This window comes from Aquarana catesbeiana, linkage group LG03, assembly GCF_042186555.1.
Source record: "Aquarana catesbeiana isolate 2022-GZ linkage group LG03, ASM4218655v1, whole genome shotgun sequence".
Lineage (NCBI taxonomy): Eukaryota > Metazoa > Chordata > Amphibia > Anura > Ranidae > Aquarana > Aquarana catesbeiana.
The window spans coordinates 74719122-74863300 of NC_133326.1; the positions used below are offsets into that span (position 1 = coordinate 74719122).

At 42.3% G+C, this 144179-nt stretch overlaps 1 protein-coding gene across 11 annotated transcripts; it reads left to right on the plus strand.

The window, feature by feature from the left end:
* Positions 1-7415: 7415 nt before the first annotated feature.
* On the plus strand, positions 7416-113369 carry CYP19A1 (cytochrome P450 family 19 subfamily A member 1). Of its 11 annotated transcripts, none has more exons than XM_073618693.1 (14): positions 7416-7544; positions 10082-10111; positions 10755-10807; positions 12679-12857; positions 20145-20220; positions 22049-22241; positions 30201-30351; positions 58669-58823; positions 85629-85805; positions 92616-92730; positions 92838-92952; positions 93312-93474; positions 100408-100649; positions 111062-113369. In XM_073618693.1, the coding sequence occupies exons 6-14, from the start codon at positions 22097-22099 to the stop codon at positions 111305-111307; spliced, it is 1509 nt and encodes a 502-aa protein (XP_073474794.1). In that variant the 5' UTR covers positions 7416-7544; positions 10082-10111; positions 10755-10807; positions 12679-12857; positions 20145-20220; positions 22049-22096; the 3' UTR covers positions 111308-113369. The 11 variants fall into 11 exon arrangements, with proteins under 11 accessions (XP_073474794.1, XP_073474797.1, XP_073474795.1 ...); XM_073618696.1 differs by having other exon boundaries at positions 22075-22241; XM_073618694.1 differs by lacking the exon at positions 12679-12857.
* The last annotated feature ends 30810 nt before the right edge of the window (positions 113370-144179 follow it).

Below are 144179 nucleotides of genomic sequence, written 5' to 3' on the forward strand. Positions count from 1 at the left end.
GGAAAAACAAATTTTCCTATTGCGTTGAGCGCGGGGCATACCAGGCCCTTAGGTCTGGTATGGATTATAAAGGGAAACGTTTTAGGGGGCGTGGTCAGCGGGTGATGTTGACCACGCCCCCTAAAATGTCACAGTCCCAGCATGCCCAGGGACTGTGACATCATAAGGGGGCGGGGTCTCCGCCTATATAAGTCACAACGGAGCCCTCAGAGAGCAGTCCAGCCGGAGAGAGCATCGTGTCAACATCTGGAGAAGAGAAGAGGAAAGAAGGCAAGAAGCCCAGAAGTCCGGACCTCTGCTGGCAAAAGAGCGGCCTGAAGACAGCGGAGGAGCCAGCCAAAGAACTGGAACACCGGGAGAAGAGGCCGGAGAGAGTGGAGAAGAACCAACCGGACGCCGGGAGAAGAGGAACCGGAGGGACCCCCGAAGCCGGAGGAAGACCCCCCCCCCAGAACTGTTTAATAAATTATTTTAAAAACCTGTGTAGTGTGTTTTATTATTGACACTTTTTCCCTAGATGAATGGGTAGGGGTACCATGTACCCCATACTCATTCACATAGGGTGGGGGGGCCGGGATCTGGGGGCCCTCTTATTATAGGGGGCTCCCGGATTCCGATAAGCCCCCCGCCCGCAAACCCCGACAACCAACGGCCAGGGTTGTCGGGAAGAGGCCCTTGTTCTCATCAACATGGGGACAAGGTGCTTTGGGGTGGGGGGGCCCCGCAGGGCCCCCCCTCCCCAAAGCACCCACCCCCCATGTTGAGGGCATGCGGCCTGGTACGGTTCAGGAGGTGGGGGCGCTCGCTCATCCTCACCCCCTTTCCTGACCGGCCGGGCTGCGTGCTCGGATCAGGGTCTGGTATGGATTTTAGGGGGGACCCCACGCCGTTTTTTTCAGCGTAGGAGCTTCCCTTTATAATCCATACTAGACCTAAGGGCCTGGTATGCCCCGCGACAGGGCTCGCAAGGTGTCAATCTCGCCGATAAAAGATTGACTCGCCGGCAAGATTGACTTCCTTTTCTAGTCCCGTCGCACCTGAGTCACGTTCAAAATGAACGGACTTGTCCATGTATGGGCAAGTCCGTTCATTCTGAAAGTCCGCCGTAACTCCGGCGAAAGTCCGTCGGAAAGACGGGCGTGTGTGGGCAAGTCCGTCCGTTTTAAAGTCTGGCGCACCTGGCGGACAAAGTCAGTCGGAAAGTGTGCCGGACCAAGTATGCCAGAAAGTCCGATCATGTGTACGTGGCATAAGTCTAGCAGCAGGAGGGAGTGGCAGTAGTCAAGGCGGAATATAACCAAGGAGTGAATACATTTTTTTTTGGTGTCATTAGCCAGGAAGGGGTGAATTCTGCAAATGTTGTGGAGGTTAAGGAGGCACCTTATGCAATCACAAAAAGTTCCATCCTATATGGGACAGCCATAGGTTGAATTTTTGCATCTTTGAAACATAATCATAACTAATTTTGTCATACACATAAAGCATTTTTCTAATAATACCCCACCACACCTTTATCATCTACTCATCCTCCCTGCTTTGTAAAATTGCCTTGCCAATTTTGAAGCTGGCACTGTGTATAATTAGATAATTTAAAGTGTATTCAGAAGTTGGGAAGTCAGAGAGGAGTTGCATGTCTCACGTCATTTTTTTATATCAGTTTCCCTGGCAGCAGTTTGTATCAGAGCAAGCAGGGATGTTTTTGTCACTTATATGGTGCTATCCAAAAACTTTGCATTGAGTGCCATATTATACCGAAGGGTAATCCTAGGTGCAAGCTGGAATGTCTCTCTATGGTCAGGAGGGACTGACTATACTTTAGGCAACGCTGTATCCTGGCCTAGGCCGACAAGACCCAGGCCTAGGCCTAGGGCAGCACTTTGAAGGGGGGAAGCATGGAAAGAGTCCCCGCCAGCTTACACTACACTGTTAGTGTAGCGCCAGTCTTATGAGTCGGACCTGGCTGAGAGGCAAATTAGTCTAGCGCCCCCATAAAGCGGCCGCACTGCTTCCGGTATGCGGGCAGCCGACATTCCGCAACTGGGGGGGGGTGGGCGCCGCTTCTAATTTTGACTGTCCTATCATCCTTGACCACAAACCTTCCTCACTGTGCTAAATGTTTTCTGCTGCACCATTGGCATGGTTATATCTTCTTAGTCCTCTCCATAAAATTATCAGAAATTTGTGCTTAAAGTAGAACTATAGGCAACACTTTTTTTTCATTTTTGGATAGAGTAAGGGAGGGTTTTAGCCCCTGTTAGTTTATTTACCATCCCTGTCCCATTGCAGAGATTTCCCTTCACTTCCCTTCACTTGAGACCATACTCCACCATGAGGAGTCTCCCTGTTTTATACCCATTTTAACTCTGAGGATTCATCCATTCATCCCATCTGAGATGGTGAGCTGGATCATGTTGTCACCATAAGGGGAAAACAGTGAGGTTGACGGGGGAACATTTCTGGATTTCCATCTGAGGATTAGAGATCCCAATAAGCGCTGAATGATCTTCTTGAGTAAGGAAGATCGCTGGTGGTCTGATAAGCCTCCATCTGATTTATGGTGAAGGTGTCACAACGTTGAATGTCTGAGCACTGCGCCATCAGGAACGATCTATCCAGTGTGGGACACTGGCATGCATGAACTGTTTGCACAGGAGCACTTTAGTGATCAGTTTATGAACTTTGCACTTTATGAATATAATATATTTTGCACTTTTGCATAAGGACATTTTTGGATTGAATACTATTTTGATTGGATTTTCTGTTCATTACTTTGAAGGCTCCAGGAAGATCTGCTTGCCAGGTTTATTTTTGTAATGAGATTCCCACATTACAGAAGAACTTTTAAGTTAGTATCGCCGGGTACATACTTTGCTGATAGGTGTGTTTACAATGATTAATGCTCCACTTCATATGGAGAGTAAAAAAAAAAACATTTAGGGGGTCCAATACAAATAAGAAAATATTTGCAAATGGCAACAGTAGGAAAAGTGAAGCAGACCAAGGACCCAAATTATAATGGAGATCATATAACAGTTATTACAGCACATTGCAACAGAATTTTAACCACTTCACACCCTTATGCCGCGTACAGATGATGGGAATTTCCGACAACCAAACCGTGGATTTATTTCCGACGGGTGTTGGCTGAAACTTGTCTTGCATACACACGGTCGCACAAATGTTGTCGAAATTCCGAACGTCAAGAACGCGGAGACGTACGTACGTCGGGACTATAAAAAAGAAGTTCAATAGCCAGTGTGGCTCTTCTGCTTGATTCTGAGCATGCGTGGAATTTTGTGCGTCGGAATTGTGTTAAAACACAATCAGAATTTACGACAACGGATTTTGTTGTCGGAAAATTTGAGAACCAGCTCTCAAATTTGGTGGTCGGAAATTCTGACAAAAAATGTCCGATGGAGCCTACACACAGTCGGAATTTCTGACAACAAGCTCACATCGAACATTTGTTGTCGGAAATTCCGATTGTGTGTACGTGGCATTAGCATGTACCTGTATGTTCTAAGGTTGAAGTGGTTATACTGGGATTGTGGTTGCAGCTGCAGCCATAATCACAGTATCAATATTTGCAGCTGGCGATGGGCGGCTCTACAACTAACCGATCATGGAAGAAGGCCCCCTATAGCCGTTCCTGAACTCCTGGTGCAGTCAGGTAGCCTGGTACCACTGTATGCTGTCCAAGCAATTGAACAGAGAGGAAAGGAAGGTACATCTGTACCAGCCCCTCCTCCGATGAATGAAACTTCCTATTTCACTTTGTTGTTTACAAGCCATTACTGGCTTGTAAAGCATCTGATCAAACCAATCTCAGTTTGAACAGATGCTTTTGAGGGCAGAGGAGAGATCCGGGGTCTATTAGAATCAGTAAAGAGTATCTGTTATTGCCCATTCTGTCATACGAGATGCTGTACATTTCTTGTAATAGCAATAATGTTGCTAAAAAAAAAATTGGAGGTGGTGCAAAAAATATAAATGTGAATAAGATAATAAAATAAAGTTGAAAGCCTCCCCTAATGCTTATGTGCAAATACAAACAAATACATCAGTCCCGCACAAATATGTAAACGGTGATGGCACCACACGTGTGATTTTTGCAACCAATGAGAGCAGTAATTCTAGCACCAGACCTCCTGTTTAACTCTAAATTGATAACCTGTAAAGGCTTTTAAAGTGTTGCCTGTGAATAATTTTAATGTACTGTAGTTTTTAGCCATTCCATGGGTGTGCGCAATTGTAAAGCGATAGTAAAGCCTGCTTTGTGAATCTTACCTACAGGTAATCCTCTAATAAGGCTTATCTGTAGATAAAATGAATATCTCCTAAACATGCACCGTTTCAGAGATATTCAGCCTGGATTCAGCTGGTTACGTCACCGGCATATACGATCTGGAGGTCTGGTACACCTTGCCGGAAACTGAGGATTCCCACACGCATGCACGGGAGTCGCGGCTCTGGCCAAGCCAAATGCCGGGGGAAGATGTCAGCCCTCTCAGCAGTGACAGCGCCCTACTGGAGGGTTTTGTTTTAAGTTAAGAATTACCTAATGTTCTAGCATGCGATGCATATTAGCATATTTTGCAATTGCCGTACAGGGTTTTTTTTTTAACCAGCTACAGTTTATAACCACTTTAAATCATGACATGTTTGGTATCTATTTACTCAGCAGAACATCATGTTTTATATTTTAGCAAGAAATTAGTATATTGTGTTTGTGGGCATTAAAATTCATTTTAAAAATGGCTGCGCAAATATTGTGCAACATACAAAAAATTGCAACAAACCCCATTTAATTCTCTGGGGGCCTCTACTTTCAAACAATATATAATGTCTGGGGGTTCTAAGTAATTTTCTAGCAAAAAAAAATGTCATATATGATGTTTTGCACATGGTAATTTTATTTAGCGCTGCACTTTTAGGACATACATATTTAAATTAACCTGGTATTTAGGTTTTAGTGCACAGCTGTTGTATTTACTTTTGATAATACACTAGCGTGGATTTTTTTCTATATAGTACACGATACTTATATACATGAAATGCTATTTTAATCAAATGTGCTGCTACACTACCTATATATGAATTGAAACATATCCATGTCATGTATACATATGAATTTGTCCACGTGCATCTATTGGTATGTGTTATGTTAATAAATATGTCATGTTATATATTTTTTTCTATTTAATAGTCACTGCCCTCATTCAAAGTCCCAAATGACCCCCCCCCACCCCCACCCCTTTAAATTTCAGAATTTAGGGATGGAGGCATATCAACACATGTGCCTCATTTAAAGTCCCATTTAAAGTCCCATTTACCCCCTCCTTTATAACATCGGAATGCTAGTCAGTATTAGTGTGCAAAGGTGTATTTGTTTTGGAAAAATAAATCACCTCTAATGATGGGTGTCTTACATCTGCGGATGTTGCTGCAGTATGTAAAACTATTAGTTCAGTTTTTACATATTACAATGGGGTGAATCGAGACTGTGCTGAATTTTAACAACTTCAATACAGGGCACTTTCACCCTGTTCCTGCCCAGACCAATTTTCAGCTTTCACGCTGTCACATTTTGAATGACAATTGCGCGGTCATTTGAAATTTAAAAAGAGAGCAAGAAGCGGGACTTTACATGAAGCACATGGAAGCAGATAGATAAATTGGATAAAAGACAGCTTTTAATTGGTTCAAATTGTCATATACTTACATATTTAATCTTAATGCATTATGCCATATATCAATATTTTTATATTTCATTAGAACAAAATATTGCACAGTAGTATACATTCCAACAAGGAAATAACATATATTTACAGATACATGGAGTAATTAATGCATATTTACACACATTGCAGTTGATACCTATATAGATTAGTGACCCACTGAAGTGTCACTTAATGGAGATGAAAATAGATCAAAAAGGAACGTCCATACAAGGTTGATAAATATATACACATATCGGTAGTTGTAAGCTATACGCGTTTTGGTGCCTTTTAGCCACTCATCAGGAGCAAAACCATAGTGATCATCTATAAATAGGAAAAACAATCATATTTAAATGATCTAGGGATTATGGGAACACGTGGGCAAATGTAGGATATGAGAAACCCCCCATATATACATTTAGCTCAACAAACTTACGTATACATCTGCGCAATGGTGGTACAGCCATGAGAATCACAGACCAGCCAAAAAAGTCACATCCGCTTGATCGTTCTTACGGGCGGCGGGAGGGGACGTGCCCCCCCTCCCGCCATCCTCCGGTGCTACTACCGACTCACCTCAGCGATCGGTGAGTCGGATAGCGGATCCGCCGGTGCCGGATGTTCACCATAGAGATTTCCGGCGGACCAGATGGTCGCCGGAGTCTCTATGATCGTTCGGAGGCCGGGCGCGATGTTATGACGTCACGCCCGGCCTCTGCATTCAAAAAAACGGCGCCGCTTCAGCTGTGAAGCGGCGATCGTTTTATTTTTTTTTTTGATTTTAGGCTTCCCAGCCTAGAGGTGAGATGTGGGGTCTTATTGACCCCATATCTCACTGTAAAGAGGACTGATCGTGTCATATTCCTATTACAAGGGATGTTTACATTCCTTGTAATAGGAATAAAAGTGATCAAAAAAAAAAAAAAATTTTAAAGTGTAAAAATAAAATTTTTTAAGTAAAATTAACAATAAAAAAAAAAATTTTTAAAGCGCCCCTGTCCCCATGAGCTCGCACGCAGAAGCGAACGCATACGTAAGTCCCGCCCACATATGAAAACGGTGTTCAAACCACACATGTGAGGTATCGCCGCGAACGTTAGAGCGAGAGCAATAATTTTGGCCCTAGACCTCCTCTGTAACTCAAAACATGTAACCAGTAAAAAATGTTAAAGCGTCGCCTATGGGGATTTTTAAGTACCAAAGTTTGGCGCCATTCCACGAGCGTGTACAATTTTGAAGCGTGACATGTTAGGTATCTATTTACTCGGCGTAACTTCATCTTTCACACAATGCAAAAAAATTTGGCTAACTTTGCTGTTTTGTTTTTTTTTAAAGCATGAAACTGTTTTTTTTTCAAAAAAAACGCGTTTGAAAAATTGCTGCGCAAATACCGTGCAAGATAAAAAGTTGCAATGACTGCCATTGTATTCTCTAGGGTCTCTGCTAAAAAAACAATTAAAATGTTTGGGGGTTCTATCTAATTTTATAGCAAAGAAATGATGATTTTTGACATGTAGGAGCGAAGTGTCAGAAATGGCCTGGATGTGAAGTGGTTAAAGTCCTTGTAAAATCATGTAATCCATGCTATAAAAGGATTATGTAATGTCCATTGTTGGTGTTTATTAGAAAATACCTTATTTACAGTGCCTCTGGGCGCTCATGTGACTGCTGACGTCAGCGCCCCCCCCCCCCCCCCCCCTCCTCTGTAGTGTTGGAAATAGGGCTCACATCAGCGAGGATCTCGGCATCTCCCTCAGCAGGGCTCGGAGCAGGGAATAAGATCTCCGGCGGGTGATGTGAGTGCCCAGCGGTGCTGAAAATAAGGTATTTTCTCCAATTTTACATAAAGATACACACTGGACTTTAACCCTTTCATGACTAAGCCTATTTTTGAAATTTGGTGTTTACAAGTTAAAATCTGTATTTTTTGCTAGAAAATTACTTAGAGTTCCCAAACATTATATATATTTTTTTAGCAGAGAATCTAGAGAATAAAATGGCGATTGTTGCAATATTTTTTTTATCACACGGTATTTGTGCAGCGGTGTTTTAAATGCAAATTTTTGGAAAAGTGACACTTTCATGAATTTTAAAAAATCCAAACAGTAAAGTTACCCCAATTTTTTTGTATAATGTGAAAGATGATGTTACGCTGAGTAAATAGATACCAAACATGTCACCCTTTATAATTGCACGCACTCGTGGAATGGCGACAAACTACGGTACCTATGAATTTCCATAGGCGACGCTTTAAAAATTTTTTACTGTTACCAGATTTGAGCTACAGAGGAGGTCTAGGGCTAGAATTATTGCTCTCGCTCTGACGATCGCGGCGATACCTCACATGTGTGGTTTGAACACCGTTTACATATGCGGGCGCGACTTCCGTATGCGTTTTCTTCGCTGTGCGAGCTCGCGGGGACAGGGGCACTGTAAAAAAAAATATTTTTTTTTTATTTATTTTATTTATTTTTTTACTTTATAAATTGTGTTTAAAATTTTTTTTTTTTTTTTTACTTTTTTTGCTGTCACAAGGAATGTAAACATCCCTTGTGACAGTAATAGGTGGTGACAGGTACTCTTTATGGAGGGATGGGGGGTCTAAAAGACCTCCCATCCCTCCTTTACACTTCAAAGTATTCAGATCGCCGAAAACGGCGATTCTGAATACTGTGTACTTTTTTAAATTCAGCGCCATTGGCAGCCGAGTAAACGGGAATGTCATGACGTCACTTCCGCGTTTACAACGAGAAGGCTGGAACGAAGCCGCTCACAGCTTCGTTTCAGCCCGCCCCCAGCCGCCGAAGGCAGCCGAATGGACACCGGGCCTCCCGATCGCACGGGAGGCCCGGTAACAGCGGCGGGAGGTGGCGGGAGGGGGGGATGTCCCCTCCCGCTCCTCCGGTATAACAACCGAGCGGCTTTTAGCCGCATCGGTTGTTATACACGGGTAGCCGATCGCCCGCTGTAAACAATGGTGCAGGCATCATCCCGGTATAACCCCGGAAAGCCGAGTACGCATATCTGCGTACAGTCGGCGGGAAGGGGATTTATATAATCCATTTACAGAGCGGACTAAATGATTTTACAAGGACTTTAACTAGGGTTTATTTTGGGGATTACAGAGATGCTGACTCCTGAGCTGAGAGGGGGAGAGAAGACAGGGGAAAAATAAGACATCCCCTGAAAATAAGCCCTAATGCATTTTTTGTAGCCAAAATTAATATAAGACCCGGTCTTATTTTTGGGGAAACACGGTAGATACAAAATACCCTTAAAGGCAAGAGAAAGATCATGTGCACTCGATCAGCTGAATAAAGAGAGAGTGGGCAATTAGAACTCTTTCACATCGAGTTCATGTGGAGGGGTACTTTTTTGTGGCACAAGGACAGTTGATGTGTTCTTAGATAAGCTGACTGTGGATGGCTGCCAGCTCTTGACAGGCTAGAAGTTACTCTGTGGAAGGCAAAGACACAAGGAGAGCAGTGCCATCTAAGTGCAGCATTATTAAGACATTTTATTCCATAAAAGACAATTGGTAACTCACAAGATGTATGAGATGTTAGCGCATGTGGGATTAATAATATGGTTTATCCGCTTGTGGAGAAGACGATCTTCTCACTGGTGAAGAAGCAGCTGATGGGTCCAGGGACGTCGGTGGTTTCCAACGCTTCCAGACACTCAGGACCGCTCACAGACACCGGCGTACATCACTTTGGAGAGAGAGCGGGGAGGAGCGCACGTTCGGAGCATGCGTGCTTCTTCATCAGATCCTGATGAAGGAGCACGCTTGCAAAAAATAAAAATGTGTGTTTTTTTTAAAAGGTTCACACACCATAGCAGTAGATGCAAGATGTCATGATTCCTCCACCTCGGGGGTTTGGGTTTAGATGACAATGGTTACAACACCTATAAATATAGTAAGACATTTTTCGTCTTAGTCAACAAACATCTATTTAGCATGGAGAAAATTAAAAAAATCTACATAAATCAATTCACCTGAAAGTTGTACCCAAGGAAGCTTAATAACACAGTGTAGACTGCTGGAACTGGTAAAGGGCTATATCTGGATGGTCCAGTAAAAAGACCTATATGGAAGAGAAATGGTCAGGGTGAAGTCCCTAACTTTTTGAAGGCTAGTAGTTAACCCACACATATATCTCAAAATACCTTAAGACTTTACCTGTGCGTCTACATACCTGGTGACGTCACAGGTAAGATCACGTGTTGTTTTTGTAACCAAATATTATACTGTTTTTCTAATGTCTTTTTAAACAAATGATTTTTGTAATAAATTCAGTAGTGTAAAATGTATTTGTAAAAACCACCAAAAAAATGTATACACTTGGACTTATTTGCAGGCCAGATGATTCGTTCCTTGCTAAAATGAGGTAGGTGTCTTTTTTTGCTACGTTTTTTCTGCAGACATTTTATTCAGCTCACCGGCTACTAAACGCACCCAGAAAGCTGATGTCCTTGCCTAGAGCTTCTTACCTGCTTGTTGCAGGTGGCAAATAAAAAAAAAAAATTCAATAACGTTCAATATTTCACGTTGACCTAATTACAAATACATTTTGCAAAAATGAACTATTTTAGTTTTAGTGCTGACCATAACGAATATAAAAAAATAAATATAAATATATAATAATTACATGTGGGGCATGACTTTGGTCTTCTTATTTTGTCCTTACTATTCAATTGTAGTATTATTTTATTATATATATATAGTTAATTTTACTCCAATCCAATGCAGCCATGCTTTTTTTTTTACAGAACAAACAAAGGAAACCAAGGGAAAACAAATCTATTTTATATACATGTATGCGTTTTGCAGATATATAGGTCTTGAATGAAATTTAGAAAGGGATTCAGGAACACGGTCAGGTTACAAACTTCTGCTGGTTGTAGTAATGGCACTTATGAAATAAGTCATCTGTATCCAAGCAACTGATCTCATAGCAACTTGAAGCACCTTTTTCACAATCAGTACTGGTCAGAAATGTTTTTTCCCCATTCTCGGTTCTTGTATTAAAGGGTTAGAACTTCAAAGGTTCCTCAGAGGATTCAGATGTGCACAGAAGACACAGGTATGAGTTGGATTCTTGCTGTTCGTAACTGGAATATGAAACAGTAGTGTATTTTTAATGAAATTACATGTAAAAAGTATTAGGTTAGCTAAGTGGTGTATTTACATATAGGTATTAAACTCATGCTAATTAAGAGCATTTTCCAAGATATGGACTTAATGACATTTTAGTTTCTACTTGGTTATGTTTTCTTTGGGTTGCTACTTCACATTGTTGCTTGAAGTTAGAAAAATTGTAAGTTACTGGAAAATTCTGTTTTGAAATCCATAAAACTAAGTGGTAGCTTATCACAAAAGGAATTGTGTTCTTATAAGATACTGTCAAAGCTCCATCAAGAACAGACAGTGTATGACAACCGACAAACTTATTGATAGCATAATAAAATAGACACTAGGTATTTGGTTTGTAAAGCTTTCACCAAATTCATTAAACTCTACTGCGATAGGCAAGAACACCAATTACATTATTTAATCATATGTAGTTTTGTATTGTAAAACCTTGCAGCTGAAAAAAAAATAAAAGTGAACATGCCCCTGATATCAGAATAAAAATGGGATGGGTAGATGGATAATGATTCATATTGTCTGCTATAATTGCATTATTCCCATAGCTACAAAATGTAGTGAAAGTCATTGCAGATTGTGTATGACCTTCCTACTTTATTAGAATTTGTATTATCTTGTTCGTTTTAAAGCTAAATACAACCAGGGTGAGGCATATCTTTCATTTCACAAATTATATAATTTACCTTTGTCTTACAAATTCCTGCTTTTATTAGGATAAACCAAGCACTTGAGCTTGACGCATTCACTCGCACTTATTATTTTATAAGGATAGTGATGACAGTTTCATAGAAATATTTTTTCCAGAATTCAACATGAGAAAAATTTCTAAGCATCAGAATATGTTACAAAAAGTGCTTTCATGCAATTTATTTTACTTTTATGCATTTCCTTTAAAGCATTTTTTTTCTTTGCACAATATACTAATTAGTGGGTTTGTGGGAAAAAAAATGCACTAGATTTCTTTTGACAGTGCCACAGTGATGGAGGGAGTAAATAGGGAGTACACCAAAGCCTTGCAGAAAGCTGACATTGTTTTTCACTTGATCATGTATTTTGTAAATACATAAGTCCAGGTGCAGGAGAGGCTTCAGGTTCCCAAACACTCGCTATAGAATACTAAATTAAAAAAAAAAAATAAAAAAAAATATAGCTTCTAAAACCTAATATAAAATGGTAAAGCAATCATTATGGAAAGTAAAAACTTGACATTTCTACTTTTTTCCAGGATAAATGTTTACAGTTTGGGTAACCATGCACTGTTATATCAATGTTGTGGATGACTTTGAATTGGCCTTCCCCCAATTGCTTCCCCCTTCTCAAAATCATGCATTTGTCGGACTTTCCGCCAACAAATGTTGGCTAGCAGGTTCTCAAATTTTCCGCCAACAAATGTTTGTTGTCGGACTTTCCGATTGTGTGTACACAAGTCCGTCGGACAAGAGTCCACGCATGCTCGGAATCAAGTACGAGCCAGAAGCGCTCGGTCTTGTAAAACTAGCGTTCGTAATGGAGATATCACGTACGTCTTGTATGTCACTACGTGTCGTAATTGTTGGCCAACATTTGTGTGACCTTGTGTATGCAAGACAAGTTGGAGCCAACAACCTTTGAACAAAAATCCACAGTTTTGTTGTCGAAAAGTCCGATCATGTGTAAGGCTTCTTCCCCATGCTAGATATAAAAAAAAGTAGGCTATGTAAATTATTTGAGATACTAATAAAAAACCCAGCTTACACGTAGCAATCTACTTGATAATATTTTCATATTCTGGAAAAAAAAAACACTTTTTTATCTGGTTTATCAAAGGCTTCATCTTTAAATTAAAACTTCAGCTGGATTTTCTGCACATCTTCTGGCATTGAACACCCATTCAGCAGTTTTGGGCACAGATTGTGGACTGTGTTAAGTCGGTCACGACGATTACCATCAGACCTTCTATAGCGGTCTGTTTGTTGGGCTTGGTAGACCAGTTGGCATCTAAAAAGGTGATCTGTACGCTCCTTACCCTGTATACTCCTGTATTATGCATGTAAAATAATCATTTTGTCATGGAAGAAACCGGAGGCCCCTACCATTATGGCCTGGAAGGCATTAATAAATAATACCTTATCACTGTATAAACCTGCTTATCTTAATAGAGGGTTACCAGCTAAATTTTAAAAGGTGTGAGGAGGTTGGATGAGCGATAATTCTAACGCTTCGGACTAACTCTCTGTTGGTTAAAGCTTCAAATAGTGGGCAGGATGCCAAATATATGCAGGTCTTGATGAGCACCTGGCTCAATAACTGTGGGGTGATGTGATTTGACTCTGTAAATGTGTATTTGGTTTTCCTTTCTTTCTTTTTACAAGAAACTGGTCACGTTATGGACTGGGGCTGCATTGTTCTCTGGTGCTAGTGTATTATAGTGCTGACTGTTGTTTTTGTGTTTTTTTTTATGTTTTATAACTTTATTATGAAAAATTCAATTAAAGGATTTTCAAAAAAAAAAAAATTAAAACTCCAGCTAAAACAGTTTGTTACTTTTAAATGGCGAAGGATTAAATAGAACTTCTTGCATGTTTTTTTTTTCTATTCCCATCTATGTTACCACCAAGGAGTTTAACCCTAAAGTTCTGTCCTGGTGGAAGTGAGAAAATCTCATCAACAGGGACACATACATAATACAAAACATTCGTTGAAATTCTAATCCATCATGATAATGGAGACATTTGCTCTGACCACAAAAGTAATCAATTTGGGAAGGGGGGGTAGTTACACTAATCATTAATGCAACAGGGGAATTTTGATTTTATACCCTTAAAGTGATATTAAAGGCATTTTTTTAATACCAAACATGTCATACTTGCTCTGTGTAATAGTTTTGCACAGTGTAGCCCTAATTCTCCTCTTCGCGGCCCTCACTATTGTTGAGTGCCCCCAGAGCAAGCAGCTTGCAATGTAGGCAACCATGCAGGTGCACTCCTGAGCCACTGCTCTGTGTGCCCATTCAGACATGGAGCTGCAGCTCCACCCCGCCCGCCCTTTCCTCATTGGCTCACTGGTTGTAATTGACCAATGGCTCCCCCTGCTGTCTCAGCCAATGAGGAGGGAGAATCCCCGAAGAGCTGATACCTTTTTACAACCACTTTAAGGCTCATGCACACTGCAGCTCAAAAAAAGCTGTTTTTACAGGCATTTGAGCTTTTATTTCTCTGCCTAAAAGCTTGAAGAAGCTTGTGTTTTTTGTGTTCTTTTGCACATTTTTATTGAGCTTCTTGGAGCCTCTTTGAGCTTTTTTGCGCGTAAGCGGTTTTTTTTTTATCACAAACCCTCCACTCAGCTCACTGTATCTTTTTTTTTTTTTTTGTGCATTTGTTTTCGGGCACTTGGGTGTCTTTTCTGCTCGAAAGCTCCTCTCAAAAACTCCTGAAAAAGACATAGTGTGCATGGACACATTGGCTAACGTTGAGGGGAGTTTCCAGTCATAATAAAATGAGAGCTCAAAAAAGCTCAAAAGTCTGTTGGAGCAGCTTCTTTGAGCTTCTTTGGGGTGCACTGTGCATGAGCCCTAAAGATCCATGCACACTAACTTAACCACTTGCTGAGCAGCCATCGTCATTATACTGCGGCAGGTCGGCACCTTCCTGCAAATCGCTGTAGCTGTACGTTGGCCCTTTAAAAAGCTCTAGCAGGCATGTGTGCGCGGGGGACGTGATGCGCGTGGCCGGCGGGCCGCGATGTCTTCCGACCACGCGCGATCGCAGGCACGAGAGCCAGAACGGGGATGTGTGTGCGTAAACACACACAAATCCCCATTGTGTCAGGAGAGGAGAGACAGATCGTCTGTTCCTACTAAGTAGGAACAGTGATCTGGCTCCTCCTCTAGTAAGTCACATCCCCATACAGTTAGAAACACCTAGCAGGGAACACATTTAACCCCTTGATCGCCTCCTAGTGTTAACCCCTTCCCTACCAGTAACATTTACACATTGCTGTATTAATGTCATTGGTCTCAAAAAGGTGTCAAAAGTGTCCGATCTGTTTGTCGCAATGTCGCAGTCCCACTAAAAAAACGCAGATCGCCACCATTACTAGTAAAAAATAAATGAATAAATAAAAATGCCATAAATCTATCCCCTATTTTGTAGACACTATAACTTTTGTGCAAACCAATCAATATACGTCATGATTATAAAATGTTGCCTTGAGGTGCTTGTGTGTCTGTGAGACTCTAGATTAAGGCATATTCTGTGAGTACAAGGGTGATGGTATATTAGCTACTGCAGGAGGCTTTGCCCTTTTTTAGACACACTGTTACGGCAAACTAAACATTCAGCAACTTTTCTTTTTTCAGTGTAGCTAAGTGTCTTTCACAATTTGAACTATCCTGCCCAGTGACCACCTCTCTCCAATTTTTTTGTAGGGGTTTTATTATGATAATACTATGGGGGTTATTTATTAAAGGCAAATCCACTTTCACTACAAGTGCAAAGTGTACTTGAAATTGCACTGAAAGTGCACTTGGAAGTGCAGTCGCTGTAGATCCGAGAGGGACATGCAAGGAAAATAAAAAAACAGCATTTTAGCTTGCACGTGATTGGATGATAAAATCAGCAGAGCTTCCCCTCAGATTTACAGCGACTGCACTCCCAAGTGCACTTTACACTCGTAGTTTGCACTTGTAGTGCAAAGTGGATTTGCCTTTGGTAAATAACTCCCTATATTTACTATTTAGTGGCAGCTGGTGGTACATTTTTGGAGGGGGGGTAATCCGTCCGCCGCAACCCCCCGCACCCCCTCAGTTGATTGGTCCCCGCACTTATCCCATCTAAGTCGTGGGCTTCCTCCGGGCGGCAGCTTCACCCTGCGCCTCTTCCTTCCTCGGCGGCGCACAGCTTCCCCTGCATCTCCTCCCTCCTCCTCCTCGGCAGCCAATAGGATCGCTTCTCCTCTTGGCTAATCGGGTCTCAGGACACGCTTTCTGAGCTGAGACTGGCCAGGAGGAGAATCAGGAGGATAATAGCGGATATTAATTCGCTATTGTCACACAATCTAGTGGGCCCGAGGCGCAGTGCTCTGCCTCCGGCTCCAATCATGTGATTCTAATGAAAAAAATAAAACCCATTGGACACCAATGCGTCAAGCGCCCTGCATGTAAATTAGGGGCCGGATGCATGGATTGGGGGGTGGCACCCCTGCGCACCATATGGACGGGTCACCGCTGGTACTATTGCCCACTTGATACAGTATCTCACAAAAGTGAGTACACCCCTCTTATTTTTGTAAATATTTTATTATATCTTTTCATGTGACAACACTGAAGAAATGGCACTTTGCTACAATGTAAAGTAGTGAGTGTACAGCTTGTATAACAGTGTAAATTTGCTGTCCCTCAAAATAACTCAACGCACAGCCATTAATGTCTAAACCCCTGGCAACAAAAGTGAGTACACCCCTAAGTGAAAATGTCCAAATTGGTCCCAATTAACCATTTTCTCTCCCCAGTGTCATGCGACTTGTTATGCCGCGTACACACGGTCGGACTTTTCGTCTACAAAAGTCCGACAGCCTGTCCGACAGACTTCCGGCGGACTTTCGGCGGACTTGCAGCAGACTTTCTAACGAACGGACTTGCCTACACACGACCACACAAAAGTCCGACGGATTCGTACGTGATGACGTACACCGGACTAAAATAAGGAAGTTCATAGCCAGTAGCCAATAGCTGCCCTAGCATGGGTTTTTGTCCGTCGGACTAGCACACAGACGAGCGGATTTCGGGGTCCGTCGTAGTTACGACGTAAAGATTTGAAGCATGTTTCAAATCTAAAGTCCGTCGGATTTGAGGCTGAAAAAGTCTGCTGAAAGTCCGGAGAAGCCCACACACAATCGGATTACCAGCCAGCTTTAGTCCGTCGGCGTCCGTTGGACTTTTGTAGACGAAAAGTCCGACCGTGTGTACGCGGCATTAGTGTTACAAGGTCTCAGGTGTGAATGGGGAGCAAAGTGAAAAGAACAGAAAAACACTGCGCTGAGCTAATACATGGAGCAGCTACATACAGTGTGACAAACAAAAATATCCCCACCCCATTTTTTGGTATTTCACTACACCTGGTTTTCACAATTGAGGTGTTTGTGAAGAGTACATATCACATTTATGCTACATTTTATATAGATTCTGTGTGTTAAATTTTGTGTTATCGCTCTCACTCTCTCATACTGGTAACTGGAAGTACAATATGGCACCTCATGGCAAAGACTCTGAAACTGAGCTGCAGCACGGTAGCCAAGACAATACAGCAGTTTAACAGGACAGGTTCCACTCAGAACAGACCTCGCCATGTTTGACCAAAGGAGTTGAGTGCATGTGCTCAGCGTCATATCCAGAGGTTGTCTTTGGGAAATAGACGTATGAGTGCTGCCAGCATTGCTGCAGAGGGGTGAAGGGTCAGCCTGTTAGCCGCATACTGCATCAAATTGGTCTGCATGGCTGTCGTCCCAGAAGGAAGCCTCTTCCAAAGATGATGCACAAGAAAGCCCGAGACAATTTGCTAAAGACAAGCAGGCTAAGGACATGGATTACTGGAACCATGTCTTGTGGTCTGATGAGACCAAGATAAACTTATTTGGTTCAGATGGTGTCAAGCATGTGTGGCGGCAACCATGTGAGGAGTACAAAGACAAGTGTGTCTTGTCTACAGTCAAGCATGGTGGTGGGAGTGTCATGGTCTGGGGCTGCATGAGTGCTGCCGGCACTGGGGAGCTACAGTTCATTGAGGGAACCATGAATGCCAACATGTACTGTGACATACTGAAACAGAGCATGATCCCCTCCCTTCGGAGACTGGGCCGCAGGGAAGTATTACAACATGATAACGATCCCAAATACACCTCCAAGATGACCACTGCCTTGCTAATGAAGCTGAGGGTAAAGGTGATGGACTGGCCAAGCATGTCTCCAGACCTAAACCCTATTGAGCATCTGTGGGGAATCCTCAAACGGAAGGTGGAGGAGCGCAAGGTCTCTAACATCCACCAGCTCCCTGATGTCATCATGGAGGAGTGGAAGAGGACTCCAGTGGCAACCTGTGAAACTCTGGTGAACTCCATGCCCAAGAGGGTTAAGACATTGCTGGAAAATAATGGGGGCCTCACAAAATATTGACAATTTGGGCCCAATTTGCACATTTTCACTTAGGGGTTTACTCACTTTTGTTGCCAGCGGTTTAGACATTAACCACTTCAGCCCCGGAAGATTTGGCTGCTCAATGACCAGGCCATTTTTTGCGATACGGCACTGCATCGCTTTAACTGACAATTGCACGGTCATGTGACGCTGTACCCAAACAAAACTGAAGTCCTTTTTTTCCCACAAATAGAGCTTTCTTTTGGTGGTATTTGATCCCCTCTGTGTTTTTTATTTTTTGCGCTATAAACAAAGGAAGAGCGACAATTTTGAAAAAAAAAAACAAAATATTTTTTACTTTTTGCTATAATAAATATCCCAATTTAAAAAAAAATATTCCTCAGTTTAGGTCGATATTTATTCTTCTACATATTTTTGGTAACAAAAATCACAATAAGTATATATTAAGTGGTTTGAGCAAAAGTTATAGCATCTACAAAATAGGGGATAGATTTATGGCATTTTTATTATATTTTTTTTTTTACTAGTAATGGCGGTGATCTGTTATTTTTAACAGGACTGCGATGTTGTGGCGGATAAATTGGACACTTTTGACAAGTTTTGGAGACCACTGACAATTATACAGCGATCCGTGCTATAAAAATGCACTGATTACTATATAAATGTCACTGGCACAGAAGGGGCTAACACTAGGGGGCGATCAAGGGGTTAACTGTGTTCCCTAGGTGTGTTCTAACTATAGTGGGATGGGACTGACTAGGGGAGGAGAGAGATTGGTGTTCATACTTAGTATGAACACACGATCTCTCTCCTCTCCCCTGAGAGAACCGGGATTTGTGTGTTTACACACACAGATCCCGGTTCTCGCTCTGTCACGAGCGATCGCGGGTGTGGTCATCGCGCCCGCATGGAACCCGCATTGGCTCCGGGCACACGCTCCAGGCACGCGCACGCCTCCTACAGTGCCTTAAAGGGCCGATCTAGAGTTACGGCGGTTCGCCCAGGGAAACCAACCTTCCGCAGTACAACTGCGGCGGCTGGTCCGGAAGTGGTTAATGGCTGTGTGTTGAGTTATTTTGAGGGGACAGCAAATTGAAACTGTTATACAAGCTGTGCACTTACTACTTTACATTGTAGCATCAATGATCAAAGGGTTAACTGTGTGCCTAGCCTGTGCTTACTCACTGTGTAGAAGGTGATTTGATTAGGGTAAGGTAAAGATCCATGTTCCTGCTTTGCAGAAACAAAGGATCAATTCCTTCCCTTCTGTAGAATGACAATCTGCCTTGTTTACATAGATTGTCATTCTGCCTGTGTCCTGTGTTTACATCCAGTGAGGAGGAGGAGCTCCGAGTGACACGCACCTCTGTGTGTTTTTTCTTCCGCGGCCACGCTGTACTGAGGTACTGTACTGGCAACTCTAAGTAGATTAGTAGATAGACATGTGCAGGGGGGGGCGCTATGGGAGGGGAGAGGGGTGCTTATACTGATGGGGACTCTGCACTAGGGGGATTCTATACTGATGGGGACTCTGCACTAGGGGGATTCTATACTGATGGGGACTCTGAACTAGGGGGATTCTATACTGATGGGGACTCTGCACTAGGGGGATTCTATACTGATGGGCTCTGCACTAGGGGGGATTCTATACTGATGGGGACTCTGCACTAGGGGGGATTCTATACTGATGGGCTCTGCACTAGGGGGGATTCTATACTGATGGGGACTCTGCACTAGGGGGATTCTATACTGATGGGGACTCGCTAAAGGGGGGGTGTCTAAACTGTGTGGGTCTGCACTAAGGGGGGATTCTATACTGATGGGGGTCTGCACTGAGTTTGGAGGTCTATACTGATGGGGGGGTGTCTGTACTGATAGGGGGGGTCTGCACTGAGGGTGAAGGTCTGTTGTTAGTGAGGGTGATCTATACTGAGGGAGGGGGATCTATGCTGCAGGATCTGTACTTAGCGGAGAGGGGTCTGTACTGAGGGGGGACTATATTTGGTGGAGGGCGGGGGGGAGGGGGGTGACACCAATTTTTTCAGCACCGGGTGACACCAACCCTAGTGACGCCACTGATTGAGGTACACCATAATGTTTTGATGGTACCATTTATATTGTTCTATATCTTCATTTTCTACAGCTACACATAAAGTTGAACTAAACTGGACTGAACTGAACTGAACTGAACTTTTTTGTATATTTTGGAATAAGTAAGGGTAAGCTATAACCCAAGTTAATTTTTTTTCATCTGATATGCACAATTCATTATAGTTTGTTAATTTCACATGTAGTGTTTAACCTCCTTAGTGGTAATCCCGAGTGTGGCTCGGGGTGAATTTTCAGTACCAAGAGCGGTAACCCTGAGCCACACTCAGGATTGCATCGCAGGACCCTGGTGCGGTATACTTACCTTGTCCCCAGGATCCTACGATGTCTGCCCGTTGTGTCCGCAGGCTGTGTCTCCGCTCGATTCATCACAGAGCCGAGCTCCATTCCCTGCGAGCGTTGCGATGCACGGGGATGGAGCACGGCGCCAAATTCAAAAAGTTAAAAACACACAATACACACAGTACACTGTAATCTTACAGATTACAGTACTGTATCAAATAATTTCATATCCCTTTTGTCCCTAGTTATTTGTCCAGTGCCCTGCATGCAGTTTTATATTATAAATACTGTTCTTTCTGCCTGGAAACTGGAGGTTGTCCATAGCAACCAAAAAGTGTCCCTTTACATCAAAAGTGGTTTTAGACCAACTAGAAAACAGCAATAATAAATTAGAATCACTTGTAGAATTGAGTGATAGTGATTTGTGGGGGATCCGTCATCAAACACTGAAAGTAATGACAGTGACAATTCTGCAACTGAGCAAATTTCAGTGTTTTTGATTTGATTACATTATTGAATCATTTGTATTATTATTATTATTATTATATTATTTGCTATAATTATTTGTAGTTATTTATTATATTATAATTTATGATTTTGTGTTACAAACTTTATCATACCCGGGAAGTCTACTAGACTCTTGTTTGGACAGATGTAAGTGTGTTATTCCTAATGCCCTGTACACACGATCGGATTTTCCAACAACAAATGTTGAATGTGAGCTTGTTGGCTGAAAGTCCGACTGTGTGTATGCTCCATCGAACATTTGTTGTCGGACTTTCCACCAACAAATGTTGGCTAGCAGGTTCTCAAATTTTCTGCCAACAAATTTTTGTTGTTTGACTTTCCGATCGTGTGTACACAAGTCCGTCGCACAAAAGTCCACTCATGCTCGGAATCAAGTACGAGCCAGAAGCGATCGATCTTGTAAAACTAGCGTTCGTAATGGCGATATCACATGACTATTGAACTTCCTTTTTATCGGCTCGCCGTACGTCTTGTACATCACTACGTTCGTAATTGTTGGCCAACATTTGTGTGAATGTGTGTATGCAAGACAAGTTGGAGCCAACAACCTTCAAACCAAATTCCCCGGTTTTGTTGTCTTGTGTACGGGGCATAAGAATTACAGGCCTACAATATAAAACGCCAAATTTCCATGCAAAACATTGTAGCGCTTTGAGCATCAAAAATCTGACATAATCATACCGCCAGGGAGGTTAAAAAATCCATGCAGTGTTATACAGCTCAGAAAAGGCAGAAAATAAAAGCAAATGAATTTAAATGAATATAAAAAGCCGCCAGTCAATAAATGTAGTTGGACAAAAAGCATTTAAATGAATCAATAATCGAACTCTATCAACATTATAGAGTGTGTATATTACATAAAAATTATAGCAATAAAATGCTAAATATCGTAATAAGTAAATGTCAAGCTACATAAGCTGTCCTGTCAAGGGCATTCCTCCTAAACAGCTGGCATTTGCTCTATCAAAGCAAACTGAGCAGCACAAAGTTGATGAATTACTGTTATCTTTCTGTTTTGACTAATTGTTTACCCTATCTAACTGATTCCCAAAACATGAAATGGGTAAATGCCAAGAAAGTGGCCCTTGATGTCGCATATGCATGTCTAATGTCACCTGGGTTTTAAAGGTCTTCCTTTCTACACGGATACCTAGAAGAGGAGAGCGCCCAGCAGAGATGATTCTGGAAGCTCTGAACACCATGCAGTACAACATCACTGAGGTTATGCCCAGCCTGGCCCCAGCTACGGCTGCTTCTGTGGTGGCCTTCGTATTTCTGCTTATCCTCATCTGGAGTTATGAAGAGACTTCTTCAATACCCGGTAAGTCAATAATAATTACAAGTCTTTTTTTGTTGTGCTTAGTAAATTGAAATACAATTCAATATCTAATATTCAAAACCATTTGACCATCTGAGAATTAGTTATGTAAAACGGTTGAAATACAAATACTGTTTAATGTCAAACTGAATAGAGTTTGTTGCTAATTCTCTCTCTTAACTTTGTGTTTGATGGAGAAAGGTATATAGGACTGAGAGCTTGCTATTAACTATTAATTATGTAATGAGACACTTAATAAAAGGCACTATGTTTAATTATTATTATTATTATTATACAGGATTTATATAGCACCAACAGTTTACGCAGCGCTTTACAATATAAAAGGGAGACAATACAGTTATAACACAATCAAATACGAGAGGATTAAGAGGGCCCTGCTCAGAAGAGCTTACAATCTAATAAGGTGGGGCAGGTGGTTAAATAAAAATGAACTCACTCTTTTCACATAATATTTATTTATTATGAAGTGTAATGGGTTGATTTAGCCCCTGGATTTTTACTCAGATACTCTAAACAAGTGAGCTCCTGCTATATGATACAGTAAAACCTTGGTTTGAGAGTAACTTGGTTTGAGAGCGTTTTTCAAGACAAGCTAAATTTGACTTGATATACAAGAGATGTCTTGATATACAAGTAGCGTCATGTCACAACTGAGTATAAAAGAGAAGAGAGGCGCCTCTAAGTGTAGCAATATGGTTACATTTAATGAAGGTACAACATTCAGCAGCATATTGCTACACTTAGAGGCACCTCTCTTCTCTTTTATAATTTGTTGCTCCTGCTGGATATGGTTGTAATCCCCTTGTGGAGGCTTCCATTTGTGGATGGACATTTTATGGTTACACAAACTATCACATTGCTATAATCTTTTTATATGGACTATAAACTGAAGGACTTATGACTAAATGGTTGTTGAACAAATCATCTGAGTTTACATTATTTTTGCTTTGGAAATTCCCTTTGATATACAAGTGCTTTGGATTACAAGCATGTTTCAGGAAGGAATTATACTCACAATCCAAGGTTTTACTGTACATTATTTTGCACCCATGATAAAGGTGGTCCTACTCTATTGAACAATGCTGATTTACTAAAAGAGTTGGGAATAATTGCTCAATACTTCAGTTATCACTTAAGTACTTACTTTGATTTTCCAATCATGTGAAAAGCAAATTTCTCTTTCCTTTTTTTTTTTACATTTATTTAACCCTGACATGATTGGGTATTCAAATTTAACACAGCTATATTTTTCGAGTAAAGATTTTTAATACCTTTAATAAATCAACCTGATTGATCAGATAAAGAAACAGGAATAATATTTCTAAATGTTCTCTTTGACTTTTTATCACAAGTGGTGATAAAATTGTCAGTTATTGTCACACAACTGGTCAGTTTGAGTTTTCAGTATCGGACTAAATTTGCAATTGTGATTTTTTTAATTATTTGAAAGTTTTAGAGGCGTTTTTTACTTGTGCGTGTATCAACACTTGCAGTAATAAAGCCCAAATTTAGTAGGCTGGCAGAGCATCTCAATGCACAAAAACAATGCACCTGCATCGGTATGTGTATTGTGGTACAGTTTAGAATGGATGCATTGAAGACTAGCGTTGGTATACATTGGGGTTCAATTCTTAATGCTTTACTGAGAATTGCGGAAGCATCCAGGAAAAGTGTGTCACCAGTCTTATTGTATTTGTGAATACCTACAATAAAATGAGGCCAGACAAATGCTTTTTGTTTTTTTATGTGATCCAAATTAGGAAATTAAACCACAACCATAATAATGATCTAAGTTACAATGCTTTAAACTGATTATCAGTCAATCTTTTTTTTTTTTTCTCTACAATTGAAAGAACTACAGTATATAAAAAATGACTTATCCCATATGCTATGACTGCATTGAAAACAACTAAGCAATTTATCTCTCGTCCAATCACTTTATTTCTGATTAAAATAAACACTGCAATATTTAAATGTCTAGATTCAAATGTGTAGGCACCAATAGCCGAAGATGGAAATTTGAACAAGATTAATTTTTTGAGCTGGGTGTTGATTTATTAAATAAGTAAAATTTTTACTTCAGTGCCGCAGACCTGCATTCTCTTAAAATACCCAATCATATGCAGGAGAATTTAAAAAAATTCTCTTGCATGTGATTGGATGACTGAGATTAACATGTCTTTACTGGGGTAAGTAAACATTCTACTCCTCAACCTTTCAGTAGGTTGTTGAAACACACATAGGTTTTATTTCAAAGGGGTTATAACGTATGACGCTCATTACCTTTTGCACCATGCTTCAGAAAAAAATCTATGCAATGAAGATTTTTTGAGAAACTCCAAAATATCAATAATAACTATGATTGTGAAGCTTGCCACATGCATTACAACCTAAATTATATCATCTCGTTTAGATTTAAAAATAGTTATGTAGTTTGATGGCCTACCTACACAAGGTGTTTAATATATATCTGATCAGGTAAGTTGTCTGTATATCCAAAGTAGAATGTACAGTCTTGCATAGTAGTTTAGTAGTTAGCGCTCCTGCTTTGCAGAACTGGGGTTTTTGGTTTGAATCCCAACCAATACACCTCCAGCATGGAGTTTGCATGTTTTTTCTGTGCGAGTTTCTTCCAGTTTCCGCCCACACTCCAAAGACGTGCTAATTGGCTCCTGTCTAACTTGGTCTTATCGTGCGCACTTTGAGAGCAGTAAACGTAGAGTATGTAAAGTTGGTGCTATATAAGGCCTTATTCACAACTATGCAGGTTGCAGTTTGCATATTGCAGGTGCATTTTGCGTTTTTCAATACACATTTTTGATCCATTTAAATCTATGGAGCCAAAAAACAGAAAAAAGTCCCTGGCCCTTTCCATAAAATGCACAGATGTGAATTAAATCCATAGGAAGCCATGTTAAATAGACTGGAGTGTGTTTCTGAAAAACTGAAAATGCACTAAAAAATGCATAGAAGTGAACCAGGTCTAAATACCAGTAGTAAATGAATATTATGTGTAAAAGATTAAAGTATAACTAAACTTTTTTTTTTCCTTTTGAATGGAGTGGAGAGGAATTAGAACACCTGTCAGTTTTTATTGCTGCCTGTGCCCCCATTAGGGGGATTCACCTTCTCTACTTAACCTGTTTATTATGCCTGCAGAGAGTGAAAGTGAAAAATCCCAAATTTTGGGTTGTCCCCAGAACAGATATTGAGGGGAAATCATCCAATTGAGACACTAGTTCTTAGGAAGCTGGTGAAAACCAGGGATTCTCTCACTTTGAGAGATTTCTTTCTACTTCCATTTTTTTGCTATAGGACAGGAAGTGAAGGGAAATCTTCCCAAATGGGACACAGATGGCAAAAAAAACAAAAACTTTAGTTGTTCTTTACGATAGACCAAATGTGAAAAAAAAACAGCAACCATGGGTAAAATGAAAGCAAATTCTTGATATTCCAATCTAAAATAAATTATGTAGATCAGGGGTCTCAAACTGGTGACCCTCCTGCTGTTGCGAAACTACAAGTCCCATCATGCCTCTGCCTGTAGGAGTCATGCTTGTAACTGTCAGCCTTGCAATCCCTCATGGGACTTTTAGTTTCGCAACAGCTGGAGGGCCGCCAGTTTGAGACCCCTGATGTAGATGTATGTGTAGCTGGGTTTAGAAGAAGATTTTTAAATCACTAAAGGACTTTTTAACCACTAGGCGTCCGCGCTATAGCCGAAAGACGGCTACGGTGCTGCGCTCAATTGCTGGTAGGGTGTCCCTGGAAGTCCCCCTGTTTACTTCCTCCCTGCGCGCCGCCGCATCGGGGGAAATCTGTGTTGGCCGTGTCCCTTGGACACAGTCAATCACAGATCATACTAAATGGCCAATTACAGTGGCCATTTAGCACTCGATCGGAGTGTCCAATGAGAGATGATCTCAAAATGTTAACATATGAGATCATCTCTCATTGCCGGCTCTCCCTCCTCACACAGAGACCATGTGTGAGGAGAGAGAGCTTCTGTGCTGCAGCGTGAGTGAAAAAATCATAAATTACAGTGCCCACAGTACCTATCAGTGCCATCTGTCCCCAGTGCCACCTGTCTCCAGTGCCACCTGTCCCCAGTGCCACTGTCTGTCACATGCCATCTGTTATCAGTGTCACGTGTCATCAGTGCCACGTATCAGTGCCATCTGTCATCAGTGCCACATCAGTGTCACGTGTCGTCATTGCCACATATGAGTGCCATCTGTCATCAGTGCCACGTATTAGTGCCATCTGTCATCAGTGCCACGTATTAGTGCCATCTGTCATCAGTGTCACATCAGTGTCATGTGTCATCAGTGCCACATCAGTGTCACGTGTCGTCATTGCCACATATTAGTGCCATCTGTCATCAGTGCCATGTATTAGTGCCATCTGTCATCAGTGTCACATCAGTGTCATGTGTCATCAGTGCCACACATCAGTACCATCTGTCATCAGTGCCACATCAGTGTCACGTTTCATTGTCCTGGTGCTCCAGGGCCTTCAAAAGTGTAATAGGTAGTCAACAAGTTAGATGTGTAATTTATGCTCCTAGAACACGTGATGGTGCTCCCTGCATGTTGGGCCTCTCTATGTGGCTAGGCTGTGAAAAAGTCCCACATGTGTGGTATCCTAATACTCAGGAGGAGTAGCAGAATGTATTTTGGGGTGTCATTTGTGGTATACACATACCATGTGAGAGAAATAACCTATTACAATGACAATTTTGTGGGGAAAAAAAATCTTAATTTTGCAAAGAATTGTGGGAAAAAATGACAACATCAAAAACCTCACTATGCATCTTACTAAATACCTTGGAATGTCTACTTTCAAAAAGGGGTCATTTGGGGGGTATTTGTACTTTCTTGGCTTGTTAGGGCCACAACTACATCAGGTGTGATCAGTTGTTTATGATTTGCACCACAGCTTGTAGACTCTATAACTTTCACAAAGACCAAATAATATCCACTAATTTGGGTTATTTTTACCAAAGATATGCAGCAGTATAAATTGTGGCCAAAATTCATGAAGAAAAATTAATAATTTGCAAAATTTTATCACAGAAACAAAGAAAAATGCAGGGTTTTTTTCATAATTTTTGGTCTTTTTTCATTTATAGTGTAAAAAATAAAACACCCAGAGGTGATCAAATACCTCCAAAAGAAAGCTCTATTTGTATGAAAAAAAGTCAAAAAATGAATTTGGGTACATTATTACATGATTAGTAATTGTCATTCAAAGTGTGAGAGCACTGAAAGCTGAAAATTGGTCTGGGCAGGAGGGGGGGTTTAAGTGCCCAGTAGGCAAGTGGTTAAGCTACCAAAATAAAACAAGAGAGCAAAAGCTTACTAATAAAGATCCAAAGCCCATAACATCAAATCTGCATACATCTTAACTGCCATATGAACACATTTGAATGTACTAATAGGAAAAAAAAAGGGACTTAAACCCCAGCTCCATGTTTTACATAATACTGAATAGTTTTCCTGATATCACAGAAAGCTACAGCTGGCTCATGTCCAACCTTTGTTAACAGTGCTTGTGCTCTGGATAACCACAAACCCAAACAGATAGCTGTGGTTTGAAAATGTTATCCATCCAAACTTCATTGGTAAAGCCAAACTACAGCCAGCTATTTTTTTCTATACTTTTGGAACAAAGCGGGGGAGAGTAAGAGCCTTTTTTCATGTTTTATTACTGTCTGGGGGACGTTCTGTCTGTTCAAAGGGAACAGCAAGTAATCATTTTTAATAGAAGATTTTGATTGTGAGGTTTTTACTGTTATCTATTTCACCATCAAGATAATTCAAGTGATTGGAAATTATAGCAATGGAGGTCCTAACTCTTTCCAATTGTATAGAAAACAAATAAAGTTTTGGCACTTTAACCCCTTCCTGTCACCCCACTGTAAATTCACGCCCCCCTGGCATGTTCCAAGGGCAGGGAGGTTGTTCATTTAACCACTTCAGCCCCGGCAAATTTAACCACTTCCTAAACCAGGCCATTTTTTTGCGTGCGACGCTGTACCCAAATAAAACTGATGTGCTTTTCTCCCACAAGGAGAGCTTTCTTTTGGTGGTATTTGATCACCTCTGAAAAAAAAAGTCTGACAATTTTGAAAAAAAAAACCCAATATTTTTTACTTTCTGCTATAAAACATATCCAATAAAAAATGTAAAAAATTGAATTTCTTCATCAATTTAGGCCAATATGTATTCTGCTACATATTTTTGGTAAAAAAATCCCAGTATACTGATTGGTTTGCGCAAACGTTATAGCGTCTACAAACTATGGTATACATTTATGGACTTTTTATTTATTTTTATTGTTTTTACTTGTAATGGCGGCGATCAGTGATTTTTAGTAGGGCTGCGACATTGCGGCAGACAAATCATACACTAAGTGACAATTTTTGGGGACCAGTGATACCAATACAGTGATCAGTGCTAAAAAAAATGCACAGTCACTGTATAAATGACACTGGCAGGGAAGGGGTTAACATCAATGGTAATCAAAGGGTTAAGGGTGCTCCTAGGGAGTGTTTTCTAACTGTGGTGGGAATGCTGTGACTGGAGGAAAACAGAGATCTGTGTTTCTGCTTAGCAGAAACACAAGATCTCTATTTTCCTCCCTCACAGAATGGCGGTCTGCCTTGTTTACATAGGCAGACCACCGTTCTGCCTCTTCGGAGAATGATTGTGGGTGGCCAGTGGCCCTCCCGGCCGCCGTACCCGCTGTTTGGCTTCCGCTGTGTCCAATCACAGCAGAAGCGAGTAGCCGGCAGCACACGTGTGCACCCCAGACCTCATGCACAAAATCATGTACAGGTACATGATTTCAAGCAGCCGAGCCACCCTGCCACAGTATATATGCGGTAGGCAGTCCGGAAGTGGTTAAAGTGGTTGTAAACCGGCTCATATGCCCAGTGAAGTGAATAGACTCAGGCGATACAAAGATGAAACAAATTCTCCTACATAACTTTTACTTGTTTATCATGTTAAAATCCTTCTCCATCTGTTAGTATCATGGGGTGGGGGGGGAGCTGCAGTTACAATATGTGAGAGCTGATTGGAGCTAAGGCACACATCCCCCTTCCCACAGCACACAGGGGCAAAGGAAGGATACAGAGCTGTGTTCTGAGCTCCCTCCTCGTCCCAAATGTATCTCATATGTCAGGAAAACTTCTCAGAAGTAGCACATGTTATTAACAGAGGAATGAAGCATCAGAGAGAAACGACACTTCGAGCTTTGGAGAGAGATAAGTAAACACTACAGATATACTGTATGTTCTTAGTTCAGATTTCATGACTGAGGTTTACAACCACTTTAAGTCCCTGCAGTACCCCCTTGAAATCACTTTAATCTGATCTCCAGGGGGGTGCTTCAGAATTGCTGTGGGGGAAGGGGGTGGAATATTTGACTAGTAACAATTATGAGTGGTTATCGAGCAAATGAAGGGCATAGTTGACTTTCACTGTCTGTGACTGGATTAGGGCTTGTTTATAGTCACGGTTGGGGTGGGAGAATTAAACAGATGTGGTTGAGCCACACTTTTACGTCTCCCCAACCACTTCCCCTTAATGTTATGCATCACAAAGCAGCAAAAATGATCCCTCCTGTTGCGCTCTCCAGGACCTGTTCACCTGAATAAGGCTGAGCTGTAATCCTCCTACTACTGTGTGTAATGGGCAAAATTGTGGTACAGGTTTTTAGGGGTTAAAACAGGCAGCGAGGAGGTGACATAACAGATATAACAGCTCCTCAATGCAGATCACCCCCAAAGAGTGATCTACCGCAGATCAATTTTAAGAGGGCAATTGTTTGTTTAAAGTGAGGGCATTGAAAGGATAAAAATTATGGGTGAAAACAAATCTACAGTTGATATTGTTGTCATGAGGATTTATGTAAACATTGTCTGTATATTTCCAGGTCCTTCCTATTGTCTGGGGTTGGGACCTCTGATTACCTATGGAAGATTCCTATGGACAGGAATTGGAAGTGCCTCAAATTACTACAATAGCATGTATGGGGAATTTGTAAGAGTCTGGATTAATGGCGAGGAAACACTAATAATCAGCAGGTAAGGGGATTCTCTCAATAATTTTACAAGCAATCACCGTTAAAGATATGCGTTAGTCAGAATTTAAAATGAAGCCTTGAAAATGATGTGCAGGTAACACAGCCACCCTGTTTATTACTTTACCTTTTTGATAGAGGCTTTGTTGTAGTCCACCCATCCACCACCTTCCCTTTTGTCAGTAATCTGAAGGTCTGAGAACCCCTGCTTGTAATGCATGAAATCTATTCCCAGACACACCCACTATAGCCTCCATGTCATCCATCGCATCTGCAAACCTGATGTAAAAAATTCAGTACACAGAATCTGCTCAGACTCATTATTGAGATTAAAACCTGTATGGAATATGATTGGTGAAGGATAATACAGCGTACTTGATAAAGCATGTGCTATGGGATTTTACTACGGAGGCTCCAGCAATCACACTTCTTGTGTTCCAGTGAAGTACCCTCTGGATCCTATGCAGCGAATTATAGAGGTGTAAAGGTAAATTGAGTAACCTTTCTGATTTTAGTACATTTTCGTTTACATAATATTTTATTAAGGATATTCAAAGTGAGAATACAGAGATGGAAGAGCATAGAATACCAGAATTTACATGGGCCTAAAGATATACAAGCATATCATAACTGTAACAGTGGTTTATCTTTTAACCCAAATATAATGACAAAAAGTTGTAACGCAACGCTATAATGTGCTTAAGGAAATACAAAGGAGTAGTAGAAGTTATATGGTGAGTATTAACCAACTTTGTGACTCGTAGGCCCAAAGGGTCCTATTTTTAGAGAAGTTGGATCCGTGTTGGGGGTTGACTGTGTTATGAATTGAGCTGGTTTCTTGAAATAAGAGAGATTGGTTAGGGGAATCTCTGTATAGTAGTGGATGATAATAGTCTTTGGGGGTGGTAAATTATTTAGGGTGGTAGTTATATATGTCTGAGGGGGTTTCCATGGTTGGCAGACCTGCTGACAGCCATGGTTAGGTATATTAGTTGGTTCAGGGTGATAATGAGGTCTGGATAGGAGGGGGGTGGGATGGGAGAGGGAGGAGAAGGGATTGGAGAGAGGGGTAGGGAATGGGGGAGAGGATGAATGCTAGAGCGGCAGGGAATATGAGTGGGGAAGGCCAAAACGGGGGGGGGGGAGCATATGCCTCCTACATAGCCCTTTAGTACAGTGTTTTCTGGATATTATTAATAGCTCACCAACTGCTTTTACTTGTTGTCTGGAATAGCTCTTTATTGCTTCTCACATAACATCATAGATCAGTGATGACGAACCTTGGCACCCCAGATGTTTTGGAACTACATTTCCCATGATGCTCATGCACTCTGCAGTGTAGTTGAGCATCTTGGCAAATGTAGTTTCAAAACATCTGGAGTGCCAAGGTTTGCTATCACTGTCATAGATGAATGGTTGCATTAATAGTTAACTAGATTTTTGTTTCAATGGACCAAACAGGTAATCCCAAAATACGTAGAACAAGTATTGTAATCTGTACCACGAATGTAAGTCATCAAACAGATTTTTAAAGATACACAATATACTGACTGACCAGGTTAAAAGTTTCATTAGGCTCGCTGACTGGCTTTTTAAATTTTAGAATAATTAAGGATTTAAAAAATTATTAAAACTTCTGTTAAGTTATTATTTATCCCATTTAGTCTTGCAGACACAAAAGGAAGTGAGGGGAAATGTGCTTAGACAGTTGTCTCCAGAAAAGGTGTCCTCATTAAAAGAATTAGAGAATTTATTTTTAATTTTGGATGAGTGGAGAGGGATTAGAACACCTGTCAGGTTTTTATTGCTGTCTGTGTCCCCGTTTGGGGGATTCACTCTCTCTATTTGTTCTGTGACCTTTATTGCCAAGAGAAAAATGAAAATAAAAGAAAATCACAAGTTATGAGAAGTCACCAGAACAGGAATAGAGCAAAAGTCTTCCAGTGGAAACTGGGGGTTTCCTTCACTTTTGAAGGATCTCCTCTTACTACCTGCTGTGGCTATGGGACTAAAAGGGGTTATAAACCTTCCCTACACTACCCAAAAAAAAAAAAAAAAAATTTGGCTTTAGTTCCACATTAAATTTCTAATCACTTTCTGTCCTAGTGTTAATGGGCACTAAGACAGAGAGAGGCTGAATATTTACTATGGGGCACGAACTGCAAAAGTCCTTGAAAGTTTATGGTATACACATTAACATAAATAATCAATGCATTTAACCTCCTAGCAATTTGAACTTACACATCAGCACAACAGCTATGGGGAAAGCCTGTCATACAGTAATGAAAATCCCTTAACTCCTTGGTGAAGAGTGTATGCAAATATGCAGCCCCACTGGACTGGGATTTTTTTCCTTGGTGCCACATACCATATTTGTGTATTTGTTTTTGTGCTGGGAGCAAACTGCATTGTGCACTTCCAGCACAGAGACCAGAGTCTCACCGAGAGCCTCGGGCCCTGTACTAACGATTAGGACCCGGAACTCCCAATTCTGGGTCACCTGATCACTGTGATTTCTGATTGGCTATCATAGTGATCAGGCACTGTGAAGCTCACCCCCGCGTTTTCTCTCTGCAGGGAGGAGAGATACATTGTATCTCTCTCTCTCCCTGCAGAGAGAAAAAAAACTGTGTGTAAAAAAAAAAAAAAAAAACCTACATCAAGCTTTGATCTAGGTCAGTGCCAGGCTAAGTGTTTGGGTCAAGGTCAGGGTCAGTATTGTTTTGGGGCAGGATTTTTTTTTTAAATTAGTATCAGTGTCAGTTAGTTTTAGTGTTAGTGTGTTTTATGTATGATCTAAAAAAAGCAAAACGCGCACTATTGTTTCTGGGCTGTACTACAGACACAAACAACTAGCATACACTTATGTGGTATCACTGCGATCATCAGAAGCAGGACAATTTATTTTGGACTGTTTTTTGGTTGAAGGTTATAGTAGTAGCAAGAAATAGACAACTAAATTTAAAAAATATATATTTTTTATACTATTTTGGGCCAGTTTCCTTTGATAATAATAAAAAAAAATCACGAGATAATCCATTACCATTTACCACCAAATGAAAAGCCAGTTTGTCGTTTGTCTGGCCAAAGTTTCAAAATTGTGCTTAGACATTAACATTTGTTTTACCCTTAGGTATGAAGGGGTTAAAGCCCAACAAGCCCAAGCATACCTAAAATATTATGAGATGAGGTGACAACACTTGCTACAGAAGTCATAAAAGGGGGTTCCTGGGCAGAGAAGAACTTCAGATTCAGAGCACACTAGAATTCTGTCAGAATTCTGCCATTCTGGCAAAATTTATTGGCAGTCGGCAAATTGGTGAACTTAATGGAAAGTAATAGATACTTGTGCGCACACCAAAAAAAAGGGCAAATGAAAAGAGCAAAAAAAAGAAAAAATAGGTAACTAATAAAAATGATATAATTATACACAGACTAAACGAGATAAAAATAGTAGCTGCCACACATAACAGTGTTCACACACCAGTTGAAGAAATTATAGGTAATAAAATATGCGGCGCTTTACTAGATGTTGAAGTACTAAAAACTAAATATGTGAAACTCTCACCATACCAGGAAGATCCAAAAATAGGAACTCCAAGTATAAATTATGTCTAAACAATTTATATTCCACTGTATTGTGCAACCAAAGGTCACAGAAAGCCAACATTGCATCAAAAAATGAATCTAAATAAAGCTGAAGTGAAGCCCCTATATGATAATTGGTCAGAGAGAAATGTTTCCAATCAATAAAAGTTCCTCAATAATGGTGGAAACAGGGGAACATAATAGTAAATAATCAATTGTAAATGTGTAGCAACAAATCAAAAAAGTATTAAAGAATCAATTAATTATGTGTAGCGAAAATCAAGAGCACACATCTCAGGTGCCAAATGTCATCTAGAAAATGTGTCAAAATCAACAAAATCCAACCATAGTGCAGCATAAATGCTGATTAGAATATTCAAAAACCACCGCTCCAACAATAATGTAGCAAGAAAATAAATATTGAAAGAAACAATTGCTTAAAATAAATAACCTGCAAATATCAAATAGTGCAGCATCAATAAAGTCTGAAACTGGATAATAACGGTAAGTGCACCAAGTGAAGCCCAGAAATAAGTGCAGCATCAATTAAGACTTCAGTATAACAGCCAACTCTTCAAACAGATGTATATACAAAAAAAGTGTAACACTCCAGATGCAGTTTGTATTACTTCCACTGCTAAATATGGCAGCTCCCTGCTTAATCTGGTTGTTAGAAAGCCAGCGGCGGTGGCCTCCAAGCAACCAGTGAGGCATTTCCACCCAGCCCGTTTAGCTGTCAGATGGAATTCCTGGCTAACCGGTGAATGTAAACAAAGAAGCGGAGATGGTGGCTGACATCATTGATCAAATATCAGTGATGGCCCTATTTGGTCAAATATATAAGCCACCATTCCTGCCCCTTTCTTCTGTCATTCAGTGTCAATCATGAGGATCTGCATCACTGGATAACATGGATGACAATGAATTTAGGGATTTTGGCGGGAATTTTTTTAAATGAACCACTTCAATATTGCAGCAATTCTGACACTTCTCACGTATATCTAAAAATCTAAAAAAAAATATCACTAGAAAATTACTTAGAACCCCCAAATATTATATATATATATATATATTTTTAGCAAAAGCCCTAGAAAATAAAATCATGAGAATGAAAATGTTACACAGTATTTACACAGCAGTTTTTCAAACACAATTTTTTTGAAAAAATACACTTTAATGAGTTTTATTGCACACAAACACAATATAATACTAAATTGTTAGAAAAATAGAAAAGATGATGTTATGTTGAGTAAATAGATACCTAAGATGTCACGTTTTAAAATTGAGTACGCCTGTGGAACGGCGTCAAACTACAGTACCTAAAAATCTCCATAAAAGCCTTTACAGATTACCAGGAGATCTGGAGCTAAAATTATTGCTTTTGCTCTGACGTTCATGATGATACCTCACATGTGTGGTGCAATCACTGTTTACATATGTGTGCGGGCCTTACGTATGTATTTACATTTGTGTGTAAGCACGGGGGGAGGGGAGGCGCTTTATATTTCTTTCTTATTTTTAATAGTTATTTTATTTAAAACTATTATTTGCACTCTTTAATTTTTCTCTTTTTTTAACTTTATTGCTACCACAAGGGATGAACAACATCCATTGTGACAGCATGAGCCATGACAGATCCTCTTAATAGAGAAATCTAGGGTTTACTAGACCCCAAATCTCTCCACTGGCCTCTAGTGCAGTTGATCAGACACAGATTGGTCTGAATGGCTGCGTTCCAGGCCGGAAGTGACAAAATCATTGTCTATTCTTTTTCCTGGTGTCACAGAGAGGGAGGAACAATGTCAGTTCTTCTCTCTCTTTGTAGTGCAACCGAATGTCACTTGTTGCAGCAGTACTGGGCTCCCCGGTTGGACAGGAGAGTCCAAGGAAGGTGACAGCGATGGTGGGTTGGAACCCCATTCCACCACCTGCAGAAGCGATGAAGTGGCTGTTTAGAATGACCAGGCATCATCCCAGTATAACCATTTCCCTCCCAGATTGTTATATGACGGTTAATAAAGGACTCATGGAATGTGTTATGTTTATTTCCAGTTTTGTGGATGATCAGGGATACTCTCCCCATGTTGAGGGCATGTGACCTGATATGGTTTGAGGGGAAGTGGGCACACTTTTCTCCACCTTTCCTGCCCAGCCAAAACTGAAATCTCAACTTAGATTTCAGTATTTCATTTGCTTGCTTGTTTGAGTGGAGTATCCGTTAAAAACTGTAACAAGCCCTCATCAAAGAAAAAGGTGGGGTATGTATTTTTAGAGGGAACCCCACACATTTTTTTATTTGGTAATTCTTGCTGTAGGATGTACCACAGCAAAAGTGACATTTTAGAAGGAAAAAAAAATTATTTGCCAGTTATTTACATTTCTCTGCTGGCTTATTTTTTTTTGTCATAGGGACCACCAAAGATCCCCCAAAATCCCCATGTATTTTTACAAAGAGAGCCAAGCTGCCAGTGAAATGTCATTTAGTGGCAATTTTAAGTAGAACGAAAGACTAAAATAAAGTTTGAAGCTTTGCCTCTACGCTCTCTCCCTCCTCACAGGGTAGATTGATAGCAACGGGAACCATTGGCTCCTGCTACTGTCAATCCAATTCTCTAATGAGGGAGTGGGGCGTGGGGCGGAGCCCGTTCTTTGTGTCTGTAGACAGAGGCAGCAGGGCTCGGGATCAAGCCCGCATATGTCCCCATACGAAGTGGCTTTCTATGGTAGTCACTCACAGAAGAGGAGGAGCAGGAGCACTGGAGGGGGAACCCAGAAGAGGAGGATCGGGAGTTCTCTGTGCAAAACAATTGCACAGAGCAGGTGAGTATAACATGTTTATTATTTTTTTAAAATAAGTTTTGGAATCACTTTAATAAAATTGCTACTCCCTGCCAAGCATTTTTTACAAAAAATGTTTTAGCACATGCCCCCCTAGGGGCAGTGCCCATCCCTTCATGCCATTTTGTGACAATCCCTTGACTATTAGACATGGAAACAGCCAGAACTGATTTTAAAAATTTGGCACAAATCGACTTCAATAGATTCAGCACAGTTTGACGAACCTCCTAGCAACTGAACCCAGACATGATCAGCTCATCCCTACTCCTGGGCAGTAGCTGAGAAAAGGTGCTCATGTCCTACGAGAATGTCCCACATAGGCTCTGGAGAGATCACATGTGTGGAGGACTATGGAGCCTCCAAAGATGAACAACCCTGTTGCTGTATTTTGTTAGGCTGTGGATTTACTGATTCTTCCCTGCTGTGCCAGACCTCCTTCACATTAAGAACAAAAAAGATAGGTGTGATACCGCACAGCAACATGAAAACCCTGTTATGTATGCAGTGTCATAGAAACTCTCATCATCCACTGAGTACAGGAAAGCTGTCAGGGCAATCTGAGGCTCTGCCATGCAAGTTGGCCTGCAGCAAGGATGAAATGGGCAGTAGAGCAATGAGCCTGTCACAAGTAGAGTGTTTGTCAGCGAGATATTGTTTTGTAGTCCTCTTCTGGGGGGTTATGACAAATAACCCTTCCCAAACAGGATATTTGGGGATATTATGAGATACCAGAACCTTTGCTAAGTGGAAGTATGAGCTTAATAATTACCTTGGCAGTGCCTCTGCAAAGGACAGGGCCTCTGTGAACAAAGGAGATACTCTACGTGGAAAATTAACCAGTAATCTAATCAAATTAAGTGCAGAGGAACCTAACCATATGCAGTGCTGGGACAAGGTCATCTAGAACCCAGGGCAAAACTGCGCCCCCCCCCCAATATGTGTGAACATCTCCCCACAAAAACACTAAGCATTAACCTGCATGCTTACCTCCTAAGCATAAATTCCCTCTCCTCCCAGTATTATTATTATTATTATTATTATACAGGATTTATATAGCGCCAACAGTTTACACAGCGCTTTACAACATTAGGGAGGACAGTACAAATACAATTCAATACAGGGGGAATCAGAGGGCCCTGCTCGTTAGAGCTTACAGTCTAGGAGGGAGGGTTAAGTTATACAAAAGGGTAATAGCTGTGGGGGATGAGCTAATGGAGAAAATAGTGCAGTTGTTAGATGGAGGCAGGATAGGCTTCTCTGAAGAGGAAAGTTTTCAGGGATCGCCTAAAAGTGGATACATTTGGAGACAGTCTGACAGAATGGGGTAGGGAATTCCAGAGGATGGGCGAGGCTCGGAAGAAGTCCTGGAGGTGGATATGGGAGGAGGTGATGAGGGAGCTAGAGAGCAGGAGGTCCTGGGAGGAACGGAGAGGGCGATTAGGTTGGTATTTTGAGACTAGGCTAGTGATGTAGGTGGGGGAGTTGTGGATGGCTTTATAACTTATTGTTAGTATTTTGAATTTAATTCGTTGGGCGAATGGCAGCCAATGGAGGGATTGGCAGAGAGGGGTAGCAGACACTGAGCAGTTTGGAAGTTGGATGAGTCTGGCAGCAGCATTCATGATGGACTGAAGGGGGGATAGTTTATTTAAAGGTAAGCCAATGAGGAGGGAGTTGCAGTAGTCGAGGCGAGAGATAACCAGGGAGTGAATCAGGAGCTTTGTGGTTTCATTGGTTAGAAAGGGACGTAGTTTAGAGATGTTGCGGAGGTTGAGATGGCAAGCTTTGGAAAGTGATTGGATATGGGGCCGAAAGGAGAATTCTGAATCCAGGATAACACCTAGTACCCTGACATGTGGGGACGGGTGGATGGTTGTGCCATTGCTCTTGACAGACAAGTCAGGGGAAGAGGCACATGGGGGAGGAAATATTATAAGCTCGGTTTTGGACAAGTTGAGTTTGAGGAAGTGGTGTGACATCCATACAGATATGTCAGTTAATAAGTTAGTGATGCGTGAGGAGACTGATGGAGTGAGTTGAGGGGTGGAGAGATTTGTGTGTCGTCAGCGTAGAAATTATATTGAAAGCCGTGAGAGAGATCAGCTGACCCAGGGAAGAGGTGTAGATTGAAAATAAAAGAGGTCCAAGAACAGAAACTTGGGGGACCCCTACAGAGAAGGGAAGAGGAGTTTAGGAAGTAGAATTGTAAGTCACACTGAAGGTGCGTTGGGATAAGTAGGATGAGAGCCACTGAAGAGCACAGTCACGGAGACCGAGGGAGTAAAGTTTTTTGAGGAGGAGGGGTTGGTCAACCATGTCAAAGGCAGCTGAAAGATCCAGAAGTAGGAGTACAGAATAGTGTCCGTTGGTTTTTGCAGTTAGTAGGAGTGTTGAGGGCGAAATTGATTGAAGGGGATCAAGAAGGTTATTCTTAATGAGGTGGTCACTAAGTTGATTGTAAACCACGTGTTCAAGGAGTTTAGTGGAAAAGGGGAGCAAGGAGATAGGGCATAGCTTGTTAAGATTGGTAGGGTCCAAGGACGGCTTTTTAAGTATGGGGGTGACCAGTGCATGTTTTAGAGCATTGGGGAAGATGCCAGAGGTGAGGGAGAGACTGAAGATGTGGGTTACAGAGTGTAGGATGGAGTCAGAGGGCAATTGTAGCGTATGAGAGGGAATAGGGTCCAGGGGACAGGTGGTTAGGTGGGCGATAGAAAGTTTAGCAACTTCGTTTGTAATAGCAGATTTGAGTGTCAGTTGTACCTGTTGACATGGGGTCTTAGCTGGGGGAGATACCTGTAGAGTGGAGATTTCATCGCGGATTGTATCAATCTTGTTTTTGAAGTGATTAGCGATCTCCTGGGCAGTGCGTGAGTCAGTGGGTGGAGGCGGTTGAGGACAAAGTAGAGAGTTGAAGGTAGAGAAGAGTTTACGGGGACTGGATGAGAAGGTGTTAATAAGAGCTGTAAAATAGGTTTGCTTGGCAGTGTGGAGGAAAGAATAGTATTTTTGGTGGGCAGATTTGTATTGGTTGAGTCTTTGAGAGACTTAGTCTTGTGCCACAGACGCTCAAGAGCGCGACTACGTTTTTTGAGAATTTTAGTGTCATCTGTGTGCCAGGGTTGTAGGGGTCGAGGCCTGATTCTGTGTAGTGAGGGGAGCGAGCTTGTCCAGGGTGGAGGACAGGGATTTATTGTAGATGGACGTGGCTTGGTTGGGGCAGGACAGGGGAGAGATTTTGTCATAGAGGTGGTCAGTAGCAGAATAGAGGAGAGAGGAGTTGAAGTTGCAAAAATTTCTACGGGTGATGGTTAGGCGATTGGAGGGAAAGGTGGTGGAAGACAAGAGGAGAAAGAAACTAATAAGGTGATGGTCGGAGAGAGGAAAAGGATTGTTTGAGTAGTTGCATGGAGTGCATAGGTAGGAGAATACAAGGTCAAGGGTGTTGCCATCAGAGTGAGTAGAAGCCTGTACTCATTGTTTTAGGTCAAATGAAGAGGTTAGACTAAGAAGTTTAGAAGTAGCAGGAGTGTTTGTATTAGCAGGGATGTTGAAATCACCGAGAAAGATTGTGGGAATTTCTGAAGAGAGGAAGTAGGGTAGCCAGGCAGAAAACTCATCAAGGAAAGTTGATAATGGTCCAGGGGGCCGGTAGATCACAGCAATTCTTAGGGAAGTAGGAGAGAATAGACGTATACAGTGGGCTTCAAATGATGAGAGAGAAAAAGAGGGAGGAGAGTGAATAACCTGGAAGGTGCATTGGGGGGATAGGAGGAATCCCACTCCACCTCCCTTGCGTCCATTAGGCCTAGGGGAGTGAGTCCAGTGAAGGCCACCCTGGGATAGGGAAGCAGGAGAAGGGGTGTCATATTCGTGGAGCCAGGTTTCGGTGAGAACAAGTAGATTAAAGGAATTAGTGACAAAGAGGTCATGAACAGCAGTGAGTTTGTTGCAGACAGAGCGGGCGTTCCAGAGGGCGCAGGAGAGAGGGAGGCTGGCGTTGGGAAGAAGAGGAATGGAGACTAAATTACTGCCAGAGGGTTTAGGGTGATGGTGATGGGACCCTAGGCAGGCTAACAATGTTACCCTTTACTCCAAAATATGTTATCACTCACACAGTGCCAGGACAAGGCCACACAGTGCCTGGAGTGAAGATGTCAAACTGTGCCCCCCGCCAGTTTATTATCGTGAGTTAGTGTAGTTTCAAGACAAGAAACATTCACACATTAACTCGCAGCATTGATATCAGTTGACGCAATATTAAAGTGGTTGTAAATGTCAGAGATGATATATGAACAAAGCATATCCCTCTGTAGTGTGTACTTGTCTCAGTCCAGAGCAGAACAGAGTGTCACTTGTGTCCGCTGCCTCATTTCTCTGCTATAAGACTACTATGAGTCACTTCTGACAAGTTTTTCTGACACCAAGAGAAAAACGGTGACGGGGAGGGACCTCCAGCTGATTGACAGCCTCAGCTCGGTTCATGTGTCCTGTGTGAAGGGGGGGGGGGGTGTCTCTTGCCTCCAATCAGCTCTCAGTGATGTAACATCAGCTCTCCGCCCCCTGCTTTTGAGAGCTGAGAGATCCTGTGTACATTCTGCTTTAAATGGATGTAGGTAGGGGAGAAGATGTCTGTAGATAAACAGGTACCATTGATGTAGGAGGATTTGTTTCATCTCTGTGTACCACCTGAAGCCAGTCACTTCACTGGGTATTTGTAATGCCGTCTACACACGAGCGGACTTTCGACAGACTGAACCCCAAAGGACTTTTTGATGGACTTTCGACGGAGTTCCGATGCAACAGACTTGCCTACACACAATCACACCAAAGTCCGACTGATTCGAATGTGATGACGTACGACCAGACTAAAATATGGAAGTTCATAGCCAGTAGCCAAAAGCTGCCCTAGCGTCGTCGTTCGTCCGTCGGACTAGCATACAGACGAACGGATTTTTCCACCGGACTCGAGTCCGTCAGAAAGATTTGAAACATGTTCTATTTCCAAAGTCCATCTGATTTTTCGACAGCAAAGGTCCGATGAAGCCCACACACGATCAAATTGTCCGGCGGATTCGTTCCGTCGGACCTTTGCTGTCGAAAAGTCTGGTTGTGTGTACACAGCATAAGGGTTTACAACCACTTTAACTCCCAAAATTGTTGTTAGTGACTACAGTAATAAACCCCACATAGGTGGTCATTGGCAGTAATAATGAACCCATTCTCACTTGCATTGGTTGTCGTTGGCATTGCTGTAAAGCCCCTCCCCCAACACATACACAAACATTGATGGTTAGTGGCAATTTTAATTAACCCATTTCCCCTGTGTTAATGGTCAGTGACAGTGCTGTTAAGCACACACACAAACGCACACACGCACACACTGGTTGTCAGTAGCAGTGTTAATTAGCACCCCCTTCCAACATTGGTGGACAGTACAGTACCCCCAATTGTTAATCTATCTGCTCATCTGCTCCCACTTCACTCTCTATGCCTGGGGATGTCAAACTGGGACTTTACTTCTACTCTTGGGTGCAGTTTACAACAGCATCTTCATTCTAGTGTTGGGTGTTGAAACGTAGAAAGCATTTCACAGTACTCTACAAGGTGCCTTGTTGGGGACACATGGCTATCACTCAGATAGGGACTTAAAGCAGAACCAAAGTAAATATTGCATGGAGACAGGGTGGATAAAATCAATGATTTTTTTAAAAAATAAATAAATAAAGATTTTTTTTATTTAAATCAAATTTTTTTTTTCATTTAAATCGTATTTTTTTTAAATTTTTATCAAATTTATTTTAATAAAACGCTTTAGGAGTAAAGATCTAAAGATCATTTTCTATTTAAGATTAATAATTTAATTTATTCAGCATGAAATGGAGCTTAATTATGTAGTATAAGACTGTATATTCTGCAATATTTACATTTTTGGTAAACTCATTCAATGAATCCAAGTTCTGCAAGCTAAGATAACATGCACTGCATTGATGCATTCACACAGTGTCACAGTAACCATGAGATAAAACAAAGTTCAGGAATATTTCTTTATCCCATTGTTTTGCAAATCTATGTACACTACAAACTGTACGATTGAATCGGTTCTGATATCGCTGTTTTACTAACCTGACAGCTTATTATTCTAAATAGGAAACCTTCATTTTGTTTTCAAATATTAAAGATTCTAACTACCAGCAAGAATAAGTCCTTACATTTAAAGAGCACCTGCCATTTAAGATCCATCATGGCAGCACCAGTTAGCGGGAATCCACTCACCCGCTGCCGTCACGTCCCTCACCTTGTTGTGTCACCATTAAAGTGAATGGGACTGTCGGTGAGTCAACAGCGGGTCAAAGGAGGAGCCGCTGTGGGACAGAGATGACAGTTGCTCTTTAAAAATTATGATTTAAATCAAGCCTTTTTACTAGTGATTAAAATCGACTTGATTTAAATCTAATCCACCCTGCATGGAGATATCGTTTTTGGGCAGGAGATGCAAAACCTTTTTTATGAGAAAAACTGTTTTCCCCATGCTCCTAGCAATTTTGGATTTTTGTTGTGTACTCATGACATAGCTCATGGGAGATGCAGTGTAAATTGTGTCTCCTGACTGGTAGAAGGGAGTTGGGTGTTTAGGATGATTTTGCTCCTGTGCTTATGGGCAGTTGATACATCATCATTGGCTGCCCAATGGCTGAAGAGGAGCAACACAGGACTCAAAAGAAGTAGCGGGAGCTGTTGGGGGTGGCAGACGGAGCATCAATAGGGGCCTGGGCCTGTCATCTCTGGAGAAGTTATCACAACCTGGCCAATCAAGATGAATGAAGACTCCAAACCTCCAAACCCAGAGGGTGAAGATGAACGTACCAGTGACAAGGAGGGCCATGGTTGTTGCACAGCTGAAAAAAGAGCATTCACAAGGTAAGTGTGCCAGAATGTACAAGTATGTTGTGCATACCAATGCCTTATGGCAAGAGCACACTTACACCAAGTTTCCCGTTATTCCAAATAATAGCAATTGTGTCATGATGATGTGAAGCACCCATGAAGCCACTAACCACACCATATATATGCATATGGTAGAGAGAGGTGAAGAGGGACTATAACGGTGCCAATAAAAGCAAAGCAACAAAGAGTACTAAAAAGACAATTACATATTTATTCTGTTTACATATATAGAAAAAAAACAAGCACATAAACTGTACATAAATGCACAAATATAATTAATTCAATACATGTAGTGTGTAGTAGAGCAGGTCAGGCCTAGGTGTTGTAGGCCAGTAATACAGGTTATCAGTTCCTACATGTTTCGCCAAAACATTGGCTTCCTCAGGGAAATGATATGTGCCTGTGCCAAATTTAGAAGGTTCTAAGTAAAAAAAAGAAAAAATATAGGATAACAATACACTTTTGTTTGCATAAGATACAGTAAAACACACATTTTACTCTTGGAAGCATGACCCGGCAACAGACCAACCCATGTGGGAGGGAAACCCAAACCGGCCACCCATGTACATACCTGACCATTTACAAGGGAGCCGAGGAGGGAGAGGCAACCCAGAAGGGGCCACCAAGGCTGCACAGGCTGCACCGCATATATATATATATATATATATATATATATATATATATATACATACATATACATATATATACACATACATACACCCATGCATTAGGGTGTGCACCCCAAAGCTCAAACACACATGCCTTTCTTTGCAGCCTCAGCTGCCAGTAAATGAATGGGAAGTGCTTTGTGCGGAGCGGCTTCCTGTTCATTCACAAACTGAAGCACAGAAGCATAGTAAACACAATTTACTATTCTTCAGTTATGAATGGACAAAGTGAGCAAGGGTGTTCCCTGTTTTCATTTAGAAAAGGAAGGGGCCGATAGATTACATATTTAGTAGCCTCTTCCCCCGCTCTCTATCCTGAAACATCCCCTGCAGCAGCCAGGGGGAGAGGAGGGAAGCCAACAGCACTGCGGGCCCGTGGGGCCCACTTGGGGGGGGGGGAGGGAGCCCGGGCAGTAGGGGAAATCTGCACTACACATAGAGATTAAGGTGTGCACAGACACACCCCTGCACACCCCTATGCTGCTGATTTAATGAGGTAGAGTAGAGTAAAGGGCAGCTGCATTGTGCAAATGTGACAACAGTAAAGTTAAACCTGATCAGCTATGATCGAATATTTCACAATGCGCTTCTTTACCTTTTTTTTTTTGCATTTTTGGCTTAAAGTAAATCTAAATCTTAACGGGAGGATATGTAAAGTGGAAGGAAATGCATCCCCACTAAAAAGCATCAATTTAACATAATGACTATTGTTAATAGATCCGCATTCTTCAAATGTTTAGAAAAATGTCCCTTTGTACCTTATTTCACTGAAAATGTCCGCCTGTCACATGACCATTCTTGAATTTGCTTTCACCGTTGTTCACGGCTCCTGGGCGTGTCCCCTGACAAGTATCTACATCATTTCCGGAAGTGACGTAGATACCGGGCAGGGCGTCACTTCTGGAATATAGGATTCTATGTAACTAGTAATTTGAGGAAATGGCACAGCACACCTGCTGTTTGGCTGCGTCATTTCCATAGCAACAAGATGCATTTGGCTTCTGTCCCATCCTGACTCTTCTCCAGCGATTGTTGCACCGGCCTCATCTGTGGGCATAGTGAGTTCTTTCATGTGTTTACAAACACACACATATACATATGTGTGCGTGACCGAGCGTGTGTGTCTTATAGACCCCAGATCTCTCCATAAAGAGTACCTGTCACTGCCTATTACTGTCACAAGGGATGTTTACAATCCTTGTGACAGCAATAAAAGTGATAAAACATTTTTTTTTTAAAGGGACAGCGTAAAAATTAAAAAAAAAACAAAATAAAATAAATAAGAAACAAAAACTTTTAAAGTGCCCCATCCCTCCGAAGAAGCGAACGAATACACAAGTCACGCCCGCAAATGTAAACATTTTTTTTTTAATTCATGAAAGTGTATTTCTTCCAAAAAAAAAAATTGCATTTGAAATATTGTTGCACAAATACAGTGTGACATAAAATATTGCAAAGACTGCAATTTTATTCTCTAGTGTCTCTGTCTATCTATATAGATAGAGAGATCTATATAGATCTATATCTATAGATATATAGATCTATATATCTATAGATATAGATCTATATAGATCTATAGATCTATATATATAATGTTTGGGGGTTCTAAGTAATTTTCTAGCAAAAAATACTGATTTTAACTTGTAAGCAACAAGTGTCAGAAAACAAAGTTACAGAGATAAAACAAACTTAGAAGCAGAGCTAACATTAGAGCCAGTGCTGGGAGGGGGATTAGTGAGAGACGACTGTCTCTTTCTCAGCAGATAAAAGCTGGCAGCAGGGAGAGGGGGATAGACCAGCTTTCAGCTGTCGCCCATCATTAATCCTCCTGCCTGTGTGGGCCCCCCTGTGTGCTCGGGCCCCCTACAAGCGTACCGGTGGTCCCCCCCTATCAGCGGCTCTGCTTGTCTACAAACACTTTGCTATAATAAAGGCTACAAATTGTTGCTCAGGGTGTGTTTTCTGATGGTGACAGTGGCAGAATATACTAGAACAATACATGTAGGCATGGCCACTTCTAGTCTCCACTATAATTGTATGTGAAAGAGTTACAATGCAGGAGAGCAATTGTCACCCCATATTTGCAGACATCCCAAGTCTCCAGCAAAGTGCGGGAGTCTCCCGCATTTCTGCAGCGGCTCCCGCACGCCTGCAAGAGCCTCCTGATCTCCCGGAATGATCGGTGCGGCGGGGAACAGCTGTGAACACTGATCTCCTTTGTATAGATTTTTAGCTGACAGCCACTTCTCCTTCTCTCCCTCCCGCGGCTGTCAGCTAAAAAGCTATACAGGTAGATCAGTGTTCACAGCTGTCCCTCCCGCCGCACCGATCATTCACAGTTGTTTCCCTTGTGCTCCTCCCCCCTCCGTGTCCTTCTCCCCCCACCTGTTCTCCCCCCAGCCACCGCGTTCTCCTTTGCTGCTCCTGTCCTCCTCCTCCGCCCCCCCCCCCATGTCCCTCGCAGCCGGATCCCCTCCTCTCCTCTCCCACCGGCTGCGGGGGGAACTGTAGGGAATTGGACACAATGAGCGAGATCGCTCCTGTGATAACTGAGCAGAATAAACTGTGTTTACTCTGCTCAGTTTATGAATGAACAGGAACCTCTGTCTCCTTTTCATTCATCTTCAGTGCTGAGAAAGGGACTGGGGAATCTGTGTCCTCAGTCCTTTTCTCTGTCTCAACGGGGAGATGTCAGGGGTCTGTTTAGACTCCTGACATCTCACCAACGCCCCCAAAAAATATTAAAAAAAAATTATTGTAAAGAAATTCTAAGAAATGAAAAAGTGTAAAAAAATAAAATAAAAAACTACTGACACCACTCTCCCCGGCCCTACCAACACTGTCCACTGCCCCAACCCTCTCCCCCCTAAAAGCATTGTGAAAAAACATTAAAAACAAATTAAATTGAAAAAAAATCATTTATTAAAAATAAAAAAAATGACTGCCACATAACACCCACCCCCACCCCCTTCCCCAGAAGCACGGTGAAAAAATATTGAAAAGTTGATTTAAAAAATATTTTGACACGGGGGGTTGGTGGTAGTTGCGGGCGCCACCTCCTGGAAATTAGTTTGCCACCTCCTTGAAATGAGTTTTTGCAGGTTGGGATGTCTGTATTTGGAAGTGCCTGAACAAGGATCTTCTAGGCAAGGTTGCCAGGGATTGTTTAAATAAAATCTGAAGATTTAAACACACTGGAAAATACTTTAGCAATTATATTAGCATGTTAAATATTATATGAAAGTTTTAACTTATGCTGTAACTGTGTTTGTAAAAATGAAATAAAATGCTAACCACAAAGGCAGGACAAAACGGAATAGATCTGATGATTCAATAAATACAATATAATAGCTCCCCCTGCAGACAAATATATGCTATTGCATTGGATTACATGTGCAAATAAACCATATCTGATTAATGCCTATATTGGTTGCTTGATTTGCATTGGACCATTTCTTTTTTCACCTTTTTTCTTTAATGCCTGCTAAAAAATTCCTTTAGAACTGATCAGATAGAATTGCAAAAAAGCATACAGGAGGATCAAACAAGGGTAACCCTGTGGTCTTCCCTATTAAGTATAAATTATGTTATTCGGGCCTACCAGCAGGTATATTCATAATATAGGTGCAGTATCCATTAGCCAAAATGCCTGAGCCTTTCTTTGTTTAAAATATTAAGAGTTTCCTTCTTGTGAAGCAGAGCATGACAAAGATATATCAAATTAAGAGATTTAATTGAAAAAAAAAAATTATATATATATATATATATATATATATATATATATATGTAGCACTGACCCCCGAAGGAGCTGCTGGTTATTATTTTGGGTCTTTGCCGTCACCCCTCACTCACAGTTCACCATACCAGAAACTTAGAGTCTATACTGGGCCTCGCGCCCACCTATATATGCACAAGTCATTTAGTTCTTTTTCCAATGCTTTTTATTAAACAACTTGAGCAGTAGAGGGATGGAGGGTTTAAGGGAAAGTTCAGATACCGTATTTATCGGCGTATAACATGCACCGGCGTATAACACGCACCCCAATTTAGGAGGGAATTTTAAGGAAAAAAAAACTTTTAGGAGGGAAGTTGAAGGAAAAAAAACTTACATTTAAATGCCCATCATTGCAGCCTTCTCAGTGCAGCCATGTCAGTGCAGCCTTCCCCAGTGCAGCCTTGTTAGTGCAGCCATGTCAGTGCAGCCTTCTCAGTGCAGCCTTGTCAGTACAGCCATGTCAGTGCAGCCATGTCAGTGCAGCCTTCCCCAGTGCAGCCTTGTTAGTGCAGCCATGTCAGTGCAGCCTTCTCAGTGCAGCCTTGTCAGTACAGCCATGTCAGTGCAGCCTTGTCAGTACAGCCATGTCAGTGCAGCCTTCCCCAGTGCAGCCTTTCCCAGTGCAGCCTTTCCCAGTGCAGCCTTCGATCCCCTGTCCTGAACTTTAAAATCGCCGACCGCGATTTGAAAATGGCGCCGCCGGCGCCGAAATACACCGAGCCGGTCCTCGGCTCTTTCCGGCGGCTCTCGTTCACTTTCGGCTCCACTCGTAGTCCCGAGCGGAGCTATCCGAACCTAGCCGAGTAGGTTCGGATAGCTCCGTTCGGGACTACGAGTGGAGCCGAAAGTAAACGAGAGCCGCCGGAAAGAGCCGAGGACCGGCTCGGTGTATTTCGGCGCTGGCGGCGCCATTTTCAAATCGCGGTCGGCGATTTTAAAATTGTGACAGCTCGGGATCGCAGGGGATCGGCGTATAACACGCACCTGCGACTTTCCCCTGATTTTAAGGGGAAAAAAGTGCGTGTTATACGCCGATAAATACGGTACTTTGTGCAGATCACTGAGGAACTTTTAGATCCCGTAGACAAGTACTCCTTCAGTCAACGGATTTGCTCACCCGGATAGGCCTCTCTCACTGACCTAGCAGTTGGAATGATGCACGGACAAAAGTCTCTGCCACAGACTTGATAGGAACAATAATTGTTGAACAATCCTCTGCCACAGGATTTAGTATTAGTTGGACGATCCTCAGCCACAGGATTTAGTAATGGTAATGAACACAGCAACACAGTACCAATAATTCCTTTAAGCCATCCAGCAGTAATGTGAGGTAGATTGGTTAGGATGCACCGTCCAATTGAGCCACCAGGCTCCTCTTGAGATACCAGCCTTTCGCTCGGTCCTCTCCAAGATGAGTCCTCCCCTGGATCTTTCAATTGCTCAGCTTCTTCCCGCAGGACAGACAGCACAGGATCACCTCTGAACCAGTAGGCCCCAGATAGCCTCTGGGCCTACTTGCAGTCACATAGCCTCGGGCCAGCAGGGCCCCGAGACAGAAAAGGAGTTGTCACATACCTTAGGCCAGGAGAGCCAGTAGGTGAGAGCGCGAAAAAATGGCGTCTGCCCCTTAAGTATCCTTTCCCAGAATGCACAGCGGTGAACCACTCCCACTGGGCTGTTTCTGGGGAAAAAGGACACTCAATACACCTTAGCCTGTTGCCCTTCCATCACTGGCTTGTGGTGACAACGACACCTACAGACGACAATGTGGAACTGCATGCAACACAGCCAATGCTGGAATAGAGGCTAATTTAGTCATAATATTAAATCTGAACTATCTACAGAACAGATAACCCGCTAAATTTACATGCGAGCACCTGGTCAACAGGAGCAGGGTGCTACATACTCCCCCCACTACAAAAGACGATGTCCTCAGCGTCTGACAAAAAAAAAAAATGGCTCTCAATCCTGAGAGCCAGTATCTGAACCACAAAACTTGGATGTGAAAAGGAAGGGTAATAAATAAGAAAGTTATAAATTTTAAACATGAACACACAATCAGATCACATTATTATACATTACAACCCCTCACTCTCTGTCTAAACCACCCGCTCTCCAACAGCTTGACAGACGATCCGGTTCTCCTGAAAAAAACGCAAAGACACACAAACAAAATATGAACCAGCATTTCTGTACATCAAGAAGCAAAGCTGCACTTCCTCAGAAATGAAACTTTCCTTCCTACTTTAAGTGCAAACGAGCTAAACTATGACTTAAAAGTCCAATTCTCTCTATGGGCGACTCCCACCAACTAGTGGCAGAAATTTAGTAGGACAAAGAGTCTTTGGGTGTGAAAATGCTGAAGTAAGTGAAAGCTCTTGACCACAAAGTTCTCACCAACCCTGACACTAACTATGCACCCCATAGCCTTTTTTTTTTTTTTTTCTTGGCAAAGTGAGGAAAAAAACAACAGTCCCTCTGGATAATCACCAATAGAACCAGGGATCCGGCAAAGTAAGTGTTTTCCCCTGTTTGTCCACAGTGATAATGAAGTAGACAATATCATACTTTCCAAGCCTGCAGATGATCACCTTGTCAGCATAGATGTGCCACCCATAACCCCAATGCAGTAGGCACCCACTGAACCGTTAATCCATAATAGCAGAATGGCCAGCTCTCCGGAAAGGTTTTGGCACACACAAATAGTCCCAGACAGCTTCACTGTACCACTGCTCTCGGTTGGCATCGGTTTCCTGCATAATTTCTTTGGTAACGTAAGGAATCTCCAGACCATACTCTGTGGCAGCTCTTTTGGTGAGCACTCTTTGCAATCTAGGTAAAGCTCTGCTTTTCCCCAGACCAGGAGGCATACACAAATTTGGAGACTTGCGCACCATAGAGCTGATGGGCATCTGTTCAGACTCAAATGAACTAGTAACCTTGGACAGTGTCTCTTTAGTAGTGCTGTATGGCTCCACACTAGGTGATGTCTTCCCAGAATCCATGGCTATCCAGTCTGAGAAAGTAAAGGCAGAGGCAACATCTTACCCTGAGCCCACAACAATTCCTGTGACATTGTCTCAAATAGATCATCATCACTGGAGATATGTTCCCCCCTGATCTCTCACCCGTTCCTGTAGTGGATTTTTCCGGGTTCATGCTCTCCTCCGGCTCCGGTTCAGGTAGTCTTTGGGGTAGGCCTCGACTGCGGCCGTGGGAAGCTTTCACATATCCCACCTTCCTCTGGACAGGTGCAGCGGGGACAGGTGTAGCAGAGGTAGTAGCAAGGGCAATGTCTGCTGAGGGAACAGTAACAGCGACATCTCCCTCAGGAACACTTTTAGTAGCAGATGGGATGAGGGTTTGTTGACTCCCAGAAGCAAAGGCAGTAGTTTCTGCTGTAGCGGTCCCTGTAGTCCAGTCCACTTGGTAGGCACAGGGTGATATTGTAGGTTGCTCCACAGTGAACAGGTATTCTCCACATCGCAAACATCGGACAAATGGACGGAGATGTATGACCAGTCCCTCGCACTTGTGGCATAGCATACCCAGCCCTTCAATGTCTCCAGTAGTGTACAACACAAACCGCCCCTGCGGCTCCAAGCGGATGCCGGTATCTGTCAGCAGGGTTCCGGTTAGCATGGCACCCGCATCGGTGCTTGTAGGGAACATCCTGGACCCCATGTATCAGCGAAAAAGAGGACATGGCTGCACTCCTATCTTCTCAGTATGATCACGCGGCCTCTTTTCTTTAGCGCCAGACACGCCCATGCGCCTCACGCAGCAGCAGGCGGGAACTCCTCCTCCCTGCTCCTTTTCAGTCACTTAGCTCCCGGGCCTACTTGGCTCCGCCCGTAGCCTACGCACTTAGAAAGTGATCCGCACTTAACCCCTTTTTGTCCAGAAACAAGTAATACAGTGGAGAGCCCTCTTTAATGTAGACTCTCAGTGAAATAACTTCTCAGAGTTTCTTAGGGCACCGGAAAATATCCCGGACGAGAAACCCCCACATGTAGCACTGACCCCCGAAGGAGCTGCTGGTTATTATTTTTGGTCTTTGCCGTCACCCCTCACTCACAGTTCACCATACCAGAAACTTAGAGTCTATACTGGGCCTCCCGCCCACCTATATATGCACAAGTCATTTAGTTCTTTTTCCAATGCTTTTTATTAAACAACTTGAGCAGTAGAGGGATGGAGGGTTTAAAGGAAAGTTCAGATACCTTGTGCAGATCACTAAGGAACTTTTAGATCCCGTAGACAAGTACTCCTTCAGTCAACGGATTTGCTCACCCGGATAAGCCTCTCTCACTGACCTAGCAGCCGGAATGATGCACGGACAAAAGTCTCTGCCACAGAATTGATAGGAACAATAATTGTTGAACAATCCTCTTCCACAGCATTTAGTATTAGTTGGACGATCCTCTGCCACAGGTTTTAGTAATGGTAATGCACACAGCAACACAGTACCAATAACTCCTTTAAGCCATCCGGCAGTACCGTGAGGTAGATTGGTTAGGATGCATCCTCCAATTGAGTCACCAGGCTCCTCTTGAGATACCAGCCTTTCACTCGGTCATCTCCAAGATGAGTCCTCCCCTGGATCTTTCAATTGCTCGGCTTCTTCCCGCAGGACAGACAGCACAGGATCACCTCTGAACCAGTAGGCCCCAGATAGCCTCGGGCCAGCAGGGCCCCTAGTCAGAAAAGGAGTTGTCACATACCTTAGGCCAGGAGTGCCAGTAGGTGAGAGAGGGAAAAAAATGGCGTCTGCCAAATAAGTATCCTTTCCCAGAATGCACAGCGGTGAACCACTCCCACTGGGCTGTTTCTGGGGAAAAAGGACACTCAATACACCTTAGCCTGTTGCCCTTCCATCACTGGCCTGTGGTGACAACGACACCTACAGACAACAATGTGACAATGTGGAACTGCACGCAACACAGCCAATTCTGGAACAGAAGCTAATTTAGCCATAATATTAAATCTGAACTATATACAGAACAGATAACCCGCTAAATTTACATGCGAGCGCCTGGTCAACAGGAGCAGGGCGCTATATATATATATTTATATTAGTAAGTTTTCTTTTTGTTCAGAAAATTTCCTTACATGAGACGATAAGCAGGAACATTGATAATGATAGCTTTGGCCATAAATAACAGAGATCACAAAGCACATTATTGTTACAAATCCAAGCTATCCAATCCCCCCCCCCCCCCCCCCCAATGCAGACCTGTTTATTACAGTTTATTACAAATTATTACAGTGAATTAATTGACCTTGAAGAAAGGAACACTTAATAAAAATAAACCTTTTCTATTTGCATCTCACTCCCTTCCCTCGTTCAGTTTGGACTGTATGTCAGACAATTATTGAAGCCCGCCAGACCGGTTGATGCGATCTTTATTCTATCTAGCGTGCAGCTCCTTGTCTGGACAATATCAAATGATTTACAGTAATATGTTCTGTTTTTGTTGCACTGGAAGGCAACATTATTGGCAACACAAACCTTTCTAATACAACATGGGAAAGGGAAAGGCCAAACAATTTTTTTGAACCTTCATAAACTCACTGAATCAAGGTTATTATAGTGACCTATTTCACTTGTATCAAAAAGCTCACCTATAAAAGAGGTATTTATGTACTTGCATACGTAATGAAAAACTGCCACTTCTTCCAATCCCCAGCTGCTACAAGCTCTCTTCCATCAAGCATTCAGCTATCTGATTAGTTGTATGCTTACTGCCCCCTGCTGGTCATTATGGTTCCTCCCACTGGCTTGTACATTATGAACTAAAGCTCGGTTCACACCCATGAACACCCATGCGATCCGATTCCGCTGCGGACCAAAAAAAGGGTCCTGTGCGAGTTTGGTCCCGAATGTGATGCAATTTTAGCTATACTATCTGTATGGCTGAAATCGCATCGCACAGAGATTGCATGTGATTTGCACTGCAGTGCGGTGCAAATCACATGAGAAGCCAGACATCGCACCAGTGGGAACCGGCCCTAAAAGGTAAGTAAATAAACACCACAGGTGGGCTGCCCCTAGGTTCACATTTATGTGATTTGGCATGTCAAATCGCATGCCAAATTGGCGGCTATTTCTGGCAATAGCACCATCCAAATCGGTGTGACGCCAACTTTGCAGCACCACATAGATTTCCAAAAGCAGTTTCTGTACTACTTTTGGCGAGTTTGGGGTGCAATTTCAATAGACATCTGTGCAGGAATCTGTACAGGTGTCTCTGAAATCGCCCCCGAAGTCGGACTGACATGCGGGTATAAAATACCACTGTCAGTGTGAACCTAAGGTGTTCTCTGAGCTAACACAAACAGATACTTTTGCACTAGGGTACAGCTGCACTGCAATAGTTAAATGCTTGTTATTCTTGGGGTAGAGGAAGAGGCTGTATTACTTACCATAGCCTCTGCTCCAACTGGCTCCAGTGCTCTCCTCTTCTTCTCAAAGCCCCAGCCATTAATCCTGCAATGTGACTGCAGCCATAAGAAGCTTAGAGAGGAGGCTGCAGTGACATAGTCACACAGATAGAGGGAGCTTGCTGGAGTATGGAATAAGGTAAGTATTTCTCCTTATTTCGGCACCCCTAGAGATAAGGAGAATTTAACTCCTAAAGTGTAGGGAAGGTCCACTGCATGGGTATTTTTTGCTCCAGCCCAGAGTTCAGCTTTAAAGAGAAATTCCAGCAAAACAGATGACAGCAATCAAAAAGCTACAGTTGCCATAAACACTGCAACTGTGCTAAAATCAGAACCCCTACTTAGTTTAACATAGTATGAGCTATTGCACTCACTGCTTGTTTAATCGGTAGCAACCCCCCATCGCTCGATCATCAGCCCACCAGCCCCGCACTTACCACATCTAGGTCACAGGCAATGCTTCCTCCTCATCGGCTTCACCCTGCGTCGCCTCCTCTTCGGCTTCACTGCGGCTTCCCCTGTGTCTTCTCCTCCAGCTCGGCAGCCAATATGATCGCTTCTCCTTTTGGCCAATCGGGTCTCAGGACCCGCTTCCTGATAGGAAGACAATAGCCTTTGGCTCTAATCAGGTGCTAAAAAAAGAACAACCCCATTGGAATCCATGCGTCTGGTGCCCTGCATGTAGATGTCCAGACGCATGGATTGGGGGGGCGGCGCCCCTGCGCCCCATATGGACAGGCCACCATTGGTAGGAGTCATTCCAGAGGATAAATAAATAACTCAATAACTTCCACTCTCTCTACTTTCTGTGCCACCAGTCACCATCAGTCTGAGTGGTGGCTGTAGGGAAAAAAACACTTGTTTCTTTTTTGCATCAGACAGAGGGTGTGTAAACGATTGCCGATGACCACACACACATATACGTTGGCAGAACGGCACAGGCAGGCAAATGGGCGTACAGGTACATCCCTTTAAATTTTCTGCTTTTCAAACACACGCACCAGCCGCATTCCGCAAGAGCGTGCCTGCGGGTCCCGGGAACTCGATGTTCGCCGGCGGCCCGCGATTGTGGTGTGGAGAGGTAGAACGGGGAGATGCCTATGTAAACAAGGCATTTCCTCATTCTGCCTAGTGTCATGACAGAGATCTACTGCTCCCTGTCATCGGGAGCAGTGCTCGCTGTCATGTCCTAGGTAGCCCATCCCCCACACAATTAGAATCACTCCCTAGGACACACTTAACCCCTTGATCTCCCCCTAGTGTTTAACCCCTTCCCTGCCAGTGTCATTTATACAGTAATCAGTGCATTTTTAAAGCACTGATCGCTGTATAAATGTCACTGGTGCCAAAATAGTGTCAAAAGTGTCCGATGTGTCCGCCATAATGTCACAGTCATGAAAAAAAATTGCAGATCACCGCCATTACTAATAAAAAAATATAATAATAAAAATGCCATAAAATTATCCCCTATTTTGTAGACGCTATAACTTTTGTGCAAACCAATCAATATACGCTTATTGGGATTTTTTTTTACCAAAAATATGTAGAAGAATACATATCGGCCTAAACTGAGGAAAAAATATGTTTTTTTGTATATTTTTGGGGGATATTTATTATAGCAAAAAGTAAAAAATATTGCTTTTTTTTTCAAAATTGTCGCTCTTTTTTTGTTTATAGTGCAAAAAATAAAAAACACAGAGGGGATCAAATACCACCAAAAGAAAGCTCTGTTTGTGGGGAAAAAAGGACATCAATTTTGTTTGGGTACAACGTCGCACGACCGCCTAATTGTCAGTTAAGTGACGCAGTGCCGAATCGCAAAAAGTGCTCTGGTCAGGAAGTGGTTAAAGCATCACAAGCAGATACTATGACAGACCATCAACAAAGGTGATGTGTAACTCTGTGTAGTTCTATCACAATGTAGCCTCTCTTACCTTGTACTGCAGCCTGCTCTGACCCCCAGGATCGGAAGGTATAGGCATTGTGGGTTTTCACCTGCTGATTGATATAGCGACTACACAGCCTGCCCTGACCTGGACCTTCTCTGTTCTTGTATCTGGCTGTTGACTTTGTACCACACTCTGGTTGAAACCTTAGGTCAGCTGCCATCTGCACAGGGCCCGAGGGCCACAACCTGGTACACCCTTCAGTAAGGTCCATCACCTCTTCTGGGGGTTTGTTGAACATGTACTGGTATGTACTTAGACTCTGTACCTTTATCCCTTTTAGGGCTCACACCCTCTCCAATGTGCAGATAGCACAGAGGGCCCACTTTGCATTATTGCCCATTACAGGTGTGTGCCAAGTAAGGATGAGCTCCGGCGTGTTCGTACAGCCCACGTGTAGCGCCCGCCAGGAAGTCGGCACTGCGCTGCGCTGATCACAGGCAGTGAGACATTTCCCGATCTCTGCAGCCACACATCGGGAAATGTCTCACTGCCTGTGATTAGCGCATCGCCGTGCCAACTTCCTGGCGGGCTCTACACGTGGGCTGTGCGAACACGCCGGAGCTCATCCTTAGTGCCAAGGTCACCAAGTACAAGTAGGTAGGTAACTGTGCTCCCTGTATACATCACAAGGCTTCATTTTCAGTTTTGACTTAAATGTACTTTTAGACCCCTTTCACCCTGGGGCACTAAAAATAGCGACTGAAAAGCGCCTGAAAAGCGGCTCTCACGCCTCCCCAGTGTGCTTTCACACTGGGGCGGTGCGCTTGCAGGACACGGAAAAAAAAAATCCTGCAAGCAGCATCTTTGGGGCTGTACACTGCTCTCAAAACGCCCTGCCCATTAAAATGAATGGGCAGCGCTGCCGAAGTGCCTGCAAAACGTTTCTGCAACGCCGCAACACGGGTGCTTTTAATTCTTTCCTCGGCTGCTAGCGGGGGGTTAAAAGCGCCCCGCTGGCGGCTGAAAAGCGCTGCCATAACAGTGGTAAAGCACTGCTAAAACTAGCGGCACTTTACTGCTGACGCCGGCACCTCTCCAGTGTGAAAGGGGTCTTAATGTGGAACTTTACTCTCTCCATCAACATTAACTCATTTACATCCAGATGGTGCTAGCATTTGTAAACAAGACAGGAAGCTAAAGGTAAAGATAGGGCATATTATATTTACTTGTTTTAATCAGGTGTTTTTTTTCTATTCTTCAGTTACTTCCTGGTTTTCAGGCCTAGACAAATGATGTCATACATCCCAGGAGTCTTCAGGAGCAGATGAGGGGTTTTCTCAGCTAAGTACACCCTCCTGCCTGCATGCCTGAGCTAATGGCAGATGGATTCCAGGAAGTACATGAATCACCTGCCCTTATTCAAGATGCTTATGGCTAGAGCTAGAAATGCTAGGGGGTGTTTTTGAAAATGATGTTTCAACAAAATAATGCATGGAGACATGGACGAATGGGGGAGTTTGCTTTGAATTTAAAAAAAAAATGAAATAGCGTTTTTGGTAATGTAGTTCTTCTTTAAGTAAATCAGGTGTTTAAATAGATGTGTAGCTGCACACATAGGTGTGTGCAGCCTATTGTATTAGGGTGTGCATCCCAAAGGTCAAACACACACGCCTTTCTCTGCAGCCTCAGCTGCACAGGACAGTGAATGAATAAGAAGTGCTCTGTGCTGAGCAGCTTCCTGTTTATTCACAAGCTGAAGCATAGTAAATACAGTTTACTATGCTTCAGTTATGAATGAACACAGTGTGTGAGTGAGTTCACTGTGTTCTTTTAAAAAAGGAAGGTGCTGGTAAATGACATATTTACTAGCCCCTCCCCCCACTCTCCACCATGAAACATCCCCTGCAGCATCTAGGGCAAGGATATGCAATTAGCAGACCTCCAGCTGTTGCAAAACTACAAGTCCCATCATGCCTCTGTCTCTGGATGTCATGCTTGTGTCTGTCAGAGTCTTGCTATGCCTCATGGGAATTTGTAGTTCTGCAACAGCTGGAGGTCCGCTAATTGCATATCCCTGATCTAGGGGGAGAGGAGAAGGCTAGTACATATGGCAGTATTAAATCACTATAACACCACCAATATTTACATAGATTTTATATCCTTGTCCATAGCTCGTCAGCAACATGTCATGTGATGAAGCACAATCATTATGTTTCAAGATTTGGCAGTAAACTGGGATTACAGTGTATCGGGATGAATGAAAATGGGATTATATTTAACAGCAATCCATCATTGTGGAAGGTGATTCGGCCCTTCTTTAACAGAGGTATGTTTCTGTTCTGGTTTTAAACGATTCCTTTTTTTAATTGTATTTCTCCTTATATTAAAGCAGAACTCCAGCTAAAGATAACAAGCTAAAAATGAATAGCCCATTAGATAACATAACGAATCCCACTTTTTTTTCAATATTATGCTTGAATCTAGAGATTTCCCAAGCATTAGTCTCTTTCTGCCAGTAGATGTCCTCAGTCTGATGGATAGCGCCATCAAACCCACTTCCTCTTAGCCCAGGTCATCCTGGACCCACCCTAAGCCTGTGCCTGGACAGTGAAAGGAGAAGCAGCACAGTGATGAGCTCATCTCTCTCTGCTTTCCCCTTCTATCAGCACATGAACTGATTGGCTCCTTGTACTGTTTTCTCTCTTATACTCTGTACAGGGACCACAAGAGGCTGTTATCAGGATAGATTACGGTACATACTGCTTGAATTTAGAAAACACATCAGTGATGTATTAATAATTACAGAGCTGATAGTTTTTTTTTTAAATTCCAAGTTCAGCTTTAAATACTGTGTAGCCATGCTTATTTTTGCTTTTGGCTTTTTTAGCTCTCTTTCATGTGGCTGTTTGTTTAGAACAAATTTATTAATAGGTACCTACTAAAGGTACCTATAGAAATTAGAAAACATCTGAACTAGTCACCACCACGCAAAGACCTTCATAATTGTGGTCATTCTCAGGAAACTAAACACCCCCCGGCTGTCAGATCTCAGGAAAAGTAACAAAGGTTTTGTTTTGCTGGCTGGTAGAAATTGGTTGTCAGGTTGTTTTGTTAAAGGGATATTAAAGACTTGTTTTTTTTCTTTAAAATAACAAACATATTATACTTTCCTGCTCTGTGCAGTGGTTTTGCAGCCCAGATCCTCCTCTTTTAGGGTCCCATGTGGTGCTCCTGGCCCCTCCCTCCTGCCAGGTGCCCCCACAGCAAGCAGCTTGCTGTGGGGGCACCCAAGCAGACGTGGCTTGGCCCCACCCCTCTGTCTCCTGATTGGCTCACTGGCTGTGATTGACAGCAAGGGGAGCAAATGGCTGCTGCCAAAAACCAAATAGGAGTGCGCATTCCCGGAGAGACAAGGCTCTCATGGACATCGCTGGATCGAGAGGGGGCTCAGGTAAGTATTGGGGGGCTGCTACACACAAGTTTTTTTTACCTTCGTGTATAGAATGCATGAAGTTAAAAAAAAACATTGTGCCTTTACAACCGCTTTAAGCACACTATGGGACAGACACTATAAAATTATGCATGCCTACGTGTAATTAGAAGAGAAAAAGATTGACAGTTGCAGTGTGCAGGCATGATAGAGCATTACATAACAGAACACATAACCAGACTATTTGGGGTTAGCTTATTAAAGTGATATTAAAGCTTCCTTTTTGTTTACTTTGTATACTTACCTGCTCTGTGCAGTGGATTTGCATAGAGCAACTTGCCATACACTTCTTTTCGGGTCCCCCGCTGGTGCTCCTGACTCCTCCCCCTTGAGCAGTGCCCCCAAAGAAAGCTGCTTGCCCTGGGGGCACTGCTGTGTGCTTGCTCCAAAGCCACTGCTCCATGTGCCCATAAGACACATAAAGCCGCAACTCCCCTCCCCCGCTATCTCCTCATCGGCTCACTAGCTGTGATTGACAGCAGTGTACGCCAACGGGCTCCTGCTGCTGTCTCAGCCAATGAGGAAGGAGAGTTCCCATACAGCCAAAGCTATCATGAACATCGCTAGATTGCAGGGGGCTCAGGTAATGATTGGGGGCTTGGGGGGCGCTGCACACAACCTTCAGGCTTTAGAACCACGTTAAAGCGGGAGTCCACCTAAAAAAAATATTAAAAGCCAGCAGCTACAAATACTGCAGCTGCTGACTTAATAAATGGACACTTACCTGTCCCAGGGTCCAGCGATGTCGGCAGCCGACGCCGATCACTCGCTCGACTCTTGGCAGCTGCCGCCGCCATCCTGGGTGAGGGAATCGGGAAGTGAAGCATTGCGGCTTCACTTCCCAGTTCCCTACTGCGCATGTGCGAGTTGTGCTGCGTGTCGTAACTGGTCCCCGCTATCTCCTGGGACCTGTGTGTTTTCCAGGAGACAGCGCGGAGGGATGGGAAGAGGCGTAGACTCCCGTGGGAGTCTATGCCAGGAAGTGAGTGCAAATACCTGTCTTAGACAGGTATCTGCACCCCCCCCCCCCCTTGAAAGGTGCCAAATGTGACACTGGAGGGGGGGAGGGTTCCGAAAAGCGGAAGTTCCATTTTTGTGTGGAACTCCACTTTAAGGGCAAATAGGTTGTTTACTTTGCAAAGGAGTTTTTCCTTGCATCGTGAATGAAGTGAAGCTCTGCTGATTTCCATCATCCAATCATGTAAAAGCAAAAATATTGTTGTTCATATATTCCTTGGATGTGATTCGGTATCTTTTGCAAAGGGAGGTTTGACTACATTCACTAAGATAAGGGAACATTCTCTTGCAAAGAGAACAGAATATTTGCCATCAGCCTTAATGAATACATTCCATAGAAATACAGAAGGGAGAATCAGACCAAAACTGGATGAAAGAATCCTAATTGTTTACATTAAAGTAAAGGAACAAAATATAGTACCTATAGTAACCAATCAGTATCCTATTGTGAGCAGAATTCAGTGAATTCTGATTGGTTGCTATATTTTTCATCTTTCACTTTGCACAGTATACAGTAAGTAGAAATTTCTTTACCAATTCAGCCCCGGAAGATTTTACCCCCTTCCTGACCAGAGCACTTTTTGCTATACGGCACTGCGTCGCTTTAACTGACAATTGCGCAATCGTGCAACGTTGCACCCAAACAAAATTGCCTTCCTTTTTTCCCACAAATAGAGCTTTCTTTTGGTGGTATTTGATCATCTCTGCGGTTTTTATTTTTTGCGCTATAAACAAAAAAAGAGCGCCAATTTTGAAAAAAAGCAATTTTTTTACTTTTTGCTATAATAAATATGCCCAAAAAATACATAAAAAACTAATTTATTTCTCAGTTTAGGCCGATATGTATTCTTCTACATATTTTTGGTAAAAAAAATCACAATAAGCGTATATTGATTGGTTTGCACAAAAGTTATAGCGAATACCAAATAAGGGATAGATTTATGGCATTTTTATTAATATTTTTTTTTTATTAGTAATGGCGGCGATCTGCAATTTTTATCGTGACTGCGACATTGCGGCGGACACATTTGGACACTTTTGACACTATTTTGGGACCATTGTCATTTATACAGCGATCAGTGCTATAAAAATACACGGATTGCCATGTAAATGGCACTGGCAGAGAAGGGGTTAAACACTAGGGGGCGATCAAGGGTTTAAGTTTGTCCTAGGGAGTGATTCTAACTGTAGGTTAGATGGGGTCACTACAACATGTCAGAGATCACTGCTCCAGATGACAGGGAGCAGTAGAATCCTGTCATGTTGCTAGGCAGAACAGGGAAATGCCTTGTTTACATAGGCATCTCCGCGTTCTGCCACTCCATGTCACGTTCGCGGGACACCGGCGGACATCGAGTCCGCGGGACCTGCGGGCACACTCATGGAGTAGGCAGCGGGCGCGCACCCACTATGCCGCGTCTTAAAGGGGGACGTACAGGTACGCCCATTTGCCCAGCTGTGCCATTGTGCCGACGTACAACGTTGTGCACTGGTAGGCAAGCAGTTAAAGACTAAGTCCACCTTTGTACCAGGTTACATGTTACACCCATATTTAGAGTGTAACATGGTGGAAGTGAGACCCCCCCTCCTGTGACAGGGTGCGGGGGTTCTTTTCCCCCACATCAGCCATCACTTGAAATCAGCAGCAACATTCATTCACAGAGATCTGTTAATGAATGAACTACAAGTAGCTCTCAATGGAACACAAGCGCAATGATCACTGCACTTGTAGTCCATTGACGCTTCCACTGGTCCTCCAACTGAAAGCCCATACGTTGGTGTGGACATGAAACTGGAGGAAGAGTCTGCAAGAGCCTGGCATTGCACCCACCATCCACTTATCACAGGTGTAATGCTTTGCAGACTCTATGCAAAAAAATAATAAATGCACAATTTCTTTCCCTGCAAATGTACATGCATTTATTTATTTTTTTCTAAAAGGTGGACTTACTTAGCTTTTAAAACATATTTTTACTTTGGTATGGTTTATCTGAAACTGCTGTATGATGACCACTGGCTAGTGGATCAATCTAATCAGAGCCTGAGATGTAGGAGGATTGAATGGGCACTTCTGCCCTCTACCGTATAGTAAATGATTGGATATCTGGGGTCATTATGTATTAAAGCTTTCTCAACCGTTTATGTGGTGTATGTCTTGTCCCTGCTCTGAGAATCACTACTTACTGCAGTTTATATATATATATATATATATATATATATATATATATATATATATATATAAATTAATGATCAAAAGAAATTATTATACTATTGTTAATTTTGTTAATTGCAAAACAATAGAAGTATATATATATATATATATATATATATATATATATATATATATATATATATATATATTACTATGCAAAAGTCTTAGGCAGGTGTGAAAAAATTCTGTAAATTATTTCTATCAATTAACAAAATGGAAAGTAAATGAACAGAAGAGAAAACCAAATCTAATCATTATTTGGTGTGACCACCCTTCAAATAAGCATCAATTCTTTTAGGTACACTTGCACACAGTTTTTAAAGGAACTTGACAGATAGGTTGTTATAACATCTTGGAGAACTATCCACAGATCTTCTGTGGATGTTGGCTGCCTCAAATCCTTTTTTCTGAAAGAGAAGTGTTGATAGTATATTTTAATCAATTAACAATATTGAAAGTAAATGAACAGAAGAGAAATCCAAATCAAATCAGGAATGAACTTGGGAGGTAAGTTGTTCCAAATATCTTAAAAAAACAACCACAGATGTTCTGTGCATGTAGGCTACTTCAAATCCTTCTGTCTCTTCATGTAATCCCAGACAGCCTCCATGATGTTGAGATCAGAGCTCTGTGGGGGCCAAACCACTACTTCCAAAACTGCTTATGGTTCTTTACGCTGAAGATAGTTCTTAATGACATTGGCTGAATATTTGGGGTTGTTGTCATGCTGCAGAATACATTTGGGGCCAACCACACGCCTCCCTGATGGCATGATGGATAAGTATCTGCCTGTGTTTCTCTGCATTGAGGACAGCATTGACCATGACTAAATCTCTAACTCAACTTGCAGAAATGCAGCCCCAAACTTTCAAGGAACCTCTACCATGTTTCACTGTTTCCTGCAGACTCTCATTATTGTACCGCTCTCCAGACCAACAAACTGCCTCCTGCTACAGCCAAATATTTCACATTTTGACTCATCAGTCCAGAGCACCAGATGCCATTTTTCTGCACCCTAGTTGCTATGTTTTTGTGCATAGTTGAGTTGCTTAGCCTTGTTCGAATGTCAAGTTGCACATCATCATTGGTATTAGAACTGCTTTACTGAATAAGCCCATCAGTAAAATTTGCACGAGTCTCCCATCAACACAGACAACATTGACAGGGGAATCAGCAATTGTCTTCTCCTGGCAGGAGGGCAAGGAAGCCGTCCCTGCTGGGAGAAGACAGTGATTTTTTTTTTTCTAGCGTCAATAGCAGCTGCTAGCGATAATCGCAAGAGAATCCAGCAGGCTGGTTGTACCCAAGTTGATCGATCAATCAACTTGGTACATTCGGCCTGCCCATTAATGGTTCAAATCCTGACCGGTTCCTGCTGACAAGCCAATATTCGAACCGTGTATAACCTGCCTAACAGCCTCTCTTTTTATTCTTGCATATGACTAAAGTTGGATGCCTCCAGTGCATCCAAGGGTCTTATTAGTGTAATCAGTCTAAAATGAGTTGCCACAAAAACGAGTATTTACATTTTAAAAGTGATAAAGTTGTGCAATGCTGGGGCAATGTAATTGTCATCGATAGAACTATATCCCAGTCATTTACAATAATTTATATAGGTCATAATTAAGCTCTTTACTGAAACAGAACTAATGACAGGTCTTAGTGAATGCACATTGACTGTAGAGCACATTTTAAAGCAAATTGGAATACTTGAGATGTTTAAAGTCACACAGCTGTTTTTAGATATTCAGATGTCACAGTTGAACAATTCTTTTGTTTAACATGCATGCTAAACAAGAGCTAATTGAAAGGGTCTTAGATTGCCATCTGCTGGCAAGTGTTTGTACGGCAGCTTTCAATATTTTTGTTAAAGTCTATGCCTGGACAAACAAGCATATGCAGTACATTTCTGCAATACATAGACAATCCCTTGTGTTTTATCCATATAAAGACCCTACAACTGCAGAAAACACCTGCAGGAAATGCATTCAGTTCTGTCAGGCCTGCCCAGTTTTCTATTACCTTACTACTCAGACTCAACCACTCTCCCATCTCCACAAAATAAAGGGTAATCATTCTGTAGTCATAAAATAAGTACAGGGAGGGCTAATTACAAAACAATTGTAGTAATTAACAAACCAAATGGGTATTGTATAAGAAAATCTCATTGTTAGGATTTACATGCAATTTAAGGGCTCATTCATACCAGTAGGCATGCGTTAGGATGAGCATAATGCTGGTGTGTGTTGTGCACTGTATTGTAAAATACATCACAGTGCTTGCTGTTTTTTTTTTTTCAAGTTTATTAACTTGATACTTCATTAAACTCTATTTGCAGCAGCACACTGTAATGCAGTATAGTTTGTTGTAATCCGCTGCACAACACTGCAATATGTCCTATGTTTGTCCAGAGCATCCCATTGGTCAGCAATGCTGACCAAAGCAGCCTAATGGAAATGGTGTGAACTAGCCCTAAGCGCACTTTTCTGCAATCCTGTCCCTAATTTTAAGGGGGAAATTTAAAACAAATGTTCGAGTCAATGTACCAATTGTTAACAATACCACAACTAAATGAAAGCCCTATTACAGAAATTATTTATTTAATATACATTATACTATGTAAGAAAAAGAAAAAAAAAAAAGATTACTGATTCTGGACATTTTGTTTTAAGTCATTTTCTAGAAAGTTGAAAAAATTACAGAATATAGTCACATCAATAACATATCATAGAAATAGATTAGAATATAAATTATTCCCATCTACATTCCAGACTCAGGTAGGCTAACTTAAAATAAACCCTTCCTGAGAAGAACACAGCGGATGCCCTAGTAGACCTTTCATTCTGCATGTTAGTTTCCTTGCATTCAGCTGCACATATGCAGCTAATGAAAGACACGTCTTGCTTACTTCCCTTCGACATTGGAAGATGTCCACCAGTGCCATGAGCGCAGAACTGGTGGAAACCAGTGGGACCCAGGGGGAGCCAGGTACATCCATCTACAGTACTGTCCGGAGAAGTCTGGCCAGAAGTGGTCTTCGTGGAAGAATTGCAGCCAAAAAGCCACACCTCTGATGTGGACACAAGGCTAAACAATTCAACTACGCACAAAAACATAGAAACTGGGGTGCTGAAAAATAGCAGCAGGTGCTCTGTTTGCTGAAGGGCAGGAGAGCGGTACAATAATGAATGTCTGCAGGCAACAGTGAAGCATGGTGGAGGTTCCTTGAAGTTTGGAGCTACATTTCTGCAAACGGAGTTGGAGATTTGGTCAGGATCAATGGTATCACCAATGCTGAGAAATACAGGCAGATACTTATCTATCATGCCATACAATCAGGGAGTAGGGTGACCACATTTCCAAGCTGCCATTCAGGGACAACCGCCCAACCCCCACCCACCCCCCGGACCCACTCCCGCCCAAAAAAAGATGATTTTTGATACTTTTTAAAATTAAGTCACTTAGTGACAGCGGCGTACTTTGTACTTCAAATGCTGCCAGTGTGCCCATCAATTGCCGCTACTGTGCCCCATCAAATGCTGCCAGTATGCCAACCAATTGCAGCGACTGTGCCCCATGATCAAATGTTGCCAGTGCACCCATCAATTGCCGCGACTGTGCCCCATGATCAAATGCTGCCAGTGTGCCCATCAATTGCCGCGACTGTGGCACTGTGCCCCATCAGAAGCTGCCAGTGTCAATTGCCGCTATTTGTCACCTGACCTGCTCCGGTTCCATTTGCTCACCTTTTAATCTGGACTGGTCTCAGTCTGGTCTGGTGGTGTGGTAAGCAGACTTCAGCGCCGGTGTCTTGCCGAGAAAGTTCCCCCGGCGAAAAAAGGCCCCCCCTCTACTGCGCTTGCGCAGTAGGAACAACAAGGGAGCCGCAGAAAAGGGCGAAGCTGAACACCTGAGTCAGCTGTACATGGCGCCTGCGCACTACAGTCTACCCTATGTCCACGTTAAAGCCCCACCATCCAAGTGGACATAGAGTTAGAATAATAATATGCCGAGAGCAGCGAGGCGGTGCCCGAATCGTGACGAGCGTAGGGAGCCCATGAGGGGCCTGTTACAAACTCTTTTTTATTAAAATACTCTTCGCACGCAGGAGCCGTGTACAGCTGACTCAGGTGTTCAGCTTCGGCTCTTTTCGGCGGCTCCCTTGTTGTTCCTACTGCGCAAACGCTGCGCCTGAGCAGTAGAGGGGGGTCCTTATCTGCCAAGGGGAACTTTCTCGGCAGAACACCGGTCTTCTCTTCAATTGTTCCCTGGTTCAGGCAGGCAGTCCGGCCGCTCGGGGGGGAGGAGCCTGGAGGAGGTCGGAGATGTCGCGGGCTGCAGCCTGCAATGCACTGTGGGAGGTCAGGACCGGGAACAGCTGAGCCGTGGATCTAAGGCTAGCCAGCACTGGCACTGCAGAATGCCGCCGCCCGCCGACTGTGCCGCGAGGTCACTGGAGGTGGAGGTCGGAGGAGTCTGAAATGACTGATGCTGCCACGACTGGAGGGGGAGGAGAGGTGGTAGGCAGTGCAACACTGGGTAAAAGCCTTGTTCCCTTGGTCGGCCGCCTCCCTCTGCTCTGATACTGAGACACTCTGCAAATGTGACGTCACTGGTTGCTACACGCCAGGCGGGGCGGCCCTAGCAACCAGTTGGGCAATCTTTTATTACAGTGGCAGCTAGTCCTTATTTCATTCCGGGACACTGCATTGTCCCGGAATGAAGGTGCCCGGGACACGGGACACAAATATAAATTACGGGATAATCTGGGCAATCCGGGACACGTGGTCACCCTATCAGGGAGGTGTGTCATTGGCCCCAAATGTATTCTGCAGCAGGACAATGAACCGAAACATATGGCCAATGTCATAAGAATTATCTTCAGCATAAAGAAAAACAAGGAGTCCTGGAAGTGATGGTTTGGACCCCGCAGAGCCCCGATCTCACCATCATCGAGTCTGTCTGGGATTACATGAAGAGACAGAAGGATTTGAGGCAGCCTACATCCACAGAATATCTGTGGTTAGTACCCTAATGCCCTGTACACACGATAGGATTTTCCGATGGAAAATGTGTGATAGGACCCTGTTGTCGGAAATTCCGACCGTGTGTAGGCTCCATCACACATTTTCCATAGGAATTTCTGACACGCAAAGTTTGAGAGCTTGCTATAAAATTTTCTGACAACAAAATCCATTATCGGAAATTCTGATCGTGTGTACACAAATCCGACGCACAAAGTGCCACGCATGCTCAGAATAAATAAAGAGATTAAAGCTATTGGCTACTGCCCCGTTTATAGTCCCAACGTACGTGTTTTACATCACCGCGTTCGGAACGATCGGATTTTCCGACAACTTTGTGTGACCGTGTGTATGCAAGACAAGTTTGAGCCAACATCCGTCGGAAAAAATCCATGGATTTTGTTGTCGTTATGTCCAATCAATGTTCGACCGTGTGTACAGGGCATAAGATATTTGGAACAACTTACCTGCCAAGTTTTTTCCTGATTTGATTGGGATTTCTCTTTTGTTCATTTACTTTTCATGTTGTTAATTGATAAAAAATAAACTATTACCACTTCTATTTCTGAAAACATTCTTAATTTTCAGCATCTTTTCACACCTGCCCAAAACTTTTACACAGTATATATTTGCACATTTTGTACACATTTTATTATATCTTTTCATGTGACAAAACTGAAGAAATGACACTTTGCTACAATGTAAAGTAGTGAGTGTACAGCTTGTATAACAGTGTAAATTTGCTGTCCCCTCAAAATAACTCAACACACAGCCATTAATGTCTAAACCGCTGGCAACAAAAGTGAGTACACCCCTATGTGAAAATGTCCAAATTGGGCCCAAAGTGGAAATATTTTGTGTGGCCACCATTATTTTCTAGCACTGCCTTAACCTTCTTGGGTATGGAGTTCACCAGAGCTTCACAGATTGCCAGTGGAGTCCTCTTCCACTCCTCCATGACATCACGGAGCTGGTGGATGTTAGAGAACTTGTACTCTTCCACCATCCATTTGAGGATGCCCCACAGATGCTCAATAGGGTTTAGCTCTGGAGACATGCTTGGCCAGTCCACCTTTACCCTCAGCTTCTTTAGCCAGGCAGTAGTCATCTTGGAGGTCTGTTTGGGGTCCTTATCATGTGCCAGCAGCACTCATGCAGCCCCAGACCATGACACTCCCACCACCATGCTTAACTGTAGGCAAGACACACTTGTCTTTGTACCCCTCATCTGGTTGACACACCACACACGCTTGTCACCATCTGAACCAAATAAGTTTATCTTGGTCTCATCAGACAACAGGACTCGGCTCCAGTAATCCCTGTCCTTAGTCTGCTTGTCTTCAGCAAACTGTTTGCAGGCTTTCTTGTGCATCATCTTTAGAAGAGGCTTCCTTCTGGAACGACAGCCATGCAGACCAATTTGATGCAGTGTGCGACATATGGTCTGAGCACTGATAGGCTGGCCTCCCACCCCTTCAAATTCTGCAGCAATGCTGGCAGCACTCATATGTCTATTCCCAAAGACAACCTCTGGATATGACGCTGAGCACATGCACTCAATTTCTTTGGTTGACCATGGGGAGGACTGTTGTGAGTGGAACCTGTCCTGTTAAACCGCTGTATGGTCTTGGCCACCGTGCTGCAACTCAGTTTCAGGGTCTTGGCAATCTTCTTATAGCCTAGGCCATCATTATGTAGAGCAGCAATTCTTTTTTTCAGATCCTCAGAGAGCTCTTTGCCATGAGGTGCCATGTTGAACTTCCAGTGACCAGTATGAGAGAGTGAGAGCGATAACACCAAATTTAACACACCTGCTCCCCATTTACACCTGAGACTTTGTAACACTAACGAGTCACATGACACTGAGGAGGGAAAATGGCTAATTGGGCCCAATTTGGACAATTTTATTTAGGGGTGTACTCACTTTTGTTGCCAGCGGTTTAGACATTAATGGTTGTGTGTTGAGTTATTTTGAGGGGACAGAAAATTTACACTGTTATACAATCTGTATACTCACTACTTTACATTGTAGCAAAGTGTAATTTCTTCAGTGTTGTCACATGAAAAGATATAATAAAATATTTACAAAAATGTGAGGGGTGTACTTACTTTTGTGAGATACTGTATATACATATATATACAGGGCTTTTTTTCAGCTGGAACCTTTCAGGCACCTCCAGCACTGAATGTATGTAATGGCAAGGGGTGTTGGGCATGTGCTGGAGGTTCTATTGATGCTGGCTGCTGGAGAATCAATTGTTGCTGGAGGGGATCTACTTTTACGGGGGAGTCTATTGTTGCTAGGGGGGGGTCAATCATTACTGGGAGGGATCTACTGTTGAGGGAGGGGTCTTCCTGGCAGGAAATGAAGACAGATTCCCTCAATAGGGGCACAGAACTGTTTTTAATTTGGCTGATGTTGATGAGGGTCATCATCTTCAGAGGCAATACTCTCTTAGGTTCAGTTATAATCAGCTTGTAGAGCAAAAGGCAGAGAAGAGACAACTCTGCCTCATTTTATAAAGACATAGGTAAAATAATTTAGCTATTTTTTTTAACATCTGAGCATTAATATTCATGTTACACTCTAGTTTATATTCACTTTTTAGCAGCAGACTTGATGAATGTGCTGGGATCAATGCCGTGGCAGACATTAGCATAGGAAATGTGTTTTTTCTTGATAAATTCCCTTTCAGTATGTTTCACAATTGTGGGCAATGATGTACTTCTCAGCTTCGTATTTCACATAATACAGCTTGAGTAAGAACTCTGCCGTTAACGCATTCATATATTTCAAATGATTTTTCTGACTCTCTTTAAAGGCTTTCTTGGACAATAAGGGGATTAGCACAAATCACAGGTAAACACAAAATCATAATGCAATCAGCAGAGTCAATGGTTTGAAATTCCAAAAGCTGTGTAAAATCACTTCTAAGCATTTACGATAAAGAATATATTCACAACAGAACATTTACCCATTTTCTTGATTACTAGCATTCAGTGATTGTTCGATACAAAGAGGTCCTGTCACCTTACCAGAGCTACATGCTAAAATTCCTATCAGAAAAATGATAGATGCTGCAAGTTGCATTACACATAAAAGTTTATGACTTATTCAGTGGAAGGAACATTGAGTTCAACAGTAGCTTATAAAAACCAATCAGAGTTTATATTACAGATTTCTGATTAGGGATGAGTTCCAGGTTCAATCAGTTTTTCATTGAGTGAAATTCAGCATTAACTTCATCTGCATGCAAACCACCTGGGCTAAAATGAAGTAGCTGTCATAAGGAAAGGCTTGGGGAGTTGGGTTTTTTCCCATGACAGCGACTCTTTATTCAGGATTCATGTGTTGTATTGTCACTATTTGGGGAGGCAACCTGAATAGTGAGCAACAATGCAAGCGTCAGTGTGACTATTCCTGTGGTGTTCCTGCAGGAGCAGACACTGAGGGGTTGATTTACTAAAGGCAAATAGACTGTGCACTTTGCAAAGTGCAGTTGCACTCTGCAAGTGCCGTTGCTCCAAAGCTTAGTAAATGAGATAAAGCTTCACATTACAAAAAATAACCAACCACCTTCAAGAAAAAATTAACAAAAACAGCATTTTCGCTTGCACATGACTGGATGATGGAAGACAGCAGAGCTCCCCCACATTTACTAAGCTCTGGAGCAACTGCACTTGCAGAGGGCAACTTCACTTGCAAAAGTGCACAGTCTGTTTTCCTTTAGTAAATCAACCCCTATGTGAGCTAATAGATAGTGCACTTGATGCAAAGCAGCAGGTGAAAGAGGACTTCCTGGTATCTCAGGGCCTGCTTTATCCCAATTACTTCCCTGTGAGGCCACAACAGGCACTGGAGGATCATGAAGATGAGGGTTATAGTTGCTGTGGTGCCATTGAGGAAGAGGAGGAGAACATGGGGCAGGTTTCCTGGGATGGGTTTCATCCCTCACTAACCCTGAGGCGTGTACAGGCATACCCCACTTTTAAGTATACAATGGGGTTTATTTACTAAAGCTGGAAAGTGCAAAATCAGGCTCACGTCTGCATAGAAACCAATGAGCTTCTAACCTCGGCTTGTTCAATTAAGCTTTGGTAATAAAACCTGGAAGCACATTGGTTTTTATGCAGAAGTGAGCCTGATTTTGCACTTTCCAGCGTTAGTAAATAAACCCCATTGGGTACTTAAAAGTGGGGTATGCCTGTATACAGTTGGTGAGAGATATCTAAGGACAATGTTCTCCTCAGCGACCCTGAGGTTTCTCTGCCTCTAGTAATCTGCATCAGATGGACTCCCTCATGCTCCAGTACCTGCGAAAAGACTACAGGATTCATGGCATTAAGAAAAGGGACCAGTGCTGGTTGGCCACCCACCTGAATTTACATTTTAAAGGGAAATTCAACGAACTCCTGCTCTTGCAGAAGGAGCAAAAAACACTAGTAGAATGTGCTGCAGAGGAACCTGTTAACCTCTTTCTAGATATATCATTTCATGGGCAACGTGGCTTGTAGTCTCCTGTTGGTGACTAGAGGAGCAGCAGTGGTGGTGGCAGCCTAAATTAGGCTTTCAAAATATTCTTCTGCACTTGGAAGCAGCTAGAGCAGTTGCTAAATCATATGGTGGGCAATACTATGGGGTCAAGGGCAAATGTTGACAGCCTTCCAATGGACAATCCCCTAGATTTTTGGGTAATAAGGATGGACCACTGGCCAGAGCCTACCCAGTATACAATTGAGCTATTTGGCTGCCCAGCAGCCAGCATGTTTTCTGAACACACATTTATTGTTGTGGGGGTCTTTGTTTCAGAAAAAAAGTCCATCTGTCTCCAGGCACAGTTCACAGGTTGACCTTGTGAAAATGTATCAGTCCTTTATCAGTGATAGCAGCAAAGCCCCTGCTGTAGATCCTACAGATTGAATTTTTGTTATTATTCTGGTCCAAAATATATTGTTTTAGTGTACAGCCTAAGCCTCTCCTTTACTGGGACAGGCCTGAAAAAAATACCACATCCTGCCACTATTGCTATCTCCTGCCCTGCGAGCACACCCTGTCACCAAAAATCCCCTCCTTATACCGCTGCTGGCCTGACACTGTAACATTTCGACTGCCGCCACTGTGGGGCCTTCCACCAATACCATCTCATACTGGTCCCATTGCTGTAGTCCATTGCAACTGCACATTTATATGTGCACGTTTAATTTTATTGCAGCTGTTTCACAGTTATAAAGAAAGGAACATTTATTGACAGAGTCCAAAAGCAGCACACAGTACACTTGTTGGGCACACAGTTAACCTCTTGATTGTCCATAGATGTTGACCTCTTCCAAGCCAGTGTCATTAATTCAGGGTCAGTGTACAGAATTATAACTTATTACTGTATTAGTGTCACTAGCGACATCAGTGTCAGTTAGTGAACCACAAGCCAGTGTCTGTTAGTGCCAGATTGCCCGCCACCCTATCACAGTTACACCATAAGTCACAGATTATGGCCATTACAGTATAGCATCTATAGATGTGTAAATATACAGTATCTCACAAAAGTGAGTATGCTCCTCACATTTTTGTAAATATTTTATTATATCTTTCATGTGACAACACTGAAGAAAAGACACTTTGTTACAATGTAAAGTAGTGAGTGTTCAGCTTGTATAACAGTGTAAGTTTGCTGTCCCCTCAAAATAACTCAACACACAGCATTAATGTCTAAACCACTGGCAACAAAAGTGAGTATACCGCTAAGTGAAAATGTCTGAATTGGGGTTAAATTGTCAATATTTTGTGTAGCCACCATTATTTTCCAGCATTGCCTTAACCCTCTTGGGTATGGAGCTCACCAGAGCTTCACAGGTTGCCACTGGAGGCCTCCTCCACTCCTCCATGACGACATCACGGAGCTAATGGATGTACTTGCACTCCTCCACCTTCTGTTTGAGAATGCCCCACAGATGCTCAATAAGGTTCAGGTCTGGAGACATGCTTGGCCAGTCCATCACCTTTATCCTCAGCTTCTTTAGCAAGGCAGTGGTCATCGTGGAGGTGTGTTTGGGGTCATTATCGTGTTGGAATACTGCCCTGCGGCCCAGTCTCCGAAGGGAGGGGATCATGCTCTGCTTCAGTATGTCACAGTATATGTTGGCGTTCATGGTTCCCTCAATGAACTGTAGCTCCCCAGTGCTGGCAGCACTCATGCAGCCCCAGACCATGAAACTCCCACCACCATGCTTGACTGTAGGCAAGACACACTTGTCTTTGTACTCCTCACCTGGTTGCCGCCACACACGATTGACACCATCTGAACTTAATAAGTTTATCTTGGTCTCTTCAAACCACAGGACATGGTTCCATTAATCCATGTCCTTAGTCTGCTTGTCTTCAACAAACTGTTTTTTGGGCTTTCTTGTGCATCCTCTTTAGAAGAGGCTTCCTTCTGTAGGCAAGACACACTTGTCTTTGTACTCCTCACCTGGTTGCCGCCACACACGATTGACACCATCTGAACTTAATAAGTTTATCTTGGTCTCTTCAAACCACAGGACATGGTTCCATTAATCCATGTCCTTAGTCTGCTTGTCTTCAACAAACTGTTTTTTGGGCTTTCTTGTGCATCCTCTTTAGAAGAGGCTTCCTTCTGTTGACAACAACCATGCAGACCAATTTGATGCAGTGTATAGTCTGAGCACTGACAGGTTGAAGGGGGCGGCACCCCTTCAACCTCTGCAGCAATGCTGGCAGCACTCATATGTCTATTTCCCCAAAGACAACCTCTGGATATGACGCTGAGCACATACACTCAACCTGTTTAGTCGACCGTGGCGAGGCCTGTCCTGAGTGGAACCTGTCCTGTTAAACCGCTGTATGGTCTTGGCCACTGTGCTGCAGCTCAGTTTCAGGGTCTTGGCAATCTTCTTATAGCCTAGGCCCTCTTTATGTAGAGCAACAATTCTTTTAATCAGATCCTCAGAGAGTTCTTTGCCATAAGTTACCATGTTGAACTTCCAGTGACCAGTATGAGAAAGTGAGAGCGATAACAACAAATTTAACATGCCTGCTCCCTATTCACACCTGAGACCTTGTAAGGGCTCTTTCACACATGCAGGTCCGCCTGTCAGTTTTTCAGATGGACCTGAATGGACGCTTCATGTACCTCTATGGAGCGACGGATGTCAGCGGTGACATGTCCGCTGACATCCGATCTGCTCTGATCCACTAAATGCAGACAGATGGAAACCCTATTTTCCATCCGTCTGGTGAAATGGGATTGGATGAAAAAGGACAGGTGGTCCGTCCCTGCACAGTGAGCAGAGATGGACCTGTCATCCGCCGGCTCAGCAGGGATCCATGGATCGATCCCTGCTGAGCAAGCGGAGTCCATCAAAATGTAAATCAATGTGTGAAAGGAGCTTGTCACTAACGAGTCACATGACACCGGGGAGGGAAAATGGCTAATTGGGCTCAATTTGGACATTTTCACTTAGGGGTGTACTCACTTTTGTTGCCAGCAGTTTAGACATTAATAGCTGTGTGTTGAGTTATTTTGAGGGGACAGCAAATTTACACTGTTATACAAGCTGTACACTCACTACTTTACATTGTAGCAAAGTGTCATTTCTTCAGTGTTGTCACATGAAAAGATATAATAAAATATTTACAAAAATGTAAGGGGTGTACTCTCTTTTGTGAGATACTGTATATATATTAAATATACCATAGTTTGTAGACACCATACCTTTCACAAAAAATCAATTAATATACACTTTTTGGGATTTTTTTTTACCAAAAATATGAAGAAATTTGACTTTTTTTTCAAAATTTTCAGTCTATTTTTCGTTTATATAATAAAAAATAAAAAAACACAGTGGTGATCAAATACTAACAAAAGAAAGCTCTATTCATGTGAAAAAAATTATATTAATTGAATTTGCGTACAGTGTTGCATGACCGCACAGTTGTCAGTTAAAGTAGCACAGTGCTAAATTGCAAAAATGCCCTGGTCATTTGCTGCTGTACCTTAGTTGGCATTTGTTTTTTTGGCTTTGATGCAGGCTACATTATGGTGCCTGCAATAGATTTTTTGGGCCTAGTGTGAATTAATAGTGATTCTTTAAAGTGATTGTAAAGTCTTGTTTTTTTTTCCTATAAAAATAATAAACATGTTATACTTACCTGCTCTGTGCAGTGGTTTTGCACAGGGCAACCCAGATCCTCCTCTTCTCGGGTCCCTCTTCAGCTGTCCTGGCCCCTCCCTCCTGCCAAGCCGAGCTGCAGCTCTGTTTGTCCATTCAGACATGGAGCCTAGATTCAGCCTGCCCCTCTCTCTCCTGATTGGCTAACTGACTTTGATTGACAGCAGCAGAAGCCAATGGTGCAGATGCTGTGTCTTAGCCAGGAGGGAGAGTCACGGACGGCCGAGGCACCCGTGGACATCACTGGATAGAGATGAGGCTCAGGTGAGTATTAGAGGGTGCTGGTGTGGCTGCTGCACACAGAAGGCATTTTATCTTAATGCATAGAATGTATTAAGATAAAAAACCTTCTGCATTTACAACCACTTTAAGTAGAAAAAAATATTGGTGCTGATAATTTGTACAATACTTTCCCTGTGGTTATAAGGAGCATACAGTCTTTTTATAATTAAAGATACTCCTTCTAGAATTTGCCTTTGCTTTGATTCTGTGCAACAAATCTGTATATTTAGAGTTGGTATCAGAGAAATACAGTGCCTTTGAAAAAGTATTCATACCCCTTGAAACTTTCCACATTTTGTCATGTTACAACCAAAAACGTAAATGTATTTTATTGGGATTTTATGTGATAGACCAACACAAAGTGGCACATAATTGTGAAATGGAGGGAAAATGCTAAATGGTTTTCAATTTTTTTTACAAATAAATATGCAAAATGGGTGGCATGCATTTGTATTCGGCTCTCTGATACCCCTAACTAAAATCTAGTGGAACCAATTCCTTCAGAGGTCACCTAATTAGTAAATAGAGTCCACCTGTGTGTAATTGAATCTCAGTATAAATACAGCTGTTCTGTGAAGCCCTCTGAGGTTTGTTAGAAGACCTTAGTGAGTAAACAGCATCATGAAGGCCAAGGAACAGATGTCAGGGATAAAGTTGTGGAGAAGTTCAAAGCAGGGTTAGGTTATAAAAAAATAATCCCAAACTTTGAACATCTTATGGAGCACTGTTTAATCCATCATTCGAAAATGGAAAGAGTATGGCACAACTGCAAACCTACCAAGACATGGCCGTCCACCTAAACTGACAGGCCAGACAAGGAGAGCATTGATCAGAGAAGCAGCCTAGAGGTCCATGGTAACTCTGGAGGAGCTGCAGAGATCCGCAGCTCAGATGAGAGAATCTGTCCACAGGACAACTACCAGACAAGTCAGGGATAAAGCTGTGGAGAAGTTTAAAGCAGTGTTAAGTTAAAAAAAAAATATCCCAAGCTTTGAACATCTCACAGAGCCATGTTCAATCCACCATCCGAAAATGGAAAGAGTATGGCACAACTGCAAACCTACTAAGACATGGCCAGCCACCTAAACTGACAGGCCGGGAAATGGAGAGCATTAATCAGAGAAGCAGCCAACAGAGGCTGCTGTTCTGTCCACAGGACAACTATTAGTCGTGCACTCCACAAATCTGGCCTTTATGGAAAAGTGGCAAGAAGAAAGTCATTGTTGAAAGAAAGTCATAAGAAGTCCCATTTCTAGTGTGCGAGAAGCCATGTGGGAGACACAGCAAATATGTGGAAGAAGGTGCTCTGGTCATATAACCAAAATTGAACTTTTTGGCCTTAAAAGAAAAACGCTATGTGTGTGGCAGAAAACTAGCACTGCACATCACCCTGAACACACCATCCCCACCATGAAACATGGTGGTGGCAGCATAAAAAAGCCGTGAAACATGGTGGTGGCAGATGCTTTTCTTCAGCAGGGCCAGGGAAGATGGTCAGAGTTGATGGGAGGATGTATGGAGCCAAATACAGGGCAATCTTAGAAGAAAACCTGTTAGAGTCTGCAAAAGACTTGAGACTGGGGCGGAGGTTCAATTTCCAGCAAGACAACGACCCTAAACATACAGCCAGAGCTACAATGGAATGGTTTAGATAAAAGCATATTTATGTGGTAGAATGGCCCAGTCAAAGTCCAGACCTAAATCCAATTGAGAATCTGTGGCAAGACTTGAAAATTGCTGTTCACAGATGCTCTGCATCTAATCTGACAGAGTTTGAGCTATTTTTCAAAGAAGAATGGGCAAAAATGTCACTCTCTAGATGTGCAAACCTGGTAGAGACATCTCCAAAAATAGACAAAGTATTGACTCTGGGGAGCTGAATACAAATGCACGCCACGCTTTTTACATAGTTATTTGTAAAAAATGTTGAAAACCAGTTATCATTTTCCTTCCACTTCACAATTATCAGCCACTTTGTGTTGGTCTATCACATAAAAAAACAATAAAATACATTTACGTTTTTGGTTGTAACATGACAAAATGTGGAAAGTTTCAAGGGGTATGAATACTTTTTCAAGGCACTTTAACAGTCTAAATATCTTTGGCTCAAATATGACTTCTCTCTGAAATAAAATCCCTTTTAAATAGAACTGGATTCTGAGCATTTTAATTTGTATACCATTTCTGAAAAAATAACAGTGTAATATAATTTTACTGGCTGAAATATGCCTAAACTCTGCTTCTGAAATTGCCACCCATTAAGAAATTTTCTCTGCAGCAAAGCAGTATCATTTTAATGTAGTGTCTGATAAAAATAACAGTCTGATTATTTCTGTCTGAAAAATAACTGCTTCTGAAGTTGCCTTCTTTATAAAAAGTGTACTGCTGTCCAACGAATCTGTTCAATTTTTATAAAGTGTCTCAGTACAAATGTATTTACTATTTTATTTATTATTTAATTGAATATTTGGAATTGATATACACCTACTCTGTCCCTCAAAAATGACCTCATATCCAAAAAGATGAGATTCTGTTTAAAATGGAATGGAAACTTTAGGTATATATGTTCTTTTATGAGTGATATATGGCTTCTTTTCTCAGCTTTATAAGGTCATTCATATTGGTCTTCAGTCCCAGAAAAAAAACATTTCTATTTCTTTATTCCAGATTAAATCTGCTCTCTGCCTCTGATTTTGCATCTTAGCACAAAAGCAGTACATACTGTCTAGTAAATCTGTTTTTCTGACTTATGGCTCTGAAAAAGCACGCCAATTTTTATTTCATAAACAAACCTAGCCTTGTCTCTCTGTCTTCCATTGCAGCCTAATATGTGCAATTTGTCCATGAAACATTTTTGGCTCTTAACAGTGATTAAACTTTAAAAAAATGTCTTTACATTAAACTATGTCTTATCTCTTAAATAGAAATAAAAATTACAATTATATACCAACACCAATTCATGTAATTGTTATCATACAATAGAAGGTGTATCACCAGAAATAAATACATATAATATATTATAATCAATTCATAGAAATATGATCATATAATAAAAAATGTAGCAACATGAATAAATGTGATGTACAGTCAGGTCCATAAATATTGGGACAATTCTAATCTTTTTGGCTCTATACACCACCACAATGGATTTGAAATGAAACAAACAAGATGTGCTTTAACTGCAGACTTTCAGCATTAATTTGAGAGTATTTACATCCAAATCAGGTGAACAGTGTAGGAATTACAACAGTTTGCCTCAAACTTTTTAAGGGACCAAAGGTAATGGGACAATTGGCTGCTCAGCTGTTCCATGGCCAGGTATGTGTTATTTCCTCATTATCCCATTTACAAGGAGCAGATACAAGGTCCAGAGTTCATTTCAAATGTGCTATTTGCATTTGGAATCTGTTGCTGTCAACTCTCAATATGAGATCCAAAGAGCTGTCACTATCAGTGAAGCAAGCCATCATTAGGCTGAAAAAACAAAACAAACCCATCAGAGAGATAGCAAAAACATTAGGTGTGGCCAAATCAACTGTTTGGAACATCCTTAAAAAGAAAGAACGCACCGGTGAGCTCAGCAACACCAAAAGACCCGGAAGACCACGGAAAACAACTGTGGTGGATGACCGAAGAATTCTTTCCCTGGTGAAGAAAACACCCTTCACAACAGTTGGCCAGATCAAGAACACTCTCCAGAAGGTAGGTGTATGTGTGTCAAAGTCAACAATCAAGTGAAGACTTCACCAGAGTGAATACAGAGGGTTCACCACAAGACGTAAACCACTGGTGAGCCTCAAAAACAGGAAGGCCAAATTAGAGTTTGCCAAACAACATCTTAAAAAGCCTTCACAGTTCTGGAACAACATCCTATGGACAGATGAGACCAAGATCAACTTGTACCAGAGTGATGGGAAGAGAAGAGTATGGAGAAGGAAAGGAACTGCTCATGATCCAAAGCATACCACCTCATCAGTGAAGCATGGTGGTGGTAGTGTCATGGCGTGGGCATGTATGGCTGCCAATGGAACTGGTTCTCTTGTATTTATTGATGATGTGACTGCTGACAAAAGCAGCAGGATGAATTCTGAAGTGTTTTGGGCAATATTATCTGCTCATATTCAGCAAAATGCTTCAGAACTCATTGGACAGCTCTTCACAGTGCAGATGGACAATGACCCGAAGCATACTGCGAAAGCAACCAAAGAGTTTTTTAAGGGAAAGAAGTGGAATGTTATGCAATGGCCAAATCAATCACCTGACCTGAATCTGATTGAGCATGCATTTCACTTGCTGAAGACAAAACTGAAGGGAAAATGCCCCAAGAACAAGCAGGAACTGAAGAGAGTTGCAGTAGAGGCCGGGCAGAGCATCACCAGGGATGAAACCCCTGGTGATGTCTATGCGTTCCAGACTTCAGGCTGTAATTGACTGCAAAGGATTTGCAACCAAGTATTAAAAAGTGAAAGTTTGATGGATGATTGTTAATCTGTCCCATTACTTTTGGTACCTTAAAAAGAGGGAGGCACATATACAAACTGTTGTAATTCCTACACCGTTCACCTGATTTGGATGTAAATACCCTCAGATTAAAGCTGAAAGTCTGCAGTTAAAGCACATCTTGTTCTTTTCATTTCAAATCCATTGTGGTGGTGTATAGAGCCAAAAAGATTAAAAACAGTCCAATACAGTGTTCTTCGAGATAAACTCATACAATTTAAGATAACACATAGAAGCTATTATACACCCCATAAATTATATAGAATGTCCCCATTGAACCCCCAGAACTGTTGGAGGTGTGGGAATGTTCCAGGAGATTTTATTCACATATTTTGGTCCTGCTCAGCGATTGTGGTATTTTGGAGAGAGGTTATGGGGGTAATTGCTACAGTGACATCAGTTGCTCTGGAACAACATGCAATCTTCATGCTTCTTCCCAATCACCTCAGTGCTCTCAGTGCCATAACTCTAAATACCTCGCGTGGGATCCCCTCTCATTCTGGAGCGCAGTCATATGACGGAGCCCCAGTCTCACCACCCTTGCGCGCCTGCGGGGGCACGCAGTGCGGCAATCTCGATCCTGATCTGCGGCGACCCCAATCTCAGTAAAGAGCTGATGATGCGGCTCTTTACCCATGTGATTGACTATGTCCAATCACAGCCGATCACATGTAAATACGGAAGTGCCATTTATCGGCTCTCCTCACTTCACACTGACAGAGCAGATCAGCAGCATCTCTTGAGTGCCCTGATTATCAGTGCAGCCCCAGCAATGCCCAGAAGTGACACCAATCAGTGCCTATCAGTGACATCAATCAGTGCCCACCAGTGACACCAATCAGTGCCGCAAATCAGTGCTACCTAACAGTGCCCATCAGTGTGGTATATTAGTGCCTCCTCATCAGTGACACCTAATCAGTGCCGCTTTCATCAGTGCCGCTTCCTCAGTGCAGCCTATCCGTGCCCATCAGTGCCACCTAATCAGCGCACATCAGTGAAGGAGAAAATGTACTTATTTACTGACAGAAACTAAGAAAAACTTTTTTTTTTCAAAATTTTCATGTAGCAAAACTCAAAGCTCTATTTGTGTGAAAAAATAATAAAAATGTAACTTGGATATGGTGTTGCATGACCGCATGTAACAGTGCTAAAAGCTGAAAATTGGTCTGGGCAGGAAGGGGGTAAAAGAGCCCTGTATTGAAGCGGTTAATAGTGTAATATACACGCATGTGTAATAATATTCAGCTACTTCTCTCTCATCAGTTTGGCATTCTGGGATTCCAGTTGTCTCTGTATGGTCTTCCAACCACCAGGGTGCTCCTGACCACTATGAAGTTCCTCTTTAGTAATTGGGTTGTGGTCACTTTAAGAACATTTATAGACCATGTACTATTAGGTACTCGTGTAACATGTTATGTCTCATATCTTCCTCTAACATAATAGCAAAGTACTAATGCAAGTCTATTCAATATTTATGGCTGTTGGCTTTGAAATATTCTAAATGTTAAAAGCAGACTTCTCTACTTCTTAGATTTTGGCCCAAGTCTTTATCAAAACAATTACATCGTTTTCAGCCACTGTGTCATATGCTTGGCTGTTTTCTCTGAAACAATTTTATATAAAAACATTTGCTGTATTTCTGGAATGTTTGTGGCTTGAAGTGTTTTAGGGCACTCTGGGTTGACATTTTGTTATACTTTATACACCCTAAAGTATGCTACTAAAAAGAAGGCCGCAAACTATGCTATGTGGCTATTTTGACAGTGTTTGGCAATTTGCATGAAGTTGAAAACTTTATTGTATACTTTCCAATGCATGTTAGCTATATTGTCTTTCTTCTTTGCACTGCTCATTATGGCCTATCACTGTGACACAATAAAAAAATCAGTTTTCGTTTATCTTTGCAAAAACTACCTTTATAAAGACCTTTTTTTTTTTTTTTTTGGAAATCAGTCATTTTGTGTTGCTGCTGTATGTGACCCAATAAATAACGTAAAATTAAATTAAATTATTACACGTGAACTTTATGTCAGAATGAAGCAACATAGTAATGGCTATATCACCATACTTAACTATTGATGTTGAAACAAAATGAAATGGATGTCTAATATTTTATTTAAATTTTAGGTAAATATATTTTTTTTATTATGACAACAATAAATTCAGTGTGATTTTACAGAATCTGATGGTGTGCAATATTAAGGTATAACAAAAGTCCTTTTCTTATATTTTAATTATATATAGTTTTTGATTTTGGATGTAGATACTGAATTATACATTATGAATAGACATGTATATTCTTTCTCCCAAACATATACATTTTTTTTTTTTTTTTACTACAAGATAAATGCCAAACCACGCACTGTAAAATGTAGTCAGCGTGCTTGCTCTGTAAATGAGATCAATTGCTAAGAGCAGATGTCACCAGTATGCCCATGTCCACAGCACATGGCAGTCCACAAGGCCACAGGAGGCTAGGCAATATCAGGGCGTACATAAAACTGTAGGCTCAGTATACCTTTAATATCTTCCTTAGGCTTTAAATTTATTTATTTTACTGTTTGGCTTGAGTTGCTGCTCAAATTCATGTTTAGCTGGAGTTCTCAATTTTCAAAAGTGAAACGTTTGCATCTATAGAGAACTCCAAACTACAGGCATACCCCACTTTTAAGTACATAATGGGGTTTATTTACTAAAGCTGGAAAGTGCAAAATCAGGCTCACTTCTGCATAGAAACCAATGAGTTTCCAGGTTTTATTACCAAAGCTTAATTGAACAAGCCGAGGTTAGAAGCTCATTGGTTTCTATGCAGAAGTGAGCCTGAATTTGCATTTCCCAGCTTTAGTAAATAAACCCCATTGTGTACTAAAAAGTGGGGTATGCCTCTATAGTTGTTTCACATATCACAGCCTGTGATTTAGATTTGCTGTCCCTTCAATTAAGTTGAATTAAGTAGCAGTACAATTACATGTTTAGGGAAAAATATATAGCTGAGTTTTGCTACATGTTCATTCACATTGTACAGCTTGATACTTACTGATTAGGAAATGCTATACATTCAGAAAAATGTCAGTATTTAAATTAGTGAATTTGATGCATCCAATCAGTCTTGTGTAATAAGATTATTCAGGGTGCATAGAGCATTAACCACTTCCCGACTGTGCTGTAGCCAAAAGACGGCTACAACGCAGTCATCCAGTTCTGGGAGGGCATCCATGGACATCTTCCCAGAACTATGTACCCCCTGGGGTGTGCATCTGGTGTGCTCTGTTATCGCTGTCTCGTTCGGACACAGCTGATCGTGCGGCAAGGGTGCCAATCACAGTGGCCCTTTACCATGTGGTCAGGTGTGTCCAAATACAGCTGATCTTATGTAAACAAACTTGCCAGTTATTGGCATTCTTTTCCTTGCATGCTGTCACAGTGTGAGGAGAGGCGGGCAAGAAACCGGCAATTCCGATAGGGCACATTTATACTGATAATCAGTGCAGTCTCATCAGTGCCACCTATCAGGGCCGCCTTATGAGAACCTATCAGTGCCCATCAGTGCAGTCTATCAGTGCAACCCCATCAGTGCCTTTTCATCAGTATCCATCAGTGCCGCCTGTCAGTGCTGTCTCATCAGTGCGGCTTATCGGTGACCATCAGTGCCGCCTATCAGTGCAGCCTCATCAGTACCGCCTCATCAGTACCACCTCATCAGTGCAGCCTCATCAGTGGACATCAGTGAAGGAGAAAAATTACTTATTTACTTATAAGTAAAAAATTACTTATTTGCAAGATTTTTTGATCCTTTTTGTTTGTTTAGAAAAAAAATAGAAAATCCAGTGGTGATTAAATACCACCAAAAGAAAGCTCTATTTGTCTAAAAAAAAATATTAAAAATTAATATGGGTACAGTGTTGCATGACCGCACAATTGTCTTTCAAAATGTGAGAGCGCTGAAAGCTGAAAATTAGCCTGGGCAGGAAGGGGGTGAATGTGCCCAGCATTGAAGAGGTTAATATACATAGGTATATTGATCTAACAGTCCTTGTGTACATTTCATGGGTGCCTTTCTGGTCATTGCATAGAACTAATAGGTGATGTGTAAACACAGCATGTTACCGATATAAAATGGGTAATTCGGACTCACTGATATAAATATTTCTAGAAAACACACACCGTCATTAGAGTTACAGAAATAGCTTGTTATAAGCTGTTTATACCGTACTGTGTGTCACAAAACTCATTACACGAAGCTGACAAAAAACTGCTAATGAACAAAATCTGCAGGGAAGACAGTTAATTATGGAAAATTGTACCGCTGTATATTGAATTAGTGCCTCATATCCACTAACTGGTTTGGAGTTATAGAGCAATTAGGCTTGCAGTAATTAAATAGAACCGCTTCCTACTTCTCTACTATTCTTCTTTCAGCTCTGTCTGGACCTGGACTTATCCAGACTACAGAACACTGTTTGAAGTCCACCGAACGATTCCTGGCAAAACTATCTGACGTCACTGATCAACTGGGAAATGTAAATGTGCTCAAGCTTATGAGACTCATCATATTTGACACCTCTAACAACCTCTTCCTAAGAATTCCTACTGACGGTATGTAAGCCAGAACATCTGTATTGAACCCCACTGCAATAATTATGTGCCTGGTTCACAGCTCAGCTTTCGCCCTTTGCTGTCCTCGACATGCTTTATTGTCTTTCCTAGAGAAAGATGGAGCATCTCCAGAGGATCTCCAGAGTCTCTGGTGCCGGCCATTATTCTCTATGGCAGGTGCCAGTCATGGCACAGAATAGTAGAAGCGGAAAGCTAAGGTATGGGATTGAAGCAATTCCATGGCAATCAGCCCACTATAAGTCTAATTAATAAAAATAAACCTACTCTATAAATATGTACGATCCAGGTTAATAAGGTGCCTACATTTTTTTTTCTAATAGGCCGTAACTTTTTATGAAAGCAGTTATAAGGTACGCCAGGGATGTGTCCTGCACTGGAGATATTTCTCCACTATTTGGGTTGTGGTCCTTTTAAGGAAGAGTACAAGAAACATTTCTGAGTACTCAGGGGTTTTCACCAGGGGTTCCAGATGAAAAAAAAAGAGTTTACAGTTCTCTCAGGATAGGCAAGTCCTCATTTGGGACCCAAAATTTGAAAACTCAGAGAGACTGGGAGACAGCCTCCAAACCCTGATTACAGGTTCTCTGGTCCTGAAAGAGTTAACCCATCTGCATTAGAGTCCAAAAATGGAACAGGAAACGGCCAGCAGATGTCTGTTGGGTAGAGTGGAGTAATTCACAGCTATGTGCTAAGTGTGGACTGTCTGCCAACTGAGACTGTTTGCTGAACTGCTGTGCCCCTTGTGGCACCCTGAAACAGGCAGAAATCCTAAACCCTGGTATGGGACTGGCATACTGGTGATGAACCATCGTATTGTTTTTTGTGAGACCAGGGTTATGGAATGTTTGTTATTTTTGCTGAAGAAAGCTGTCTTGTTTGCTTGTTTTGAGAAGTTCAATAAAAACTTTAAAAGCGGCTGGAAGGGTGATCTCGAGCTCTCCATATTATAGAGTGTATATACACTACAAGCAGCGCCAACTCACTAAATCTGTTATAGACAAATTGATACAAGAAGAAATGTGGTACATATAAACTATCTTTCAATAAATTGCTCAAAAGTGGAAGCTCCGCTTGTTTGCTTCCTCCCCCCCTCCGGTGCCACATTTGGCACTTTTGCAGCGGGGAGGGGGCAACAGGTACCTTTTTTTGACAGGTACCCTTCCCCACTTACAGGGAACCTGGCTGCGGCGAGGTCCCCCTGGATTTTTCACCCCCCTTCTTCCGTCACCGGGCCAGGTAGAAAGCGCAGCACGCTTCGCGCATGTGCAGTAGGGAACTGGCTGTGAAGCCGAAAGGGCCAGTGGTGGGCAAATTCAACTTATTCTGGTGAATCTGTGGCCAAATCCAGGTATAAATATGGTTTATGACTATGGCAAAATGTTTGCTGCAATCCAAAGAGAGTTAATTGCTAGGTAAACTGTTCATCTGCCATTACTTGACTACTCAATGGCCAAAGATGTACTAGGTACATCCTGCAGGACTTAAAGCAATATTAAACCCAAAAAACAAAACTTGATTATTAATTGATACTAAAGTCTTTTTTTTTTTTTTTATTTGTCTAAAAGTAACAAATATGTTAAACTCACCTGCTCTGTGCAGTGGTTTTGCACAGAGCAGCCCCGATCCTCCTCTTCTCGGGTCCCTTGCTAGAGCTCCTGGCCTCTCCCTCCTGCCGAGTGCCCCCACAGCAAGCAGCTTGCTATGGGGGCACCTGAGCCAAGCCGCTGCTCTGTGTGTCCATTCAGACATGGAGCCGTGGCTCGGCCCCACCCCCTCTATCTCCTCATTGGCTCACTGACTTTGATTGACAGCAGCGGGAGCCAATGGTGCCAACTGTCTGTCTCAGCCAATCAAGAGAGAGAATGCATTAAGATAAAAAAAAACTATTGCTTTAGAACCACTTTAAATGTGAAGGCTGCATTTGTTTCCTTTTTTTTTTTAAGGATTTTTTTTCACCTGGTGATCTGACCGGTAATGGCTTCTCTATCTATGGAGAAACAATAGAGTCACCCTTGGACAACAGCATTGCAGCACTGGAGAGGGTCGTGTTAGATGGACTAGTAGATTTAGAAGGATCTCACATAAGTGACTAACAAAGTAAAGCTTAACTCCACCTAACACTTTTTAAGCAGTTATAGCAACCTTTCCCTTTTGGGATAACATAAAGGTTTTACCTAAATGGCAAAAAGTTGACAATTGTAAGCACCCCTGTCAGTGTTAAATGGCTTGGCTCAACCCTCTGAAACCCACTTTGGTTGCATAGCTTAGTCTTAAAGGATGTTGAAAAATAACAGCAGAATCAACAGATAAAAAAAAGTCACAGGACAATGGCTGCTTGGTTAATGCTGGTGACAGGCTGAATCATATCTGTAATTTTTTATTTTGCCCTTAAAGCGGGCCTTCAGTCATTGTTTCAACTTTCCATCTATTAAATCTTCTGTCCTTGTTGTTTTAACTTTGGATAGTGAAACATTTTTTTTCTGCCAGTTAATACCTTATACAGCACACTTCCTGTTTCTTTTCTGGTCATTAGCCTAGGCTTATGACATCATGCACAGCTCTCTCTCACTCTTGTGAGAGTTTGCCAGAAAGGGAGGGGGGATGAGTCATAAGAGGGCCAATGAGAGCTGCAGGGCTGCAGAGCTGGAGGTGTGCCCCTGAGTGTTTGTGTAAATCCAGGAAGTGAACAGGCAGCAGCTTCAGCTGCCCACAGTTAAAATGGCTGCAGCCAGACTCAGTGGAGGGAGATTTCTGCAGCATAATTGGCAAGTACAGGATCACAGTATATATAAACTAATATGCAAAGTGGTTGGAGGGAAACTTCAGAATGGCAACGATCTTTTTATTACAAATTATGTGAGCAGACTGCAGTTCTTCTTTAATATCACTTCAATTTCAACCTCCACATAGTGCCTAATATGCTCTACATTCCTCCTTCTCTCCCCAGCTAGCTTTCTCCCATGTGCGCCCTATGCTGGGACCCTTTATCAGTTTAATAGTTAAGGTACTGGCCTGAGTCCAAGAGCCTCATTCATAGAAACAATATAAGTATTTTGTTACATAGTAATTAGTTACAGCTGTTACATGCAGATAGCTAGATGCTCAGCATCATTATCTGCAGTGAACCTGAAAATGTATTGTTTTTCTTTTTTTCTGAATAGAAATCATTTCCTATTTTATCTAGTCATATCATGCTAGCCCTTAAATAATGTGAAACTGAAATGGCTTTGGTCATTTCATTAATTGACCGCTTAGTCCCACACAGTGCAGGTATTATGTACCTGGTGAAGACTGAAATGATGTGGAGGCCTTTCTTGCACCTCTCGCTTTACACTCCTGAAGGTGGAGACAGAGAGTGTAAAGGCAAGGAGTGGCACGAGTGCCATAGTAGCTAGCTGGTGATGTCCACCCTGTAGGTGGGTAGAGCTGGTAGTCACAGTCCTTGGAGCAGGATGCAGGAGCAGCTTGGCACCAGAGCATGGGATGAAAGCAGAACCAGGAGAAGAGCAGCAGTCAGCGGCAACCAGGAAGCGAGGCAGGCAAAGCAAGTCCAGGAGATAGGCCAAGGTCGTTAACAGCCGGGCAAAAAAATACAAAGTCAGCAGGCAGATCGGTTCCAGTAAACAAGCCAAGGTTGGAGTAGTAGGTAACAGAGCTAGAGCAAGAGCACAGGTGAAGTCCAAAGGAAAGCCGGGTCATACACGAATAATCAGGGACAGCAGATCAGGTCTTGAGAACACAGGAACAAACTGAATATCATTCAGCAACTGCTCACAGTGATAGAGCAGTTTGAATAAGCCACTGGGCAACAAGTGCTAATTGGCATGCGCACATGTGCGTGTACAAGTTCACCAGTCGCCCAATCGTGATAAACTGGCCCTGCACAAGTGACATTGGTCTTTCGCTCATTAATATTAGCACATGTGCAATGTGCATGAGCATGAATCCGCACTTCACTTTAGGTACTAGAAATCTGGTTTGCCTTACAGCAGGAAATGGTAGTGGCTATGTGGAGGCAAAAGAGGCTCACACTCTATATGCAACCCCCCCCCCCTTCTCAGCAGAGCACCCAAGGTGGGAGCCTCTCCTACCTCTGCCTTGGCCTCACATCAAAGGTATGGCAATGGACCCTATATCCATCTCGATGGTGCCAGGACCTTGGAATGCTGGAGAAGATGGTGCAGGGACCAGTCTATCAGCACAAAGGAGTGAAAGATCAGGTAAGTACCGTAAATCTATTTTTCCATGCCCCCTATACCTAAACAAGTAGTTAACTGCAGTGCCAGTGCAGCCCACTGCAACAGACTACTTTCAAGTTTCCTGGAGTCCAACTTTAAATGTTTTTAGCCCTGAACAAGATAAATAAAGAAACAAAGAAAATGTACTTAACTACTTTATATTGTTCCCCTTGTAAATACTGCAGAATATATATATTTAAGAATGAACAAAATGTTTCTGAAAGCTACGGTAAGGGCAAGTAGCTCAGATTGAAAACATTTTGAATGCATAGGGTTTCTAAAGTGTATCAAAAGTAATAAATTACAAAACAATAACTAAAAGTATCACAAAAAGAATCACTTTTTCATTTCATACTGAAGTACACCAAATAGAGTTATGCCCCGTACACACGGTCGGACTTTGTTCGGATATTCCGACAACAAAATCCTATAATTTTTTCCGACGGATGTTGGCTCAAACTTGTCTTGCATACACACGGTCACACAAAGTTGTTGGAAAATCCGATCGTTCTAAACGTTTGATGAAGATAGTTTGAATTATTTTGGAATTTTAACCCTTTTAGATTAAACAATTACATATTTTATTCATATGTAACTGTTTAGATATGTTAACTCATAAAATTGAGGTTGTATTGCTTCAGATTAGAATAAACAAAAACACAATTCTAGGAACTAGTTAGGTAATAATATATTTGTTTTAAGAAAAAGAAAGAAAAAGCTTCCATTACTTCTGGATTATTGAACATATTTGTCCTAAAAAGTAATAAATCTATTGTTATTACCTGATAATATATAACTGAACAAGAATTTCCTTATTTCACTTATATATTCTAAGGCTATATGAATCAGAAGTAATAAGAAATATAACTGGAATGTAACATGATCCCACACAGTGTGTGACTATCAGAATGCAGTTACATTCAGTTATAAATATAGGTTTTTTTATAGAGAACCATCTCTTAGTATAATAAATGAAGAGATATCAGGAATTAGGATGTCAGTCCATTGAATCTTCTTGGTCCATGGATGATGTGGCATAACGGCCTCTTTTGTGAGAATGATGATTCCCATTTTGTTCTGAAATTTTCTGGGTGCTGCCTGAAGGTGAAGATGACGCCATTCTTCTGCGTGTGGGAGTGTTGCTGCTTGTGGGTTCTGTCAGATTTAATTTTAAAAGGGTTTGTTGTAGTTCATCTGCTGATCTGCTTCTGTAAATTGTACCTTGGTAGTTAAATCTGACTGAAAAGGGGAAGCCCCATTGATACATAATATTGTGGCGTTGCAGTTCCATTAGTTGGGGTTTCATGGATCGTCTTTTAGTAATAGTAAGTTGGGATAGGTCAGCAAAAATTTGATAATTGTGTCCTTGAAAATTAAGTTCCTTTTTTTCTCTTGCAGCAATTAGTATTTGTTCTTTCGTTCTGTAATAATGAAATTTTGTGATTATATCACGTGGGGGTCCATCTTTCTTTTTGGCTGTGAGGGCTCTGTGTACTCTGTCCAGTTCTAAACGTTCAATAGGGATATCTGGCTTTAGTTCTTGTAATAGAGCAGTAATAGTAGATTGCAGGTCTGTCACAGTTTCAGGTATTCCCCTTATGCGCAAGTTTGAACGTCTGGCTCTATTTTCGTAATCTTCGAGCTTAGTTTGAAGTATTAAATTCTCTTTTTTTAATTGTTCCAATTCTGTTATATTTTCTTGGGTTGTGATTTTAATTTCATCCATTTTTATTTCTAAGGCTGCGGTGCGGTTTCCAAGCTCTCTTATTTCTTTGGTTAGGCTTTTTGTTATTTGGTCTGAGGTTTGTTTTAAAGCCTTATGAAGCATCTTTTCAAATTGTAATAATATTACTGGGGATACTGAGGAGGCTTGTGGAGAAGTTTGTGAGAGGATTTGTTCTGTATCTGACTCAAATGGAGAGTCTTGCTGTGACATTTTCTGTCTGTGAGAGCGCCCTGATGCTGTATCTTGTGAGGTGACTGGAGCTGCTTCAGCTGCAGTGAGTGCCTGTGAGCTCTTTGTGAGGTGATTTTTATTTCTGCCACGGTTTCCTCCCAGTACCATATTTCCTGCCCAAACTTTCACAGTTTGTTCCCTGGGGCAAAAAGGTTCAAATGGATACTTTTTGAGCCTGCAGGCTCCGCTTTGTCCTTCTCTTCTCTCCTCAGCGGTGTGGAGCTCTAACAATGCATGTCTGCTCCGCTAGGCTCCGCCTCCTGCCCCCCGAAATTTGCTGGTTTCAGAAAAAAATTCTATCCTGCTCCTTCGCATTTTTATGTCACTACAGCTGAAAGCCAACATTGACGTAACCCCAGTAACAATTAAAAAATGAAACAAACAAAAAAATAAAATGTGCAAACAAGTCTACTAATGTATCAGATGTTTAAAACATAAAGTCCTTTTTTTAAGAGAGGACGTAGTCTTTAATTTTTATTTCTCTGAGCTTGTATTGCACAATATACAGTACATAAGAAAACTTATTGCATGTATGTATGTTTGGACATGGCTTACACATGTGTCAATTTTACCACAGATGTTGTGTTCTTTCAGAAAATGAAATTGTCCTGAAGATCCAGAAATACTTTGAGGCATGGGAAACCCTTATCTTGAAACCTGACATTTTCTTTAAATTTTCCTGGCTCTACAAGAAGTATGAGAAATCAGCGTGAGTTATCAGTGTCTAAACAAAGGTCTTCCCACAGTGAATGTAACTGTACCAATTTAAAAATAATTACACTAGTTCTGAAAATAATCTTTTTTTGTGTACTCTAGAAATGACTTGAAAAAGATTGTTGAAATTCTCATCGAACAAAAGCGGCGGGAGCTTTCAGCTTCAGACAAACTGGAGGAGCATCTTGATTTTGCTTCTGAGTTAATCTTTGCACAGGTGTGTAGAGTTTAAATGTACGAAAAACATGATTTAATGGGCTTGAGTTACTAAAAGCAAATAGGCTCTTCTCTTTGCAAGTGAAATTTCACTTTGCACAGGGATTTTCCCCTAGTTTAGCAATGTAGTGAAGCTCTTCAGACTGCCAATAATGTGCAAGCTTTGGATATTCTTTGCAAAGTGAATTATCCAACATTCAATATGCACAGCTAAAGAGGCAATGTCTCAGGCATCATGGATCAGAGTACAAGCAAAAACATACCCAAAAATACATTTCAAATATTATAATGTAATTTGTTCATTTAATAAAAGGTGTCAGTGATAACATCTTATTAAACTTTGAAGATTTTCTGTTGCAGAATCATGGAGTCCTAACCGCTGAGAATGTGAACCAGAGCATTGTAGAAATTTTGATCGCTGCTCCGGACACAATGTCCGTGTCTCTCTACTTCATGCTAACTCTGATCGCACAGCATCCAAAGACTGAGGAGATGATCCTGGATGAAATTCATGCTGTTATTGGTAAGAATCATAGTTGTTGCGCAATAAAACATTCCTTTATATCATAAATGTGTGGATCCAACACAATGTTTGTGGATATGAACTCATTGGGGTTGAGTTTCTAAAGGTTCTAGACCAGTGATGGCGAACCTTGGCACCCCAGATGTTTTGGAACTACATTTCCCATGATGCTCAACTACACTGCAGAGTGCATGAGCATTATGGGAAATGTAGTTCCAAAATATCTGTGGTGCCAAGGTTCGCCCATCACTGTTCTAGACTGTTCACTTTGCAAGGGAAGTTGCTCTTTGCATTGGGGATTTTCCTCAGGGATTTGTGAATGAAGTGAAGCTCTGCTGACTTCTTTAATCCAATCATGTGCAAGCAAAAATGAGTTTTTTTATTTCCCTTGCATATGATTGGGTATTCTTTGTAAAGTGAACTTTCACCACATTCACTAATCTCTGAGGAAAATTCCCATGCAAATTGCAACTTCCCTTGCAAAGTGAACATCCTATTTGCCTTTAGTAAACCAACCCCATTTTCTGTAAATGTTGTTCAGTTCATTAAAGATTATTTGTAATCTCAAACTTTAATATCAGCCTCATCATTGTCTGCTGGTTGTAATATGTCGGTTGGTACAATAGCTTTTATTTTTTCATTGGTGCATTATTTTTTCTTTCAGTATCTGAAACATTTAACATGGGACAGTCTTCTCTGTCAGGGATAGCTATCTAGTTAATAAGGTTGAAAAAAGACTTTGGTTTAACATGTTGCATCTCCCTCAGCTATGGTCCCGGGGAAGGTGAAAAAAACCCTTGGGCATCTTTTGACAATTCTCTATGACTTCTCAAAGGCAACTGGGTCAATTCCCTGTATCAAAATATTCCTTTCTTACTCTCATTATTGTGTTTCCACACATTACTGTGCATTTCACAGCTTGATTACTCCTATTGTAAAGCCCCCTTTCCTAAAGTGGTGGAAATCCCTCTTTCTTTCATGTACAGATGATGTTTTATTGTCCTTTGCCCAGTCCTAGATGTAAAAAGTTTGTTTTCTGAATCTACCGACCTTCAAAATATGTATACATTTGAATAATATTCCTTTATGGCATACATTTCCCAAATTAAACATACTCCAATATTTCTAATCTTTGATTTCAATTACTTCAGAATAGGGTTGCACCAATACCACTTAAGATTGAGTACAAGTACCAATACTTTTTTTCAACGACTGGCCAATACCGATTACCAATACTTTCTTTTTAATGTCATGTGACAGTGGCACTAATATGCAGCACTGATGAGGCAGCACTGATGGGGTGGTACTGATGGGCACTGATAGGTGGCACTGATGAGACGGCACTAATGGGCACTGATAGGTGGCACTGATGATGGGCACTGATGAGGCGTGGACTGTGTCAGTAGTTTTTTATTTTTATTTTTTTCATTCTTTTTTACAATTCATATATATATATATATATATATATATATATATATATATATATATATATATATATATATATATATATATATATATATATAAATATATATATATATAAATTTTTTTTTTTTTTACAATGCTTTTTTTGGGGGGAGGGGATAGTTCTAGTGTTTTTTTATTTCTTAATATTTTCTTAACCTTTAAATATTTATTATAATTCTTTTTTTTTATTATCAGCCCTGTTGGGGGTCTTTGGTAAGATATCAGGCGTCTAAACAGACCCCTGACAACTCCCCTTTGAGACAGAGAAAGGGACTGAGGACACTGATTCACCGGTCTCTTTCTCTGCAGCCTCAGCTGCACTGAAGCTGAATGGACAGAAGACAGCGGCTCCTCTCCATTCATAAACTGAAGCATTCTAAACACAGTTTACCACTGACTCTGTGCATTCGGAAAAGGAAGGAGCCGGTAAATGACAGATCTGGGGCAGGGGGGACCAGATGAGGACCCGGAGAGAGTGAGGGCCATACAGGGGACCCGGAGAGAGCGAGGGCTATACGGGGAGATGGAGGGGGGCACGGAGAGAGTAAGGACCATATGGGGAGCTGGAGGGTGACCCGGAGAGACCCGGAGAGAGTGAGGACCATACGGGGGAGCTGGAGGGTGACCCGGAGAGAGTGAGGACCATACAAGGAAGCTGAAGGGGGACCCGGACAGAGCGAGGACCATACGGGGGAGCCGTAGAGAGCGAGGAGCACAAAGGGGTGATGGAAGGGGACCCAGAGAGCCAGGGGAAGAGGACACAGGGGACGATCAGTGCAGTGGTAGGGGGGAGGTACAAGAACCAATCTCCCTGTGTGCCTTTCAATAAAGCTGCGGACGGGGAGTAGAGGAGAAGCGGCTGTCAGATGCTTTATTGAAAGCCACACAGGGAGATCTGTGCTTGTTCCTCCCCCCCCCCACCGCACCAATCACCTGTGAGGTTTCCCGCCCTCCCTGCTATGCTGAGGATGCCTGGCCTGATACAACAGGTAAACAGGTATCGGATCAAGCATCGGAGCATTTGCACGACTATCGATACTCGTGCAAATACTTGGTATCGCAAGCCTCCCTCCTCATTCCCAAACTGCTTCTGGGTACCAGACTGCCTTCAGATTTCCTGCTCCAGGCCAAGATTCTAAATTTCTTTTTGGGTCCTTTCCTCTAAAAACACTAGCTTGATGCTGATTCATACATTAGAGGGCCACACACTTAGGGGGACTAGTCCGTAAATATGGTTTGTTGGACTCACATCTCTGAAAGCAGTGTACACCTTTTTGTATAGAAAAACAGAGGAAAGGAAAATATAAAAATGGTGTACTGGGAGTAACAAATCATAAAATATAAAAATATAAATATACAAAAATAAAAATATAAAACTGGCGCACTGAGAGCAGTAAATCAATCAACATTTTCAGATATCTACTGTCCTTGAATTGTCCCACTGCACGATATCAGTTCACAAGAACAGTTTGCTCATCTACTGATTACGTATAAAAAGCTAGTTGGAAGTGAAAATTAAAAACAGTATGTTTTTTAAATGTAAAATCTATGTAAAATTTTACCATAAAAGCTGAAAAAGTGACTTTGTTCCTTTTAATGACTATTATGTGCCTCAAGGTAGCCTTTATGTCAGATTATATCTTTCTAATGTTTTGCAATGTTTTCCACCCCCCATGCAATTTCACTCTCCACCTGCTCTGAGACATACAATAAATAGCAGCTAGACTTAAAATCAGTTTATTGTATCAGATCAGGCAGCTTGGTTGCCAGAGGTTACAGCATATCATTACCGCTTATTGACTGGTTGCTAGAGGTTACAGCACACTTTACGGCTCACTGATTAGTTGCTAGAGGTTACAGCAAATGATTTCTGTTTGTTAATTGGTTTCTAGAGATTACTGTACATCAGTACTGCTCACTGATTGGTTGCTTGAGGTTACAGCACGTCATCTCCTCACTGCAGGGGAGCATGATATACATACGAATGCCACCTTTATTCACATATCAATACCGCCGGCCGCAGCTATTTGCTTAGTAATGCCGCCACTAATTACATATGAGTGCCGGTTATTTACATGTAAAAACAGGGTCTGCAGGTGAGTCATCCGTACACAACAATAGGGCAGAGCTGGGCAGCATTAGTACCAGCACTTCACACTGACATATCGGGACACAGCACAGGACTAAAACTTCAAGGGACAAGGGAATTTAAACTGGGATAGTTGGCAAGAATGAGGCAGCTGCTTTGGGCCCCACAACAATGACAGGGCCCAGGGCAGCTGCTCCTTTTGCCCTGCCTTAAAGACAACCCTGCTCCTGTGCATGGATAACCTGGGTTCTGGCCATCACAGTCTGTCTCCACGCTTCATTGAAAATAGGAAAAAATCAGCCACACTCCAGTTAGCTCTTCTTGCAGTATTAATTATTAATAATCAGTGTGTTGACTGCATACAGTAATGTCTCCAAAGCAAAAGCAGCCTTCCTTGATGCATTTTACCACTCCAGGCTTTCTCCCAATGATAGGGTAAGTCCCCCTATCCCCTATGGACTTCTCTTATACTTATGAGCAAGCCTGGAGTGGTGAAATGCATCAAGGAAAGTTGGTTTTGGGTTGGAGACATTACTAAAATACTGCTAGATGTCTTTGCATTTTATCGCCTCCTCACTGTCTGTTTTGACCCCTTAAATGCTGGACTACCATGTTGTAGCCTCATGCATTGTGCGCAGTTGCGGGGCAGTTGCAGTGCAGCCTCATTTACTTAAATTGGTTGCATTCGGCAAGTGGTAGTTCCCACTGAGCATTATAGGGGGTACAATTCCTGCCACAGCCACAAAGCAAAGCCCCCTCCCCAGCTTCTGCCTTCCCAGCTAAAGGGGAGAGGTAGAGGAACAGTAAAAACATGGCTCAACTGCAGGATTTTACCGCCCCTCAGCCACAAGTGTAATGAGCCCTTAAGAAATTAGCGTCACTTTGTGAACCTGTTTCCTTAAAAGATGCAGTTGAATTCATTGAGCACAGTGTCAACAGAATGTTTTACCTGTTTCCACAGCAGTGAACCGTTGTCATGATCCATATTTTAATACATTACATCTAAAAGAGCTAAACACTAAAGTTTCTAAATGTCCTTAGCACAGTATCAAAGACTCACTTACAAAAACGTGTACATGTGGCATATAGTCACTCAAGGTAGAGTGAAGGAAAAAAGTACCGTATTTGATCCCCTTTGATCCCCCTTGATTTTGTATGTTTGCTCATTGACAAAGAAATTATCTATGGTCTATAATTTTAATGGTAGGTTTATTTTAACAGTAAGAGACAGAATAACAACAAAAACATCCAGATAAATGCATTTAAAAAAAGTTACAAATTGATTTGCATTATAATGAGTGAAATAAGTATTTGAGCCCTTCGCAAAACATGACTTAGTACTTGGTGGCAAAACCCTTGTTGGCGATCACAGAGATCAGACGTTTCTTGTAGTTGGCCACCAAGTTTGAACACATCTCAGGAGGGATTTTGACTCACTCCTCTTTGCAGATCCTCTCCAAGTCATTAAGGTTCGAGGCTGGCATTTGGTAACTTGAATCTTCAGCTTCTTCCACATATTTTCTATGGGGTTAAGGTCTGGAGACTGGCTAGGCCACTACAGGACCCTAATGTGCTTCTTCTTGAGCCACTCTTTTGTTGCCTTGGCTGTGTGTTTCGCGTCATTGTCATGCTGAAATACCCATCCACGGCCCATTTTAAATGCCTTGGCTGAGGAAAGGAGGTTCCCACCTATGGTTTAACATTACATGGCCCCGTCCATCGTCTGTTGATGCAGTGACCACCCACAAAGCATAATGTTTCCACTTCCATGTTTGAAAGTGGTGATGGTGTTCTTGGGGTCATAGGCAGCATTCCTCCTCCTCCAAACACAGTGAGTTGAGTTGATGCCAAAGAAATTGATTTTGGTCTCATCTAACCACAATACTTTCACCCAGTTCTCCTCTGAATCATTCAGATGTTTATTAGCAAACTTTACATGGGCCTGTACATGTACTTTCTTGCGGGCACCTTGGGAACCTTGCGGCGCTGCAGGATTTCAGTCCTTCACGGCATAGTGTGTTACCAATTGTTTTTTTGGTGGCTATGGTCCCAGCTGCCTTGAGATCATTGACAAGATTCTCCCGTGTAGTTCTGGGCTGATTCCTCACCATTCTCATGATCATTGAAACTCCACAAGGTGAGATCTTGCATGGAGCCCCAGACCGAGGGAGATTGACAGTTATCTTGTGTTTCCTCCATTTGTGAATAATCACACCAACTGTTGTCCCCCTCTCACCAAGCTGCTTGGTGATGGTCTTGTAGCCCATTCCAGCCTTGTGTAGATCTACAATCTGGTCCCTGACATCCTTGGACAGCTCTTTGGTCTTGGCCATGGTGGAGAGATTGGAATCTGATTGATTTATTGCTTCTGTGGACAGGTGTCTTTTATACAGGTAACAAGCTGAGATTAGGAGCACTCCCTTTAAGAGAGTGCTCCTAATCTCAGCTCATTACCTATATAGAAGACACATGGGAGCCAAAAATCTTGCTGATTGATAGGGGATCAAATACTTATTTCACTCATTAAAATGCAAATAAATGTATAACTTTTTTTTAAAATGCGTTTTTCTGGATATTGTTGTTGTTATTCTGTCTCTCACTGTTAAAATAAACCTACCATTAAAATTATAGACTGATAATTTCTTTTTAAGTAATGGAAGTAATAACATCTAAACTAGGTGTACAGAGACAGGCAAAGTGCTTGTTTCTGTATGGTGCTGTGTAGCAGAGCAGCATGTTTGCCACCACTAACCTTTCCCTTCCCTACCTGTCACTGGTTGTTAAGGATGCCGTTAGCTTCACAGCCAACAGGCTTCTAACAACCAGTGATGTAGACAGTGAATGGAGCCTGATTGGGAAGCTAAGGGACTAGTTCCTCATCAGCTTTGCTCACTCCTTTTGATTGACAACGGGCAGTGGCAAAATTCTATAGCCAATAGCAGACTGTCTATTGGCAATGGTTCTGCCCACTGCCTGCTGTCAATCAAAATCACTGATCTGATAGGGAACTAGTGTCTCTGTATCCCCGTCAGGCTCCACCCACCCAACTACAGAACCACAAAAGCAAGGCAAGAACCTGAAATGCACCGTTAACGAGTGCCTGTATGAACACTCAGTGTGCAACTGCAAGCAGTGCAGGCAGCAAATTTTTGTACCTGTTTCTAACAGCTATATGAATTTGTCACCCGCATCAACATTTATCATATGGAAGACTGATGAAATTCTAAAGAGTGTTGTAGACACTCCTTGTGAATTCCACTGAATGTGAATAGGTTCTCAGACTGTCTTTAGTAATGGGTTAGCTATAGATGCTATAGGTGTTTAATAAGGTGTTTAATAAGTTATTACATTATCAGTACTTTTTCTGTTTATATCACCAGGTGATCGGGAAGTACAGAGTAGTGACATGCCAAACCTTAAAGTGCTGGAGAACTTCATCAATGAAAGCATGAGGTACCAGCCTGTGGTAGGCTTGGTCATGCGCAAGGCTCTGGAGGATGATGTAATCGATGGCTATTATGTGAAGAAAGGAACTAACATCATTCTGAACATTGGCCGCATGCATAAAGTCGAATTCTTCCCAAAGCCAAATGAATTCAGCTTGGAAAACTTTGAGAAAACGGTATACTATAAAAAAAAAAAAAAAATCTGGCATTATGGGTTTGATTTAAAAAATCAAAGCAGGGATATTAATTTTCCTGTATTGTCCTTGCACTGGATTGTGTGTTTTTGCAAGGTGAAATGTCAGCACATCCCCTAAGCTCTGGTGAAAATTTCTTCACTTTCAAAATGAACAACCTATTTGCCTTTGGTAAATCAATCACAGGAAGCAGAAAGGGGCTGGTTTAATAAATCACCACACTTGCATGTGAAAATACCACAACTACCATTCATTGAGCCCTCCTTCAGTGATGCAAAGTCCAAGGACCCTGTTGCTCCATTGCTGCCCCTGCCATCTTCCTCTGGTCCTAGAGGTCTCCTTTGAAATGTGAATGAATGCCTATGAATGCTGTAAGGCCTGATTCCCACCTATGCAGGTTGCAGTTTGCATATTCCAGGTGCATTTTGCATTTTTAAATCCACATTTTTGATCCATTGAAGTCTATGGAATCAAAAACCAGAAAAAAGTCCCCAGTTCATAAGATGCATAGATGTGAGTGTGACCCATAGGAAACCATGTTATAGGACTGTAGTGTGTCTCTGCAAAACTGAAAACGCACTAAACAATGCATAGGTGTGAACCAGCCCTAACTCCTGCACATGCACATGAGAATTACTCAGTCCTGGCAGTCAGATTTCACTCCTGGCAGATACAGATGCCAGGATTATACACCGAGCTGAGCATCCAGGCAAATGTACAATTAGAAAAACTTTACAAGCAGGTAGGGATAACCCTACATTCAGGAAAAGTAGGGAATGAGTGAGCGGCCCCCTTCCTGAACCATTTTTTGATTATATTTCTCATACAATTCTCCCATCATTCATTAGAAAATCATTTGTTTTTCAAAAAATTTCCAACATGCCTGATCACTCAAATTCGATGGCCGCAGACCACTAATGGTCAAAATTTGAATGAAAATTCTTAGATAAGATTTTCAAAAGAAAATTCTTACAAAATTTGACTCATATATGGCCAGCCTCATCCACATTAACTGCTTGCCGACCAGCTGCCGCAGTTTCACTGTGGCAGAATGGCACGGCTGGGCGAAACGCCGTTACCTTACGTCACTTCACCTTTTGCCCACTAGGGGCGCGCCGATACGAGTGGCCGGCGGGCGCGATGACTGCCGGGTACCTGCGATCGCTCATGACAGAGCGAGAACCAGGATCTGTGTGTGTAAACACACAAATCCTGGTTCTTTTAGGGGAGTAAAGACAGATCGTGTGTTCATACTATATACTAAGTATGAACACTGATCTCTCTCTCCTCCTGGACAATCCCACCCCCCACAGTGGTCAGTTAAAGCGACGCAGTGCTGTATCGCAAAAAATGGCCTGGTCTTTGAGCAGTCAAATCTTCTGGGGCTGAAGTGGTTAATGTGTACACACACGTAAATATTCTTCTAGCTTTATTTTAAGCAAAGGAGTGTGGCCTACATGCGTATTTGTGTGTATATGAGCATATTTCTGTGTATATGCATGTAAAAATAATGACCGACAACACAGATTTCTGTATTTTTTTACTGATCTAGACATTTTTTTGCACACCTGCGTGTACAGGATCAATGAAAACAATGGTGTACATTTATATCAGTAGAAACAAAAAGGGTGCGTTTTTAGGCAGTGTGCAAGAGGCCTTAAGGGGTGTATTTATAAAGTGGTGAATGTGACATTCACCAAAAATGTACTACATAAAAATCTTCCAGTTGCATGTGTAAGAAATGAGAGTAATTGATTCACCACCAGTGAAGGTTTCTTTCAAATCACATCCACGGTTTTATAAATATGCCCTTAAATGAAACTTAACATACAGAAAAAATACTGATTTTTTTTTTTTTTTCCAGTGCTTTTTTTCTCAGAGAATAGGTGCTGGAACTCCCCCCTTTTCATCTCTGCCCCCTACCCACCTTTGAGCACTGTCTCTTGGCTCCACCCCTACCCACCTCCCAGTACCGCCCCTTTTAAAGAATATCGAACCAAGTGTACTACTATGTACTACTAAGTAATTTGTATGGAATTTGATAGACCCTACCCCAGCAACAATAAATCCCCCACACAACAACAGATCTCCCCCCAGCAACAATGGACCCCCACAACAAAATACCACCACAGCAACAATAGACCCCCAGCAGCAACAACAGATCTCCCTGCAGCCAGCATCAATAGACCCTCCAACAGTTAGCAACAATAGACCCCTCCCTCAACAGTAGATCCCTCCCAGCAACAATTTAACCCCCCCCCCAGCAAAATAAGACCACTCAGCCAACAACAATAGACCTACCCAGCAACGATAGACCCCCAAAAAATAGATCCCCACCAGTGACAATAGAATCCCCAGCAGCCAGCATCAATAGAGCCTCCAGCACACCTTGTCATAAAATACATTCAGTGTAGGAGGTGCCGGAACTGCGTCCCCCTAAGCAGCTCAGTGAGTGAAATTGAGAATTTGTTTATGTGGAGTGTGTAGGTTTCCTATATTAAGCATATTGCTAACAGTGTTAGCATGCTTCCTATCACACACCAAATGTATTTTTGTGTGGCATGCAATAATAACAGTGACAAAATGTATTATTAAACTAAAAGTATACAGTAGATAATGCTTGGAACAGACTTCCAGCAGAGGTTGTAAGTTAGTCAACAAAAGGTGAATTTAAACATGCTTGGGACAAGATCTATACTCTATACAAAAAAAAAAATTAAAACAAAAAAATCAAAAAGTGGCAAACTCAATGGACCACTTGGTCTTTTTCCTCTGTCGTTCTTCAACGTTCCTATGTTTGAACTGCATATGTGACCAATATATTGCTCATATGTCCAAATCTTCCATCCTGGCTATTGGACATCTTGTGGATTTATGTCCACCTTGGAAATTAAGAGCTGCATGTTTATGAGCTTAGTAAGAAAATTACCTTTTGTGCCCTATGATTGCCAGTGTTCAGGCACTGTAAAAAAAAAAAAACGCCTGTCAATGAAACAAGCTCTTATGTACATATTTGCTCTCAAATTATCTTTTGAAGTTGATTTTTATCATTACCTTCACATTAGGTAGCATGTGTTCCACTCATCTTAATGATAAACCCTTCATTAACTACCTTATTATAAATATGTTGATGAATGTACATTCCTATATAAGGCCATTTCATTTATCAGCTAATTGCTTTTTAATTACCAGAGATGATAGACAAGTTACATTTAGAGTTTTATCTCTTATGAAAGAAGAATTATATTATAATACTGATGAGTAAATTGAGGTAATCTCTTTGCTATTGCACCGTTCTTTCCTGTAGTACTTAAGACCAGAGATTTAAAGGGGTTGTTAAGGATATTTACGTCAAACTCTGTCCAATTTCTGCTTTCAAGGCAATATATTGTCTGCAATCTTGGCCTTGTACACCGCACCTTCGGCTCAGGTCCTCACGGACGGCATGCTATTGGATAAATTCCATATCACTAATGGAAATAGGCAAGGGTGCCCCCTGTCACCTATTATATTCACTCTTTTAATGGAGCCCCTAGCGCAAAAAATAAGAACCCACGCCTCTATCTCAGGTATATCCATCCTAGATAAAGAGTATAAAATAACTCTATGTGCAGATGATATCATATTGACCCCCACAGATCCGGCTTCTTCCATACCTCCCTTGTATGATGTTCTGCAAGAATTCAATCGCATATCCTACTACAAAATTAAGAAGTCCAAATTCAACATTCTAGGTCTTAACAAAACAACTAAATCCCACTTGCAGAGGTAATTTCCCTTTCACTGGGTTGCTGCCTCTATGCCCTACTTAGTGATCTCCCTTACATCTACCTCCGCCAAACTCTTCCACTCCAACTACATTCCGATGCTTGCCTCATGTAAGCAAGAAATGACTAGATTGAGTACATTCTACCTAACATGGGCAGGAAGAAACGCAGCCTTCAAAATCTAACTGCTACCTAAACTACTATATCTCAATCGAGCCTTGCCTATTCCCACCCCACCTTCCTTTTTCATGAATGTGAAATGCATCCTAAGCTCTTATGTATGGCAAGGTAAACGACTAAGATGTTCTTACAATACACTTATTAGACACAAAAGAGTAGGTGGGATGGGACTCTCAGATATGAAAGATTACTACGAGGCAATTGTGCTGGACCAGCTAAGACACTGATTCCACCACTTCAAGTGACAAACATTGGTTAGCCAAAGAATAATACTTCATCCCGCGGGGAAACCTAAAAACCTTTCTCCTGGCTCAACCCTTCACTGGAGCTTTCCCCAGGATTTATTTCCCATCCTACTATTCAAACAGCAATAAAAGCCTGGCGTTACTTAATTAAAACCTCTCCTACCTCTTCGCCTAAGTCTTCCATACCTATTCCCTTGGAGAGTTTCAAATTTCTAATACCCAACCTGCCCCTCAGAAAAGATCTCCCTCTAAACCTGAGCCCTTTTCAGGATCTAGTGACCAATGACCAATTGCTCTCCCTCGACACTATTACAGAGACTTACAATGTCTCCTCCTTGGATCACTTTGCATTTCTGCAAATTTCAGCATACCTACGTCACAATCCGACCCCTTATCTTACAATACCACATACAGCCTGGTCATACTGGACCTTCACCTCCCCTAGAGCAAAGGGCATCTCCATTCTATATAAACTCCTACAAGCTAAAAATTAGTTTGTGAAATCCACCTCCATGACGAAATGGGAACAAGAGTTGGGTTCTGTATTCTCAGACTCCCACTGGCTGAAAGCTATACAGTACAACTCGACATTTACTAAATCAATTAACTTTTGGGAAATATCCCAGAAAATACTACACAGGTGGTATATAACCCCAGCACGTTTAGCGAAATTAACAAACAACAATGACAATTTATGCTGGAGAGGATGCCAAAGAGTGGGTACTTTGATCCATATACTGTGGGAATGCCCACACCTGAAAAGCTTCTGGAACAGAATTTTCACACTCATCTCTGTGGTCACAGGCTGTTTGACAAAAGCCAATACTGTATTAGCCCTACTCAGCATAGGAATGGTTAACTTTCCTGGGGAGGTCAGGCCTATGGTAGCCCATATACTGTTTACTGCCAGATTGATGAGTCTAATGCCCCATACACACGATCAGAAATTCCATCAGAAAAAACTTGGATGGTTTTTCCGATGGAATTCCGCTCAAGTTTGCCTTGCATACACACGGTCACACAAAAGTTCTCTGAATACCTTATTTATTCTCCCCAATCAGTGGTGACGTGACCACCCATTGCTCTCTTCCTCTGATGTATACACCACAGAGGGAGGGGCCAAGATCTCCCTCTGACGTCTGCCGGGTGGTCACGTGACCTCCCTCTGTAGTGTATACATCGTAGGAAGAGAGCAACGGGTGGTCACATGACCGCTGATCAGGGAGAATAATTAAGGTATTAAGATGAATTTAAAAAAACGGCATACAGTATATACTACAGGTTATACTAGCAGTGGGGTTGGCAGTGATTGTGTGCAGTAATGTTTGCACTGCTCTGAACGGTGCTACAGAGCTGACAGGCAGGGAGGGGGGAGAGGAAGTGGGAGAGGAGGACAAAGAAGAGACAGGGGAGCTGTGGATGACAGAGGCACGTAAACTGACCACGGTGTCAGGGCTCAGGAGCCATGATTAACCTTGGTCCTTTTACAGGGGGGGCAGAAACTGTCAGGATCACCCAGGTTTTTTATATGATACAGGGGACCAAATAACACAGCACAAGCACTGTGCTGTTATTCATGCTTTAACCACTTCAGCCCCGGACGGATTTACCCCCTTCCTGACCAGAGCACTTTATGCGATTCGGCACTGCGTCACTTTAACTGACAATTGCGCAGTCGTGCGACGTATCTCCGAAACAAAATTGACGTCCTTTTTTTCCCCACAAATAGAGCTTTCTTTTGGTGGTATTTGATCGCCTCTGCGATTTTTATTTTTTGCGCTATAAACAAAATAAAAGCGACAATTTTGAAAAAAACTTATTATTTTTTACTTTTTGCTATAATAAATATCCCCAAAAAATATATTAAAAAACATTTTTTTTCCTCAGTTTAGGCCGATCGTATTCTTCTACATATTTTTGGTAAAAAAAATCGCAATAAGCATTTATTGATTGGTTTACGCAAAAGTTATAGCGTTTACAAAATAGGGGATAGTTTTATGGCATTTTTATTAATAATATTTTTTTTACTAGTTTTGGCGGCGATCAGCGATTTTTATTGTGACTGCGACATTATGGCGGACACATCAGCTATAAAAATGCACTGATTCCTGTGTAAATGACACTGGCAGTGAAGGGGTTAACCACTAGGGGGCGGGCAAGAGTTAAGTGTGTCCTAGGGGAGTGATTCTAACTGTCGGGGGGTGGGCTGTGTGTGTGACGTCACTGATCTCTGCTCCCGATGACAGGGAGCAGAGATCGAGTGACACTTGTCACTAGGCAGAACGGGGAGATGCTGTTTACAACGGCATCTCCCCGTTCATCCTCTCCGTGAGGCAATCGCGGGTACGCCCGAGGCGATCGAGTCCGCGGGACCTGCGACCCGACTCACGGATATCGCAGCAGGCGCGCGCACACGACGGCAAATTCAAAGTAACGTACGGGTACATTACTTTGCACAGCCGTGCCATTCTGCAGACGTATGTCGCCAGGAGGCGGTCGGGAACAGGATCCTTTGTTTTTTTTTCTTGTTTGTTTTTTTTTTAGGGTAACAAACATTTTAAAGTGTATTTCCAAATAGTGCAGCCAAATTGGGATAACACCTACTTTATATTAAATGCTCCCCTTCACATTGCATACGTTAAAATAAATAGATATCTAACAATTGCTTTTAAATGCCCTTTTCTGGAAACTCCAGAACTGAAAAATCCTACTTGGCTTTCATTTCACTGTAATGTTTATGAGGGGGCTGGGGAGATAATGATGACAATAATTAACCCTGTCTGTTCTGTGCTGGCAGATCTCATTAGCAATTATTAACTGAACACTGAATGCAATTATTAACTGAACGTCTGACCTAACAAAAGGGTTGAAGTGGTTCTAAATGCAGAAGGTTTTTTTATCTTAAGAAATTTTATGCATTAAAATAAAACACCTTCTGTGTGTAACAGCTCCCCCAATACTTACCTGTGCCCCATCTCAATCCAGCTGAGCCAGCAGCGGGCACCATTGGCTCCCACTGCTGTCAAAGTCAGTGAGCGAATGAGAAGAGAGAGGGGGTGGGGCCAAGCAGCGGCTCTGTGTCTGAATGGACACACAGCGCTGCGACTCTGCTCAGGTGCCCCCATAGCCAGCTGCTTGCTGTGGGGGCACTCGGCAGGAGGGAGGAACCAGGACCTGAGAAAAGGAGGATTTGGGCTGCTCTGTAAAAAACCACTGCACAAAGCAGGTAAGTATAACTTGTTTGTTATTTTTAAACAAAAAAAATAGCCTTTAGTATCACTTTAAAGATCTAGAAGCTTGGCTTCTATCTTGTATGCTTATGATAGGAAACTCAGTAAGGGAATTTATCAAAATTGGAGCAGAATCCGGAGCAGCTGTGCATGGCAAGGAATCACTTTCTATCTTTTATTTTCAAAGCGTAACTGAACAAGTTGAAGGTAGAAGCTGATTGGTTGCTATGCACAACTGTTCCAGATTCTATCAGCCCCAGTTTTGATAAATTCCTCCCAGTCTGTTTGGGGACAGGCTCACTGTGAAATTGTACTAATTGTAGAAAAGAGTAGCTTGCAGTGTACCCAGAGACCTGCTTCAAACCAACATCCAAAAAGTAAGTTACTTTTAGGTATGCTGTGTGAATAGGAACACATATAGTGGGGTCTTCTCAAATTAGATTGCAAACGTGGAAATACACTTTAACTCATAATAAGGAGTCCCTGTAATTTTAAAGGAGGGAGGATGCAACTATGATAGAGAGACACTATATAGAATGTATGAACTATGACGATAAAGAAGCAATGAAAACATATTTAAGAATATAAGTTTAGGTTAAAATGTTCTTAACAAATACAAGGAACATTAATTACAATCATGTGTCCCTTGTGCTGCTGGCTGCAGATTTTGTTGAAATTTTCCTTCTTCTGATCCCTCCCTACCCCGGCCGCCATAATCATCCAATGCTGCAAGGTTATTAGAGTCAAGGGCCATGTCATATGCACTCATCATCAGTGCCCACTATGCCCACCCCACTCATAGAAGCTATACTATAGCTTCTATGAATGAAAAATAATCTATGGATGGAGGAAGCTGACTTTTTATTCACCCACCCTTCCTCCATTCATAAATTGAAAAAAAGATCGTTCTGAACTATCTAAGTTACCAGCTATAGGACATACTTAGCAATGTACAAAAGGAACAAGCCTTTTTCTAACAATGCCATACGAATCATGAGGAAAAGATGATCGCACTCTGGTGATTGCTCTTAAGAAGTATAATATTTATTGACAAGCCACAGTGACCAAACACAAATAAAAACAGTTGACGCGTTTCAGCCTATAAGGCCTTAGTCATGGTCATGGTGGTTATGACTAAGGCCTTATAGGCTGAAACGCGTCAACTGTTCTTATTTGCGTTTGGTCACTGTGGCTTATCAATAAATATTATACTTCTTAAGAGCAATCACCGGAGTGCGGATCATCTTTTCCTCATTTACCTACTCAGCCAGCGACTGTGGATCGAGCACCTGGGATCTCTGCTTCCTATGTGATGTATGGGTAGTAGCACTGACTTTTTTGTTTATATGCCATACGAATCATACCTGGAATTCTACTTTAAAGTGGTTGTAAACCCCTGAAATGAAAAATGAACAAAGCATATCAGTCTATATTGTGTACTTGTCTCTATCCAAAGCATCAAGAGTGATTTATTTCTGCTTTGTCATTCCTCTACTATCTGAATGAGTCATTTCTAATGCCACGTACACACAAGCGGACTTTTCAGCATCAAAGATCCAACGGTCTTTCTGACGGACCTTCGACAGAGTTACTACGGACTTTCAAATGGACTTGCCCACAAACGAACGGACTAAAGTCCGTTGGAAAATCCGTTGGTTTGAACGTGATGACGTAAGAAGGGACTAGAATAAGGAAGTTCATAGCCAGTAGCCAATAGCTGCCTTTGCATGGTTTTTTGTCCGTCGGACTAGCATACAGATGAATTCATTTTTCGACTGGACTCGAGTCCGTCGGAAAGATTTGAAACATGTTCTAAATCTAAAGTCCGTTTGATTTTTCGACAGTAAAGGTCCGATGAAGCTCACACACGATCGAATTGTCCAGCGGATTCGTTCCGTCAGACCTTTGCTGTGGAAAAGTCCGACCGTGTGTACACGGCATAAGAGTCTATGTCGACACCCAACAATCCTGGGAGATAGCCCCACTCCCCATCCTGCACGCAGAAGGTGATTGACAGCCTCTGGGGGGTTGTTCTTTCCTTCCACTCACATTTCAGATTACACTTAGCTCTCTTCTCTGTGCTGTGCAGTGTGTGACATCAAAACCCCACCCCTTGCCTGCTGGAAGCTCAAACATGCTGTGTAAAATGTATACTTTAAGGCCCCTTTCACACGATCAGACCGTTCAGGTCCGCCTGACAGTTTTGACGGCGGACCTGAACGGGCGCACCATGTTAGCCCATGGAGCAACGGATGTCAGCGGAGACATGTCCGCTGACATCCGACCCGGTCCGATCCGCTAAAAGCAGACGGATGGCCCTACGTCCAGATCCATCGCTGGGGGAGATGCTGTCCGTTTTCATCCGATCCCTCCATAGGCGGCAGCGGCGCCTGACAAGCCCCTCCCCGCTCAGTGAGCAGAGAGGGACCTGTCATCCGCCGGCTCAGCGGAGATCAACGGAGAGATCTCCCGCTGAGCCGGCGGACTGAGGCGGACTCCGTGGAAGCGGAGTCCGCCTCGTGTGAAAGGGGCCTAAGAGTCTGTACAGGAGAGAGGGCTGCAAATAAACAGGTACAACTTATGTAGGAGGATTTGTTTTGTCTCTGTGTATCACCTGAGGCCAGTAACTTTAGTTGGCATCTGTAAGGGTTTACAACCACTTTAATACCTTCAGTAGTTTATTTCCAGACACTGACCTATAAAAGTAAGCAGTCAGTGAAAGCAGATGGGAATCAGATCTCTCAGTCTGCACACTTGTGTCATGTCATCAACTCAGAACATTAAAAATAGAAACAGCCAAGGAACAAGCATTTTCAGAATGGGATGAGCAAAGGTGACCTTTACTTTCTCTTAAGTTCCTACAAAACACATTAATATTCAGAGCACTGTCTAGAGTTGCTGCTGAACTCATCATCATCTTTACACAAATTGCATTGTTCTAGTTCTTAACATGTTTTTCCTCGTGTTTTTAGGTTCCACAACGTTACTTTCAGCCATTTGGTCTCGGTCCCCGTGCCTGTGCTGGGAAATACATAGCTATGGTGATGATGAAAGCAATACTGGTGACTGTGCTGAAAAGATACCGGGTGCAAACCCTGCGAGGACGCTGTGTGGAGAACATTCACAATAATAACAATCTGTCCATGCACCCTGATGAATCGCAGACCTCATTAGAGATGGCCTTCATTTCTCTGCACACAGCCCCGCTTGCACATTAGCACTAACCATGTACATTTGTGCCGGGGCTGCAGATCTGAAATGTGATTAACCTAGAATAAGTGACAGTGTTGGTCTGTGTTAAATCTAGCTTGAATCACTGACATTGTATTGTAGTGTCTGATACAGTTCTATATTTTATGCATATTTAATATTAATAAAGTATTCTGTTAATTTTCTCATTTTACAAATATACGTTGGCATCTGTATTTGTGTATTTTTAGTATAATTTATTACTTTGGCCATGATCTATCAAAAAAGGTGTCTGTCCTGTGTATATAGGTGCCATATGTATTGTATAGTGATAACTTAGAATCACTTAGGGGTATATTTATAATAAAAAATTGACATTAGGTATTTGTCTGGCAAAACTGCTGGTACATTCGTTCTGTGTGAATGATGCACAACTGAATGTTCTCCTTCAATTTCCTCTACAGGTAGAATAATATGTCTAAATATACCACAATATGGCCACTGGATGAAGTTCAGGATCATAGGAAATACGTTTTTATTTTTGTGATGCTCAGCACCATCTAGAGGCCATAATGCAGTATTTTCCCAAACCAATCAATTTGTTTTAATGAATTAATAACATTAGACCCTACAGAAGAAATAATGTTGCACTATATCCAAAGAACAAACATACCAGCAGTTTTAATGGCTGAATAGCTATGTACTTTTATTTTTTATAAACACACCCCTTAAAGTAAAAAGGAGGTCCGTCCCCCGCAAATACTGTAGCTGCTGACTTTTAATACATGGACACTTACCTGTCCAGGGAGCCCGTTATGATCTTCAGATCAGCTGTCGGGTGCAGCCGCCACCATTCCTGTTAAGGGAACCTGGCAGTGAAGCCTTTGGGCTTCACAGCCGGTTCCCTACTGCGCAAAGCGCGCTGCGCTTTCTAATTGGTCCGGCAGCAGAGGAAGGAGGAGGGGGGCCATGGCCCCGTCTCCCAGAAGTGGGGTCAGGTACATGTTCGCCCCTTCCCGCTGAAAGGTGCCAAATGTGGCACCGAAGGGGAAAGGCGACAGATAAAGGGAATTTCCACTTTTGAGTGGAATGTCGCTTTAAGGCTCCATGCACACTATTATTTTTTTTAAGCTAAAAAAAACTGGGAAAAACGCTTGATAAAAAATGCTAGTAATAGCTTACTGTAGTAGTGTTTTAGGAGCATTAGCGTTTTATTAGCATTTTTGCAGCTCCTTTAAAAAAAAGGGGAAAAAAAGCTCAAAAAACACTATTAGTAGCGTTTAGGAGTGTTTCTGCTGGAACAACGCTCCAAGAAACTCTACAAAAACATTTTTTTTCTGCTCCTTGACACTGAAGCTCAAAAAAACTCTAAAGCCTCATACACACGATCGGATTTTCCGCAGACAAAACCTCAGACTTTTGTCCGAAGGAGTGTGCCTGGATTTTGTCTTGCATATAAACTGCAAGGAATTGTCGGCCAACAAACACGAACGTAGTGACATACTACATGGTTTTTCAGCTCTTTAGCACCACCCTTTGGGCTCCTTCTGCCAATTTCATGTTAGTAGAAGTTTGGTGAGTGTTGATTCGCACTTTTCATTTCGTGCTTTTCAGTTCATTTCTGAACGGCCGTTCGTCAACCAGACATGTTGCGGAATCAGAGATAACGTGTTATTTATTATTGGTCTTGGAGTTATTGCCTTGACCCAAGTCCAGTTCAGGAACAGGAGGAGGAGGAGTTCTTGGACCAAAAATTGGTTGCTTTATTAATCGTGACCAATTATGTCATATGCCTTTGCTGCGGGAGCTCCAGGAGAATAATCCAAATGTTTTTCAGGAATTATCTCCAGATGACGGACCCCTGTTTTCACCAACTCTTAGCATTGTTGACCCCCTATATTAAGAAGCAGGACACATGCATGAGGCTTTTAATTTTTTTTTTTGATTGAATAATAATGATTTGATTTGGTATATTTTCTATATTTTTGGATGCATAGAATGCACTTTTTGGTTAAGTTCTATTGGCAGATAGCGTGTCTAATTTTATTTGTTTTCTTTTTTAATGCACAATAAAAAAATTGTGTTGAATAATACTTGGCTATGTGTTTTACTTCAAATGACAGTTTGGGAGTAGGTAGTTACATTTAAAAAAATACAATGTAAAATTGACAAGGGACAACAACATAGTTGTATCTTTGATATTAAAAACTACGTGATAATGGTGTTGTGGTAACCAAAAAAAAAAAAAGCATAATAATATATTCCGAGCATGTGTGTTTGTACTTTGGACTTTTGTCTTTTGTCCAATGGACTTGTGTACACACGCTTGGAAAATCCAACAACAGGCATTTGTCCGCGGAAAATTTTAAAACTGCCATCCAACATTTGTCCACGGAAAATCCAACAACAATTGTTCAATGTACTAACGGTCGGATTTTCCATCAACAGCCTGTCATCACACATTTCCCTTAAAGCCGCGTACACACGATCGGATTTTCAGCAGGGAATTGTGTGATGACAGACTGTTGGCTTAAAATCCGATCGTTAGTACGCTCCATCAGACAATTGTTGTCCAACTTTCTGCCAACAAATGTTGGATGGCAGGCTAGTAAATTTTCGGCGGACAACGGTCTGTTGTCAGATTTTCCTATCGTCTGTACACAAATCCGTCACACAAAAGTTGAAAGTACAAACACGCATGCTCACAATCAATGCTCACCAAACACGACATTAGCAGAGGGTGCCCAAAGGGTGGCGCTCAAGAGCTGAAATTCCTCATAGTACGTCACTACGTTCGTGTTTGTTGGCCGACAATTGTGTACCGTTTGTATGCAAGACAAGTTCCTGGCACACGCCCTTCGGACAAAAGTCTGACGCTTTGTTGGCCAACAATCTGATCGTGTGTACGAGGCTTAATATCCTAAATTAGTGTGCATGGACACATAGAATAACAATATTTAGCTTCTAGGAGCAAAAAAAAATGCTAATAACAACTTGTAGGAGCTTAAAGAAAAGGTTGTGTGCATGGAGCCTTAAGTGGGGTACACACTATAAGAAAATCGGACGAACGATCATCCGATTTTCCTTGTTGTTTCACAGAAAATCGGAACCGATGAACGAAAATTCGTACGAAAATTCTTGTATGACAAAGGGTTTTTTTGTTGTTGTTGTTTATTGTTTCTGATCATGCGCAGTTTTTCTTTTCTGATTTTTCTTGCACGAAAATCATACAAAAACGGTACACATTAAACGAAAATTGTTCATTTTGTTCCCGTATGAGAACATCTTTAGAGTTTGTCCCTTTGGGAATTTTTGTGCGAAAGGTCAGAAGTTGTGTACAGACTATACGTACGAAAATTCTTTGGACGAAAATGTTCACTCGATTTTCTTATAGTGTATATGAGCCTTTACTGAACAACAGTTTGCTAAAGCACTGTGTATTATAAACAACTAAACAAATGACATTTTGTTGCACCTCAGTGCTCATATTCTCCCGCTGTCTCTTTTCAGCCACTGCCTGTCTACATGCATGTACTCCAGCAATGGCTGCATGGCTTTTCCTATGACAGGTTTTCTGTGGACTTTGCCTGTAAAATGTGTGCTGGAACATCCACTTGTAGTCCCCATTGGAAACACCTTTTACAGAGAGACAACACAAGAACACAACTTGGGGAAAGGGGCAGAGGGATGACTCTATTGTAGGATCACGGGGCATTATTTCAAAGCTGAACTCCAGCCAAACAAATAAAAAGATGAAATACATAAATAGGACCTGTTTTATCTTTAATCACTTAAAGACCATCTTGCGCCGATATACGTCGGCAGAATGGCACGGCTGGGCAAAGTAACATACCTGTACGTCACTTTGAATTCTCTGCCACGCGCGCCTGCCGCGAGCTCCGTAAACCTGCCCGCGGGACCCGCGGACTCAATGCCCCCCGGGTGCCTGCGATCGTGTCACGGAGCTGAAGAATAGGGAGATGCCAGTGTAAACACAGCATCTCCCCGTTCTGCGTAGTGACAGGACACTGATCGTCTGCTCCCTCTCATCGGGAGCAGCGATCAGTGTCCTGTCACTGCTAGCCCATCCCCCAGACAATATTGAAAATTACTTACTTACTGGGTTTACATTCACTTTAAGCTTTGCCACATAATATCAGTTTTCCATATGGTTGTATGATAGTAGCAGTATTGTAAATGTCAAAGATGCTTTAAACTGGCCCACCTATGAAAGCACCGCTCAGCTCCCAGAATAAGTGCACTTCAGGTCTCTATGTAATATAAGATGTCACCCATATGAAAAGACAACGTTAATTATAAAATCACAATCTAAAAGGAGCCGCTAGGAAAGCAATATAATGTAAAAAACAATACTAAAAACACTCCAAACTAAAAGAGTCCTTTATAATATTGTAGCAGCGCTCTTGTCAGATAAAACAACGACAAGCTTCCATATAATGTTCATATATGAGTCAATAATGCGAAGGAGGCCAGTTATAACTTGTGCTGTGATTTGTTCAAGAGCAAAACACCATCCACCAGACACTTCATCACGTAAGGGAATCTCCCCTTTGAGGGTACACTCACCGCAAATACGGATGTAATGCACCTTTAGTTTAAAACTGATTGTCCACCGCTCCAACCAAACTTCCACCGAACTCTAGTCACACTGTGCAAGGCTCCAGTATACTCATGTGAAAAAAATGAATTGTCCACATAGTGTGATACTGTATGTGAGTTTTAATATAACCCAAAACCCCCTTACAAGTTAAACGTACAAAAGTCAAGTTAATCTGAAGCAGTAATAAAGTGCTTTGTGCAGACGTATTCACCCGGTCACCGGTAATGGAGAGAAGACACGTTTGTGTACACCAGCGATCTACTTCCTGGATACTCGGCGGCTCGTGGAATGCACACGTCACTTCTGGTAAATCACAGATATCACGAACTTGACGCATTTCGTCACTTCCTGACTTCGTCTAAGGGAGTCTCCGACTAAGTCAGGAAGTGACAAAATGCGTCAGGTCGTGATCTCCGAGCCACCGGTTGTGATCTCCGACCCTGGCAGGAGAAAAGCTGCTTAAAACACAGTAACAGACACATATTTCACACACGTTTATATGCGTTTGTTCTTATGTATATTAAAGGGGTTGTAAAGGTTCATGTTTTTTCACCTTAATGCATCCTATGCATTTTTTGGCCTTGGTATGTATGTGTTTAGGTATTTGGTAATGATAATAGACTGTAAGCTCTCCTGGGCAGGGACAGACATCTATGGTCCAGTGTTCTTTGTAAACGCCTGAAGAATAGGTTGGTGCTATATACATGAATTTAATAAATTCATGTATATAGCACCAACAGTACAGTTTCACTGTCTTCTCTTGGCAGGGTTAACAAAAATCCACTTAATTCCAGAGTTTTTATGAACCCTTCCCTGAGCTTCTACAGTCTGGTAGCATGGTATCATAGCACTGTGTGTCTTTAGTAACATGGCATGTATCTTTACATAGTTTGAGGATTAGGATGGTTTGATGGTTGGTGTCAATGAAGCTAAATGATGGATGAAACTTGAGGCGCCAGAGTTTTAAGTGGACCTGTCCCACTTTTCCTATATTTCACATCATGTATCTCTGCAAGCTGATATAAAATCATCTTTTTTTTTGGAATGTTTTTCTGGTTTACTCATTTTTTTTTTTTTTTTGTCCACTGCTTTCCCTGGAGGCAGTGGTAACATAGCTCCAGCCTCACAGATGCCCCCAGGAAGGCATCGTCACCCTGGCCTTCAGGGAAATCTTGTACCTAAACTATGAGTTCTTGCAATATTATCATACTGCGCATGCACAAGATCTAAGGGAATCAAAGAATTGGGTAAGGAGTGTGACTGTATGTGAAAATGCTTGGTCTGTCTGACCCAATTACAGCAAACAGAAAAAACACCTGGCACCAAAGGTACGGTGAGGAACCCCTTCTGGCCGTTAATAGACAGATCAAGCCAATAGTATAAAAGTATAAATTTTATTACACAAATTCTATAGTATATATGTACAAACAATACATCAAAACCTGCAGCCAACTTATGCATCAAAAGATGCATTTACAACAAAACTTGTAACTTAAGAAAGCATAATTGCAACCTTACACAGTTGCCTGCAAAACCTTGCATCCAAAACAAGCATCCGAAGATGCGCTTACGTCAACCTTGTAGAATTTAGTGAAAGTGTGAATGGACAACCAAGTCGCCGCCTTACACACCTGGGAGACAGACACTTGATTTCGGAAAGCCCAGGAGGTTCCAATTGCCCCGGTGGAAAGAGACGTGACAGGAAAAGGGGGCACCCGCCCCTTTAAGGCATAGGCCTGAACCACGATCTGTCTGATCCACCTAGAAATGGTGGACGACAAGACTGCCAGACCTTTTTTCGGACCAGCCACCAAAAGAAACAGAGAGTCTGACTTCCGGAAGGGAGCCGTAGTAGACAGATACACCCGTAGAGCCCAGACCATGTCCAGGGAATGTAAGGCAACCTCTTTTGGGTGTGTCGACTTAAGACAAAGGGATGGTAACACGATGTCCTCATTTAGATGGAATGCTGAAACCACTTTGGAAGGAAAGAGGGCTGCGGACGTAGCACCGCCTTATTCTTGTGGAAGACCAGGTAGGGAGACTTGCAGGACAAGCCCGCCAACTCAGAAACCCTCCTGGCAGATGTAATAGCCACTAGGAAGACTACTTTCTGAGAAAGGCTCAACAAGGGAATCTTCCTAATGTTTTCAAACGGCGGTTTTTGGAGCGCCGATAGCACCAGATCCCACGGAGGTAGTGGAGGTTGAACCGAAGGGACTACGTGTCGAACCCCCTGCACAAAAGTACCCACCGATGAGTGAGTCGCCAAGGGACATTGGAAAAAGACAGCCAAGGCTGATATCTGTCCCTTGATGGTGCTTAAGGCAAGTTTCTGATCCACTCCTCGCTGCAAAAACAGCAGGATGCTGGAAGCTGAATAAGTGCGCGGACGCCACCCCATCTCCTCACACATGGAGATGTAAGCCTTCCACATATGATGGTAAATCTTCCGAGAAGAAGACTTCCGTGCCCTCAGCATAGTGGAAATGACCAAGTCTGACAGACCTCGGTCCCTTAGCACCTAGTTTTCAACAGCCAAGCCGTTAAAACCAGCGAGGGTAAAGCAGGATTAAGTATTGGACCTTGCGATGGAAGGTCTTCTTGCAGCGTACCAAGGACGCCAAGGCCAATCTGGGGCAATCAGAATTACTGGAATCCCCTCGGCCTCCACGCTGCGCAGCAGACGTGGTAAAAGTTTGAGTGGGGTGAAGGCCTAAATCAGCCGGTAATGCCCCCATGGAGCCACCAACGCGCCTGATGCGTCTGCCCAGGAGTCTCTTGTCCTGGATACAAACCTCTGCACCTTCCGATTGAGCCGAGAGGCCAGGAGGTCCACATCTGGTGTACCCCACCTCTGGATTCAACGACCATTCCCCTGGGTCCAGCATCTGACGACTTAGGTAGTCCGCCTGCCAGTTTTCTACGCCCGGGATGTATATGGCCGACAGCGCCGGCACGTGTCGCTCTGCCCACTGGAGGATGTGCGCAACCTCCCGTACTGCAGCTGAGCTCCTTGTTCCTCCTTGATGGTTGATGTACGCCACCGCCGTGGCGTTGTCTGTCTGGATCCTGATCAGACGCCCTTGTAGCCTCATTGACCATGTGGAGAGGCACAGCCTGTTTGCCCGAAGCTCGAGCACATTGATCGGCAGTTGGGATTCTTCCCGCGACCAAAGGCCCTGGGACGACTATACTCCCAGAACTCCCTCCCAACCGGTCAGGCTGGCGTCTGTTGTGATTACCGTCCAATGGAGAGGAAGAAACGATCTCCCGGACCGAAGGTTTGGAGACCTCAGCCAGAGAAGGGAATCCTGGACTAGCTGGCTCACCTGAATTTGACAATCCAGGGATAACAGGGATTTGTCCCATTTTGACAAAATCTCCTTTTGTAGGACTCGAGTGTGAAATTGAGTGTACGGTACCGCTTCAAAAGTGGCTACCATGAGGCCCAGAACTCGCATGCAGAAGCGCAGCGACGACCACCTGCGGTTCACCAATAACCTCACCGCAGCTTGAAGAGTCTGCAGCTTGTCTGAAGGGAGAAAAACTCTCGCTTCTGAGGAATCCAACAGTAAGCCCAGGTACTCCAGGCGTTGAGTCGGCACTAACACCGACTTCTTTAGGTTCAGCGCCTAACCAAACTCCCGGAGAGTCTGCATGGTGATCGCTACATCCTCCCTCAATTCTGAGGCAGAAGCTACTCTCAGAAGGAGGTCGTCTAGGAAACCCACGATTGCGATCTCACGTTGCCTTAACAGCGCCAGAATTGTAGCTAACACTTTGTTAAAGACTCGGGGTGCTGACGCTAGGCCAAAAGGGAGAGCCACAAACTGGTAGTGTTCTTCCCCGACTGCAAATTGCAGAAACCTCTGATGCCTGAGGCATAGAGGTACATGTAAGTACACGTCCTGGATATCCAGGGACGCCAGGAAGTCCCCCTGATGGAGTGCAGCGACCACGGAGCGAACTAATTCCATCCTGAATCTTTGCACTTTCACAAAGCTGTTGAGGGCCTTCAAGTCCAGGATTGGACGTACCCCTTCCTTTTTGGGGTCTACAAACAGATTGGAGTAGAATCCCTGAAACCTTTCCAGCGTCAGTACAGGTACTATCACCCCCCGCAGTAGCAGGTCCTGTACTGCCCCGAATATGGCTTCCCGACGAGCCGGAAGTAGAGGTAGGTTAGAGGGAAAAAATCTGTTTGGTGGATAAGAAATAAACTCTATCTTGTATCCCGATGAAACCAGTTCGCAGACCCATTGGTCGGACAGTAGAGAGGCCCACCGAGCTGCAAACTCCCGAAGGCGACCCCCCACCCGAGAGTTGGGCGGAGGCAAACCTTCATGCGGTAACATTTTTGCTCGCAGACTTGTTTGGCTTGCGAAACCAGGGACGCTTTTGTCCTTCAGCAGGCACCTTGTTGGACTGGGAACGCTTACCTGCCGACCCGGGCGGGCGAAAAAGACATTTCTGAGTGAAAAAAGAGGGTCCTTGCCTACGGCGTGGCTCCTTACCCTTCCTGGACTGTGGGAGCAACGTGCTCTTCCCACCGGTAACATTTTTAATAATGTCATCCAGCGAAGCTCCAAAAAGCCTCTCACCTTGGAAGGGCAAATCCTCCAGTGCTTTTTTAGATGCCTGGTACGCAGACCAGCATTTCAGCCAAATCAGGCGCCATAGCACCACTGTTAAAACAGATGCTCTAGAGAGCAGGGGGACCGTATCCAGGGCCGTATCACAGACATAAGGCTATGCACCAACTGGTCTGCCAGCTCTACGCAGACGGGGGGAGACTGTTGCTTCTCCAATTCACGGTGCAACAACTTTGCCAATTCAGTAAGCGTCTGCTACACAAAGGCCGTGGCCAGCACAGGTCGTAACGCTGACCCCACTACTGTAAATATGGACCGGCCACTGCCTCGGGCCCTCCTGTCGGCAGGGTCCTTGAAGGCAGGAGTCCCTTCTACCGGAATCGTGGTTACTTTATTTAACCTGGATAAAGGGGGATCAACAACTGGAGGAGACGTCCATTTTTTCAGGAGGCTCTCCTCAAAGGGTTAACACACCGCCATTCTCCTTCCCCATTCCTTGTAGATGAACTTATCAAAATAAGTCAAATACGGAAACACCTTAGGCTGGTTTGCGGGACCCAAAAGGGACCGCCACCTCAACAGAGGTTCCTGCTGCATCCTGTATCTTCAGGTTATCCCGCACCGCAGTGATAAGTGCTCCTACTAGTGCTTTTTCCTGCGCTAATCCAGACACAGAGTCATTTTCACTGTCCGAACGGTCCTGGTCCGCATCCTCTGACACGTCAGAACAGGGGCCGCCAGTCACCGCGGGACCCAAGTCTGAATCCTTTTTGATCCCTGTAGCCTCGAGAATTCCAGTCATGTACTACCTGCCCAAGATCCACAAAGACCTGGTACGCCCCCCAGGCCGTCCCATCATAAGTGGAATAGACTCCATTACATCTAGGGCAGGGAAGTACATCGACACTTTCCTTCAGCCACTTGTACAGCTTTTGCCAGCGTACATTAACCACTTGACGACCGCCTCACGCGGATTTACGTCGGCAAGGTGGCACGGACAGGCAAAATCACGTACATATACGTGATTTGCCTTCCGCGGGTGGGGGGTCCGATCGGACCCCCCCCCGGTGCCCGAGGCGGTCGTCTTTTGTACCACGGCGAACGGATGGCCTCCCCCTCGCGATCGCCGCCGGCCAATCACACCATTCCTTTGCTGCTGTATGCTAAACAGCAGCAAAGGAAATGATGTCATCTCTCCTCGGCTCGGTAATTTCCGTTCCGGCCCGAGGAGAGAAGACAGGTATGTGAGTGCACCAACACTACACAACACAGTAGAACATGCCAGGCACACTAAACACCCCAAACCCCCCCCCGATCGCCCCCCGATCCCCCCCCCTCAATCACCCCCCCCCCCCCGTCACAAACTGACACCAGCAGTTTTTTTTTTTTTTTTTTCTGATTACTGCATTGGTGTCAGTTTGTGACAGTTACAGTGTTGTGACAGTTAGTATTACCCCCCTGTAGGTCTAGGATACCCCCCTAACCCCCCCTAATAAAGTTTTAACCCCTTGATCACCCCCTGTCACCAGTGTCGCTAAGCGATCATTTTTCTGATCGCTGTATTAGTGTCGCTGGTGACGCTAGTTAGGGACCTAAATATTTAGGTTCGCCGTCAGCGTTTTATAGCGACAGGGACCCCCATATACTACCGAATAAATGTTTTAACCCCTTGATGGCCCCCTAGTTAACCCTTTCACCACTGATCACCGTATAACTGTTACGGATGACGCTGGTTAGTTTGTTTATTTTTTATAGTGTCAGGGCACCCGCCGTTTATTACCCAATAAAGGTTTAGCCCGGCGGTGATATGCGTCGCCCCAGGCAGCGTCAGATTAGCACCAGTACCGCTAACACCCACGCACGCAGCATACGCCTCCCTTAGTGGTATAGTATCTGATCGGATCAATATCTGATCTGATCAGATCTATACTAGCGTCCCCAGCAGTTTAGGGTTCCCAAAAACACAGTGTTAGCGGGATCATCCCAGATACCTGCTAGCACCTGCGTTTTGCCCCTCCGCCCGGCCCAGCCCAAGTGCAGTATCGATCGATCACTGTCACTTACAAAACACTAAACGCATAACTGCAGCGTTCGCAGAGTCAGGCCTGATCCCTGCGATCGCTAACAGTTTTTTTGGTAGCATTTTGGTGAACTGGCAAGCACCAGCCCCAGGCAGCGTCAGGTTAGCGCCAGTAGCGCTAACACCCACGCACGCACCGTACAGCTCCCTTAGTGGTATTGTATCTGATCGGATCAATATCTGATCCGATCAGATCTATACTAGCGTCCCCAGCAGTTTAGGGTTCCCAAAAACGCAGTGTTAGCGGGATCAGCCCAGATACCTGCTAGCACCTGCGTTTTGCCCCTCCGCCCGGCCCAGCCCAGCCCAGCCCACCCAAGTGCAGTATCGATCGATCACTGACACTTACAAAACACTAAATGCATAACTGCAGCGTTCAGGCCTGATCCCTGCGATCGCTAACAGTTTTTTTGGTAGTATTTTGGTGAACTGGCAAGCAGCGTCAGATTAGCGCCAGTACCGCTAACACCCACGCACGCACCGTACACCTCCCTTAGTGGTATAGTATCTGAACGGATCAATATCTGATCCGATCAGATCTATACTGGCGTCCCCAGCAGTTTAGGGTTCCCAAAAACGCAGTGTTAGCGGGATCAGCCCAGATACCTGCTAGCACCTGCATTTTGCCTCTCCGCCCGGCCCAGCCCACCCAAGTGCAGTATCGATCGATCACTGTCACTTACAAAACACTAAACACATAACTGCAGCATTCGCAGAGTCAGGCCTGATCCCTGCGATCGCTAACAGTTTTTTTGGTAGCTTTTTATTGAACTGGCAAGCGCCAGCGGCCTAGTACACCCCGGTCGTAGTCAAACCAGCACTGCAGTAACACTTGGTGACGTGGCGAGTCCCATAAGTGCAGTTCAAGCTGGTGAGGTGGCAAGCACAAGTAGTGTCCCGCTGCCACCAAGAAGACAAACACAGGCCCGTCGTGCCCATAGTGCCCTTCCTGCTGCATTCGTCAATCCTAATTGGGAACCCACCGCTTCTGCAGCACCCGTACTTCCCCCATTCACATCCCCAACCAAATGCAGTCGGCTGCATGAGAGGCATTTTCTTTATGTCCTCCCGAGTACCCCTACCCAACGAACCCCCAAAAAAGATGTTGTGTCTGCAGCAAGCGCGGATATAGGCGTGACACCCGCTATTATTGTCCCTCCTGTCCTGACAATCCTGGTCTTTGCATTGGTGAATGTTTTGAACGCTACCATTCATTAGTTGAGTATTAGCGTAGGGTACAGCATTGCACAGACTAGGCACACTTTCACAGGGTCTCCCAAGATGCCATCGCATTTTGAGAGACCCGAACCTGGAACCGGTTACCGTTATAAAAGTTAGTTACAAAAAAAGTGTAAAAAAATAAATAAATATATAAAATAAAAAAAAATAGTTGTCGTTTTATTGTTCTCTCTCTCTCTCTATTCTCTCTCTCTTGTTCTGCTCTTTTTTACTGTATTCTATTCTGCAATGTTTTATTGTTATTATGTTTTATCATGTTTGTTTTTCAGGTATGCAATTTTTTATACTTTACCGTTTACTGTGCTTTATTGTTAACCATTTTTTTGTCTTCAGGTACGCCATTCATGACTTTGAATGGTTATACCAGAATGATGCCTGCAGGTTTAGGTATCATCTTGGTATCATTCTTTTCAGCCAGGGGTCGGCTTTCATGTAAAAGCAATCCTAGTGGCTAATTAGCCTCTAGACTGCTTTTACAAGCCGTGGGAGGGAATGCCCCCCCCCACCGTCTTCCGTGTTTTTCTCTGGCTCTCCTGACTCAACAGGGAACCTGAGAATGCAGCCGGTGATTCAGCCAGCTGACCATAGAGCTGATCAGAGACCAGAGTGGCTCCAAACATCTCTATGGCCTAAGAAACCGGAAGCTACGAGCATTTTATGACTTAGATTTCGCCGGATGTAAATAGCGCCATTGGGAAATTGGGGAAGCATTTTATCACACCGATCTTGGTGTCATCAGATGCTTTGAGGGCAGAGGAGAGATCTAGGGTCTAATAGACCCCAATTTTTTCAAAAAAGAGTACCTGTCACTACCTATTGCTATCATAGGGGATATTTACATTCCCCGAGATAACAATAAAAATGATTAAAAAAAAAAAAATGAAAGGAACAGTTTAAAAATAAGATAAAAAAGCAAAAAAATAATAAAGAAAAAAAAAAAAAAAAAAAAAGCACCCCTGTCGCCCCCTGCTCTCGCGCTAAGTCGAACGCAAGCGTCGGTCTGTCGTCAAACGTAAACAGCATGCATGTGAGGTATCGCCGCGAAGGTCAGATCAAGGGCAGTAATTTTTGCAGTAGACCTCCTCTGTAAATCTAAAGTGGTAACCTGTAAAGGCTTTTAAAGGCTTTTAAAAATGTATTTATTTTGTTGCCACTGCACGTTTGTGCGCAATTTTAAAGCATGTCATGTTTGGTATCCATGTACTCGGCCTAAGATCATCTTTTTTATTTCATCAAACATTTGAGCAATATAGTGTGTTTTAGTGCATTAAAATTTAAAAAAGTGTGTTTTTTCCCCAAAAAATGCGTTTGAAAAATCGCTGCGCAAATACTGTGTGAAAAAAAAAAATGAAACACCCACCATTTTAATCTGTAGGGCATTTGCTTTAAAAAAATATATAATGTTTGGGGGTTCAAAGTAATTTTTTTGCAAAAAAAAAAAACTTTTTCATGTAAACAATGAGTGTCAGAAAGAGCTTTGTCTTCAAGTGGTTAGAAGAGTTGGTGATGTGTGACATAAGCTTCTAAATGTTGTGCATAAAATGCCAGGACAGTTCAAAACCCCCCCAAATGACCCCATTTTGGAAAGTAGACACCCCAAGCTATTTGCTGAGAGGCATGTCGAGTCCATGGAATATTTTATATTGCGACACAAGTTGCGGGAAGTTGTCTACTTTCCAAAATGGGGTCATTTGGGGGGGTTTTGTGCCACCTGGGCATTCCATGGCCTCCGAAACTGTGATAGGCACTGAAGAGTGAAATCAAAAATTTACACCCTTAGAAATCCTGAAGGCGGTGCTTGGTTTTTCGGGGCCCCGTACGCGGCTAAGCACCCAAAAAGTCCCACACATGTGGTATCCCCATACTCAGGAGAAGCAGCTGAATGTATTTTGGGGTGCAATTCCACATAGGCCCATGGCCTGTGTGAGCAATATATCATTTAGTGACAACTTTTTGTAAATATTTTTTTTTTTTTTTGTCATTATTCAATCACTTGGGACAAAAAAAATAAATATTCAATGGGTTCAACATGCCTCTCAGCAATTTCCTTGGGGTGTCTACTTTCCAAAATGGGGTCATTTGGGGGGTTTTGTACTGCCCTGCCATTTTAGCACCTCAAGAAATGACATAGGCAGTCATACACTAAAAGCTGTGTAAATTACAAACTAGGGTACATTTTCTGTAGACGCTATAACTTTTGCGCAAACCAATAAATATATGCTTATTGACATTTTTTTTACCAAAGACATGTGGCCGAATACATTTTGGCCTAAATGTATGACTAAAATTTAGTTTATTGGATTTTTTTTATAACAAAAAGTAGAAAATATCATTTTTTTTCAAAATTTTCGGTCTTTTTCCGTTTATAGCGCAAAAAATAAAAACTGCAGAGGTGATCAAATACCATCAAAAGAAAGCTCTATTTGTGGGAAGAAAAGGACGCAAATTTCGTTTGGGTACAGCATTGCATGACCGCGCAATTAGCAGTTAAAGCGACGCAGTGCCAAATTGGAAAAAGACCTCTGGTCCTTAGGCAGCATAATGGTCCGGGGCTCAAGTGGTTAAGGACACTAAACATACCATTAACTTACTCAGGGATTGTGGATACAAGGAGGGACATTGGCTTGTCACGGCCGATGTCGAGTCCCTGTACACCATCATTCCACATAATTGGGGTATCCAATCTGTGAAATATTTTTTGGACAAGGATCGTCTATTACCAAGGAAACAAAGACGCTTTATTATGGAACTTTTGGAGTACACCATGACACACAATTTTTTCTGGCACAGTAGAAAATTCTTTCTCCAGACTAAAGGTGTCACATTGGGGGCTAAGTTTGCCCCCAGCCTGGCAAACCTTTTTATGGGGAAATGGGAAGAGGACGTCATCTATGCCCAGCGGAGACCCGAACTTGTCCTGTGGGCCCGATATATAGATGACGTCCTCCTCCTATGGAGTGGTACCTACGACTCATTGTGTTTGTTCATGGAGACTTTAAACATGAACGAGAGGGGTATCAGATTTAAATATGAGGCAAGTCAACAAAAGATTAACTTTTTGGATCTTGAGATCCGGAGCGAAGGGAACTGTTTGCTCACTTCCACTCACTTTAAAGCCAAAGACTGGAACTCGTTTATCCCTCGGGACAGTTGCCACCACAAATCGTGGCTAGATTCTGTCCCTAAGAGCCAATACATTAGATTAAGACGTAATTGTTCTACTATGGCAGATTTTGTGGCTCAGTCTAACATTTTAACCGAGAGATTTTTGGAAAAAGGGTATGAGGCCCGGTTTTTGGAAGAAAAACTGGACCAGGTCAAGCTAATGGACAGGGATTTACTACTGGTAGATAAACCTAGTAAAAACGGTGATGCAAAGATGATCTGCCCTTTCATAACCGGTTACTCCCGACAACATTTTTCTGTTAAAAAGATACTATACAGACATTGGCACATTATTAAAAATGACCCCTTATTGGGACCGATCCTACCTGATAAACCCCAGGTGATTTTTAGAGGTGCCCTCCCAATTAAATCTAGGGTAGTATCAACGGTTTGTGACCCCCCTATCAATAAACCTATGTTTTTTCAACACCTAACAGGCTACTACAAATGCAAAAACTGCGAAGTTTGCTCTATCAATGCTGTTACCGAAAGGAAGGTTGTTCAGTTTCATTGTAATAGTGCATCTCGGGATTTTCCAATTAAACCTTTTATTATGTGTACGACCACCCATGTGGTATATCTCCTCACTTGTCCGTGCGGGTTCCACTATGTGGGCCGCACGGTTCGCCCTTTAAAAGTGAGACTTGGAGAACACATTGGGAATATCAAGAGGGGGTTTTTGGGACATCCGGTCTCTAAACATTATTTGGAGGTCCATAAACAAAATCCTAGAGGGACCTCATTTATAGGAATTGATAAACTTAGACATCCTTGGAGGGGAGGATCTAAGAGACGAGCCATTTCTAAGTTAGAGATGGAGTGGATCTATAAAATCCGTTCTCTTAGGCCTTTGGGGTTAAATGTCGATATTGAACTAAATGCGTTTATTGACAATTCCTAGAGAACTTTTTTTTTGACATTTAATGAGACCCAACAAGTAGTAGCCAATGATATTGAAATTCATTGTTCACATTCTATACATTTTATTCTCTATTTTTTATATTTTTCTATTTTTTCTATTTTATTTCATTTATGTATTTAGATTAATATACTGGCTACAGTATGATATGATGTTGGCTATCCCTCTCAACATGGTGCCAGTAGGGTGATTATTTTCCCCAAATGTATAATTAAGAACAGAGACTCTGTGGTGTTTCTCCTGCCAATTAGTGTGCCCGTCTTTGTATCTTGATAAGGATAGGGGTATGCGTGGGTGTCTGCGAACATATATAAATTTAATTTTCCCCCTTTCGTATATGCCATAAAGTATATTTTCATTTTTATTTTTAATTGATTAGTTATTTAATTCTTGGTTTACCTTTTAAATAATGTAATTATAGGTAACTACATGTAACCTCCATAATCATTTTTAATTTTTTGTAGTTAAACATTAATTTGTTTTAGTATCAATGATTCACAGCACTTCTAATAGCCCATTGTGGTATATATATTCCATACATTAGGATTTAATAAGCTAGGGGAGCTATGTGTCATTTGTGTTACTTCCAGAACGGACCGGGATTCTCTCCTGGAAAGGGTTAAGGGCTTCCCTGCATATGCCTCTTCCGTTTACGAGGAGTTACTATGGCAGCAGTTGATCTAAGGTGAACACCAGATAGAGGCTTGGTTTTTCACCCTTACACTACCTGGATCATTGCTGAGCGTTATGTGAATCGGAGCCAGGAACGAGGCTTGGTTCACGTTCGAAAGGATAAAGGTGATGGCTTGATGCGTCGCCCGTGCCCCTTTGAAGACGTCAGAGGGTGACGAAACATGTAGGGCGTGGCTACGCATCGTAAGCCATCTCTCAGCCTGCCCCATGACCTGCACGGGTGGATGCTAGTTTTTTATGCCGGCGAATTTTATACTTACTTTTTTTAAATTGTCACAGAGCCCATGTGTTGTGGCTATGCTATTTGTTATAGCCCAATAAATTTTACAATACTACACTATCAGAGCCTTTTCTCCATTTTTACCCACTCCCCTCCGGGTTGAGTGGGTCTGTCACCCCCCCGCAGGAGGAAGTATTGGTTCGTTCCAGGCTGTAGACGGAAGATACACCGGAGGACTCAGAGCCATCCACAGTCCCTGCAGAGGGCTAAGTCTGCTTGCCAGTACGACCTTGCCCGAAGGGAGGTCCATCAGTTCGGGTAAGAGTCCATCTGATACTTCCTTGGAGTACGGGGAAACTCTCATATAGACATCTTCTTCCTCTTCATGCACCTTGTGGGCTGTGTGATCTGACTGACCGTGGAATTTTCGGTTGTCCCTTGGAAGTGGTGCATTGTTTATGGAACTTTCCTCTCTCTTCCTTCTGATACTCTATTATGGACTAATTTTTTTTTTTTTTCCTCTCACTGCTGAGGTGGTTTTCACAGGACTGCTCAGGGGCTACCCTGCAATGAATGTGGGACCATTTAAACTGCTTGTTTGTTAATGTTTGGTCACTCTCTAGTATACCTTGCACTTTATACATAACTGCTCTATACATTTATGTATGCTAACACTATAGCACATTTTGCACTTTATTATTATTCTCAGCTGTTTTGGTCAATGGTTATTTCAATATATGATTGACATTAATGAGGATTGCTTTAAATGCGATTTGTTTTTTGCACATATACTATTCTTAGCGCACGTTTTTGTTTATTTGAATCAGAGCTCTCCCCAGAAGACGAGGGGACAGGGGGGGGCGTTTTTTTACCCCCCTTGCGCCTGCACGTTGCTTCCACCCTGGCAACAAAGGTCTCCAGGACCGCCGACAAAGCATCCATAGGCACCGCATTTTTTGCAGGTGAGCCGGTTGCAATAGCAGGGATGTCTGGGGAAGAAGCTCCAGCTTCTGACGTCATGATGACCCTCACTCACCTGCCACAACTTAGGGACTTAAGGCAAGGTACACAAATCCCACCCTCCTAGATGCTCACAGACTGAGGGGCCCCTCCGCAGGGCTCACCACCCTGACAGAGTGCTGCTCTGTGCTGCCGCTGACCGCTCTGCCCTGTTTCAGTCACAAAGTGCTTAGAGTGAAAACCGCGCTGTTCTGAAGTACACAGACCCAGCACTAGAGGTAAAAACGTGCTGAGGCTACAAGAAGATGGCCGCTGGCTGTCCTTAGCACAAAAATCACCAAGAAAATGGCCGTCAAACCTTCTAGAAAATGGCTGACAGCCCATACACTGCATAAGACTACAGGAAAATGGCCGCGGCCTCGGCATAATGGCCGCGGCCTCCCCTGAGGTAAATTTACCTCACAGCGCAGAAAAAAGGGGCAGAAAAGCAAAGAGAGACCCTAACAGCCAGCGCAGCCCTAGGGTTGCCACATCATCCCTTTAATCCAGGACACACATTAATTATACAGGTTCTGTGGTCAATTACAGTGGTAATTAAACTCATGTGGTGCCTTATCTGCATTAAATCAGCTTCAGAACCTGTGTAATTATTATGTGTCCTGGATTAAAGGGATGATGTGGCAACCCTACGCAGCCCTGCCAAAGCTCGGAGCCCCCCAGAGGAACCCCGGCCTAGGTACATAAACCGCACCTCATGCCCAGTCACACAATGGCCCCAGCAGGGGGAGGAGGGAATGAGGGATAGGGAGAGAGGACAGGGAGAGTGGGAGACCCCCTAGTCGCCCTCCCAGGAAATGCCCAGCTGCTCTATCCTGCCGAGGCAGGGAGAGCCGTACTTACCCTTCTTGCTGGCCGCATTCCACCACAGACCCATCACCCGAGCAGCACGGAGTGGCTGTTGGCCACGGCACACTGTGACACAGACAGCAGTAGCCCGGTCATATGTGTGCCCCGGAGCATATAGCTCACCGGCCGCCCCTGGAGTAGAAGGGGCATATCGTGGCCGACCCAGCGCGTAGCTAGCGTCTGCTCACACTTTATGGCCAGGCTGGGGAGACTACAAGGATCTATATTATCCAGCCTGTCACCCAGCCGGCTCTTGATTGCAGATCACAGGATCAAAAATTGTAGAAAAAATGAAAAAAATCAGGGAGCCAGGTCCTTCCCCTACACTAGGCAGAAAAAACTGAGCTGCAGGAAGCAGGGTGAGGGGTTATAGCCAGGGGGACCGCCCCCTGGGCCGTGCTGTGCAGTCTTGCTGTTTTTACATGTGTTACGTGTTCTGCCTAGTCCTCTCCTGAAGGTGGCGTGATAACCCTAAGGTCAAGAATTAAGGAGCTGTGTCCGTCAATGAATGAAAGAGAAAAAAGGACGTCAATTTTGTTTGGGAGCCACGTCGCACTTTTGCGCAATTGTCAATTAAAGCGACGCAGTGCCGATTCGCAAAAAACGCTCTGGTCTTTTGCCAGCCACATGGTCGGGGGCTGAAGTGGTTAATACAGAAGCATGATTTTATAAACAATCATTAACACAGGTGCACCATTGACACTAGTTTCACACATTATTATAGGTTTTGGAACACAACAGAAATTGTTTGTCTTCAGACTCTCTCTCACTAATTCAAATTCCATCCACCTATTTGAACATAACCATGTATGGGGGGGGGTGAGGCATTCCTCTGAGTCATTCACTATATATATGTGTATAAATTTGAGCTTAAAGCATTTGTTACCCCAACACTTCATATTCCTGATCTGTGCCTGCTGTACTATGTAGTTGTTTGAGAAAGTATCCTGTTCTCTTTATATTGCTTCCTTTGTGTGAAATCCCTAGTGTACCTGCTAGTCCCCTTGCTTTCCTATTAAAAACTGACCACGCTAAGCAGAAGAGCAAACCGTGGGCAATTCTTTAGCTATGCTTGGATCTCAGTGTACTCTCCTCCAATGATCAGACTTGTCCTGACATGCCGCTGCTGCACAGCCATTCACCGGGAAGCTCAGTGTGCTGCTGCTTCTCCTTCCCCAGCTCTTATGCAACTGAGAACAGAAGGAATGTGATTACTTATAAAAAAGGGAAAACATGTATTTATAATGTTTTTTTTATATCTATACAAAAATGTTTTGCCTTTCATTTCTATTTTAAACTGAATGGGTTGTTTTACATGGTGATCATTTACAATCACTTTAAAGCGGACCTTCAATCATTTTGTCAACTTTCCATCTATTAAATCTTCTGCTCTTGTTCTTTTAACTTTGGATAGTAAAACATTTTTTTTCTGACAGTAAATACCTTATACAGCCCTCTTCCTGTTTCTTGTCTGGTAAAAAGCCTAGGCTTATGACATCATGGACAGCTCTCTCTCACTCTCGTGAGATTTTGCCAGGAAGGGAGGGGTGAGTCATAACAGGGCCAATGAGAGCTGCAGAGCTGGAGGTGTGCCTCTGTGTGTCTGTGTAAATCCAGGAAGTGAACAGGCAGCAGCTTCAGCTGCCCACAGTTAAAATGGTTGCAGCCAGACTCAGTGGAGGAAGATTTCTGCAGCATATTTGGCAAGAATCACAGTATATATAAAAAAAATATGCAAAGTGGTTGGAGGGAAGCTTGGCAAATGGCAAAGATATTTTTATTACAAATGATGTGAGCAGACTGCAGTTCCTCTTTAAGCTACTGAGCAAAATAAACATCTCTCCTCGGCGCCGGAACGGAAAATACTGAGCCGAGGAGAGATGACATAATTTCCTCTGCCTCTGTTTACTATGCAGAGGCAGAGGAAGATTCTCATTGGCCGGGAGCGATCGCGAGGGGGGGGCATGAATGTATGGCCTCCCTCTCACCTCTCATCGCTCCCGGACAGAAGCCAACCGCCTCGGGCACCGGGGGGGGTTCGATTGGACCCCCCGCCCGCGGTAGGCAGATCACGTACAGGTACGTGATTCTGCCTGCCCGTGCCATTCTACTGACGTATATCAGCGCGAGGCGGTCGGCAAGTGGTTAATGACCAGGCCATTTTTTGCGATTCGGCACTGCGTCACTTTAACTGACAATTGCGCGGTCGTGCGACGATGTAGATCTACCCAAATTAAATTGACGTCCTTTTTTTCCCCACAAATAGAGCTACTTTTGGTGGTATTTGATCATCTCTGCGGTTTTAATTTTTTGCACTATAAACAAAAAAAGAGCGACAATTTTGAAAAAAAAAAAACACAATATTTTGTACTTTTTGCTATAATAAATATCCCCATTTTTTTTTTTAAAAAAGCTAATTTTTTCCTCAGTTTAGGCCAATATGTATTCTTCTACATATTTTTGGTAAAAAAAATCGCAATAAGTGTATATTGATTGGTTGGAAAAGATTTATGTCATTTTTATTATTATTATTTATTTTACTAGTAATGGCGGTGATCAGCGATTTTTATCGGGACTGCGATGTTATGGCGGATAAATTGGACACTTTTGACACTTTTTTCGTACCATTGTCATTTATACAGCTTAGTGCTTAACCACTTAAGGACCAGGCCTCTTTTTTAGATGTGTTATTTACAAGTTAAAAACAGTGTTTTTTTTTTTGCTAGAAAATTATTTAGAACCCCCAAACATTATACATTTTTTTTCTAACTCCCTAGAGAATAAAATGGCGGTCGCTGCAATACTTTCTGTTACACCGTATTTGCGCAGCAGTCTTACAAGCGCACTTTTTTAAAAAAAATTCTCTTTTGTATTAAAAAATAAGATAACAGTAAAGTTAGCCCAATTTTGTTTCATATTGTGAAAGATACGTTACGCTATGTTATGCTGAGTAAATTTATACCCAACATGTCACGCTTAAAAATTGCACCCGCTCGTGGAATGGTGACAAACGTTTACCCTTAAAAATCTCCATAGGTGACATGTAAAAAATTCTACAGGTTGCATGTTTTGCATTACAGAGGAGGTCTAGGGTGGGAATTATTGCTCTCACTCTACCGATCGCGGTGATACCTCACATGTGTGGTTTGAACACCGGTTTCATATGCGGGCGCTACTCAGGTATGCGTCCGCTTCTGCACGCTAGCTCGGCAGGACGGGGCGCATTTAAAAAAAAAAATTCTTATTTATTTTACCTTTTATTTTTTATTTTTACACTGCTTTAAAAAAAATTGTGTCACTTTTATTCCTATTACAAGGAATGTAAACATCCCTTGTAATAGAAAAAAAGCATGACAGGGCCTCTTAAATAAGAGATCTGGAGTCAAAAAGACCTCAGATCTTATATTTACACTAAAATGCAATAAAAAAAAGAGAAAAAAATTGTCATTCAAAAAAATGAAAAAAAAATGCTCCTTTAGGATCTATGGGCGGAAGTAACGTTTTGACGTCGCTTCCGCCCTGCAGTGTCATGGAGACAGGTGGGGGCCATCTTCCCCTCACTCGTCTCCATGCACAGCCACGGGAAGGATCCGATTGCCTCCGCCACTGCCGACGGCCCCGGGTAAGTGTCGGAGCGCAAAGGATCGCTGCCGATAAAAGTAGTCTCTCAGCAAATCCACCACAGAGACCAGTTTTATCTTGTAGCGGACCAACCAGCCAAACACGGCGATACCAGGGTTATGGCAGCTAGCTGCTGCCATAACAACAATATCCGTCCTCAATGTGAGGACGTATATAGTCGTGCGGCGGTCCAGAAGTGGTTAAAAATGCACTGATTACTGTGTAAATGTCACTGGCAGGGAAAGGGTTAACACTAGGGGACGATCAAGGGGTTAACTGTGTTCCCTAGATGTGTTCTAACTGTAGGGGGATGGGACTGACTAGAGGAGATGACAGATCATTGTTCCTAGCTAGCAGGAACACACCATCTGCATATTTACCAACATACTTACCTGCAAAACGCTACACACTCACTTATCTATCTTATCTTTAATTTTTTTTGTTTTTTTGTTTTTTTAAATTCCGGCCTCCAACCACCCCACCCCTTATAGCCGGCCAAGCACACTCCTTTATTACTAGATGGTAAAACAGTATATCTATATACATACATACTTACCAACATACTTACCTGCAAAACTCTACAAACTTACTTATCTATCTTATCTTTAATTTTATTTTTATTTTTATCTTATCACTATATACATACATACTTACATACTGGGTTGCTGAGCCTTTGTGCTTTCTGACACCACGCAATATTGTTTTTTATCCTTTATTTTTTATGTGATCACTTCCTGTACCCACCCGACTAGGTGGATTGTACTGTTAAGCTTTTGCTGTTTTAATAAATTTTTATTTTTGGATTTACGCACTATGTGGAAGCCCTTCTCTTCTTTCCTTTTTTATGGTTTGACGTGACACCATTTGGAGTTCGTACATCCTATCAAGTGTGACCATCGGATGGGAGTCCAAGTTCGTTAGCCGGGCTGTCCTAGCTACACCATTTGCTTACCACGGATTTTGACGGAAGTATTGAGGCGTATCCCCACACCAGCTCCTTCCATCAAATATCTGCCGGATTGTTGAATCCAAACACCTGATTGACCCATCGCCGTATGGTGAGTGTGTCCACTTCTCATGGTAAGCGTACCCATTCCTTCAATATTTCCATCTTGATGCAGCAAATATCTTATGAAGAGATTATTCCTGTCACATATAGTGGTTGATTTACTAACTTCTACAGGCATCTACACATGGGACTTTATTTCATTTTACTGAAGAATCTCCTATTTTTTTGCTTTATCACAGACAGTTTTAGTTGCAGTTTTTTTTTTTTTTGCTGTCTAACATGGACATTTTCACCTATCTGTGACAAACTTTACTGATTTGTTTGTCCTTTTGTTGTTGTATATTGTTCACGTTGATATCTGACCTACGAGTTACTATCAGCTTTATATTTGCACATAAGGTGATACTTCACTTTCGCACTTTGTTACACACTAGCGCTGCATTTTTTATCTTTTCACATACATACTTACCAACATACTTACCTGCAAAACTCTACACACTTACCATCTTATCTTATTTTTAATTTTTTTTATCTATCTTATCAGTATATCATCTATATACATACATACTTACCTGTAAAACTCTACACACTTACTTATCTATCTTATCTATCTTTTTTGTTTTTTTTTTTTGTTTTTTTTTAGTGTTTTTTTAAATTTTTTAAACTATGTTATCAGTATATCTAAATACATACACGCTTACCAACATACTTACCTGTAAAACTCTACACACTTACCTATCTTATCTTAATTGTGTGGTTTTTTTTAGCTATCTTATCAGTATATCATATATAAACATATTTACTTACCAACATACTTACCTGAAAAACTTTACACACTTACCTATCTTATCTTTAATTTTTTTTCTATCTTATCAGTATATCATATATAAACATACATACTTACCAACATACTTACCTGCAAAACTCTACACACTTATCTATTTTATCTTAATTTTTTTTTTAAACTCATATCATCTATATACATACTTACTTACAAACACACTTACCTGCAAAACGCTACACACTTACCTATCTTATCTTAATTGTGTGGGTTTTTTTTAGCTATCTTCTCATTCACTTATCTATCTTATCTTTAATTTTTTTTTTTTAATTCCGGCCTCCAACCTCCCCTTATAGCTGGCCAAGCACACTCCTTTATTGCTAGATGGTAAAACAGTATATCTATATACATACATACTTACCAACATACTTACCTGCAAAACTCTACAAACGTACTTATCTATCTTATCTTTGAATTTATTTTTATTTTTTTAACTATCTTATCACTATAAACATACATACTTACCAACATACTTACCTGCAAAACTCTACACACTTATCTATCTTATCTCAATTTTTTTTAGCTATCTTATTAGTATATCATCTATATACATACTTACCAACATACTTACCTGCAAAACTCTACACACTTATCTATCTTATCTCAATTTTTTTTAGCTATCTTATTAGTATATCATCTATATACATACTTACCAACATACTTACCTGCAAAACGCTACACACTCACTTATCTATCTTATCTTTCATTTTTTTTTTATAGTTTTATAGTTTTTTTTTTTTTTAATTCCGGCCTCCAACCACCCCTTATAGCTGGCCAAGCACATTTCTTTATTGCTAGATGGTAAAACAGTATATCTATATACATACATACTTACCAACATACTTATCTATCTTTTTTTTGTTTTTTTGTTTTTGTGTTTTTTTAAAACTATCTTATCAGTATATCTATATACTTACATACATACTTACCAACATACTTACCTGCAAAACGCTACACACTTACTTATCTTATCTTAATTTTTTTTCTTTAGCTATCTTATCAGTATATCATCTATAAACATACATACTTACCAACATACTTACCTGCATAACTCTACACACTTACAATTCCAGCCTTCAACCACCCCTTATAGTCGGCCATCACGCTCCTTTATTGCTAGATGGTAAAACAGTATATCTATATACATACATACTTACCAACATACTTACCTGTAAAACTCTAAAACTCTATACACTTATCTATATTATCTATCTTATCTATCTAACTTTTTGTTTTTTTGTATTTTTTTTAAGTAACTATCTTATCAGTATATAAGATACATGAATACATGCATACTTACCAACATACTTACCTACACACTTATCTTTGGGATGAATGGGGGTGTCACTTTTAGTTGCTTGAGGTCATCCCAGTTGATATCCCTAAAGAAAGGGTGACCTCTAATATCTCCATTCATCCCCAGACGTTGATCGGGTGTTTTGATGAGGAGCTGAAAAGGTAGAAAAAAGGTAGAAACTTTCTGCTCAGTCATTTGTAACTCTGATTCTCCTCTATATAAGACACACACTATGCAACTGACAGCAAATAACTATTAGGAATTACACTGACCCCTTACGGTATATTTGCCCTCACTTCCTGTCCCGGTGATGTCCATACAAGAATTAGGATTTGTTTTCATTGGGACAGGAAGTCACAGACAACAATAGGAGCATTGTCAGAACTTTTATTGCTTTTATTGCTGTTACTAAATATACATTTTTTTTCCTTTTCTGTGTTTTTGTTGCAGAGATTTCTCTTACTTCCTGTCCTGACTAATGACACTCAGACTTTCTATGAATCACATATACCTAACACTTATTATGACCCAAACACTTAACCTGCTTAACCTACTCTTAGCACTTAGATTAACCTTTACACTGAAGCTTTAAGCTGTAATAAAAATATTACAAGTGAAGAACTCCCAACCTAAACCTCAAAGTTTTCCCAATCCCTCATTTCACACTGAGAATAAAACTCTACAGTTACCCAAATTCTAACACTTAACCCTCCTACTCCCCCTAACATGAGACCTTTGCAAAACACTCAATCCTAACCCCCAACCCTAAACCTAACTGTAAGGTAACCCTTAGCCTCCTTACTAAGGCTAACTTATTCCCAATAATTCTATCCTGACTATTTGTATGAGATGTTGGTATAAAAGTATGAGCAGTCAGAGGTGTTACTACTATGGGGGGGGGGAAAACCTGAGCCCAAGTAGGAGCATAAACTTTTATTGATCTCTAAGACATATATTGTATGAAGGCTCCGGGTTTTGTAAAGGGATACTTTAACAAGAAGGTTAAAAAATAAAATGTACTTAAAAAGATATATAGAAAGTCTTGGAAGGACAAGGGGGTGAAAATAAGTTTGTCATCTTAGAATGTACATTTGCTCATAAATAGATGACAGCCTCAGGTGCTCAACCATGCAAATTCTACTATAATGGCTTTCTACAGATCAAATCTATCTATATAAGATTCACGTGGTGTAGTGTTATCTGTTGAATAAAATTAACAGATGTAAATGACATACCTTTTCAATGAGATCCTTCAAATGAGGGTCCAAGTTGTAGGTTGATATAATGGAGGAATTGCACCACATGGGGGATAGGCCAGATGCAATGGAAAACAACGTCATTCCAAAAGAGTACCAATCCACGGCAGCGTTGTAGGGCTTTCCATCAAAGATCTATCAAAAAGAGACAGAGATAAGACCTGTAAGTTTTGCCATATTACACAAATTATCATAGCAGGCAACAACTACAATATTGTAATGATCTTTAGATGTGATCAGATCTATTATAAAGCCCGCTCTTTCTGAATGTTAGCTAGGGCTCGTTTATACTTTCGGTCAGGGGGTGCCGCAAAAACAGAAGATTAAGGTGCGTTTTTACCTCTCCCTTAAGCTAAAGGCAGCTGGATGGGGGTGTATACAAGCTGCGAACATGGCACAAATGATACCCTATGACCTATTTGGTAGTACCGCCGCTAATCACCATCATTATCAACATGATTCAAGTGAATGAACCCACAACGCAACTGCCCTACAACCACATGTAATGCACACGGTTGCAGAGGAGTGCTGCAGCGTTACAGATATGAAATACAAGATTGAAAGAGGCAGTGAGAAGGCGACATATCGCCTCTTCACCACCCATCAAGCGAAAAAGGATCCTCCTCAGATTGCCTTTCAATGATGCGGCAATGTTAGCCCCCTGTTTAAACGTTGCCTTAGGAAAAGTTCCTTAAAGAGTAAGTTCACCTTTATAGAAAAATCTGTAAGGTGAACTTACACAGGACCCCCTCCTCAACCCCCTGTTCTGACACCTCATATAGCCGCCTCACCGGTCCGGGGCTTAGAAATCCCCTCGGCTTAATCTCCAAATCGTACCTCGTCAGGAGGTACATTTAGGAGATTTCTAATTGGTGGACGCCATCTCATGGGTGCTGCCAACCAGTCAGAACCTGCATAGTCCTTCCTGTCACCGCGTGAGAAGAGTAGAGAAAGCCGCGAGGATTTAAAATCCCTGGACTGATAAAGTAGCGATACGATGTGTCAGAATGGACGATTGTCACTCTCCAGTTTAGCGGGACCGGGTGCGATTGGGACAGGGTCCAGTGTAAGCTCACCTTACAGATTTTCTATAAAGGTGAACTTACACTTTAACCACTTCACCTCTCACACCTGCTCACCCCCTATGGACTGGAGCAGTTTTTACATTTCTGCTATTGACCTGTTTACTCAGCAATAATCTTGTCATTACTTAAGATAAGAAGGTAATACAAACAAGGATTTTGTTTTATTATATTGTCTTGCAACAATGGTTTTGAAACTAATCAAAACACACTTTCTATTTTTGAGCCGTGTTAGTTTAAATATAAATAGGGTTTCTGCGCATAATATTTTATTCTGTAATTTGTTATTTAACTGCATTAAGACCGGCCGCCGTAGTTTGACGGGGCACAATGACTCTCCTGCGTGAATTGCTGTAGCTGTACGGCAGCTCGCGCAGGCCCAGCTGCGGGTGTACGCCGCCGAAGGTGCGCGCTCGCTCCCGCTGCACGCTGATGTCCTGCTGATGGCCCGTGATTGCCTTGTACACAGGCAGAACGGGGAAATGCCTATGTAAACCAGGCATTTCCACATTCTGACAGGTGACATGACAGAGATCTACTGTTACCAGTGGTCGGCAACAGTGATTTCTGTCATGTCCCAGTAAGACCACCCCCCCACAGTTAGAAACACTCAAAGCAAACACATTTAACCCCTTGATTGACCCCTAGTGTTAACCCCTTCCATGCCAGTGACATTTACACAATAAGCTAGCTGCTTGCTGTGGGGGCACTCAGCAGGAAGGAGGGGCCAGAAGCGTCAGCGAGGGATGTCAGAAGAGGAGGATCTTGCCTGTTCTGTGCAAAACCACTGCACAGGGCAGGTAAGTATAACATGTTTGTTATTTTTAAAAAAAAGCAACTGAGACTTTACTATCACTTCTTTATTTTTTTTTTTTTTTACTTGATAGGTTGCTTTAACTGAAATCAAATGAATGAACAGAAAGATACAAAAGTAACATTATGTTACATTGTATCTTTCTACATTCCCATCTGAGCCAGTGTTATTTATAAACATTGAGTATACATCGTGGATACAGTGATCCTGCCTTTGCCTAATCAAAACAATTATTGTATACTGGGAGGTGGGGGGGGGGGGGGCAGAAGCAGGCCAGAGAGACTGGATGTGCTTCACATGTCCTGTGTACAATGATGGGGTTTTTGGGCATGTGCAGCACACTCAAAGTCTTCAACTAGTTAAGCTTTTTTGTTAAATATATAATTGAACAAGCATTAGATAGGAATAGGGAGTCGGGTTTTGGCGGTGGGCAGTAAGAAACCTGACAGAAAATTGCAGTTTCCTTACTAGGCATCTCAGTTACCAGATTGCTAATCCACATGATTAGAGAAGCAATCCCACTCCTACTAATATAAACAGTGCTGACATAGCAAGTAGGACACACATGACTTACCTCTGGGACAATATATCCGATGGTCCCTGCAAAGCCTTCTCCACACCTCTCTGACGCTTCTCCGAAGTCTGCAATCCTTACGTGTCCATCTTCACCGATCAGGATGTTCTCCTTCTTCTTTATATCCCTATAGATAGAAATGCATTATCTTTACTTTTTTTATTCACACCAAGGCAGTCCTTTGAGATTCATGAAAGCAAGTGTGTTGATACATATACATTATGTCGCAGGTTACAGTATATTGCAAAATCGCAGTTCATGTATTTGCAAAGGCTGCCAATTCACCACAACAGACCTTAAATTGGACTTGGACCATTTTTGTCAACAGGGCGCATACTACCCCGCATAGTGGTGCACTGCAATGCATTGATGTACAGGAGCATCGCCTTGAACATGAATTGGTCATGCATTAATGTGTGTATGCTCCTTTACAATTAATTTCATGTCCAATACATAGATTTATTTTAGGCTGGGTTCATGCTGTTGTGAAATGTGCACAGTAACACACTTTATGCCTCAAGTTACCATACATCGCATCGCTAGGCAGCCAATTTATTTCAATGGGCTGCCTAAACATTTTGTTTCAGATGATGTTTTACAATCATGGCATTTACAAACCACTTTAGAGCTGAAGGACCTTCTGCATTGGATATGAATTTAATTAATTGTTTAGGTGGTCCTCTCACTACAGTTGCAAATCTTGTTGATTAAAGCATAACTCCATGTTTAACCATTTCCCGCCTGCTGTATGCAGAATGACAGCCTGAAAGTGGTTCAGTTATCGTGACTGGGGACGTCATATGACGTCAAGCAGGATAACAAGCCAGCGCGTGCCCGTGGGGGCATGCAGCACGGTGATCAGTGGTGTGGTGTGTCAGTCGGACACACTGCATCTCCAATCTTGGTAAAGAGCCTGTGACAGAGGCTCTACCACGTGATCAGCTGTGTCCAATCACAACAGATCACAGTGTAAAAAGGAAGAGCCGTTTATCGGCTTTTCCTCCACTCGCACTGACAGACGTGAGTAGAGGAGAGCCGATTGGCTTCTCTCCTGACAGTGGGGGTCTGCGCTGATTGATTATCAGTGCAGCCCCCCGAGGATGCCCACCCAGGACCACCAGGGATGCCCACCCTGGACCACCAGGTATGCCAATCAATGCCCACTAGGGATGGCACCCAGTGCCCATCAGTGATGCCTGCCAGTGCCTCCTGATCAGTGCTGCCCATATGTGCACATCAGCGCCACCTATCGGTGCCTTTCAGTGCAGCATATCAGTGCCCGTCAGTGCTACTTATCGATGCCTCCTATCAGTACCTATTTGTGCCCTTCAGTGTTGCATATAAGTGCCTCATCAGTGCCCATCAGTGCCGCCTCAAAAGTGCCAATGAGTACTGCCTCATCAGTGCCTTTCAGTGCAGCCTTATCATTGCCCATCAGTGAAGTAGAAAACGTACTTATTTACAAAGTTTTGGAACAGAAACAAAGAAAAAAATTTTTTTTCCCAAATTTTCTGTATTTTTTTATTTGGAGCGCAAAAAAAAAAACCCAGTGGTGATCAAATACCTAGCTCTATTTGTTGGAAAAAAATTATACAAATTTAGTTTGGGTACAGTGTTGCATGACCGCGCAATTGTCATTAAAAATGCAACAGCGCTGAAAGCTGAAAATTGGTCTGGGCAGAAAGGGGGGAAAGTGCCCGGTATTGAAGTGGATAATGTCCCTTTTTAATAACTTTTTTTGGGCCAAGGTAAATTTACTGGGCATGCTGTATTAGCTGTTTGTATTAAGCCCCAGCTACATACAGTATACAGCGTTGTGTTCTGGTGTGGAATGAGAATTCCTAGCACAAAATAGAGCCGGGCTGAGCTCTGCTCAGCCATTAATGAGAAGCTTTGTATTCTATGAATGAATACAAAGCTTTCTCTGATTGGTTGAGGTGAAGACTGGGACATCATCTGCCCATCTCTCTGCCTCAGCCTATAAGAGAAAGCTTTGTATTAATTTCTAGAATACAAAGCTTCCATTAATGGCTGAGCAGCACTCAGCCTGACTCTATTTTGTTCCAAGAGTGGAATGGGAAGTTCTCATTCCACTGCCACAGCACTGTATACTGTATGTAGTTGAGCCTATATACAGTTAATAATGTTCACCCAGCACCTGTCTGCGCAGTAAAGAGTTAAAGGAGAAGTATGGAAATCTGTTTTTTGCCATACGTATATTTACCTAGGTGGATTCAGCATCGGTCCGATGCTGCATCTGTCCCCTGGTGCCCCTTCACTGAGAATCGAGCGACTGAACATCGCCAATGGCTCGGGTCTCTCAGTTCCCTGAGTGGAAACTGGCCGCCTGCTGCCTGTCAGTCAGCGGCTCACCTGCTCTGCTCCTCCTCGCTCACTGGAGCGCTGAGCTATGGAGGGGTGGGGAGACACTCGCTGAGAGGCTAAGACAGACATCAGTCCAGGCACCTGGTGGATCCACACTTTAAAGTCGGGATGATGCGGTGCCTGGACTGATTCCAGTGATGTCAGCAGAGAGCGGACTTCAGACCGCTCTCTGCTGAAAACGGGTCACAGGAGTGCAAAACAAATTGCACCCCTGTGACCCATTGGAGAAGTACAGCCAAACGAGCTCAGGCTGGACTTCTCCTTTAATTTGGACCAGTTTGTCCCAACGGGACATTAAACGTGGAGTTAGGCTATAAATGTTAGACATCAGTGGATATTGTGTATTGTATAATGGCTTACATATAAATAAAGACAAAATATAAAACTTACATTTCCATAGCCTCCTTTTCCAGTCAGTGTTAGAATTTGGAACCTTTCCTTGAGGGGGATATGTTGTCCCTGGTCCTGAGGCCTGTCCTCCAGAGCGACGTTGTCTCCTGTTGAATTGAAGTGAAAGATTGGGTTATACGATTGAGCTAAATAAATGCTATTACAATTATAATACTTATTAATTTATATGAAAGCAGTATAGAGGAAGATCATGGTGTTTTGATGGTTCATAGG

Coding starts and splice junctions, on each gene's coding strand:
- CYP19A1 (XM_073618693.1), top strand. CDS start 22,097: ATGATTCTGGAAGCTCTGAACACCATGCAGTACAACATCACTGAGGTT. Junction 58,824..85,628: donor TCGGCCCTTCTTTAACAGAG/GTATGTTTCTGT, acceptor TTCTTCTTTCAG/CTCTGTCTGGACCTGGACTT. Junction 100,650..111,061: donor TGGAAAACTTTGAGAAAACG/GTATACTATAAA, acceptor TCGTGTTTTTAG/GTTCCACAACGTTACTTTCA.